The sequence below is a fragment of the Mobula hypostoma genome, chromosome 5 (genome assembly GCF_963921235.1).
Source record: "Mobula hypostoma chromosome 5, sMobHyp1.1, whole genome shotgun sequence".
Taxonomy (NCBI): domain Eukaryota; kingdom Metazoa; phylum Chordata; class Chondrichthyes; order Myliobatiformes; family Myliobatidae; genus Mobula; species Mobula hypostoma.
The window spans coordinates 34,419,284-34,554,392 of NC_086101.1; the positions used below are offsets into that span (position 1 = coordinate 34,419,284).

A 135,109-nucleotide genomic window follows, 5' to 3' on the forward strand; every position below is an offset into this window, starting at 1 on the left:
CTCCCGTGTTGGAGGTGTAGTACTGAGGCAGCACTCCAGTGTTGGAGGGGTATTACTGAGGCAGCACTCCAGTGTTGGAGGAGTAGTACTGAGGCAGCACTCCAGTGTTGGAGGGGTAGTACTGAGGCAGCACTCCAGTGTTGGAGGGGTATTACTGAGGCAGCACTCCAGTGTTGGAGGGGTAGTACTGAGGCAGCACTCCCGTGTTGGAGGGGTAGTACTGAGGCAGCACTCCAGTGTTGGAGGGATATTACTGAGGCAGCACTCCAGTGTTGGAGGTGGCATACTGAGACAGCACTCCAGTGTTGGAGGGGTAGTACTGAGGCAGCACTCCAGTGTTGGAGGGGTAGTACTGAGGCAGCACTCCAGTGTTGGAGGTGGCATACTGAGACAGCACTCTCGTGTTGGAGGGGTAGTACTGAGGCAGCACTCCCGTGTTGGAGGTGTAGTACTGAGGCAGCACTCCAGTGTTGGAGGGGTATTACTGAGGCAGCACTCCAGTGTTGGAGGAGTAGTACTGACGCAGCACTCCAGTGTTGGAGGGGTAGTACTGAGGCAGCACTCCAGTGTTGGAGGGGTATTACTGAGGCAGCACTCCAGTGTTGGAGGGGTAGTACTGAGGCAGCACTCCCGTGTTGGAGGGGTAGTACTGAGGCAGCACTCCAGTGTTGGAGGGATATTACTGAGGCAGCACTCCAGTGTTGGAGGTGGCATACTGAGACAGCACTCCAGTGTTGGAGGGGTAGTACTGAGGCAGCACTCCAGTGTTGGAGGGGTAGTACTGAGGCAGCACTCCAGTGTTGGAGGTGGCATACTGAGACAGCACTCTCGTGTTGGAGGGGTAGTACTGAGGCAGCACTCCAGTGTTGGAGGGGTAGTACTGAGGCAGCACTCCAGTGTTGGAGGTGGCATACTGAGACAGCACTCTCGTGTTGGAGGGGTAGTACTGAGGCAGCACTCCAGTGTTGGAGGGGTAGTACTGAGGGAGCACTCCCGTGTTGGAGGGTAGGTCTGAGGCAGCACTCCAGTGTTGGAGGGTAGGTCTGAGGCAGCACTGACATGAAGTAGCTGCATTGATCCAGTTGCAGCCTTTCAGGGAGTTGGGTATTAACCTGATGTCCCATTCCTCTGCCTCACATATATGAAATATCTGATGTCAACCAAGAGAGCAACTGGGATGTTTTGCCTGTGACCCCAGTCAATGCCCAGCCACATCTTCTGGTCAAGGGTCAAAGAGCTGCAGATGTTCAACACCCTGAGGTGAGGCAGCGCCAAGTGGCATTCGAACCGGATCGCCTGTCCTCTGATTTACGTGTCCGGAAGTTGTTCTGTGTAAATCGCGTGCCCGGGTTCCCCAGAGCGGGACGGGACCATTCCACCCACACGGTTTTGCAGCGAGGGGCTGCACTCGTGCTCCCAGTTCCCTCTGTGCATCGCGAAGGCTGATCGACGCACCAGCCAGCCTGGCGCGATGCGGGAGCACTGTTACCTCGGTCGCCGTGGAACAAAAGACTTCTTGTTGCAGCGACTCTGCTGCTTGTCATAGCAACTGGCACATGATCCGCGGCAAACACGGAGCCCGGGCACACACCGGAGCTTTCTCGGCAGCGGACACCCAGCGCCCGGCCGGCTATGCACCGCGCCTACCAGCCCATCCTCCCCTGTGGGAACAAGCTCTTGCAGCAGAGGTGGGACCAGACCAGTTACCTGGCGCACCGGCGAAAGGTAGGTCGGGGAGAGGGGGAGGAGTGGAAGGGGCAATCGGCGTTGGATGATTCGGGACTGCCCACTCCCTTCTGGTTTTCATCCCAACAAGTAACGACTGCACGAATAAAGGTGAACAATAAGAATGTTGGAATCCTCAGCGGATCAGGCAGCACCTGAGCAGGGAGAACGTCCATCAGAGCTGGTAATTGTTCAGAAGTTTCGCACCCCAGAGGCTAGACTGCAGAAGCTGGACATCTGGCGCTACACACATACACATACACTGCTGGAGGAATTCCGTGGGTCAGGAGGGTGGTTATGGACAAGCCCTGACCCTCTTTCTTTCCAGTCCTGATTGAGGGTCTTGGCTGAAAACGTCTTTTGTTCATTTCCTTCCACAGAGGCTGCCTGATTTGGTGAGTTCCTGCAGCCGTCTGTGTCCGTTCCCCTCCACTCACACCGCACCCCCTTACATCGGGGAACAACAGTGGAAACTGCTGGGAGTGCACATCACAGACAACCTCTCATGGTCCCAGATCACATCCTACACAATCAGGAAAGCTCACCAATACCTCTACTTTCTGAGGAGCTGGACTTTTCACATCCATACTTGTGTCATTCTATAGCACAAGTTTCCCCTCAAGAAAATGAATTTCAGGGTTGTATATGGTGACATATGTCTATTTTGACATTTTAAAAAACTTGAACAGTAGAGGCACAGTAGAGAGCAACCTAACAAGCTGCAAGAGTGCTTGGTATGGAAACTGCCCATTGCATCACCGGCACCAACCAGCCTGCCTGCCATCAAGGGCATATAGAAAGAAAGGAGCTGGTAAAGGGCCAAGTAACACCATGAAGGATCCCACCCACCCTGTTCATGTCCCACTCCCATCAAGGAAGAGTCTACATAGCATCCATGGCAGGACCAGCAGACTCAAAATCAGTTACTTTCCCCAAGCAGTAGGACTGATCAACACCTCTACCCACTAATTCCACCGCTACTTTATTATTTCCTGGTCAGCCACCTTATGTGCAACCGAGTGTCACTTCATAGACATACAATCGATCTATATATATAAGCCCTCGCCCTCCTCCCCCGACTTTCTGCTTTCCGCAGGGATCGCTCCTTACGTGACTCCCTTGTCCATTTGTCCTCCCCACTGATCTCCCTCCTGGCACTTATCCTTTCAAGTGGAACAGGTGTTATACCTGCCCCTTCACTTCCTCCCTCGCTACCATTCAGGGCCCCAAAGAGTCCATTCCAGGTGAGGCGACACTTCACTTGTAAGTCTATTGGAGTCATATACTGTGTCTGGTGATCCCGGTGTGGCCTTCTGTATATCGGTGAGGCTGCTTCACCGAGCACCTGCACCACAAGAAGCAGGTACTCCCGGTGGCCACCCATTTTAATTCCACTTCCCACTTCCATTCTGATGTCAATTCATGGCCTCCTTTACTGTCGCAATCAGGACACACTCAGATTGGAGGAACAACAATTTATATTCCGTCTGGGTAGCCTGCAACCTGATGGCATGAACATTGACTTCTCTAACTTCCAGTCATGCCCCCTCCTTCCCCATTTCCCATCCCCTTTTCCCTCTCTCACCTTATCTCCTTGTCTGTCCATTAACTTCCTCTGGTTCTCCTCCTCCCATCTCTTTATTCCATGGCTTTCTGTCCTCTCCTATCAGAGTTCCCCCTTCTCCAGCCCTGTATCTCTTTCACCAATCTACTTCCAAGCTCTTCACTTCACCCCTCTCCCCTCCCGGTTTCACCTATCACCTGTTCTTTCTCCCTCCCCTCCCCTCCACCTTTTAAATCTACTCCTCATCTTTTTATCTCCGGTCCTGCTGAAGTGTCTCGGCCCAAAATATTAACTGTACTCTTTTCCATAGATGCTGCCTGGCCTGCTGAGTTCCTCCAGCATTTTGTGTGTGTTGCTTGGATTTCCAGCGTCGGCAGATTTTCTCTTGTTTATGTATATATTCATTTTGTGTTTTTTTTACTATTATTTTCATTATGTTCTTTATCTTTTTGGATCCAGAGCAACAATTATTTTGTTTTTCATACACGTGCACAGGAAATAACATTAAATAATCTTGGTGTTATTTAGAGGTTAGATTGGAAATAATTCAGAAAATGTGTAGCTCGGGTGTTTAATGGTAGGGTTGAGTTGTTCTCCAATCTTGGCACATTACTCACAAATGTTTCGTCACCATGCGAGGAGACATCATCAGTGTGCTGTTAATCGTGCTGTGTTCTCCATATGCTTGGCCTTTATATACTTATCAATGAGCTGATTGGTTGTCATTTCGTAAATTAGGTTAGTTTTGAGGGACAGTGAAAGGGGGGAAGGGAGGGAGCAAAAGATGGAAATGTGTAACAGGGTGGAGAATGACAAATAAATTTGGAAAATAAAGAACAAAACCCATCCAAACAGGAAAATGTTGGAAATGTACTGCAGGTCAATCATGGTGGAGGGATAGGGGATAGACAGGGTGGGGAGATGTGAGTGTTGGGTGCTGTAATGTGGCCAGTGGAAGGAGGCAAAGTGCAGTTCCACCTTGGGGAACAGGAGAGGACAGAGGTGTTGGAGAGGGAGTTGGACTGAGGGGTAAAGTGAATAGTGGTGGTGTTTGTGGCCAACTCCCTGAGCTCTGTCTGCACCCTATCTACAGTCTTCTACCAGAGAAAAGTAACCGGAACTGCCTCACCAACCTCAGGCCATTTACAGTGAATTCAAATGTATTGATTCCTGTTTTACAGCAATAACTACATATCTAAGGTTTTGGAACATGGTGAAGTTGCGAATTGTTCTTTGTCAGAATTTCAGAATCAGAATCAGGTTTATTATCACTGGCATGTGTCGTGAAGTTTGTTAATATAGAAGAAAAAAATGAATACGTAAATCAATTACAGTATATGTATATTGGAGATTAAAAATCGTGCAAAAACATACTATATATTGAAAAAGTGAGGTAGTGTTCACAGGTTCAATGTCCATTCAGGAATCGGATGGCAGAGGGAAAGAAACTGTTTCTGAATTGCTGAGAGTGTGTCTTCAGGCTTCTGTACCTCCTACCTGATGGTAACAGTGAGAAAAGGGCATGCCCTGGGTGCTGGAGGTCCTTAATAATGGACGCTGTTTTCTGAGACACCACTCCTTGAAGATGTCCTGGGTACTTTGTAGGCTAATACCCAAGATGGAGCCAACTAAATTTATGACCCTCTGCAGCTTCTTTCGGTCCTGTGCCGTATTCCCCCAACCCCCTCATACCAGACAATGATGCAGCCTGTCAGAATGCTCTCTACTGTACATCTATAGAAGTTTTTGAGTGTTTTTGTTGACATACCAAATCTCTTCAAACTCCAAATGAAGTACAGTGACTGTCTTGCCTCCTTTATAGCTGCAGCGATATGTTGGGACCAGGTTAGGTCCTCAGAGATCTTGACACCCATGAACTTGAAGCTGCTCACTCTCTCCACTTCTGATCCCTCTATGAGGATTGGTATGTGTTCCTTCGTCCTACCCTTCCTGAAGTCCACAATCAGCTCTTTCGTCTTACTGACATTGAGTTCAAGCTTGTCGCTGCGACACCATTCCACTAGTTGGTATATCTCACTCCTGTATGCACACTCATCTCTATCTGAGATTCTGCCAACAATGGTCTGTCTTCACTTCACTTCCTTTTTATTGAGGAAGATGCTTTTAAATCAGAAAAGTTTCTGAACCAGAGCGAATAACTTTACTCACCTCAATGCTAAATTACTCCACAATCTATAGAATCACTTTCAAGGACTCTATAAGTCTACAAGTATTATTTATTGACTTTTTTATTATTTGCATGATTTGCCTTCTTTTGCATATTGGTTGTTAGTCAGTCTTCATTAAATATAGTTTTTCATAAATTCTATTGTATTTCTTTATTTTTCCTGTAAATGCCTTTATGAAGACACATCTCAAGCTAGTACTGTATATGGTGACATATATGTACTTTAATAATAAATTTACTTTGAACTTTGAAGCTGGAACCCCTGCTAATGTATTTTATTCGATAACTATCTCAAATAACTTTTCAAGAACCTGTTGTGCTTAGATGCTTTGGTTAATGGGGCAGTTGTTCCATTCATCACAGTATAATTCAGACTGCACTCTTTTTCACATAATTATTCACCAGAAGGTCCAGCTGTTGAATATTTTCACTGTGAAAATTGGCTGTGGAGATGTTAATGAGATTGTCTCTGTTACAGTTATGCATAAGTGTGTCATAAATCACATAGCCTCTCTGTAACCCATTCAAAGCATGTGTCCCTCAGTCAGAGAGGCTTTCTTATTCCATCACCTTTTATGTTCAGAGAACAGAGTCCCAGCCTTGTCTCTCTGTTGACATAAAGGTTTCAGCTGTGATGCACGAGCTTCCATCTTCCATGAACAGTCGGGGGGCGGGGGAAACTCAAATCTCATTTAAGAAACTCAAGCTGTGAACAAGCTCTGCACTTCCAGTGTGGCACTGGGAGAGTGTTGCACTGTCACACAAGCCTGCACTTCCAGTGTGGCACTGGGAGAGTGTTGCACTGTCACACAAGCCTGCACTTCCAGTGTGGCACTGGGAGAGTGCTGCACTGTCAGACAAGCCTGCACTTCCAGTGTGGCACTGGGAGAGTGTTGCACTGTCACACAAGCCTGCACTTCCAGTGTGGCACTGGGAGAGTGCTGCACTGTCAGACAGACTTACACTTCCAGCATGACACTGGGAGAGGGATGCACCGTAAGACAGGTCTGCACTTCCAGTGGCCACACAGGGAAAGGGCTGCACCGACAGAGAGGTCTACACTTCCAGTGTGACACTGGGGAAAGTGTTGCACAGCCAGACAGTCCTGCACTTCCAGTGTGACACTGGGACAGCAGTACATGGTCAGACAGGCCTACACTTCCAGTGTGACACTGGGAGAGCAGTACATGGTCAGACAGGCCTACACTTCCAGTGTGACACTGGGAGAGCAGTACATGGTCAGACAGGCCTACACTTCCAGTGTGACACTGGGAGAGCAGTACATGGTCAGACAGGCCTACACTTCCGGTGTGACACTGGGAGAGTGTTGCACGGTCAGACAGGCCTGCAGTTTCAATATGACACTGGGAGAGCAGTGCACGGTCATATAAACCTGCACTTCCAGTGTGACACCAGGAGAGTGTTACACTGTCAGACAGGCCTGCACTTCGAGTGTGACATGGGGAGAGTACTGAACTCTCAGACAGGTCTGCACTTCCAGTGTGGCACTGGGAGAGTGTTGTACAGTTAGACAGGCCTGCAAGTCCAATGTGACACGGGGAGAGTGTTACACTGTCAGACAGGCCTGCACTTGCAATGTGACCCTGGGAGAGCATTGCACTGACAGGGATCAGATTCATACTTCCAGTGTAACATGGGGAAATTGTCACACTTTCAGGGATACCAATGTTCGGTAGGATATAAAAAACAAAACTCCAATGCTCACTTGTGAAATGAAATATCTCACCATTTTGAAGAACATTGTCTAGATCATGCTGTATTCAGGCATAGATTGCTCTGGATTCCAACATCTGCCATCTTTTGTGTCTCCATTTGGTGAGGAGTTGTGACTGGAATTGAACCTTATGTATCATTAGTAAACATCTCGCATGAGCTTCTGGCTAATGAAGTATCTGAAAAAGTTTGTACCAAGGACACAATACCAAGGAACTCCTATAGTGATGTCCTGGGACTGAAATGATAGATCTCCAACAACCGTAAACCATCCTTCTTTGTACAAGGAATGACTTCAGCCACTGGTGAGATTTCCCCTTGGTGCCCATTAACTTCTACTTTACTTGAGAAACTGTTTCTCCATTGGAGGAAAGTTTGGTGGACAGAGAGCACATTTTGAAAAGAGTCAGAGGGAAGGTGAGAAACTCTTTACTACACTGAGACACACTGCCTGTATGGAACCTACAGGAATTTGGAGGAATATTGGGAATGAAGAAGTCTACAGATCTGGGGGAGGAAAGCAGGGAAACTCTTTCAAAGAGATGGCATGGACTTGACAGGCTGACAGGACGTTGGCTGCCAATGTGGACTGATTCTGTGCTTCAGTTTGAGTGTGATGCCAATTTCCAGTGCTAAAATGTGTGGTTTTGAACTTCATGACCCTGGACAGGTCACATGTGAAAGAAACACTGTAGGTTTCATGGAAACATTTTGTATTTGAGAGATGGGTAGGGTGAGTTGAATAACAGTGCTTCTTGTGGAGTGGAGTGCTACAGATGTTCAGACATCGCATGATGTCCATGTGTTGGTGGAAAACTATGTAATTGTTGAATCAGATTAAGAATATTGTTCATAGCCCATGTAAACACTGCAATGACTCAGTTAAGAGCTGCAGTTCCAATACATGGCTGTCAGCTATAGCTTCTCCTTCCAACCACTTGACAAGGCAGATATGTTACTTTCCTTTTTTGTAGCTGAGGGTTGCAGCTGAGAGCTCACTGGTTTCTCTCTATTCTTTGTTTTATTTTCAAGAGGGGAAAAAAAAACATTCCAGTATAGAAACAGGGGAAGAAAGACTCTGACTTTTCCATGAACGTTACCTCATCAGTGTGGTGCAGACTAGTTATTCAGATCGGAGGGATTCCCTGCATTTTCCTTTCCCGAATTATGCAGGGTTGAGCTCGGAATTCTGGAAGCAAGTGATGTTGGGATCCTCAGTAGGAATTCTCTCAACAACAACTTGTATTTATACAGTTTCTAATGTATCACAAACACTTGAAGCAATCCAAGCAACGGTTGAAGGTACAAAAGCCTGAAAGCATGTACTAGATTCAAAGAGAGATTCTATCCTGCTGTTACAAGATTATTGAATAGATTTTTTAGTTTGATAAGATGGACTCTTGACCTCACAATCTTCATCATGGTGACCTTGTCAACCTACACTACACTCAACTGTAACTAACACTTTATTCTCTTGTACTACCTCAATGCACTAACTATTTGAACTGTATGCGAGAGAAGTTGTTCAATGTACTTCGGTACATCAAAGTTCAAAGTGAGTTTATTATCAAAGTACGTATATGTTACCATACACTACCTTGGGATTCATCTTCTCACAGGCATTGAGAGGAAAATTAAAGACAAACAATAGAATCTATGAAAAAACACTCAAATAAAGACTGACACACAACCAATGTGCAAAAGAAGGAAAACTTTGCAAATTGTAAAAAATGTTACAATAATAAACTAATTTAGCAATTTTACTTTAGCACTCAATGAGTTACTGGGAAAAAAGCAAGTGACCATATATTCCGGGGTGGCGGGGGGAGAGAGAGAGCGAGGAGAGAGAGGGAAGGGAGAGAGAGAGAGGGGGGGGAGGGAGGGGAGAGAGAGGGGAAAGAGAGGAGAGAGAGAGGGGAGAGAGAGAGAGGAGAGAGAGGGGAGGGAGAGGGGAAAGAGAGGGGAGAGAGAGGGGGGAGAGAGAGAGGGGGAGAGAGGGGAGGGAGAGAGAGAGAGAGGGAGGGAGGGAGAGGGGAGAGAGAGGGGAAAGAGGGGGGGAGAGAGAGAGGGGGAGGGGGGAGAGAGAGAGAGGTTAGGGAGAGGGGAGAGAGAGGGGAAAGAGAGGGGAGAGAGGGGGGGAGAGAGAGAGGGGGGGAGAGAGAGGGGGGAGAGAGAGAGGTGAGAGAGAGGGGGAGAGGGGGATAGAGAGAGGGGAGAGAGGGGGAGAGAGAGAGGGGAGAGAGAAGGGAGAAAGAGAGAGAGGGGGAGAGAGAGAGGGGGGAGAGAGGGGGGAGAGAGAGATAGATATTTAGATAGATAGATAGATAGAGGGAATTGTAGAGTTCAAAACCGAGCCACCTGAAGTCACAGCTGCCAGAGGTTGACAGATGAAGGTCAGGGATGTGAAGGAAGCAGAATCAGAGAAAGGAATCAGAATTACATTCATTATCACTGACTTGGGGAGGTGAAAGTTTTTGTTTGTGGCTTCTGTGTGGTGCAAAGACATAAAATTACTATAAATTACTAAATGAATAGATAATGCAAAAAAAGAAATAACAAAATAGTGTTCATGGGTTCATAGATCATTCAGAAATCTGACAGCAAAGGGAAGAATTTGCTTCTGAATCATTGAATGTGGGTCCTCGAGCTCCTGTACTTCCTCCCCAATGGCAGCAACAAGAAGAGGGGATGTAATGGATGGAAGAGATTTTGAAGTGGTGTGAGGCTGAATTAGATCATGGGAATAGGGAGGGGAGGGGATTTGGAAGTTTTATCAGGTGTAGGTTATAGAACCTGGATGTGTAAACCAGGAGCTAATGAGAATGAAAACACCAGGACATTTAATACACAAAGGTCTCTCCTACATCACAATTTGGTGGCTAGGTACAACTCGAACACCATGTATAAACTTGCCGATGACACAACTATCGTTGGCAGAATTTCAGCTGCTGTTGAAGAGGTGTAGAGGAGCCAGATAGATAGCTGTTTGAGTGGTGTAGCAACAACAACCTTGTATTCAATGTCAGAAAGCCCAAGGAATTGATTGTGGACTTCAGGAAGGGGATGCCGAGGGGACACACACCAGTCCTTATCCAGGGATCAGCAGTGGAAAGGGTGAGCAGTTTCATGTTCCTGGGTGTCAGCATCTCTGAGAATCTATCCTGGGCCCAACTTATTGATGCAATTACACAGAAGGCATGACAGAGGCTATATTTCATTAGGAGTTTGAGGAGATTTATTATCTCACCAAGGACTCTTGCAAATCTCTACAGCTGTACCGTGTACAGCATTCTAACTGTTTGGATCACCATCTGGTATCTGAACAGGATGAAAAATGCTGCCAGTAAGTTGTAAACTCAGCCAGCTCCATCGTGGACACTGGCCTTGAAAACCTTCAAAACGCGGCGCCTCAGAAAGGTGGTTTCCATCATTAAGGACCATCAACCAGGACTTGCCCTCTTCTCATTGCTACCATCGAGGAAGAGGTACAGAAGCCTGAAGACACACGCTCAATGTTTCAGAAACAACTTATTTCCCCCACCATCAGATTTTTTTTACAGAAAATGAACCCATGAACATGTCCTATTTTTGATCTCTTTTTGCACTACTTACTTATTTAAAAATATATATAATTTACAGTTTTTTTAATATTATGTATTGCAGTGCCCTGCTGCCTCAAAACAACATCATAAGACCATAAGACATAGGAGCAGAATTAGGCCATTTGGCCCATCGAGTCTGCTCCACCATCCAGTCATGGCTGATTCTTTTTTACCCTTCTCAGCTCCACTCCCTTTTCCCCATAACATTTAATGCCATGTCCAATCAGAACCAATCAAGCTCTGCCTTAAATTCCCCCAACAACCTGGCCTCCACGGCTGCCTGTGGTAATAAATTCCACAAATTCACCACTTTCTGGCAAAAGAAATTTCTCCGCATCTCTGTTTTAAATGGACACCCCTCTATCCTGAGGATGTGCCCTCTTGTCCTAGACTCTCCCATCATGGGAAACATCCTTTCCATAACTACTCTGTCTAGGTCTTTCAACATTCAATGTGATCCCCCCTCATCCTTCTGAATATCAACGAGTACAGACCCAGAGCTATCAAACTTTACTTGTATGATAACCCTTTCATTCCCGGAATCATCCTTGTGAACCTCCTCTGAACCCTCTGCATTGCCAGAACATCTTTTCTTAGATAAGGAACCCAAAACTGTTCACAATACTCAAAGTGAGGCCTCACCAGTGCCTTATAAAGACTCAGCATCACATCGCTTTGCTTGTATTCTAGACATCTTGAAATGAATGCTAACATTGTATTTGCCTTCCTAACCATCCACTCTACTTGCAAGCTAATCTTTAGGGTGCTCTGCACAAGGACTCCCAAGTCCCGTTACATCTCAGATTTTTGGATTTTCTCCCCATTTGGAAAATAGTTTGCACGTTTATCTCTACTTCCAAAGTACATGACCATGCATTTTCCAACATTGTATTTCATTTGCCACTCTGTTGTCCATTCTCCTAATCTGTCTAAGTCCTTCTTCATCCTACCTGTTTCCTCAACACTACCTCCCTCTCCACCAATCTTCGTATCATTTGCAAACTTGGCAACAAAGCCATCTACAAACAAGAGAAAATTTGCAGATGCTGAAAATCCAAGCAACACACATAAAATGCAGGCCAGGCAGCATGCCGAAGGGCCTCAGCCCAAAATATCGACTGTACTTTTTTCCATAGATGCTGCCTGGCCTGCTGAGTTCCTCCAGCATCTTGTGTGTGTAACAAAGTCATCTATTCCATCATCTAAGTAATTGATATACCGCATAAAAAAGAAGCAGTCCCAACACCAATCGTTGTGAAACACTACTAGTTACTGGCAGCCAACCAGAAAAGGATCCTTTTATTCCCATGCGCTGCCTCCTAGCAGTCAGCCAATGCTCTAACCATACCGGTAACTTTTCTGTAATACCATAGGCTCTTAGTAAGTAGCCTCATGTGTGGCACCTTGTCAAAGGCCTTCTGAAAGTCCAAATATACAACACCCACTACATTCCCTTTATCTATCCTACTTGTAATCTCCCCAAAGAATTCCAAAAGGTTCGTCAGGCAGGGTTTTCTCTTAAGGAAACCATGCTGACTTTATCCTATCTTGTCCTGTGTCTCCAAGTACTCCATAACCTCATCCTTAACAATTGGCTCCAACATCTTCCCAACCATTGACCTCAGGCTAACTGGTCTATAATTTCCTTTCTGCTACCTTCCTCCTCTCTTATGATTTTTGAAAAATCATTACTAATGCCTTCACGATCTCTACCACTATCCCTTTCAGAACCCTAGGGTGCTGTTCATCTGGTCCAGGTGACTTATGTACCCTTAGGTCTCTCAGCTTTTTGAGCACCTTCTCCCTTATAATAGTAATTGCACTCACTTCTCATCCCTCACACCCTTCAACATCTGACACACTGCTAATGTCTTCCACAGTGAAGACTGATGCAAGATACTCATTTAGTTCATCTGCCATCTCCTCGTCCCTCATTATTATTTCTCCAGCCTCATTTGCTGGTGGTCCTATATCCACTCACATACTTGGAAAAGCTTTTACTATCCCCTTTGATATTGTTTGCTAGCTTGCTTTCATATTTCATCTTTTCCCTCCTAATGATTCTTTTAGTTGCTCTCTATAGGGTTTTAAAAGCTTCCCAATCCTGTCTCCCCATTAATGTTTGCTTTGTTGTATGCCCTCTCTTTTGCTTTTTCATTAGCTTTGATTTCCCTTGTCAGATTTCACACATTTCACAACATACAGTGATGATAAACCTGATTCTGAATCTGAGCATGTGGCCAAGGTAGAAGAGCAGGCTCTAGCTCACAGAGATTGACCTCACAGAGATGTTAGGATTGTAAATACTTAGGGATATGCTGACAATATTGTCAAGGGACTCATTACGACAGTGGTGCTGCTAAGAAGGGTGAGAGTTGAACCATGTAATTATTGCTGTAATCTGAAGGATCGGATTAGATTGAAAGAGAATACTCCATGACAACGGGCTGTTAATACTGATTACATTGTTGAAGTCTGTTTGGCCAAGTTTTGTCAGTGGAGCAATTAGATGTGAACAAAAGAACTTCAAAGATATGTGGTTTACTTCCTGTTCACTCTAATTCTCAAGGATGTACATTTAGCTGATAGCAACTGACCTTGGGGTTTGGTTTTGGACAGAGTCTGTAATAAGGTAATATTTGTGCAGATGGTCCCTTCAGGCCCTCCATTTTAAGGGGAGATTGAAGCTGGGTGTACACAACATGAAGTGTTTATCTACTGTCTCCACTAGCAGGGTTACTGGTGATTGAAGGTCATCAACTGAAGGTGATAGAGAAAAGAACCAGAGGGTGCAATTCCAGCCACCCAGGTTCAATCATGACCTCTATGTGGGGTGCTCCAGTTTCCCCCCACATCCCGAAGATATGCAGGTTGGTAGGCCAATTAGCGGCTTAATTACTGCCCCCTCCTTGTAGGTGGGTAGTAGAATTTGTGGGCAGGTGATGGGAATGTGGAAAGAACCGAAATGGATCGTTGATGGGAATGTGGAGAGAACCAAATAGGTTTAGTGTAAATGGGTGGCTGATGGGAATGTGGAGAACCGAATAGGATTAGTGTTCATGGGATTGGGCATTGTCTCAGTGGCCATAGGACCTGCTCCTTTGCATGATACCATGCAGAAATGTTTTTTTTTGGAGAGAGAGTTGTGAAAGGGGATTGAATAAGTACTTGAAGAAAAGGCTGTGAGCTGTGAAGAAGGAGTGAGAGACTGGAAGTAATCAAAGGGCTTTCAGACAGCTGACATGGCACTATGGAGAAGTGGCCTCCTTTTGCGGAGGGTCCAACCTGCTATGCAGCCAGTCAGACTCGCAGCCTCTCCCAGCCCAGGCCTAAAGAAAGCCTGGGGTAGGACCCACTTGCTGGCAGGTTCAGGAGGCTGGTTCCAGCAAGGCTGCATCAGCAGATCTCATGGAGACCAACAGCTTCATTACTCTGTCAGAGGCTCTCGTGAAACCAACATCAAAAATGTCATATAAGACCAATGTAATCAATAGCTGGTAGTTAATGCACACAATCCAACACTGAATAGGCTAGTATCACACAACCATAACAAAGTTACTGCACAGAAACAGGTCTTTCAGCCAATGGAGCAAAACTCACAAAGACAGTGGTTAGATTTCATAAGGAGTTTGTGGAGATTTTGTATGTCACCAAAGGCAATTGCAAATTTTTACAGATGTACCAGGGAGAGTACAGTCGTCCCTCGGTATCTGAGGGGATTGGTTCCAGGACCTCCCGCGGATACCAAAATCCGCGGATGCTCAGGTCCCTTATATAAAATGGCATAGTATTTGCATATAACCTACGCGCATCCTCCCGTATACTTTAAGTCATCTCTAGATTACTTATAATACCTAATACAATGTAAATGCTATGTAAATAGTTGTTATACTGCATTGTTTAGGGAATAATGACAAGAAAAAAAGGTCTGTACATATTCAGTACAGACGCAACCATCGTAGCTCTTCCGGGAACGCTGATGCTGCCTCGGCATCAGCCGATGCCAATTCGCCCATGATCTTTAGGTTCTTGAGGCTGTAGCACTTTACATCGCTAGCCAGCCATCCCTTACTAGCCTTAAAGCCCTTCCTCTCGCTCACAACACAAGTAGCGAACAAATGAGACATGAGGCAAACAACAAGTGCTGGAGAGAGACTGAGGATCTGTGAAATGGTGGGAGGCTACAGCAGGGTATGCCTACACATCACTTCATTCGCGTGGATTCAGCATAGTGCTCAGCGCGCGGCAAATTCAGGGTTTGCTCTTTGGAACTTTCTGGAATTTTTTTTTCAAATATTTTCGATCCGCAGTTGGCTGAATCCGCAGATGCGGAACCTGCGGATACGGAGGGCTGACTGTATTCTAACTGGTTGCATCACTATTTGGTATGGAGCTGCCACTGCACAGCATTGGAAAGCTATAAACTCAGCCCGCTCCATCATAGGCACTAGTCTCCATAGGATTCAGGACACCTTCAAGGAGCGATGCTTCAGAAAGGAGGAATTCATCATTAAAGACCCCCATCACCCAGAACATGCCTTCTTCTCATGGTTACCGTAAGGAAGGAGGTACAGGAGTCTGAAGGCTCACACTCGATGATTCAGGAACAGCTTCTTCCCCTCTGCTATCAGACTTCTGAATGGACAATGAAACCATGAACACTACCTCAGGACTTTGTTTGGCTCTACTTAAATTTAACTATTCTATATATAGTTTTAACTGTAATTCTTAGATTTTATTATTATGTATTGCATTGTACTGCTGTCACAAAAACAACAAATTTCACGATGTATGCTGGTGATATTAAACCTGATTCTGATTCTGAAATGCATGAAGAGATCGGCAGGCCAAGCAGCATCTATGGAGGGAAATGGGCAGTTCATATTTCGAGTTCTGGCCCTTCGTCAGTCCATGTGAACAAAACATGACAGATGGACTCAATTGAATATTCTAGAACTGAGATGGGGGTCACAAAATTGAAATGGATAGATGGACAGTCTCAAGGGGCTGATTCTCGATCTGGGTATGTATTTTACTAATGTCTACTTAATTTTAAATGTTCTGTTCATTGCCAAAATATTCTTAACAGCTCATCAGTCGAATTCTCTTGTAGGTACAAGCGGTTAAATCAATGGTTGACAACCACTCTCCTGAAACCTTCTCTCATCTTCAACTGAAATTTAAGAAGCTAAAGGTAAGGTGTTCCTTGTCTTCTTCTGTGCGCTCATTGTCTCCCTATGGCTGTGCACTTTCACACGACAGTGTGTCAGTACGTCTCCCTATACCATTAAAACTATTTCAATTGAAACTCAGTGAAATACACAGAGGTGGGCAGGAAGTTACTCCCAAGACAAAAGCACTGGCCAGGAAAGGTTGGTGCAGGATGATGTGGAGGGGAGAAGAATTGACAGTCTCAGACAAATCGTCTGTGAGCTCAGGAGAGCAGAAAGGATGGAGAATCGCCCCTTGCACTGGGAAAGTCATGTTGAAGAGCAGAAATAGTTTGGGGGAGGCTGATGTACACAGACTGACTGGGATGGGGGGAGATGGTGAGGGGTGGGTGGGGCAGAAACGCCAGCACAGACCGATTGGATTGTTTGAGCTGCATAAGCTACCAAGCTACGTCTTTATCTGTAGCACACATCAAAATTGCTGGTGAACGCAGCAGGCCAAGCAGCATCTCTAGGAAGAGGTACAGCCGACGTTTCGGGCCGAGACCCTTCGTCAGGACTAACTGAAGGAAGAGCTAGTAAGAGATTTGAAAGTGGGAGGGGAAGGAGTCTCAGCCTGAAACATTGACTGTACCTCTAGGCCTGGCCTGCTGCGTTCACCAGCCACTTTGATGTGTGTTGCTTGAATTTCCAGCATCTGCAGAATTCCCCGTGTTTGCGTCTTTATCTGTAGACTGTTATTGTCACATTTGGTGTGCGCCTTCGTACCTTCGTTGGTCCCTGGCTCGTAGTGTCTGCCGGAAGAGCTGCACCAGCTGATTTTCATAGCCTGCCTGTGTTAAGAGAGACCTCAATGACATTGAGTGACACTGGGAAATGGAGCATAAGTGATATCAATTATCACACGTGCCAGTCCCTGTCACATCACCCTGCTGTTTATCACTGCATTGGCAGGTCAGGGCTGAAATGTTGGTGGAAAACAACTGTGACGTGTGTGTAAATGGGATGGGAAATGGTGAAAATGTCTTTTACTTATTGTTCTTGATCTGCTGAGGCCCCTAGTTGCACAGAGTGGAAATGCACCGATATTATTTTAGATACTGCCAGTGCTGAGGAGTCAACTAGTGGGGCAGGTCGAGGAGAAGGAGAAATGCTGGGGGTGTGTGGCGCATCGATTGAACCTAGGCTGACACTGGTGTGTGGGGCATCACACAAGATGCTGGAGGAACTCAGCAGGTCAGGCAGCGTCTATGGAGGGACATTTTGGGTTGAGACCCTTCACCGGGACTGGAAAGAGGGAAGATAACCGGTATAAAAAGGTGGGGGGTAGGTGTGGAGTAAGAGCTGGTGGGTGTTGGGATCAAGGTGAGGGTGGGAATGAAGTTAGAAGCTGAGAGGTGATGGGTGGAAGGAGCAAAGGCCTGAAGAAGGCGGATCTGATAGGAGAGGGCAGTGGAAGAGGAAGGGTGGGATAAGGGGAAAGAAGTATGTGGTACTAAGAGTTGCAGTGTCAGAAGAGCTTTCTGAAATGGCAGAGATGTCACCTTTTACCGGAACAGCAGTGGGTTCTCTCAAAACTTTACCTGTCGCAAAATGTCAAGTTGTTGATGTAGCCATTATCAGAGTGCTCACTGCATCAGTTCCTGTAACAGTGACGAAGAAAGGGAGGTTTGCATTCCTAAACTGTTGTTCAGCAACTCCTCTTGAAGACCCAAAGTGTTCATAGTCAATGGGATCCCTGAAGTGCAGCTGTTGTTGCAATGAGCCAAACTCTGCTGTTAATTTAAGCACAGCAAGATCACACAGCAGCAATGTAAATGGCCAGTTTTTTTATGCTGCCAAGTGAATATCAAAGGTCGATGACGTTTCACCAGAATGTTAGCAATGATTCTCCCTTCACAGATGCATCTGACCTGCATTTTGCTTCAGCTTCAGGTTTTCAGCACTTGCACCATTTTGCATTGTCTTATTATGGCCCCTCCAGCAGAGCAGTATTCCCACCATCTGCTCTGTGACACTGTAACAGTACAAGCCCCTTCCACAGTGCAGTACTCCCACCATCTTCTCTGCGACACTGTAACAGTACAAGCCCCTTCAGCAGAGCATCACTCCCACCATCTGCTCTGTGAGAGTGACAGTACAAGCCCCTTCCAGCAGAGCATCACTCCCACCATCTGCTCTGTGAGAGTGACAGTACAAGCCCCTCCAGCAGAGCATCACTCCCACCATCTGCTCTGTGAGTGTGACAGTGCAAGCCCCCTCCAGCAGGGCATCACTCCCACCATCTGCTCTGATTGTGACAGTACAAGCCCCTTCCACAGTGCAGTACTCCCACCATCTGCTCTGAGTGTGACAATACAAGCCCCTTCAGCAGAGCATCACTCCCACCATCTGCTCTGAGTGTGACAGTACAAGCCCCTCCAGCAGAGCATCACTCCCACCATCTGCTCTGAGTGTGTGATAGTACAAGCCCCTCCACAGTGCAGTACTCCCTCAGCACTCAGCAACCAGCTGTGCAGCACTCCCTAGTACAGTACCACCTTTCCCACAAAGTAACCTTCCCTTAGTACTTCCCCTCTCACAGTGTGATGCTCCCTCAGAACTGCTCTTCCCACTAAGACTCTCACTCAGTACCACCTTTCTCACAGTGTGACCCTCAGTACCACTCCTCCCACAGTGTGAGCCTCCCTCAGTACAGTACTGCCCCTCCCACAGTGTGAGGTTTCCTCCCACTCACACACACTGCTTCAGTGGCTGTGAATCTCTCAGGGGAGGTGGGGGCTGGGGGCCCCGGAAGGTGCAGTGCAGACCTGATACTGTTTATTTTTGTGGGATTTGGCCCGGTCTCTTCCCTCAAAGCTCCAGCTGCTTCCTGGTGGCCGGTTTCATGTCTGTCCATTGAAGGCAGTGTTAGTGTATTCAGATCTGGCACCTCGGTTAGATGTACTGATTGTTGTTTGCATTCAAGCACAGCTTGAGGAAGACCGTCTCTCCACCATCGAGAGAAACAACAAGAAACTGCTGGAGAAGATGTCAACAATCATGAGGACAACTGGGCGAGTTAACAATACGAATGAGTACAAGATGAAAAGGTGCCTTTCCTTCCAGTGGATAGTTAAATGGCAACCTGCTTCATCCTCAGTGCCTGAACTGTGATACACAGCGGCCTGTGCATGCCTGTTTGACACATCTGGCTTGGTCATAGGGCCTGGCCTGCCCTCAAACTAATGCAGCAAACCAGGCAGCTCACCAATCTTCGGATGACCCTGGGAGAAAAAGTTTCCAGTCAGTTCCTTACTATTTTTCCAAAGTCATGCAAATATATCCAATCATAAACAAGAGAAAATTGCAGATGGCTGGAAATCCGAGTGTGTGTGTTGCTCAACTACATCCAGCATTTATTGGAGGTTGCTGTTGAATCCAGTCCCACTGTCCTTTCAGGGAGCATGACCCTGACCTTAGTAACATGCAGTGCATAAATAGTCTCCCCTCCCCCAACCCTGGTTCTTCTGGTCACCTACCCTCCTGTTCATGGAAACTGTCTCTTTTTGTTTATACCATCAGACCTTAAGACATAGGAGCAGAATTAGGTCATTTGGCCCATCGAGTCTGCTCTGCCATTCCATCATGGTTCATTTATTATACCTCTCAACCTCATGCTCCTACCTTCTCCCTGTAACCATTGACACTCATACTAATCAAGAACTTAGTAACCTCTGCTTTAAATATGCCCAATGATTTAGCCTCCATAGCTAATCTGAATTCCACAGATCCATCATGCTCTGGCTAAAAAAAAAAATTCCTCCTCATCTCTGTTCTAAAGGGGCATCCTTGTATTCCAAGGCATCCTGCTATTCTGAGGCTGTGCTCTCTGGTCGTTGATTCCCCCAATGCAGGAAACGTTCTCTCCATGTTCACTTTATCTAGGCCTTCCAATATTCAATAAGTTATAATAAGATCCCCCCTCATTCTTCTAAACTCCAGCGAGTACAGACTCAAAGCTGTCAGACATTCCTCAGACATTAACCCTTTCATTCCCAGGATCATTTTCATGAAATTCTTCTGAACCCTCTCCGAATATACTCTCGGGAAAATCCCTCTTGATTTTGAGTCTCCATTTAGATTCCAAGGAGAGAGGTTGCATTTTGTCCAGTCTCTCCCTCTAAAAATGGTCCAATAAACTTCTTCCACATCCTCTCCTGGGCTCCAGCATCTTATTAAAGCTGTGACTGGGACAGGACCTAGTGCTCCAGCTGGGAGATAACTAGGGAGCCTATTAACTGGAGGCAGTATTGCAGCAGTGCCACACTGTCAGAGGGGCTGTATGGAGCAAGGACTACTGTTGGTTGGACGGTGAGGGTAAAATATTTCACTAAGTTATTTAAAATAACATCAAGGGACTTTGTCCGGTGCCTTGTCTACAATGCCCCTGCTGGTTGTCTATCTGTGTGGAACTTGATGCTGCTGTTACTCTTGCAGTAATTGTCCAGAAGTATGCTGATGTAGAATTGTAATTGTTTGTCGGAGGAAGGTATAGTCACAGAGGACTGGCTGCCAGTTAACACAGACCCTGTGGTTAAGAAGGGGGGAGGGATGCAGATGTCCAGGGAATTACAGACCATGAGACCTGAGGGTGACAGGGTGATCTGGATGACTGTGAACTCTTTCTTACACTGCTGTACTGTTTGTGAATCAGTTTGAACAGGGAAAGGCGGCAACGGGAGCTAGAAAGAGTAAATCGTGAGAACAAGGCTATGTGGGCTCGCCTCAAAGAGGTCGAGCCACAGTACAACCACCTCAAGTGGCTTGAGGACTTCAATAAATCGGAGAAATATATGGACAACATTACTCGCTATCCCCGTGGCTGGCACATTGCACAGAGATCAAAGGTAACACCCTGAATCCTAGAGGAAGACCATCACTGCTCCCGACTGTCTTCAATCTCTCGATAACTGTCCATCACTTGAGGTTACCCTCTACATCTGCTTGACCACGAGGCCAGTTTAATTCATGTTAAGATGTACAAATATTCCCAGGGCCTCATAATATGCTTTAACCTCTCCTTGCTTTAACCTTTAATATGTGTTAGTTGGGGGCCAACAACAGATGGCTCATGTGGGGGATGGGCAGGGGATCATAATGTCAAATCTGTTAAAGAACAGGTTAAGTTCGTTGGCCCTGTCCACACTGCCCTCAGCTCCTCTGTTGCTAGTTTGCCGGAACCCAGTGATGGTCCTCATCCCCGTCCAGACCTCTCTCATGTTGTTCTGCTGGAGTTTCCACTCAAGCTTCCTCCTGTACCTGTCTTTAGCCTCCCTGATCCTGGCTTTCAGGTCCCTCTGTATTGCCCTCAGCTCCTCCCTGTTTCCATCTCTAAACACCCTCTTGAGTACTTTTTTCCATAGATACTGCCTGGCCTGCTGAGTTCCTCCAGCATTTCATGTGCGTTATTTTGTAATGGTGACACAAAAACAACTAGGCTGTCATAAAAATCCATGTGGTTCACTGGGTCTATTATATTTGTCTATAAGTCATCCAGACCAATTCTATTTGTCCTACTCTTAAATCCTTCAATCTAAAAGGCCCAGCAAGCCACCTGGTTCAAGGGCAGTTAGGGGTGGCTTATAAATACTAGCCTGGCCCGTAATACCCACGTCCAGAGAAATGTGCACTGACAACATCACTGGGCCACTGAATCTTAGAATTGTTATAAGTGGTAAAAGTGGTTAAAAAACAGAAAATGTATTAAAAGACAACAATGTGTATATTGGAGGTTCTTTATTTGTGGGTAGTGGTTGACTTTATAAATTCATTCCCATGGTATTGAATTTCCCCCAGATGTTCCTTGCATCCACAGCTCTCCACATATCCATTTCAAGTGAAGGTATGAGTTGTGGCTCAGTGGACAGCATTCCTATCTCTGAGACACAGGGTTGTAGGTTCAAATCCCACCACAGGGACAAAATCTGTGTACTCCAAGCCAAGTTTCTGCTGCACCAAGGGAGTGCTTCACTTAAGGTTAACCTGAGATGCTGTGTGCTCTCCATAGGTGGAGTTCACGTGGAGAGTTCCTGAAGAATGGGAGATTTATCTCTGGTGTTCTCAGAAACAGATTGTCTTGTCATAACTCCAAAGCATGTTGGAACTTGCTGTGCATTACATCTGTAAACACCTTCATAAAGCTTCATTTACATCCACAGTGATGACATGCTTTAAGAGTTTGATGATGAAACATATCAATTCCTGCCTAGGAAGCAACTTGGATCTGTTTCAATTTACCTTCTGGCAGAACAGGTCCACAGCAGATGTCATTTCATTGGCTCTTCGCTCAACCCTGGAACATCTGGACAACAAAGATGCATACATCAGTATATTCTTTATCAAATACATCTCAGCATTTAATACCATCTTCCCCTCAGAATTAATCAATAAGCTCCAAGACCTTAGCCTCAGTACCTCCTGGTGCAATTGGATCCTCAATTTCCTCACTTGCAGACCCTAGTAAGTTTGGATTAGCAACAGTATCTCTTCCACAATCTCCATCAGCACAGGTGTACCACAAGGCTGTGTGTTTAGCCCCCTGCTCTATTTGCTGCACACATATGATTGTGTGGCTAAGAACAGCTCCAACGCAATATTTAAGTTTGCTGTTTGGCCACTGTTGTAGGCCAAATCAAAGGTGGTGATGAGTCAGCAAATAGGAGAGAGACTGAAAATCTGGCTGAATGATGCCACAACAACAACCTCCCACTCAATGTCATCAAGACCAAGGAACTCATTATTGACTTCAGGAGGAGGAATCCAGAGGTCCAAGAGTTAGTCCTCATTGGAAGATCAGAGGTAGAGAGGATCAGCAACTTCAAATTCCTCAGTGTTATCATTTCAGAGGACCTGTCCTGAGCCCAGCATGTAAGTGCAATTATGAAGAAAGCACGGCAGCACCTCCACTTCCTTAGAAATTTGAGAAGATCTCTGAGGATCTAACCCGGTCCCAACATATCGATGTAGTTATAAAGAAGGCAAGACAGTGGCTATACTTCATTTGGAGTTTGAAGAGATTCAGTATGTCAACAAATACACTCAAAAACTTCTATCGATGTACGGTGGAGAGCTTTCTGACAGTCTGCATCACTGTCTGGTATGGTGGGGGGGGGGCTACTGCACAGGACTGAAAGAAACTGCAGAGGATTGTAAATTTAGTCAGCTCCATCTTGAGTACCCAGGACATCTTCAAGGAGTGGTGTCTCAGAAAGGCAGCTTCCATTATTAAGGACCTCTAGCACCCAGGGCATGCCCTTTTCTCACTGTTGCCATTGGGTAGGAGGTCCAGAAGGCACACTCTCAGCGATTCAGGAACAGCTTCTTCCCCTCTGCCAGCCTAAATGGACATTGAACCCTTGAACACTACCTCACTTTTTAATATATAGTATTTCTGTTTTTTGCACAATTTTTAATATATTCAATATATGTATACTGTAATTTATTTATTACTATTATTATTTTATTTTGTGTTTTTTTCCTTCTATGTTATGTATTGCATTGAACTGCTGCTGCTAAGCTATCAAATTTCATGTCACGTGCCGGTAATAATAAACCTGATTTTAATTCTGAATGACATCTAAGTCTTTGACAAACGTCTATAGATGTGTGGTGGGGTGTATATTGACTGGCTGCATTACTGCCTGGTGTGGAAAAACCAATGCTCTTGAACATAAAATCTTGGAAAAAGTAATCAATACAGCCCACCCCACCACTGAGCACATTTACACAGAGTGTTGTCGCAGAAAAGCAGCATCTACCATCAGGGACCCCCATCACCCAGGTCATGTTCTCTTCTCACTGTTGCCATCAGGAAGAAGGTACAGGTTTAAGAATAGTTATTACTCCTTAGCCATCGGGTTCTTGAACTAGAGAGGTTAACTTCATTTGCCCCATCAACCCATGGACCCACTTTCATAGTCATAGTCATAGTAATACTTTATTGATCCCGGGGGAAATTGGTTTTCGTTATAGTTGCACCATAAATGATAAATAGTAATAGAACCATAAATAGTTAAATAGTAATACGTAAATTATGAAATAAGTCCAGGACCAGCCTATCGGCTCAGGGTGTCTGACCCTCCAAGGGAGGAGTTGTAAAGTTTGTTGGCCACAGGCAGGAATGACTTCCTATGACGTTCTGTGCTGCATCTCGGAGGAATCAGTCTCTGGCTGAGTGTACTCCTGTGCCCACCCAGTACATTATGTAGTGGATGGGAGACATTGACCAAGATGGCATGCAACTTAGACAGCATCCTCTTTTCAGACAACACCGCGAGAGAGTCCAGTTCCATCCCCACAACATCACTGGCCTTACGAATGAGTTTGTTGATTCTGTTGGTGTCTGCCACCCTCAGCCTGCTGCCCCAGCACACAACAGCAAACATGATAGCACTGGCCACCACAGACTCGTAGAACATCCTCAGCATCGTCCGGCAGATGTTAAAGGATCTTAGTCTCCTCAGGAAATAGAGACGGCTCTGATCCTTCTTGTAGACAGCCTCAGTGTTCTTTGACCAGTCCAGTTTATTGTCAATTCGTATCCCCAGGTATTTGTAATCCTCCACCATGTCCACACTGACCCCATGGATGGAAACAGGGGTCACCGGTACCTTAGCTCTCCTCAGGTCTACCACCAGCTCCTTAGTCTTTTTCACATTAAGCTGCAGATAATTCTGCTCACACCATGTGACAAAGTTTCCTACCGTAGTCCTGTACTCAGCCTCATCTCCCTTGCTGATGCATCCAACTATGGCAGAGTCATCAGAAAACTTCTGAAGATCACAAGACTCTGTGCAGTCGTTGAAGTCCGAGGTGTAAATGGTGAAGAGAAAGGGAGACAAGACAGTCCCCTGTGGAGCCCCAGTGCTGCTGATCACTCTGTCGGACACACAGTGTTGCAAGCACACGTACTGTGGTCTGCCAGTCAGGTAATCAAGAATCCATGACACCAGGGAAACATCCACCTGCATCGCTGTCAGCTTCTCTCCCAGTAGAGCAGGGCGGATGGTGTTGAATGCACTGGAGAAGTCAAAAAACATGACCCTCACAGTGCTCGCTGGCTTGTCCAGGTGGACGTAGACACGGTTCAGCAGGTAGACGATGGCATCCTCAACTCCTAGTCGGGGCTGGCAGGCGAACTGGAGGGGATCTAAGTGTGGCCTGACCATAGGCCGGAGCAGCTCCAGAACAAGTCTCTCCAGGGTCTTCATGATGTGGGAGGTCAATGCCACTGGTCTGTAGTCATTGAGGCCGCTGGGGTGCGGCGTCTTCGGCGCAGGGACGAGGCAGGACGTCTTCTACAGCACAGGAACCCTCTGGAGCCTCAGGCTCAGGTTGAATACATGGCGAAGTACTCCACATAGCTGAGGGGCACAGGCTTTGAGCACCCTGGTACTGACACCATTCGGTCCTGCAGCCGTGCTTGGGTGGAGACGTTTCAGCTGTCTCCTCACCTGTTCGGCTGTGAAGCCCACCGTGGTGGTTTCATGTGGGGAAGGGGTATAGTCATGAGAGCAGGGTGGGGGACTGTGAGGAGGGGTAGGACGGGAGAGTGGAATATGTGTTGGTTGGAGGCTGACAACAGATGGCTCATGTGGGGGATGGGCAGGGGTCACAATGTCAAATCTGTTAAAGAACAGGACTCAAGGACTCTTCACCTCATGTTCCTGACATTTATTGCTTATTTATTTATTTGTTTATTATTTCTTTCTCTTTATATTTGTACAGTTTGTTGTATTTTGTACAGTGATTGTCTGCCCTGTTGGTGTGGTCTTTCATTGAATCTATTATGGCTATTGGATTGATTGAGTATGCCCACAAGAAAATGAATGTCAGGGCTGTGATAATAAATTTACTTTAAACTTTTGATTGGCCTTTAAAAGCTTTGGGACAAGGTGGCATTAATTGCTACAGAAATTAGTGCCCTCCTTTTCTCAATGGAGCTAGTTTAGTTTGCAATATAACAAGTATGGTTGTGTATATTTTGAGGTAAAGTTGGAATTTTGAGGCTGGTTTGACTCCACTTATCGCTGAGTTATTTTCTAATACTTATTTTACATTTTGCCAGCCCAAGTCAAAAGCAAAGTCAACAAAAGATTCCAAAAAGAGCAAAAACATACAAGTGAGGAGATCGACGTGAAGGACAGCAGAGGAAGGAAGCAAAGCAGTTGGTCTACAGCTCAACTGGTTCCACACTGCATTCTCAGTACGAGCTCTGTCACAATACTAATTGATCCAGACTAAATAACTTCTTTTCAACCTCTGGTTCAGATCATAAATAGCATCTGTATCTGTCACTACCCTGTGTGGAAAGTTTCAGAAACAGTAACTGAGATCAGACACACCTCATTCATCCTTTGTCTAATTCTCACTGGCATTGATGTTTATCATGAAAGCAATGTGCTGAGTTTGAAATAAATTGTGTCAACGCAAGCATGTCCCTATGTTTATAAGAAGCTACAGTGAAATAAAGCTGCTGCTTTACATAATTGATAGCTGTAAAACTGGAAGAATTGGTGCTTGTTGTGGATCATAAGACCATAAGATGTAGGAGCAGAAGTAGGCTATTCGGCCCATCGAGTCTGCTCCGCCACTCAGTCATGGGCTGATCCAATTCTTCCAGTCATCCCCACTCCCCTGCCTTCTCCCCATACCCTTTGATGCCCTGGCTAATCAACAACCTTAAGTGGGCAGAATTCTCATATCTTTCTCATGGAACCACAGTTTCAAACCCACTCCAGAGGTTTAAGCCCAAAATTCTCAGCTACAGAGAAAATGAGTGGTGAAATTGTGGAATTCATTACCACAGATGGCTGTGTTGGTCAAGTCATTGGGTTTACTTAAAGTGGAGGTTGAAAGGTTCTTGATTAGCAAGGGCATCAAAAATTATGGGGAGAAGGCATGAGAATGGGGTTGAGAGGGATAATAAATCAGCCATGATGAAAGGCAGAGCTGACTTGATGGGCCAAATGGCCTAATTCTGCTTCCATATGGTCTTATAGAAATTTCACACAAGTCACATTTATTATCATTTCAACCTTGTACATGTATATGACTAAATAAAATAACTGTCCTCCAGATCAAGATGCATAACACAGTACATATAACTCCCACACATCATTTAAAGTAATTATTACCACAAATAAATTAACAAATAACAACATGCATTAATGACACAAGTTAAACAGTATAATGCTACAGGTGCTTCATACATGGTGAAACCCAGGTATGGCTGGGAGTTCAGTAGTTTCATAGCCTAGGGTGTTTGCCATCCTAACAGTCCTTGTCCAAATGCTATGGTACCTCCTGCCTGATGGTGGGGGGGAGGGGGTCAAAGAGATTGTTGGGCAGATGGGAGGGATCATTGACAATGCTAAGGACTAGTCAATATCTCCGATAGGTGGAAGGGAGACCCTGATGTTCCTCTCAGCAATCCTCACAATCCTTTGCAGAGCTGCAGTCAGATGCCTTGCAATTTTCGTAACAGATGTCAGGACACTTTCAACGGTACTCCTGTAAAAATTGGTTAGCATGGTGGGGGGGGTGGGGGGGGTGGTGAAGGGAGCCTTCCTCGCCTCAATCTCCTCAGGAAATTGAGGTGCTGCTGTGCTTTCTTGGCTAAAGAGTTGGTGTTGAGGGACCAGGTGAGGTTATCTGTTATATGTTGGGAGTGGTCAGTCGGCCTTGTCTAGTTTCAGATGGATATAGATGATTCAATAGCACTTTCTTGAAGACGAGGACATGAGTTACCATGGATGCCCCAGCTATCACCCATTTCTTCAGTGAGAAGAAGCTGTCCACAATTCACACTTTTTCTGTGAGCTCACTGAGTGTAGATTATCAAATGCATTTTCTACACTGCCAGTCCACTAAATCATTTTAAGTGTGAAATGCTTTGGGACCAGATGCCCTGCTGTGTGTTCGTTGTTATTTCTAACATAAAGGCTTGGTGAGCTTCAGTGTGTGAGTAAGGTCGCTCATTTGGTGGGAGGGTAAATTGTCCGTTTGCTATCTCGTCAGTGATCTGTCCCACAGACACTGTGCACCTCAAGCAGCTTTAATACCAGCACTATTTTGGGTTACTTCAACCACCTGCTCCACCCTCTTCACCACATGCACTGAAACTGATCTAACATCAGATAACAGCTTGTGACTTTTTATTTTTACAGAAAGTAACCTGCAGCAAGGACACACCTCAGTCACAGTTATATCTCCACACTGAAAAACAACCCCACCCCTCCTGCACCGCGGTTAGCTAGCATTTTTATACCGTGTGTTTGCTGGCAATTTTCCTGTCAAATTTCCAACATAACAGTAGTAATACTTAAAAAATAAACTTTAAAGGCTGCAATACTGGAGTTTACAAGGATGAGAGGTGATCTTATTGAAACATCTAGGATTCTAAAGGTGACTGAAGAGGCTGAGAACTGCTTAATGTGGACATCTAGAACAAGATGGCACAAGAATTAGAAGTCACACATTTCAGATGGAGATAAGAAAAACATCTTCTCTCAGAGGGCCATCTATGGAACTGTCTACCCCAAGCAACTCTAGAGGTGGAGTCATTCAATATATTCAAGGCTAAGAGACACAGATTCTTGGTTGACAGGGGAGTCAGGGTTATGGGGAACAGGCAGGATATTGGAGCTGGGCCAAAGTATGATCTTATTGCATGGCGCAGAAGCCTCAGGGAGCTCTTGGCCTGACTCCTGCCCCTATTTCCGGTAGCCTTAAGTCTTCTAAAGTGTTGGGATATCCCAAAGTTTCAGGCATGGTTACAGAGCCTGAGGTTGGCTATTTTGCACCACTCCAGAGATATCTGTGGGTTACTCCTGCTCCTGTGACCCAGAGTTTTCTGTAATAGAGCCATGAAGTTATACAGCACTGAAATACCTATAGGATCTTCAGCCGACCACGTGCACAATTAACTACTCATCTATACTAAACCCACTTACCAGCACGTGATCCATAGCCTTCATTCCTTGCTGTCTAGGTAGCTGAAAACCATTGTGAGTCTCTGCCTCCACCAACCCCTCAGGCAGTGTGCTCAAGATTCCAACCACCAACTGGGGGAAAGCAATATCTCCTCAGATCTGTTTATACTACATTGTTATTGTTTCACCTTGTTCTACCTCAATGTGCTGTGCAATGAAATTATCCGCATGAACACTATACAAGACAAACTTCTCATCCTGCCTCGGTATATGCAACAAAAATAAAACAATTCCAATTCCCTCTAAACATCACCCCCCCATCTAAAAATCCATTTCATTACGAGGAAACGTTTCCAACTGTTGGCCCTATCTACGTCCCTCAGAATTCTGTGCACCTCTGCAGTTTCTCCCACTGCTTCCTCTGCTCCAGGGAAACTAGACCAATCCGTGCAGTGTTCTTCAGATCTGAAATACTCCATCCTTGATGAACCTCCCCTGCATCCTTTTCAATGCAAACGCATCTTCATCTGCTTTGGTGACCAGAACTGTGCACACTACTCAGTTGTTTTATAATATGCCATAATCTCTCTGCTCTTAAGGTTGTCATAGCCAAAGGTGGGGGGGGGGGCGGGTTTAGTGGGGATAAGCTACCACTACTTATTAAATAGCCTGTGACAACCAAGTCCAGCTCTTGGCCTTCATATGTTGCTTAGCTACCAAGCCCAGCAGAACTGCTTCTACTGACAGAAGGGACAAAGGCAGATTATTGGTGCCTTAAAACCAGTTGCTTTGGGCAGATGGGGCTCTTCAGCCACGGTTGGCAGCTCATCGATCTTAACCCTCTGCTGCTTTGCAGTTACACCTAGTCATGAAGCAGGCTTTGGGAGCAAACCCCAAGGAAAAATCTGGAGCTGGAGTCCCCAAGGCAGTCCTACGTTGAGTTCAACACTGACTGGCAACTCCTGCCATGAATCTGGTGCCAAACTGTATCAGGACCTGCTATTCCTTTGGATTCATCAGCTGCATGGCGATGGGGAGCCCCCATATCGTACTGCCCTGGCTTGCTTACTGGCTTGCCTATCATGCAGTCAGGTAGGATGCAACATACATGATTGACCCTGACCATTGGAGGGCCTCAGTGAAGGCAAGTTTCCCTCACTAACTGCTGTTATTACCTTCAGGATCCCTGGACTTGTACATTGATATCCCCCTGTTCCTCAAGACTCCCTATGGCTTTATCGTTAATTAACGTGCTCTCATAAAGGGTCATCAACCAGAAACATTAGCCGTGTTTCTCTTGTCACTGATGTGGCCTGTATTTCTGGCATATTATGCTTTTATTGTAAATTTCTTTTTTTTTAAACTTTCATTCCTCCCAAATGCACCTTTTGCTCTATTCATCATCATTAGGTGCCGTGCCCAGTTTGAGCTTTGGTCGCCATGGCCCACACACTCCTGTTTCGTGTTAAGTGGATCAATTCATTGGTATTCATTTCCAGTTCTCTGGCTGCTGTCTCCGTCATCATTTGTCTTTGTCTTCCTCTTGGTTTCTTCCCTTCAATCTTTCCCATAATTACCGTGCATTCTAACTCCTCTTTCCTAATCGCATGTCCAATGAAGTTACGTTGCCTTTTCATGATCTCGTACATTAGTTCTCTTTTTGTGTTTTCTCTGTTCATGACATCCTCGTTAGATATTCATTTCATCCATGATATTCTTTGCATCCTCCTCAAAAACCACATCTCTGCTGCTACAATTTGTTTCCTCATGAGGCAGGTTGTCATGCCTAGTTTAGTATTGGTCAGTATACTCTTCATTCTCGTAAAGGTGTTTTTTGCCATCCCTATTCTTCTTTTGATGTCCAAGTCGCATCTGCCATCTGATGTCACCCAGCTACCTAAGTAGCAAAAATTTTGTACTTGTTTTATGTCTTCCCCATTTATTCTCAGCCTGCAGATAGGATTCTCCTTCTTTTTGGATATCACCATACATTTTGTCTTTTTGCAATTGATAGATAGACCCATTTTTGCACTTCCTTCAACAATTATATCAATTAAGTTTTGTAGTTCTTCCTCCGTACTTGCAGTGTCATCTGCATATCTGAAATTATTGATGTTTTCACCTCCAACTTTGATTCCCAAGATGTCTCTTATTTTTTGTAATATTGTTTCACTTGTACACATTAAATAAATCAGGGGGAAAACACACCCTTGTCTAACACCTCTCTTGATTTTTGTAAACTGACTCACTTCTCCATCTATTCTTACAGTGGCAGTTTGTTCTATTATTAGGATTAAATTCTATTTACCATTGGTTACAGACTTTTATGAAGTTTCCCGATGAAGGGTGATGACCCGAAATGTCGAGTCTTTATTCCTTTCCATAGATGCTGCCTGACCTGCTGAGTCCCTCCAGCATGTTGTGTGTGTTGCTATAAAGTTTTCACTGTGGTTTTGGCATAGTCATGGTGGTCAAGAGAATGGATGTGAGGAGATTGTGGGGCAGAGTGGAGGTGTGGATGTTCCTACCCCTTCAAAAGAAGGCAGGGTGTGAGCTAGGTGGCAGCTGCCTGCCAAGGTCCCCTAGAAAGCAAGCATAGGTGGTCGAAAAGTATGATGGAGAAGGGAGCAGATTCATCAGTAAATTCCAATGGACAAACAGACATACTGCCAAAGCAATCATTTGCTGGGTTGGGGAAGACATCAGAGTCAGACCTGCCGGAAGATTCTATGATGCTACATGTTATGTGTCTATGGGGGGGGGGGGAGAGGGAGGGATTGTAATTGTTCAATTAGCAATAGAAGGTGGTGGTGTTGTGTCCTTGACTGAACTCAAATGGTCTGATAAGGTCAATGAAAATATTTTGTATTTGATGGCATTTGAATAGGTGACTGCTAATGTGGGTGGAGTGCAGTAATTTTTCCAGCTCTTTTCTTTGCTCTGTCAATGAACAGCTATTTTAATGTCAGTAGCCGACAGCCAAAGATGTTCTCCGCTGATTGGACCACTCACCGTCCCCTCAACCATCAGACTCCTGAACCAGAGTGGGTTACTTCACTCACCCCACATTGAACTGATTTCACAACCTATGGGTTCACTTTCAAGGGCTCTACAATTCATGTTCTCAATATTTATGTCTTATTTATTTATTATATATTTTTCTTTTTGTATTTGCACAATTTGTTGTCCTTTGCCATTAGTTACTTGTCCATCTTTGTGTAGTTTTTCATTGATTCTATTGTATTTACTGTGAATGCCTGCAAGAAAATGAATCTCACATCATCTCTCTTGATCCAATCAGATGCTGTTCCCCAAAGGAAAATCCTCCCAGCATCAATAGTGAAGGCTCAGCACTTGTGTGGGAAAGTTTATTGAAAGATGGACAGGCTCATTGGGAAAGTTTGTTAATCCAGGAATGAATGAGTTTGGTCTGTGCTCTTGGTCATGTTTACTCAGTAACTGTGGGCAACACTGCCATCCAAAGTCAGAGCTTGGTAGTGTAGCATACAAGTTTCACCCTATTTTCCTTGCACTATTAAATCTAACAACTTTTGCAATTTCTGCCAGCACCAATGAGATTCAACCACCAGACACATATTCTGCACCCCTGAGCATTTTGGATCACTCTGTGATTTCGTGTCTGCTCTTCTGTCCTCACCAACTACTTCCCATCTTATGAAACTTCCTCGTAAATGACAGGAGGTGCAATACTCACATCTCTTTACTTCCCAACATCCAAGGACCCAAAATGTCTTCCCAATTGAAGCGGCGATTTACCAGCACTTCTTTCAGATCAGTGTACTGTATTCGGTAGTCATAATGCTGCCGTTTCTATACTGGAGAAACCAAACACGAAAAGGAACAACCCTTCAGTTTCCTGTTCCTGCCATTTTAATCCTCCTTCCCACTACCACTCTGATCTTTCTGTGCGTGTTCTCCAGCATTGTTACAACATGGCTCAAAGCAAGCTTGAAGGACAACACGCCATCCTCTGCCTGGACACCTTGCCCCTTCCAGATTTAGTCTCCAACTTTAAGTAAGCTTGTCTTGGTCCAACCACGTACACACCATGGCCAAGGAAGCTCAGCAATGTCTCTACTCCCTCATCACACTAAAGAAATGTGGCATGTCTTTGGCACGTGACACCCTCACTAATTTTTATCAATGTACCACAGAAAGCATTCTCTCTGGATGCATACACGAGGAAATCTGCAGATGCTGGAATTTCAAGCAACACACATAAAAGTAGCTGGTGAACGCAGCAGACTAGGCAGCATCTCTAGGAAGAGGTACAGTCGACGTTTCGGGCTGAGACCCTTCGTCAGGACTAACTGAAGGAAGAGCTAGTACGAGATTTGAAAGGGGGAGGGGGAGGGGGAGATCCAAAATGATCGGAGAAGACAGGAGGGGGAGGGATGGAGCCAAGAGCTGGACAGTTGATTGGCAAAAGGGATATGAGAGGATCATGGGACAGGAGGCCTAGGGAGAAAGAAAAGGGGGAGGGGGGGGGAAACCAGAGGATGGGCAAGGGGTATAGTGAGAGGGACAGAGGGAGAAAAAGGAGAGAGAGAAAAAGAATGTGTCTAGTCACAGCTCAAATGCCATTTATAAATTTGCCAATGTCACAATTATTGTTGGCAGAATTTCAAATGGTGATGAGAAGGCATACAGGAGTAAGATAGATCAGCTGGTTAAGTGGTGTCGCAACAACAACCTTGCACTCAATGTCTGTAAGACTAAGGAATTGATTACGGACTTCAGGAAGGGGAAGTGAGGGAAAAGACACCAGCTCTCATTGACAGCAGTGGAAAGGGGAAGTTTCAAGTTTCTGGGTGTCCATAAGACATAGGAGCAGAATTAGACCATTCATCCCCATACACCTGCCCTCTAACTATATCCCTTGATGCCCAACCAATCAGGAATCTATAAACTTCCACTTTAAATATACCCACGGACTTGGCTCCAACCACTGTCTGTCGCAGGCCATTACACAGATTCACCACTCTGGCGACAAAAATTCTTCTGTACTTCAGTTCTAAAGGGCCATCCCTCAATTTTGAGGCTGTGTCCTCTAGTTCTGGATACCCCCAGCAGAGGAAACATCCTCTCCACATCCATTCTATCTAGTCCTTTCAACATTCAGTAAGTTTAAATGAGACCCCCACATATTCTTCCAAGTTCCAGTGAGTACAGGCCCAAAGCTGCAAAATGCTCCAAACATTAACCCCTTCATTCCCAGAATCATCCCTATGAACTTCCCCTGGACTCTCTCTAATGACTAAGGGCCCAAAACTGTTGATGATACTCGAAGTGTGGCCTGACTATTGCCTTACAAAGCTTCAGCATTATCTCTTTGTTTTTCCATTGTATTCTATCCTCCTTAAAATAAATGCCAACATTGCCTTTGCCTTCTCTACTACAGACTCAACCTGTGAATTAACCTTCTGCGAGTCTTGCACGAGGTCTCCCAAGTCCCTCTGCACCTCTGATGTTTGAATTTTCCCCCCATTTAGATCATTAGTGTCAACATCTCTGAAGATCTAGCTTTGGCCCAACATGATGCAATTACAAAGAAGGCTATATTTCATTAGGAGTTTGAGAAGTCTTGGTATGTCACCAAAGACTTTAGCAAATTTCTATGGATGTACTGTGGAGAATTCTAACTGGTTGCATCACTGTCTGGAAGGGGTCACCGCACGGGATCAGAAAAAAACTGCAGGAAGTTGCAAACTCGGCCAGCTCCATCATGGGCACTGGCCTCCCCAGCATCAAGGACACCTTCAAAAGCCGACGGCTCAGAAAGGTAGCATCTGTCACCAAGGACATGACCTCTTCTTATTTCAACCATCAAAGGAGAAGGTACAGGACCCTGAAGACACACACTTTGCCATCAGATTTCTGAATGGACAATGAACCCATGAATACTATCTCACTATTTCTTTCTTTTTTGCTCTCTTGTTGCATTGCTTATTTAATATTTATATACATGCATTGCACTGTACTCCTGCCAGAAAGCACGTTTCACAACACATGCAGTGATATTAAACCTGATTTTGATTCAAGAAGATGGAATCCATCAAGGACCATCACCAACTGGGACATGCCCCCTGCTCATTATTACCATCAGGGAGGAGGAACAGGACTCCGAAGACCCAGACTCAATGATTCAGGAACAACTTCACTATCAGATTTCTGAATTGTCCATGAACCCATGAACTATGTCCTGCACAAAACAACCCATTCATGACATATATCAATGATAAAAAGCCTGATTCAGGCTTTGATTCTGATTGAAGGGACAGTCTCTTTCATCAACACCAAAGATTCAACCTCTTACTTTGATGCTGTGTCCCCTAATACTAGATACAAGACCATAAGAAAAAAGAGCAGGCAGCATCTCCAGGAAGAGGTGCAGTCGACGTTTCAGGCCGAGACCCTTCGTCAGGACTAACTGAAGGAAGAGTGAGTAAGGGATTTAAAAGTTGGAGGGGGAAGGGGAGATCCAAAATGATAGGAGAAGACAGGAGGGGGAGGGATGGAGCCAAGAGCTGGACAGGTGATAGGCAAAAGGGATACGAGAGGATCATGGGACAGGAGGTCCGGGGAGAAAGACAAGGTGGGGGGGGGGTCCCCAGAGGATGGGCAAGGGGTATAGTCAGAGGGACAGAGGGAGAAAAAGGAGAGTGAGAGAAAGAATGTGTGTATAAAACTAAGTAACAGATGGGGTACGAGGGGGAGGTGGGACATTAGCGGAAGTTAGAGAAGTCGATGTTCATGCCATCATGTTGGAGGCTACCCAGACGGAATATAAGGTGTTGTTCCTCCAACCTGAGTGTGGCTTCATCTTTACAGTAGAGGAGGCCGTGGATAGACATGTCAGAATGGGAATGGGATGTGCAATTAAAATGTGTGGCCACTGGGAGATCCTGCTTTCTCTGGCAGACAGAGCGTAGGTGTTCAGCAAAGCGGTCTCCCGGTCTGCGTCTGGTCTCGCCAATATATAAAAGGCCACATCGGGAGCACCGGATGCAGTATATCACCCCAGCCGACTCACAGGTGAAGTGTTGCCTCACCTGGAAGGACTGTTTGGGGCCCTGAATGGTGGTAAGGGAGGAAGTGTAAGGGCATGTGTAGCACTTGTTCCGCTTACATGGATAAGTGCCAGGAGGGAGATCAGTGGGGAGGGATGGGGGGAACGAATGGACAAGGGAGTTGCATAGGGAGCGATCCCTGCGGAATGCAGGGGGGGGGTAGGGAAAGATGTGCTTAGTGGTGGGATCCTGTTGGAGGTGGCGGAAGTTACGGAGAATAATATGTTGGACCCAGAGGCTGGTGGGGTGGTAGGTGAGGACAAGGGGAACCCTATTCCTAGTGGGGAGGCGGGAGGATGGAGTGAGAGCAGATGTATGTGAAATGGGGGAGATGCGTTTAAGAGCAGAGTTGATAGTGGAGGAAGGGAAGTCCCTTTCTTTAATAAAGGAGGACATCTCCCTCGTCCTAGAATGAAAAGCCTCATCCTGAGAGCAGATGCGGCGGAGACGGAGGAATTGCAAGAAGGGGATGGCGTTTTTGCAAGAGACGGGGCAAGAAGAGGAATAGTCCAGATAGCTGTGAGAGTCAGTAGGTTTATAGTAGACATCAGTGGATAAGCTGTCTCCAGAGACAGAGACAGAAAGATCTAGAAAGGGGAGGGAGGTGTCGGGAATGGACCAGGTAAACTTGAGGGCAGGGTGAAAGTTGGAGGCAAAGTTAATAAAGTCAACGAGCTCTGCATGCGTGCAGGAAGCAGCGCCAATGCAGTCGTCGATGTAGCGAAGGAAAAGTGGGGGACAGATACCAGAATAGGCACGGAACATAGATTGTTCCACAAACCCAACAAAAAGGCAGGCATAGCTAGGACCCATACAGGTGCCCATAGCTACACCTTTAGATTGGAGGAAGTGGGAGGAGCCAAAGGAGAAGTTATTAAGAGTAAGGACTAATTCCGCTAGATGGAGCAGAGTGGTGGTAGAGGGGAACTGGTTAGGTCTGGAATCCAAAAAGAAGCGGAGAGCTTTGAGACCTTCCTGATGGGGGATGGAAGTATATAGCGACTGGACATCCATGCTGAAAATAAAGCGGTGGGGGCCAGGGAACTTAAAATCATCGAAAAGTTTAAGAGTGTGAGAAGTGTCACGAACATAGGTAGGAAGGGATTGAACAAGGGGGGATAAAACCGTGTCGAGGTATGCAGAAACGAGTTCGGTGGGGCAGGAGCAAGCTGAGACAATAGGTCGGCCAGGACAGGCAGGTTTGTGGATCTTGGGTAGGAGGCAGAAACGGGAAGTGCGGGGTGTGGGAACTATAAAGTTGGTAGCAGTGGATGGGAGATCCCCTGAGCGGATAAAGTCGGTGATGGTGTGGGAGACAATGGCCTGGTGCTCCTTAGTGGGGTCATGATCGAGGGGTAAATAAGAGGAGGTATCCGCGAGTTGTCGCTGTGCCTCGGCAAGGTAGAGGTCAGTACGCCAGACTACAACAGCACCCCCCTTATCGGCGGGTTTAATAATGTTAGGATTAGTGCGGAGGGAGTGGAGAGCAGAGCATTCTGAAGGAGTGAGGTTGGAAAGGGGACAAGGTGCGGTGAAGTCGAGATGGTTGATGTTTCATTCTAGGACGAGGGAGATGTCTTCCTTTTTTAAAGAAAGGGGCTTCCCTTCCTCCACTATCAACTCTGCTCTTAAACGCATCTCCCCCATTTCACGTACATCTGCTCTCACTCCATCCTCCCGCCACCCCACTAGGAATAGGGTTCCCCTGGTCCTCACCTACCACCCCACCAGCCTCCGGGTCCAACATATTATTCTCCGTAACTTCCGCCACCTCCAACGGGATCCCACCACTAAGCACATCTTTCCCTCCCCCAACCTCTGCATTCTGCAGGGATCGCTCCCTACGCAACTCCCTTGTCCATTCGTCCCCCCCATCCCTCCCCACTGATCTCCCTCCTGGCACTTATCTGTGTAAGCGGAACAAGTGCTACACATGCCCTTACACTTCCTCCCTTACCACCATTCAGGGCCCCAAACAGTCCTTCCAGGTGAGGCAACACTTCACCTGTGAGTTGGCTGGGGTGATATACTGCGTCCGGTGCTCCCGATGTGGCCTTTTATATATTGGCGAGACCAGACGCAGACTGGGAGACCGCTTTGCTGAATATCTACGCTCTGTCCGCCAGAGAAAGTAGGATCTCCCAGTGGCCACACATTTTAATTCCACATCCCATTCCCATTCTGACATGTCTATCCATGGCCTCATCTACTGCAAGGATGAAGCCACACTCAGGTTGGAGGAACAACACCTTATATTCCGTCTGGGTAGCCTCCAACATGATGGCATGAACATCGACTTCTCTAACTTCTGCTAATGCCCCACCACCCCCTCATACCCCATCTGTTACTTATTTTTATACACACATTCTTTCTCTCACTCTCCTTTTTCTCCCTCTGTCCCTCTGAATTTACCCTTTGCCAATCCTCTGGGTCCCCCCCCCCCCGTCTTTCTTCCCGGACCTCCTGTCCCATGATCCTCTCGTATCCCTTTTGCCTATCACCTGTCCAGCTCTCGGCTCTATCCCTCCCCCTCCTGTCTTCTCCTATCATTTTGGATCTCCCCCTCCCCCTCCAACTTTCAAATCTCTTACTCACTCTTCCTTCAGTTAGTCCTGACGAAGGGTCTCGGCCGGAAATGTCGACTGCACCTCTTCCCAGAGATGCTGCCTGGCCTGCTGCGTTCACCAGCAACTTTGATGTGTGTTGCTTGAATTTCCAGCGTCTGCAGAATTCCTGTTGTTTATAAGAAAAAAGAGCAGATTTCGGCCATTCAGCTGATTGCGCCTGCACTGCCACTCAATCATGCCTGATTTTTTTTCCCCAAGCCTTCTCCTTGTAACCCTTAACTTCCTTACCAATCCAGAACCTATTCATCTCTATCTTAAATACACACAATGGCTTAACTTCTACAGCCTTCTGGCTGAAGAAATTCCTCCTCATCTCAGTTCTAAAGAGCCGTATCCTCAGATCCTAGACTCTCCTACTGATGGAAAACATTTTCCATATTCACTTTATCCAGGCCTTTCAGTGAGTCAGTGAGTGAGTGAGGCCTCTGTCAGTCAAGGTTGACCATTTTGCTTCCTAGTTGTCTAGTTATGCAAGCCTGGGCAGTACAATATAGAGAGCAAATTGTCTGCCATGTAGCTAGCTCCCCCTCTCCATGCATCTGATGAACCCAAAGGAACAGCAGGGACCGATACAGTTTGGTACCAGCAGTGTCGCAGGAGTTGCCAGTCGGCATTGAACTCAATGTAGGACTGCCTTAGGGACTCCAGCTCCGGATTTTCCCCTGTGGTTTACTTCCAAACCCTTCCCCATGAGTGAGTATAGTTGCAAGACAGCAGAGGTTTGAAATCAGCATTTCCTTCTCCTAGATGAGCTGCCAACCACGGCTGATGAATTCCATTTGCCCAAAGTGACTGGTTTTAAGGTACCAGTAATCTGCTTTTGCCCCTTCTCCTGTCAGTAGAAATGGTTCCATTAGACTTAATAGCTAACCCACATGTGAGGCCAGGAGCTGGACCTGGTTGTCAAAAGCTATTTGAGGTGCATGCCATTAGAAGCATTTAATAGGTAATGGGAGTTCATCCCCATTACCACCCCCAGCTATAACAAACTCAAGGAACCAAGGCCTTTAAGTATCATGTAGGTTTCAATAAGATCTCCCTCCCCCCACACCTCCTTATGACTCTATCTATTACAGATCCAGAGATATCAAATGCTTTTCATATGTTATTCTTCTGAACTTCCTCTGGACCATCTCCATGACCAGTACAGCCTTCCTTAGATACGGGGCCCAAAATTGCTTGCAATATTCCAAATGCAGTCTGACTAACATCTTCTAAAGCCTCAGCAGTCTACCCTTGCTTTTACTCTTGGAATGAATGCTGACTTGGCATTTACTGTCTTCACTACTAACTCAAACTGCCAGTTAAGCTTAAATAGGCAAAGCACGGAATGATACAAACCTAAAGTGGGTACATGGGATTAATGGAGAAGGGCAAGAAGATCAGCATGGACATGATGGGCCAAAGGGCCTGTTCCTGTACTATGCAGCTCTATGATTCATTGTTCTGAACAATTTTGTGTCCGTTTTGAGGTTTTGACATTCAAACACCACTTTCCTCAATCAACAAAAGTTTTGCTGGAGCATTGACAACGGTAGGGAACTTATCTCCCTTTGCTGAGGGGCAGCTCCCAAAATGTTGAAAGTAGTCTGTCTGTTCTAGGAATCTACCTGTCTCAGGTTGTGCAATTGCTCAGTTCACAGAGGGCAGTGTGGGGAAATTTACATTCTTCCTAGGGGTTATTTCCCTGGGTTCTACTGGGCTTAACTTGGCTGGCCTGGTATGAAATTCGAATTGGAACTGGAAATGGTTTACTAATGTCACATGTACCGAGATACAGTGAAAAGCTTGTCTTGCATATTGCTTGCAGTGAGAGAAATGGCGGGTGTATAGATTAGTGGCGATACAACTGCAGTCTGCTCAGCCACACTTCAAAGGCTTTGCCCAAGTGGCAACACCAAGTCAGAGGAATGGCATCAGCATTCATAAAGAGTAAAGATTGAAATATATGAAGTAGTTATTGTCAATTAGCAACACAGTTTGGTTTAGAATGGTAATCAGCAGTCATAAAAATCTACAGCACATTACAGGCCATTTGGCCCACAATGTAGTGCCCATCATGTAACCTACTTTAGAAACTGCCTGAAATTACCCGACTGCATAGCCCTCTATTTTCATAAGTTGAAGAGTCTCTTAAAAGACCCTTAAGTGATTCTATCGTCAGCTAGGTTCCCCTCCCCCCATGAATGGTTGGTAGTAGGAGCTGCCGCAATATTTAAGGGTCTTGCCCCAGACCTTGCCTTAGTCCTTAACCCTGACCTTTTCCCAGACCCAGCCCCTGACCATAAAGAATATACATAGGACAGTACAGCACAGGAGCAGGACCATTACCAGCTAATTAACTAATTAAACTTGTAGCTTAATGCCTAAGTAAACCCATCACTTCTTATCCCAGAACATATTCTTGACCTTACTGGACTACCCATGACTTTTCTCTGACCTTACCCCACACCTCATCCCTGACTTTACTCCAAACCTAACCTATGATTTTACCCCACTTTACCCCTGACCTTACTTCCAATTTAATCCATCCGAACTTACTCTGACTTTACTCCAACCTCAGCCCTGACCTTACCCCGGAATCAGAATCAGGTTGAATATCACTGGCCTACATCATGAAATTTGATGTTTTGCAGCAGCAGTATAATGCAATATGTAATAATAATAAACTATAAATTATGATAAGGAATATATTTTAAGTTCGTTTATTGTCATCTGAACAAAATCCAAACAAATTAACATTCCTGCAGACCACAAAACATGCATCACACACAGCACATAAACCAAAATATTAGCATTGAATTGAATTGGCTTTATTTCTTACATCCTACACATACATGAGGAGTAAAAATCTCTACGTTACATCTCTGTCTAAACGTGCAATGTGCAATCATAATAATTTATAATAAATAGAACATTCAATGTAACATAGAATCCACACCCCTCTCAACAACTTAACTATCCAAATTTCTCTTAAGTGTTGAAATCAACCCTGCGTCCAGCACTTGCAACTCATTCCACACTCTCACCATCCTCTGAGTGAAGAAGTTCCCCTTCGTTCCCGTTAAACATTTCACCTTTTGACTTTAATCCATGACCTTTAGTTGTAGTCTCAACAAACCTCTGTGGAGAAAGCCTGCTTGCATTTACCCTATCTATAACCCACATAATTTTGTATACCTCTATCAAATTTCCCCTCAATCTTCTACATTTGAGGGAACAATCTCCTAACCTTTTCAACCTTTTCTATAACTCAGGTCCTCAAGTCCCAGCAACATCCTTGTAAATTTCCTCTGCACTCTTTCAAACTTATTTACATCCTTCCTGCAAGTAGGTGACCAAAATTGCACACAATACTCCAAATTAGACCTCACCAACATCTTATACAACTTCAACATAACATCCCGATTTCTGTACTCAATACATTGATTTATGAAGGCCAATGTGCCAAAAGCTTTCTTTGCCACAATATCTACCCGTTATCCCACTTTCATGGAATTATGGGCCTGTATTCCCAGATCCCTCTGTTGTACCACACTCCTCGGTGTTTTACTGCTCACCATGTAAGACCTACCCTGGTTGGCCCTCCCAAAGTGCAACATCTCACACTTGGCTGCATTAAATTCCACCTGCCATTTACAGCCCATTTTTCCAATTGGTCAAGATTTCACTGCAAGCTTTGATAGTCTTCCTCACTATCCACTACTTCCCCAATCTTGGTGTCATCTGTAAATTTACTGGTCCTGTTTACCATATTATCATCCAGAACATCGATATAGATGACAAACAACAACGGACCCAGCACCACAAACAAGAGTAAATCTGCAGTTGTTGGAAATCCCAGCAACACACACGAATGCTGGAGGAACTCAGCAGGCCAGGCAGCATCCATGGAAAAAAGTACAGTCGATGTTTCAAGCCGAAATCTAAAATGGGTTAGACATGACTTACCATGCACAAAATCATGTTGACTATCCCTAATCAATTCCTATCTGTCCAAATACTTATATATCTGGTACCTTAGAATAACCTTCTAATAACTTCCCCACTACTGGCTCCTGGCTGTTTATCTTCAATTTTATTTTTCAGATACTGTACTTTCGCAGCAGTCCACACACACAGATGTAGGTACCCATGCAATCCAGCTTGTCTTCCACCGAGCAAACACTGGAGGGCAGCACTGATGGGAGGAGCCAAACCTCAACCCAGCATGGATGCCATGCTGCACCGCTCCCAGTGTGTCCTTTCCTGCACTGCTGCAACAGGCAAGCCCACGACTTAGGGCCTAGTCCACGCTACCCACCAGGGCTACGTAGCTCCCCCTTGCTGTCCGTCTCACCAATAAACAAGGGAAACGGACTGGCAGGATTTCACATTACCAACTTCCAACAAGATCTTGCAACCACAAGAGAAACGTCCAAGGCAATCACTCACCGTTAGACGGCACATCGCCCTTGCATGCTGACTCCAAAGCCTTTCTGTAGCAGGTAGCAACATGGTCCACACCAAATCCAGCTCTCCTGGCAATGAGCAGCTCGCTGACGGGGTAGATCTGCAGTACCTGAGGCATTGTGTGGAACTCGTAAAAAAGACAAGAGCACCTTTGGTTGGCCCCGGAGAGGCTGCTGCATCCAAACGCGCCTCCATCTTACCGGAAGAATGGGGGTCTAAGGGCCTCTGCTTTCCACGCTTCTCTCTTCTTAGTGGAGAACTGAACTCACCAGTCTGCCATCTGCTGACTTTGATGGTCGATAGGTTTGCGAAACATCTTAAAATGGTGTTCCTTAGTCCTAAACAAGAATATTTGATTATTTCCATCTGAGCGGCACACAAATAGTCATCACTTATTGGCACCATCTTGTCCCTATCCTAACATTACTCATGACTTTGCCCCACACCTTACACTTTATCCCACACATCCTGACCTTACCCCTGACTTTACCCCATGCTTATTCAATCTACCCCACACCTTACACCTGACCTTATAGCTGGCCTTACCCTGACCTTACACCTTATCCCACACAGCCGACCTTACTCCTGACTTTACCCCATGCTTATTCAATCTACCACACATCTTACTCTTGACCTTACCCCACACCCTACACCTGACTCTTCTCTGACCTTACAACTTATCCCACACACACCCCTGACGTTACTCATGACCTTATTCCACACCTTACAGCTGACCTTACCCTGATCTTACACCTTATCCCTTACACCCCTGATCTTACCCTTCAAGCTGATTGCACCTTACTCTGCTCCCTGTACAATCACATATGCATGGCCAGCTTTTACTTCAACTCCTTCTACAAGCTTGCAGGTGCTATCACGGTAGTGGGCCACATCTCAAAATAGCGATTAGTCAGAGTACAGGAAGGAAATGGAGAACTTATTAACATGGGGTCATGACAACATTTCCCTCATTGAAAATAAAGAAAAGAGCTGGTCTTTGCCTTCAGTAAGGGGAAAGGGTGGTGGATCACACACTGTTACCATCAGGAAGGAGGTACAGAAGCCCGAAGGCACACATTCAGCGATTCAGGAACAGCTCCTTCCCCTCTGCCATCCGATTCCTAAATGAACATTGAACCCTTGGACACTACCTTACTGTTTTACTATATATTATTTCTGTTTTTTGCAAGATTTTTAATCTATTCAATATACATATACTGTTACTGATTTACTTATGTATTTAGTATAATTTTACTTATTTTCTTCTATATTATGTATTGCATTGAACTGTTGCAGCTAAGTTAACAAATTTCACGACAAATGCCGGTGTTAATAAACCTGATTCTGATTCTCCTGTCTGCATTAACTGCGGTGAGGTTGAGAGCATTGAGAGCTTCCAAATCCTTGGAGTGAACACCAATAGCTTGTCCTGGACATCAAGAAAGAAAGCTCACTATTCTGATACAACTCCTCAGCTTCCTCGGAAAAACTAAACAAAATCGGCTTGTCCTTGGCACTTAGCATCCTTACCAGCTCTTATTGATGCACCACAGAAAATATCCTATCTGGATGTATCATGGCTTGGTATGACAACTTGCCTGCCTATGATCACAAGAAACTGCAAGGAGTTATGAACAGAGCTCAGCAAATCACTGAAACCAGCCCATTTGTTCAGACTCCATGCTGCCTCAGTAAAGCAGACAGCAAATCAAAAAGCCCACCCAACCCAGACATACTATCTTCTCCCCTCTTTCATTGGGCAGACGATTTTTTAAAAAGGCCTGCAAACACATACAAGGCACAAAGACAGCTTCTATCCTACTGTTATCAGACTCTTGAAGGGTGCCCTACTGCGATACCAGCAACTTTTGCGTGTGTTGCTTGACATTCCAGCATCTGCAGATTTCCTCGTGTTTACGATAAAACGGTCTTCTGATCTTATAATCTACCTCATTATGATTTCGTACTTTATTGTCCACCTGCACTGCACTTTCTCTGTCGCTGTAACACTTTATTATGTTATTGTTACTGTCTTACTACCTCAATGTAGTAATGATCGATCTTTATGCATGACATACAAGACAAGTTTTTCACTGTACCTCGATACACGTGCCAATAATAAACTAATTTCAAACAAGTTCGCTCTAACTGAGGCGGCTGAGACGTTGCCCCGGTAACCAGCAGAGGCCCGATCCCTCCTTCCCTCACTGTCTCCCGAACCACTCAAGACCTCGCCCACGCACCGGACCCCGCGCCGCCGCCGCTCTGAGTCTGGGGGCTTCCTGTGGGGTAGGACTTTCTGTCCGAACAGCTGAGCTCCGGGGGAAAGGATTAGGTTGCGGAAAGGCGGCGGCCGGAAGTGGCGGTGAAGCGGGAACAATGAGCCAAAAACAGCGCGGAGACCGGGACCGACTACGGCGGCGGGTTCGGCTGTACCTGGATCAGGTGTGTGTGCGCATGATTGTGAGCTGCACCTGGATCAGCTCTGTGTTTAACTGTGTGTGTGTGTGAGAAAGAGAGAGAGAGAGAGATTGGGCTGTACCTGGATCAGGTCTGAGTGTGTTTATATGTGCGATTTCCGGCTGAACCTCGATCATGTGCATGTTTGGGCTGTACATCATGTTTGTGAGTTATTGATTATGGGCTGTACTCTGATCAGGTGTGTGTGAGAGATTATGAACTGTACCTCGATCAGGTGTGTGTGTGTGTGTGTGTGTGAGAGAGAGAGAGATTATAAATTCTACCTCAATTAGGGGTGTGTGTGTGTGTTGAGATAATGGGTTGTATCTCGATCAGTGTGTGTGTGTGTGGGATTACGGGCTGTACCATGATCAAGTGTGATTATGTGTGTGTGTGAGAAAGAGAGATTATGGGCTGTACCTCGATCAGGTGTGTGTGTGTGGGATTACGGGCTGTACCACGATCGTGTGATTGTGTGTGAGAGAGAGATTATGGGCTGTACCTTGATCAGGTGTGTGTGTGAGATGGGCTGTATCTGGATCAAATGTGTGTGTGTGTGTGTGAGAGAGAGAGAGAGAGAGAGAGAGAGAGAGTGTGTGAGTGATTATAGGTTCTACCTCAATTAGGGGTGTGTGTGTGTGAGAGGGAGAGCGAGATTATGGGCTGTACCTTGATCAGGTGTGTGTGTGTTTGTGATTATGGGCTGTACCTCGACCAGGTGTGTGTGCGTTGGACCTGGATCAGAGGTGTGTAATGTATGTGAACACTGTACATCGATCAAATGTGAGTGAGTGTGTGTGGTCTGGATGTGTTGATCAGATGTGTGGAGTCTTGGCACTGCACTGCCCAGCCTGATACTCCTCTCTTCTGGTAGCACAGCCCATGCATCACTCAGCTGCAGTGATGCTTCACACCAGCGGTGCTCCTTTTACCTTCCCCCCCACCCTGATTTGGCTCCCCCTGTGCTCCCCCTCCCCCCAACAGCACAGTGACCCCCCCCCACAAGTCTTCTGCATCTCTGGCACTCTCTCTGTGATCTGAACCTCTTATGGCATTCAGCGAATGTCACGGTGATAACAATTTGATTATCTGCCTTTCTGCAGCAACAATACCAGAGTGCGCTGTTCTGGGCTGACAAGGTTGCCTCTCTCTCACACGGTGAGCCTATTTCCTTTCCTTTGGGTTAGATGTTGGTGTTCAGGGTAGGGATCTGAGTAGTCCATGACCTCGTACATCACAGAAGTTCTCGGACTACCAGTACCCTTGTGCCTTTGTGGATTATTGGTGATGCTGTCAAGGTTAGCATTTCATGTACCGAGTTGCTTGTTCGGTCTTCTCAGAGGGCAGTTAAAACTCAGGACGCTTTGTTGGATCTGGAGTCACAAAGGTCAATGCAAGAGAGGATAGGAGGTTTACATGCCTAAAGAGAATAGGTGAACTGAATGAAATTTTGCAAAGCTTGTACCTTCAAACTCGCCCAGTATTGATAGTAGACTAATATTTATTATTTGATCGGCTTGGAACTTTTCAAATACGCATTGTCTGCTCAGAAGATTTCAAAGTCTGCAGACGAGTAATGTAAGCTTCTGAATGGCTGTTCAAGTCACTTAATTACTTTAACACAACATGAGTCCAGGCTTGGCTCTGATTCCCATTTCTAGTTTCCACCCTCTGAAAGTTAGATAATGTAAAGATGTATCTATTGAATAACTTAAATCTCTATGCTGTAGGCTTGGATTCTACCATTTAATTAGATATAATTGAGATAGAATAACCACATTAGATTAATAGAAATAGAATCAGGGCTCATCTCAAGCAAGCTAAATTTTGAAAAAGTATTGGAAATGGGAGATAAGGAGGGCAGATATATTCTGGTAAGGGGGAATATAGACAGGAATCCAGTTACTTTATTGAATATATACGCACCTCCAGGAAGTGATATTAGTTTCTTCCAGAAAATTATTAATATTATGGTAACGGAAACAGAAGGTCTCTTGATATGTGGGGGAGACTTAAATTTACAATTACAACCGAAGTTAGGCTCTTCCAATAGAAAAACTTATGAAACAAATTCCTTACATAAGAAAGTTAACACTCTTTTTGAGGATGTTGGTCTAATTGATATATGGAGGGACCTTTTCCCCGACAGAAGGGATTACATTCATCATTCTGCCCCCCATTCCGTATATACAAGAATAGACTATTTCATAACATTTGAAAAAGATAAAGACAAAGTAATCACCTGTGGAATTGGGACAATAGATGTAAGTGACCATGCACCTATATATTTATATGTTGATTTTGACCAACAACCAAAGAACACTATTTGGAAACTAAATTCAAGTCTACTCAATGATCCCTATTTTAAGGAACAAATTAAAAAAGAAATTGGTCTTTACTTAGAATTCAATGATAATGGAGAGTTTCACCTCCCATTCTATGGGATACTCTGAAGGCTGTCTTAAGAGGGAAAATTATAGTGATATCTTCATATAAGAAAAAAATAAGGAATAAAACATTAGAGGAATTACAAAATAAACTGAAGGAACTAGAAAAAAACACAAATTGAGTTTGGCACAGGATACACTAGAGGAAATTTTAAAAATTAGGAATGAAATTAATAGTTTGGCTACACAAGAAATTAGAAAAAAAATTAATGTTTCTTGAACAGAGACACAATGAAAGTGGATCTAGATCTATGAAAGTACTGGCGTGGAAACTGAATAAAAAGATAGCGGAAAATACAATTCATAGAATTAGGGATCCAAGAACAAAAGTGATAAAAAAAATAAGCTAAGTGGAATTCAAGAAGCTTTTGAAATGTTTTACAAAACTCTATATTCCAAAGTTCCAGTGGGAAGCATAACCCAAATTGACGCCTTCCTGAATTCTTTAGAGTTACCCACTTTAAGCAAAGAACAAAATAGAACGATGACTGCTGACATAACTGAAGCTGAACTAAAAACTGAAATTAGTAGGCTTAAATTAAGCAAGTCACCAGGATCAGATGGATATATGGCAGAGTGGTATAAGGAATTTAGAAGTGACTGAATTCCTGTTTTACTCCCCACACTGAACTGGGCTCTAAGAAAGGCGCAAATGCTACCCAGCTGGAAGGTGGCGATAATCTCAGCTATACCGAAAGAAGGCAAGGATAAAATGGAATGTGGGTCCATTTAGACCAATATCTGTTCTTAATGTGGATTATAGAATATTTACCTCCATCATGGCCAAACAATTAGAAGTGTTTCTACCCACACCAATATATAATGATCAGACAGGTTTTATACAACACCAAACACAAGACAATATACGAAGGACACTTCACATTATGGATCATATTTAAAAAAATGAGATTGAAGCAATAGTGATAAGTGTGGACACTGAAAAGGCATTTGATTTGGTTAATTGGAATTTTGTTTACAGTAAAGTTTTACATAGACTTGGTCTACGTAACGCAATTATTAAAACTATACAGGCACTATATGACAATCCTACTGCCAGGATTAAAATCAATGGATATTTATCTAATAGTTTTACCCTAGAAAGGGGCACGAGACAGGGTTGTGCATGGTCACCACTACTTTTCGCATTATATTTGGAACCATTAGCTCAATACATCAGACAAAATGAAGATATCAGGGGAATTACTATTAAAGGGACAGAGCATAAATTGCGAACAACAGGAATTCTGCAGATGCTGGAAATTCAAGTAACACACATAAAAGTTGCTGGTGAACGCAGCAGGCCAGGCAGCATCTCTAGGAAGAGGTGCAGTCGACGTTTCAGGCCAAGACCCTTCGTCAGGACTAACTGAAGGAAGAGATAGTAAGAGATTTGAAAGTGGGAGGGGGAGGGGGAGATGTAAAATGATAGGAGAAGACAGGAGGGGGAGGGATGGAGCCAAGAACTGGACAGGTGATTGGCAAAGGGGATATGAGAGGATCATGGGACAGGAGGTCCGGGGAGAAAGACAAGGGGGGAGAGGGAACCAGAGGATGGGCAAGGGGTATAGTCAGAGGGACAGAGGGAGAAAAAGGAGAGTGAGAGAAAGAATGTGTGTATAAAAATAAATAACGGATGGGGTATGAGGGGGAGGTGGGGCATTAGCGGAAGTTAGAGAAGTCGATGTTCGTGCCATCAGGTTGAAGGCTACCCAGATGGAATATAAGGTGTTGTTCCTCTAACCTGAGTGTGGCTCCATCTTTACAATAGATGAGGCCGTGGATAGACATGTCAGAATGGGAATGGGATGTGGAATTAAAATGTGTGGCCACTGGGAGATCCTGCTTTCTCTGGCGGACAGAGCGTAGGTGTTCAGCAAAGCGGTCTCCCAGTCTGCATCGGTCTCGCCAATATATAGAAGGCCACATCGGGAGCACCGGACGCAGTATATCACCCCAGCCGACTCACAGGTGAAGTGTTGCCTCACCTGGAAGGACTGTCTGGGGCCCTGAATGGTGGTAAGGGAGGAAGTGTACAGGCATGTCTAGCACTTGTTCCACTTACAAAATTAGCATAAATTGGCCTGTTACGCAGATGACATTTTGATCTATCTAGGGCAACCAACATACTCTTTACTCTTTACTCTTTATTGATGCAACATACTCTTTATTGATGCAATCCTTTGAACAATATGGCTAATTATCAAGATACAAGATCAACATTGATAAAACCCAACTACTTTCATATAACTATAGCCCACCAAGAAAAATTGAAAGTAGATATCCTTGAGCATGGCAAACAGAGTCTGTCAAATATTTGGTCATCATTATGCCAAAAGATTTGGCAAAATGATCAGAATGCAATTATCAGCCTATATATAAAAAAAAAGGAAGATATAACAAGATGGAACCTGATTCCTTTTCATGGTCTCAGTTCAAGGACTGAATCTATTAAAATGAATATACTGCCCAGACTACTATATCTCTTTCAGACCCTACCAATAGGGATTAACCAAAATCAATTCAATGAATGGAACAAGTTGCTATCAAGATATATATGGCAAGGTAAAAGGCCCAGGGTTCGTCTCAAAACTTATTAGCCAAGGAAAAGGGGGGATGGGGCCTACCTTCTCTTAGAGATTATTATTTTGCAGCACAGTTGAGAGCTGTGATATGCTGGTGCAACCCATCATATGGTGCTCAATGGAAAAACATTGAGGAGAGGATACTTTCCATCCCCATACAGGCAACTTTGGTTGATAACAACCTACAAAGTTACATAAATACTATTGATAACCCATGGGTGAAATGGACTCTTAAAATATGGAAAACTATTATAAAGGAATATAAATTAGAGAGAGACATTGCAATTCTTAAATGGTGTGCATATGACTCGGATTTTACGCCGAATAAACTGGATGCTAGATGTAAGGACTGGACAGCTAAAGGAGTAACAGCTACCTGCAATATAATGAAAGAAGAAACACTGTTCAGTTTTGAAATACTCAAAGAGAAACACTTGTTAGAAAAACAAGACTTTTACCGGTATTTACAGATGCGACAGTATGTTAACAGGACGGTTAAAAATGTAACCAGGGCAAGTACATGTCTGATAGAGCTATTTAGAAAAGCATATGATTCAGACAACAGTAGTAGAATCATTTCAAGCGTGTATAAAGGTTTGACAAGTCTTAAAACACATTCGACTTCATACATTAAAATGGGAGAAGGAAGGAGGGATAATAATATCTGAGGAAAACTGGACAATAATATGGAGGTATCAATGGAAGTGTACCAGTTCACAGAAATGGAGGGCGTTCAGGTGGAAAAACTTGATAAGATATTTTATTACACCCTCTCAGAAATCCCATTATGATAGTAATCTCCCTGTTTGCTGGAGAAATTGTGGAAATCAAAATGCAAACTATTATCATATTTTCTGGGAATGCCCCGTTATCAAAGACTGCTGGAGTGGGATACATAATGCCCTACAAGACATCTTTAAATGTGAAATACCCTTAGACAGTAAGACTATTTATTTTGGGTATGTACCTCAAGAATGGCTGAAAAGGGATAAATTTTGAATGAATATACTGCTAGTGGCTGGTAAAAAGACCCTTACCAGGAAATGGTTATCACAGGAGAGCCCAACTTTAAATATATGGATGGAAATTACAATGGACATTTACAAAATGGAGAAGATAACAGCATCTGTTAATCATAAGTTGGAACAATTTGATTCATACTGGGAAAAATGGTTTAATTACATGACACCTCATAGGCCTGATTATATTCTCACAAGTCAATGAATATGTTGTAAAAAAAAATCACTCCCTACTTTGTACATAGTTTTCTTCTTTCAATTGTTCTTTCTTTCCTCTCCTTTCTATAAGTGTATGCCTCAGATAAATATTATGTGGAGATTTGTGACAAATATGATTATATGATATATATATACAGTGTCTGAAGTACATCTTATGGAAATGTTTGATGATGAAATTCAGTAAAAAATAAATTACAAAAAATAAGAAAGAAATAGAATGAGGGATAGAGAGTAGAAATAAAGTTTGTATTTTAATTTCTAACTTGGCATGTTTCCATAGTAGGAAGTGTGACTCAGTAATGTAGATGTACTATTTAAGCATTGGGAGTGATTACATTATTGTTGTTGTAATTTTTATTTCATTGTTCCGTAGGAGTGGTTCAGATTTACTGGAAATTTGTAATGTTGCTGCATTTACTTATTCTAATTGTATTGTAGAGGAGCCCCAGGATATCTACTGGCTGTCCCAGTGCCTTTACCTCACAGCCCAATACCACAGAGCTGCCCATGCTATTCGATCCCGTAAGCTCGACAAGGTAAGGATTTACCTCCTGTGTCCGTGTTGTTCTAATTTCATCTGTTTCAGATTATGCGATTGTTAACCAATGCTTCTGTCTCAAGCTAGTGTTGGGCACGTGGCCAAGTGGTTAAGGCGTTCGTCTAGTGATCTGAAGGTCGCTAGTTCGAGCCTCAGCTGGGCAGTGTGTTTGTGTCCTTGAGCAGGGGACTTAATCACACATTGCTCTAGTGTCTGTGTGAGGAGTGGCGCCCCACACAGACTTCCAATCTGCTCCTTATAAGGCATGAAAATGCCCGATGCAGGCCTCTCATGGTCTGAATTGACGTTCCCTCCCCTCCCTCCAAGCTACTGAAGGTCAGAGCTTACACCATGTAATTTTCAGCAACCTGGACTGTGTGTACCCTCAAGGCAGTTGATGAATTTTTCTGTGCTTTGTGTGAGCAGTTTCTTTCAGATCTTGTCCTTGTCATCTTGAAATCTAAACAGCTCGCTGTACAGGGGATGTGTTAGGATTGGACTAGGATGTAGAAGCCTATTGGTTTGGATGTAATTTACATCAGCAAAATAATGCTGAATGATTTCTCCACCTGCCATCTCCTCAATATTGTATAGACATGTCTAATTGTGTCACTGAGCTGACAAACTTTTCAATGGGCAATATTAATCTTTGTAGAAAACAGTGAACATTGGTGTTAACAATGTCTTTTTATTCCTCAGTTATATGGAGCGTGTCGATATTTTGCTGCCCTATGTCACGTAAGTGCAGTATATTTTATGACATAATTATTCCATGTCGAAATCATATTTGCTGGTGTTCCTGTGTATGGCTATGAGTTCATCAGTGAGCGGGTATGCACAGGGAACAGTTGTTTGGACAATGATCTGATTGTTGTTTTAAGATTCTAGAGGAGAGGGTTAACATTAGGTCACAGCAGGCTGCTTCCATTGTCCAGAGTAGAAACACCAGATATCTTGATCCATATTTGAAGGGGAACTTCAAAGCTAATCTGCATTTCAGTGAGCTATAATTTGCTTTTAACCCCATGGGACAGGCTGTCTTGGGGGAATGTGGTGATGGAGTACTATTCCCGTCTGTAGTAATGGTGTCAGAAACAACAGGGCAGAGGTTCGGTGTGAGGTGGTAGAGGTTCAAAGGGGATCTGAGGGGAAAGTTTCCCACACAGCGAGTGGTTGATATCCAGAGGGTGTTGCCAGAAGAGATGGTGGAGGCCAACACAAGCCCCGTTTTAAGAGATGTTTACATAGGCAAGATATGGATAGATACATGCCTAATGCCTGCAAATGGGATTAGTGTAAATGGGGAAAATGGCAGCACAAGCATGATGGGCTGAAGGGCCAGTATCTGTGCTGTATAACTCTGACTCCAGTTAGAAATGATTCAATGCAGTTTGAGAGGCATAATATTTTGAGCCAGATCACGATACCCTATGCTATATTGAGCTATAACATGAGGAAGCTTGCAGCAGTCCCAGAATGCAATCGACAAATGTTCCTGATGCAAACCAAAGCCTCTTAGCTCTCTGGTCCTTTCATCTGGTAATGGATATAACCAAAAGCCTCAGTAAGTTAAGGTGGAGAAGTAATTATTTAATAAGTGCTTGTCCTGAGACCACCAGCCCCATAAAGATAATGGAGTCATTGTCTGTAATGGAGGCACAAAAGATAGCCAATGTTGGAAAATGGAGCAAAAATGAGGTGCTGGAGGAAATTAGAGGGTCAGGCAGTGTCCATGGAATGAAATGGGCAGTCGGTGTTTCAAGTTGAAACCCTTCAAGTGGCTTGTTTTAATGAAATGTCAGGAGCAATCATTCCCACATTCTCTGTACCTGATTGGCTCAGTACTGACAGCTACAGTGCTACATGCTGGTAAAGCGTAGGCAGAAGATGGTACTGTGACAAGCAGTCCAGCTGCAGTGGGGCAAAGATGACTGGAAAGGGTCTAACCTGGCCCAAACTGACAATGGGAAATGGTTCCATTGGTAGAAAATTGAAAGGTTAGGAGGGGGTGGGAGGGTGGTTCTCATCAATAGGATTTGACACCTTCCCAAGGGGAGACCCTAGTCTGGGCTTCAGAGAATACTGGGCACCTTAAATATGACTAAGACTGTTCACCCGGTGTTGTTAGGCAGCATACTGTGCTGGCTGGGAGCACATGCAATTAAATGTCTGAATGAAGTCCATTTGCATGCCTTTCACCATTTTCAGTAGTGTGTCCTTGCTCCAAGTGTGAACTCCATTTTCCCCCGACAAAGATACAGATGACAAATATGATTCGGCATAAAATCTGCAGTTGCTGAGTTTTAACTCTCATTAGGCTGCATCTGGAGTATTGCATTCAGTTCCAGTCACCCCATATTCAGGAGGAAGCAAAGACTGAAGAGGGTGCTGCCTTGACTAGAGGCCAGGTGCTACAGGGAGAGGAAACTTGGTTTGTATTCTCTGGAGTAGCAGAGGATGAGGGGAGGTTTATAAGATCATGACAGACACAGGTAAGGTGGACAGCTGATTTTCCCAGGATTGAAATGTTGTGGGGCGGAGAGGCACAGCCAAGTAGCGGTTAGTGCAAACACTCTACAGCACCAGCTGTATAAGATCAGGGTTCAATTCCCACCACTGTCTGTAAGGAGTTTGTACATTCCCCCGGTGACCACGCAGCTTTCCTCTGGGTGCTCCTCTTGCGGGCTGCTCAGCTCAATCCTCACTGGTTTGATTTGACACAAATTATACCTTTCACTGTGTGCTTAGATGTACATCTGACAGATAAAGCTCATCTTTAATTCTTTTCTCTTTTGATAGCAGAGGGCTGAAAGGGTGAAAGGGGCTAAGTTCAAAGGGGATGTGCGGGGCAAGTCTTTTACGCAGAGTGTGATGGGTTCCTGGTGTGGCTTTGGAGGTAGATACGGTGGAGGCATTCAAGAAGCTCTTACATTGGAACACGAATGTGCAGAAAGGGATATGGACATTGTGTAGGCAAAAAGGATCAGTGTAGTGGGCATTAGATTAATGATTTAATTAGTTCAGCACAACATTCTGGGTCAAAGGGCTCTTTCCATCTACAATTTTGGCAAAAATAAAATAATTTTTATGAGCTATGAGCTTTGGGCTATAAACACTGGTTGATTTTTGTAGCATTTATCTGTCGTCTTGCTGTTTGCTCCAGCACTTATGCCATCTCTGGCTGACTGATTAGTGTGCTTGTCTCTTGAGCTAATGGTGGATTTGAGACCTGCTTTAGGGAAGAGAACAAAAGGAAGCCTGTCAGGGTTTCATTGGGAGGGTCTCTCTTCTTGTAGAAAGTTACAATATCTATGTTGATGATTATTTCTACTTCATTAGAAATTATAAGCAAAAAATAGGCCATACAGCCCCTCTCATCTATTCTACATGTTTATAAGCAAAAAATAGGCCATACAGCCCCTCTCATCTATTCTACATGTTTATAAGCAAAAAATAGGCCATACAGCCCCTCTCATCTATTCTACATGTCAATAAGATTCTGGGAGGTCTTCATCCTCAGTACTCTGCTAATTTTTATCTCTCATTTTTTTTCAATCTCGAAGTATGCAGCCAAGGAATATCAGCAAGCCCTCGACATTCTGGATATGCAGGAGCCAATCAACAAGATTATCCTGGAGAAGAGTGCCAAAGATGACAACAAAGTTAAAGAAACTTCAATTGACTGGGGGCTGTCTCCAGCTGCAGTGAGTACCATGGTTCTCTCATGGTCTGTGTTGCTGTGTGTGGGCAGTGTCTGCTGATGTTTACCAGATGTTCAAAAACCATTAAATATACAATTAGTTTTTCAAAAATAAACAAAGCACTATGTAGGGTTTTAAAAATAATTAATAAAATTAAAAATTGCATTTTAATTTAAATTACCTGTAATTTCCTACCTGCCCTCCTTTCCATTGAAACAACTGGAGTTGCTGGACCTCTCTCAGGCTGAAACTGTCCGTAGTCAGCAGCTGAAATTCCCAACATGAGTGCAGGGAAATCTTCATCAACCATTGGCTTTTTAGTGGAAGCTTTAGGCAAATTATTTTACGTTTGTGGCAATTGCTGGATTGATATTGGCTCCCTTTAACCATTAAAATTCATCTAATGTGTAGCATAAATTTTCCAATTTAAATTAAGTGAGACTGCTTAAATCTTGGATACAGATTGAAATCTGCCATTGTCTGTTAATAGCTCCCAGCGTGTAACATCACGAGTTAAGTTATTCCTTCACAATATTAAAAGCACACTAGTTAAATCTAGGAATAAATGAGTGGACCTTGGTTAGGGAAATTGGAAATATTTTTCACAAGGTGATGTCAGGGATATTACTTTGGATGTGAGAGATTATTGGAATTTTCAAGTTTGAGATTGATTAATGTTTAAAGGCAAAAGTAATAGAGCAAAGATACAAAAAAATGTAGAGGAACTAATCAGTTATAAACTAATGGCACAATAGTGTTGATTGGCTTCTGGTGTCTACCAATACATTTTAGGTACAGTGGATTCTGGTTAACTGGGATACATTAGGACCAGGCCATTTTGGTCCAATTAAGCAGTTGCCCTAATTAGCCAAGGTTTTATGGAAATGGTTAAAAAGGTATAGAAAAGGCAAATATGCTTTAACTGAGTAACAGATTGTGTATTTAAATGAAATACGGAACAAATTAGAACACTACCAATGCTACTACAGGACTATAAAACTGTGTATTAGTTCCCAATAGTTATTGACTGATGAATTTGTCCAGTGTACGCTGCTGTATATGGGGGCTTGCCGTGTCCGTTCTGGAGCAACTCACTCACCTTTGGTCCTAACTGGACACTCAGCTCTCACCTGTGGCTCCAGGTAGCTGTTAGCATGCGACAGTGGCCACACTCCAGTGCGCCATTTCGACAGGTGGGTCAAACCAGGTGAGCGTGGCTGGTAGACGTCATACCCCAGTGAAATAGGGACATGCCTGTCCTAGCATGTAAAGTCAGTTCAGGCAGACTGGGCGGATGAGATCCACAGTAAGATCCAGTGGCTAAGAAGGTGGTTCTACAGTGCTTTGTAGAGAGTGAAGGTCATGATTAGGCACATAAAAAGACATGATTATCTTCTGCAACCAAGGAAGACCCAAGTTTGGAATGACTGCTTGTGGCACTGGACCCGGACTTGCAAGATCGAAGGAGTGGAACTGTCCTAGTTCAACAGCCTTTCCACTTGAAAAACTCTTTCACAAGTCGGCCAAACCAACACGCTGCTGTGTTCTTTTGTTTGACTGAAAATGAACAAAATTAGTGCAGATACTGGACTGCTTTCGTACTTGCATCGTACACCGGGGTGTTCCCTTAATTACCTGATGAGGTAACCGTACCCTTTGGCCAGGAGCAGATGTTACCAAGTGGTACCCAATTTTCATAGAGTAGTGGTTAAGGGTTGAACTTGCATCGTACACCCTTTCCTTGATGAAAATAACTGTCATGTTTCCCTCTGCCATTTGGTCTCTTTTTACACCTCTCCTGCTCCAGTGTGTCAGCAAGGGACAGCAGGACCTTTTTGTGCGCCACCTATACTGTCCTTGTGTTAAAGTTCTTTTGCGTCCTGACAATATGTGTGCCAGTGAACCCCGCTGACCACAAAGCTTGCAGTTATGTTCCTCTCTCAGCCCCCATGTATGCAGCTGTGATGGTGTAGGGAGAGTGCCATACACAGACTGTAGGGGGAAAGAAATGCGGAAGGGCTCCAATCTCCAAAGCTGCCTGAGTGGTCTTGCGCTTGGAAGATCCCATTTCGTCCCTGTGCCCTGTGACCCAACTCCACCGCCTTTTGTCCTCACAGCTCCGTACCTCTGCTTGGACCATATCATGCTTATCCTTTGCACCTGCAATCCCCCATCGTTGGAAGTGTGCAGAGCTGAGGCCTAGCCATCCCAGGCATGGGTTGCCGATGAGGTCTCTCAATTGCAGGGAGCTCACTGGCTGGTCTGTGACCGAGTTGGCAGCCCAATTTCGGCCTGATCTTGTTGTGACTCCTGCTTGGTTTACTAGCTTGTCATGGGAGCCCCTCAGTGATAACACAACTCTGTACTTTGCCACCTTGAACTCCTCTACTACCAGTGACAATGGGAGCTGTAGAAGGCCTGATCTTATGTAGAGCCCCATTGAAGACAAACTTGGGGAGATCCCCAGCCTCCTCTCCAGGTGCTTGTTGACATTCCTCTCAATACCTTCTACAGTAGAAGACCTTGTTGGTACAGCCTGGTTTTGTCGATCTTCATCAGCCACTCTTCAGTCTGCTTTACAGTATCGGTGATGTTGGCACTGTCTGTCATTGCTGCATTAAACCACTTTCCAAGACACTTGACTGGGTTGTCCTCTATGGATAGAACGACTTCTCATTGTACTTGAGGACTGAACTTCCAAGCAACCTTGTCCCTTTTGATCACCATGCATCTGGACTTCCTGGCCTTGAAGGTCATCCTAGCCCAGGTAGCTATGTGGTCCAGGTTTCCAGTACCCATCTTGCTTGTTCATGGGTTACAGTGGTTACTGTGATGATGTCATCCCTGAACTGCATCCCTGTATTGCAGGTTGTTGGATTCCAGGCTCCAACAATGGGCCTCGGGTTACGTCTTCTGCTGCTGATATGAGGAGGTTCATACCCATAGCAACAAGATGGGGGAGGAGATGGTACAGCTGGTTGGAATCCCTTTTTGGAGGGTTTGCCACCTGATTGTAAAGTGGGCTAAAGTAAAGAACAGCTTGAATCCTCGTAGGTAGCTGGGGGCGGGGAGTGGGGGGGATATGGTAGTGGTCCAGGCCAGTCTGGATGAGGACATGTGGAATTGATCCACAGGCGTTGGCTGGGTCTAACCAGATGACTATTAGATCGTTTTTCTTCTGCCTGGCCTTGAGGATCAATTGGCTGATTATTGAGGTGTGTTCAAGACACCCAGAAAAACCCGGTATGCCATCTTTCTGGATGGATGTGTTCATGTAGTGGTTCTCCTTTAAGAGGTCAGCCTTCTCGCAAGCACCGAGAAGAATATCTTGTCCTCCACGCTAAGGAGGCAGATTGTCCTAAACTGGATGATTGTAGAGGAATCTTCTTCCTTGGGGGAAAAAGCATCTTTCAGCCATTTTCCAGATTGTTGGGATAGAGCCTTTGGTCCATATTTTCCACATTATCTTCCACACCCTCTGGAGGACTTTTGGGCATTCTAGTTCCTGATTTCTACTGGAATCACTGTGTGATTCCCGCAAAAATTCTTCCACTTCCTACTTTGAGCTGGTTAGAGTGCCAGAGTTTTGCTGGCTGAGAAGAGCCCTGGTGAGCATGAATGGGGTTTTAACAAACTGCACTCTCCCTCTCTCTTTCTCCCTTCTTTGCTTTCTCAGCTGCCCAACCCTCCTAAGCTTGCGTGTCTGTTCCTGCAGTTTGCCGGTTAGATCTTTAACACCTTTTTCAACGTGTGAACTGTTTTTGAATTGTTTGTTCAGGGTCTTTATCTCGCCTCCCAGGTGGTGAATCTCCCTTTCCCTCCTGTTTGGTCGCTGTGATGGTTTAAGATCCCCTTTCTTCTCCATTGGGTCGAATCACTGAAGCAAAGTTGAACACAATGTCTGTAAGGGAGTTGATTTTCCTGTAGATAGGTTCTGCTGGTGTAGCTTCCAAGATGCAATCCAGGTGGTCATCACACTGCTTCCAAGATACATTGTCGGATGATCTGAGCCAAGTTATCCACTCTTTCCTTGATGAATGGATTAGAGTGTCCGAGGAGGCGCTCACTTGATCCCTTTTGTTTAGCACTGGGATGGCTCAGGTGCGGAGAGATCTTCAGCTCTGTAGGGTGTTACCCGGCTGGATTTCTCCATCATCCATGTTGAGTCTGTGCGTTGCACTTGAGTTGCCATCATTCCACAGCTGGACTTGCTTTGGTGTATCTTGAGGCCTTTGATGCTTTTGCAGATTTTGCTGCAATGACACTTTGCGATGAATGCTGCCCCGGTCAGTGTTGTTTACTTGAGCCTTCTTTTAATCATATTTCCAATCCTGGCTGTTGCCCTTTTGTCCGTCCTATTGAGTCTCTCATGCTCCCCCCCGCCCCCGGGAGACTCTGGGGGTATTGCGTATTTAGTTGCTTGTATGGTGCCCTCTTGCGAGTACTGCACACAGGGTTGCTAGCCCCGTGGGCCCTTGCCAGTCTTTCCTAGAGGTCAGCTGTCTTTCCAGCGTCGCTGACCTTTCTTGGTTGCTTTTGCCAATTGCTGCCTCCAAATGAGGTTTCATTTTCACTCCCGGATGTTTCTGGCATCTCCAAGCCTGAATGATTGAAACCGCAGTGAGTGAGACAATTGTCTTCCTGCTTACTTCTCACCAATTGTCAGTGACACAAATCGCTGCTTTTTGAACCGAAACATGCACAACTGATGCTACTTAAAAACTGTTCACTCTAAGCACAGTGTAGTGTTTAATGGCCTTACAAGTTTATGCGACTGACTGGTTAGAAATTGTTAAACAGCAATCCCCTGTACCAATTAAGTGGCAAAGTATCCCAGATACATGAAGCGACCCTGGCTATTTTCTCAGTTAGCTTTTGTTCTTTTAAGAATTGTCCCAAATAAACGGCTGTCCTAGTTAACTGGAATCTACAATATTTTGAAATTCATGTTGGTGACATGTTTGTTTAAGTGATTGCAATTTAAAATTGTTCTGTATGCAACGTTACTGTTGTGCAAAATGCATGTACCTGTATTTTTCATTGAATTACATAGATTGCCTTCTAGTATGTTGGAACTTTTTTTGATAGGTTAAAAGTTCCATCTGCCTTTTGCGAGGGAAGATCTATGACGCCATGGATAATCGACCCCTGGCCACCAACAACTACAGAGAGGCACTGAAGCTTGATGTGTGTTGCTTTGAAGCTTTTGACCTATTGACGTCACACCACATGTTGACGGCTCAGGAAGGTTTGTTACTGATTTGTTCAGTTACTAAAAACTAAGGTAGTCCACTGTGAGTTAAACACAGAATGTTGCAGCACAGTACAGGCCCTTTGGCCCAGGATGTTGTGCTACTCTAAGATCAATCTGTCTGTTACCTCCCATCTTGCCCTCCATTTTTCTATCGTCATATGCCCATTGAAGAGTTCCTTAAATGTCCCTAATGTATCTGCCTCTTCCACCACCCCTGCAGCATGTTCCATGCACTCACCACTCTGTGTTTAAAAAGAAAACTACCTCTGACACTACCCCCATACATTCCTCCACTAATCTTAAAATCATGCCCCCGTAGCGGTGTGCTACACACAGCGCTAGAATAACCACACGGAGTCGGTGAGTTAGAGTTGCGATGAAAGAGATTTATTCAAACTTCGCGGCCTGCTTTAAAGCCTTCCGTTCCCGCCCTCCCTGGGGTGGGATTGCTGTGGGGAATGCCTATTCTCAGACCCTTTCCGCACGCGGGATTTTCACCCTACTGGTGAAGATGGCCTGGCGCCCTTTTTGGGGCCGGCCCTCTGCCTGCGCGCGCTGTTGTGAACCGGTTCGTGTGTGCCAGAAAGTGGGTCGCCACACCCCCTTGTATTAGCGTTTTCCACCCTGAGAAAATGTCTCTGGCTCCCAACTCAAAGTATGTCTTTTATCATCTTGTAAAGCTCTATTAAGTCACCTCTTATCATCCTGTGCTTCCTGGAGGTCTTTCAGATTTACTGACTAAAGACTCTCCATTGCTTCACGAACTGCTTCCTTTTACACCTTAAATAAATATTTCAGACACGTCTTCAAATGCTGAGATGTCCCAACTCACTTTATAACTGAGGAAATACTTGTGATGGGGATGGTTGAAGGAAACGTGGCAGCCGGGGTATAGAGCTCCAGAAACTGTGATGACAGATGACGTATTTCAGTGCTGCTAGTCCATAGTCATAGAATCCACAGCACAGAAGTAGGCCTTTTGGCCCATCTACTCCATGCTGACCTGATCTTCTGCCTAGTCCCATCTACACTGCACCCAGATTGTATCTTTCCAAACCCCTCACAGCCATGAAGTTGAGGGATAAGTGTTGGCCAGTGCACCACAGGAAACACCCTTCCCTGCCAAATGTTGGTATGTATATACCTCTTCCTGAAGGGAATACTCTCAGTTTAATGTCCTTTCTCCTTCACTGCGGGACTCCCTTGGGATCACCATATTGGGATATAACCTTTATTTTCAGCTTAGGTCTTGGGATTTAAACCTGTAACTTTCGTACCTATGAGTGCTACAACTAAGCTATATGCTTGACACTGTGTGAACGTGACAGTGTAAAGTGTTCAGGCTGTTTGATCCATCTGGTGTGAGCTCCATACTGGAAGTCTCCACACCCTGCACCTTTGTGTACTTCCCTCTACACATGGAGTCCAGAATTGGGACCAAGACTCCAGTATCAGACATTTGCACAGCTTGAGCCCAGCCTTTGTTGGACCAGTCATTTCCTGCTTCTGAGCTGATGTTATAGAGTTGTCAGAAGTAAGCAGCAGGGTTTAGTCCGAAGGCCACCCATGGCAGGGAGATTAAAAATGAGAAGTGTATGTTGATCTGTGTAGCACGGTTCTCTTGACAATGTGTTAACTTTCCTCTCCTTAGAGAAGGAGTTACTAGACTCGTTACCTTTCAGTAAGCAGTGCACAGAAGAGGAGCATGAATTACTGTACTTCCTGTATGAAAATAAATTGAAAAAGGTAACTGTTCCTTTTTAATGTTTCTGTGAAATGGTATTTGCATGATCAGGAAAAATAATGTCAACACAGTTTGTGGATTCAGTACTGCTAAAATATTAACAACTTTCAGTTTAAGCTTGGCTTGATTAGATCAGTGCATCTGGTTATAATTTAATTTTCTAATTTAAAGACTTGCATTCGGTCCTTGTTATCTTTCTCTTTGTGAATTTGTGTACTTGGGCATTTGCTGTGAGTGGAAGCTGCAATAACACGCTCTGACCCATGGTGGCGCTCCTGTATCTTTGCTGGTAAGAGGATGTAGATACATCAAAGCAGCTTGCATTTAAGTAGAGCAACGTGCACAAAGCACTGGAGGAACTCAGCATCTATGGAAAGGTATAAACGGCCAATGTTTTGAGCCAAGACCCTTCACCAGGACTGGAAAGAAACGGTGAAGAAGCCGGAATAAGAAGGTGGGGGTAGGGAGGGAAGGTGATGGGTGAAACCAGGTGGGTGGGAAGGTAGGTGGATTTATGTAGCATCTTTCTTAGCAGAGTAAAGCACAATGGAGCCATGAGGGAGCAGGGAGTGGTTTTAAGTAGTAATTTCAACTATAAGACTAAATGCATGAAGATTTCAGAGATGAAGGAGATAGTTAGATCATAGAGGAATTTAAGCATATTTGGACGTTAATATCCCAGGAACTATTATATGTTCCCAAGGGCAAGTAGTTATCAAATTGTGGAGCCAATATATTTCATCTTGTGTGCTGTGTATTGAACAAGGTATATGGATTTTGTTTTCGTAGCCAAGCCCCAGCCGCATGTCCCATGACACCGCAGCTGCTTCTGTTTTTATTTTGTCTGTTTTCAGGATGCAGGGTTAATTGGCAAAGTCAGTATTTACTGCCCAGGCTTAACTGCCCTTGAGGAGGAGGTGCTGAATCACCTGCCTGAGCATTCCTCCTAGTGAAGGTTCTCCCAGGGTGTTTGTGTGGGAGGGAGTTCCAGGGTTTGAACCCAGTGAAGGGGAAAGAATGGTTGGTGCATTCTAAGACAGGATGATGTGTGAACATGCAGGTAGTGCTGTTCCTGTGTCCCTGATGTGCTTGGGGGTAGAGATCTGGGATTTGGGAAGTATTGTTGGATTAGCCTTGCCAAGTAACTGCAGTATACATTCAGTAGCCACTTTATTGGGTACTTCTTGACCTAATAAGGTGGACACTGAGTGCATGTTCATGGTCGATGTATTGTTCATTTAGAGGTGCTCTTCTGCTCACCACTGTTGTAAGGTGTGGTTACTTGAGTTACTTTCCTGTCAGCTTGAACCAGTCTGGCCATTCTCCTCTGGCCTCTATCATTAACAAAGCTTTTTTGCCTACAAACTTGCCACTCGCCGGATGTTTTTTGTTTTGTGCACCACTCTCTAAACTCTAGAGACTGTTGTGAGTGAAAATCCCAGGAGCTCAGCAGACTCTGAGCTACTCAAACCTCTCGGTGTGGGACCAACGATCGTTCCACAGTTAAAATCACTTGGGTCACATTTCTTCCCCATTCTGATGTTTGGTCTGAACAACAATTGAACCCTTTGACCACGTCTGCATGCGTGTATGCATTGAGTTGCAGCCCCATGATGGGTTGAATAGATATTTGCATTAATGAACAGGTGTACTAAATAAAGTGGCCACTGCGTGTAGACATGGGCACCAATCCGAATTTCTCCTTTGGCATCTGGGTGTCACATTGAATCAAAATCACCAGATCCCACCATGGACTCTTTGCAATGAATCCGCTTTCTTGAAATATGGTGGCCTGAATCGGCCTTGTTTGTAGCTTCACTCCTGCATTCAGTCCATATCCCTCTTAACCTCACCTTTCCACGTATCTATCCAAGTGCTTCTTCAATGATACTGTTGTACCTGCCTCAACTATTTCCATGGTGCTCATTCCATCCTCTGCGTGAAAAAGTTGCTTCCCAGTTCCCTTTTAAATCTTTCTCCTCTTACCCTAAACTTGTGTATTCTAGTTTTGGATTCCTCTACCCTTGGAATATATATATTGACATAAATAATTTCTAATTTAAACAAGGAAGAAAGAATTTTGAGTTGTAAACAGAACAGACTTTTAACTCTTCCAGCAAGAGTTACTGAAATCCTTGTCACTGTTTTCTTCGTATAATTTGTACCTACTTATGCCGACTCAATAACTTTCAATTGCTTGACCTGCCATAGTAATGTTGCTTTCACACTGTTCTTTCTTCCCCTAACAGTATAATAAACCAAGTGAAACAGTAATTCCTGAATCAATTGATGGACTTCAGGATAACCTGGATGTTGTTGTATCCATGGCAGAGAGGAATTACTACAATTGTGATTTCAAGACTTGCTATAAACTGACTTCAATGTAAGTAGAGTCTATATGTCATCAGTAAGGTTCTTTGCAGCCTACAAAAATCTTATTTGAAGTGTAATTGCTGTGGTAACAGAGGAAATTTGGCAGCTAATTTGTAGACAGAAGGCTCCCACAATATCCATTGAGATAATGAACAGCTAATCTACCTTTGAAAAGCTTGTTGGATAGATATGATTCTGGAAGGAACAGCCCTGCAGTTTGGAATATCTGAAGTTATTATTTCATATTTAGATGGTTGTCACAGGCATATACAACCACCAGTTTCACAGAATATTTTCAATGGATGAAAACCCAAGGAGCATCATGGAATGAGATGATATCTTTGCGTAAGTAATTGTATATGACCCAACATTTTAGTATTGGCTTTTTAATACTTCCAACAAGCAACAGGCAAAGGGATTTGCAAATCAAGAATTTTCCGTTTTAGAAGTACATTTAACATGGAAATAAAAATTCTGAATTGAATAGGTTAGGGCTTTATTCCTTGCAAGGTAGAAGATTGAAGAGAGGTTTGATAGATACATACAAAATTGTGAGGGGTTTGAGATGGGGTCATTGCAAGAGGTTGGGTGGGACTACAGCTAGAGTTCATGGGTTAAGGGTGAAAGGTGAAAAGTTTAAGAGAAACATGAGGGGAACTTCTTCATTCGGGCTGTCAGTACAGGTAGTGCATGCAAGCTCAATTTCTTTCTTTCTTTCTTTTTCAATCTTTTTATTAGTTTCATAAAATATAAACATAACATAGCAATAATACAAATAGTTGGAGATACATTGTTATACTTAAAATGAGTAATTATAAAACCAAATAGTATAAATTGACAAAACTCCCAATCGTGTAGGATAATAATGAATAATACAGGACAAAAAAAAAACTGGAGAAAAATCATGAAAAAGAAAAAAAATAGAAAAAAAAACAAACCCCACCCCAAAAAAAAACTAAACAGAATTAGTCAACTAAACTAAAAAGACTTGGGCAATTCTAACACCGTAAAAATGGAAGAGAAGAAAACCTTAGTGTCAACGACTCCATTCCTCTCAACCAACAGTACAGAGAAGTAAAATAAGTTTGGAAATGGTCAAATTACATCATATGAAAATGCTGAATAAATGGCCTCCAAGTTTTTTCAAATTTAATGGAAGGGTCATAAACCACATTTCTAATTTTTTCCAAATTCAAACACAACATAGTTTGTCTCTTTCCAATTCAGCAAAATGGATCTTCTGGCCATTAAAGTAAGAAATGCAATCATCTGGCGTGCTGAAGAGGTTAAATGATTTGAGTCTATCATTGGTAATCCAAAAATAGCAGTAATTGGATGAGGTTGTAAGTCTGTATTCAAAACCGTTGAAATAATATCAAAAATAGCTTTCCAATATTTTTCCAACAAAGGACATGACCAAAACATGTGAGTTAAAGAGGCTATCTCGGAATGACATCTATCACATATAGGATTAATATAAGAATAATAACGAGATAGTTTATCTTTGGACATATGATCCCTGTGCACTACTTTAAACTGTATCAACACATGTTTAGCACATATAGAGGATGAATTAACCAATTGAAGAATTTTTTCCCATTTTTCAATCGGTATAATAATCTTAAGTTCTCTTTCCCAATCAGCTTTAATTTTTTTGGAAACATCAGGACATAAATTCATAATTATGTTATAAATAATTGCTACAACACTTTTCTGAGAGAGATTTAGATCTAAAATTTTTTCCAAAGTATCCATTGGATATGAGTGTGGAAAATTAGGAGAAGCAATAATTAAAAAGTTTCTAATCTGTAGATATCTAAAAAAGTGAGATCTGGGTAGGTTATATTTATTAGAAAGTTGATCAAAAGACATGAAACAATTATCCAAAAATAAATCACGAACACGTACTATACCTTTGGTTTTCCAATCAAAGTAAGCTTGGTCCATAGCGGAAGGTTGAAAAAGGAAGTTAGATATAATAGGACTTGCTAAAATAAATTGATTAAACCCAAAAAATGTTCGGAATTGAAACCATATACGTAAAGTATGCTTAACTATTGGATTATTCATTTGTTTATACAATTTAGGAGAAATAAAAGGAAGCAAATTTCCTAAACCGAACCCAAAGAAGACAATTACATTCAAGATTTACCCAATGTGGATTTAAAGATACATCTAAATCTCGTAACCAAAATTTTAAATATCGAATATTAATTGCCCAATAATAAAATCTAAAATTCAGGAGGGTGAGCCCCTACTCCTTTTTAGATTTCTGTTAATACCTTTTACCTAGCTGAGGATTTTTGTTCTGCCATATATGTGAGGAAATTTTTGTATCAACATTATCGAAAAAAGATTTTAGGATAAAAATTGGAACCGATTGAAATACATATAGAAATTTGGGCAAAATAATCATCTTAATAGCATTAATCTTTGATTAGCCAAAGACAAAGAAATTGGTGACCATTTAGTAAACAAAAGTTTAATCTGATCAATTAAAGGTAAAAAATTAGCTTTAAGTAAGTCTTTATACTTCTTCGTAATTATTATCCCTAGATATAGAAATGAGTCAGTAACCAATTTAAATGGTAAACACCCATAAATAGGTACCTGCTTATTTAGGGAAAATAATTCACTCTTATTAAGATTCAATTTGTAGCCAGAAAAATTACTAAATTGAGCCAACAAAGCTAGAATAGCAGGAATTGACTTCTCTGGATTAGAGATCTATAATAACAAATCATCTGCATATAGTGATAATTTATGTATTTCGTTTCCGCGGGTAATACCAAAAACATTGGGCGAGTCACAGATAGCAATTGCTAAAGGTTCAAGGGCGATATTAAATAGTAAAAGACTAAGAGGGCATCCTTGCGTAGTACCACGAAATAGACGAAAAAAGGGAGATCTTTGATTATTAGTACAAACCGAAGCTACTGGGGAATAATATAACAATTTAATCCAAGATATAAATGTCAAACTAAAATTAAATTTCTCAAGCACACTAAATAAATAAGGCCATTCAACTCTGTCAAAGGCTTTCTCAGCATCTAATGAGATAATACATTCCGGGGTAGTAAGTGAAGGGGTATAAACAATATTAATTAACCTCCTAATATTAAAGGATGAATAACGATTTTTAATAAATCCAGTTTGATCCATAAATATAATTTGAGGTAATACCTTCTCTAACCTAGTTGCTAAAATTTTTGAAAAAATTTTTGAATCTACATTCAAAAGAGATATCGGTCTGTATGATGCACAATCAGTAGGATCTTTATTCTTTTTAAGAATTAAGGAAATAGAGGCTTCATAAAACGATTGTGGTAATTTACCTAAACTGATTGCTTCTTTGAATATTCTAGACAACCACGGAGAGAGAATAGAGGAAAAGAATTTTAAAAAATTCCACTGTAAACCCATCCGGACTGGATGCTTTACCAGAATTCAATGATGAGATTGCAGTTATTATTTCTTCCTCTGTAATAGGAGTTTCTAATGTTAAGCAATCTTCGGGTGATAATTTCGGAAAATTCAATTTACTTAAAAAATCATGAGGAAAATCACAGTGATATAAAGAGGTATAAAATTCTTGAAAGGTTTTGTTTATCCCATCATGATCAACTGTCAAAGTATCATCGTGTTTGCGAATCTTAGTAATTTGATGTTTAACCGAAGCAAATTTCAATTGATTAGCCAATAATTTACCCAATTTATCACTATGAATATAAAAATCACTTCTAGTTCTTATTAATTGATTTTCAATCGAGGATGTTAATAATAAGCTATGTTCCAATTGAAGTTCAACTCTGTGTTTGTACAGCTCCTTACTGGGAGAAATAGCATATTTTTTATCAATTTCTTTAATTTTATCAACCAACAAGAGTATTTCATTCTTAGCACGTTTTTTTCAAACCAGCCGAATAGGAAATAATCTGACCATGGATATAAGCTTTAAAAGCGTCCCAAACTGTTCCATTGGAAACTTCTTCCGTAGAATTAATTGAAAAGAAGAAATCAATCTGTTCCTTTATAAACTTGACAAAGTCCGAGTCTTGAAGCAAAATAGGGTTAAATCGCCATTGTCTATTAGTACAAGAAGTATCCATTAACTTGATAGAAAGTTTCATTGGAGCATGATCTGAAATGGTGATAATGTCATAATTGCAATCAACTACGGATGGGATTAACCGAGAGTCAATAAAAAAATAGTTCGAGAGTAAGAACGATGAACATGTGAAGAGAATGAGAATTCTTTATCATTTGGGTGTAGAAATCTCCAAATTTCTGAAATCCCAGACTCAAACATAAAAGAGTTAATAAGAATAGCCGACTTATTCGGTAAAGCCGGACTACCTGTGGATCTGTCCAACATGGGATTCAAACATAAATTAAAGTCACCGCCCATTATCAACATATTGTTGTTGTTCGTCCATCGTTGACGTCGATGAGGACCTCGACACCATTATGATGGTGTCGAGACTAGCGCGTGATTTGGATTTAAGTGAGGGAGAGTTGCGCAGCGTCAGCCTCACTCTCTCTTCCCAATTCCCATCTGGATCCAGTGGCAAGACAGAGTCTAGACGGCTGGAGATGGGACTAGGCGCAGTGGATGACCAGGACGTCTTCTGTGTCTTGTCCTGTTCTACACATTCCACAACGCTTGCAGAGACCGCCTTCTTGACCGTTGGACCTTCCATTGGTCTGGTCCGCTCAATCCGCCAGAGTCTGTCTTCACATGTTGGGATAGACAACTCCCTACCTCACTGAGGGTTTGAGACCCGTCGGCTACCCTCACCTGGTTTAGCCGGCTTGTTGAAGCCGTTGCCCGGGGTGTGGCCGCTGTCACATGCAAACAGCTACGGGGAGCCACAGGTGAGAGCTGAATGCCAGGTAGGGACCAAAGGTGGACTAACCGCCCTAAAAAGGACGCAACATGTTCCCCCACCAGAGGTGCTACCCCTCCCTGACACCCCATACACTCCATATACAACATATACTCGTTTAAGTTAGGAAAGGAAGTGAATATGTGTTTAAAAAATTCAGGATAATCCACATTCGGAGCATAAACATAACCATAGCAACCTTTTTATTAAAAAGTAACCCAGTGATTAACAAAAATCTGCCATTAGGATCTGAGATAATGTCTTGATGAATAAATGTAATTGAGGGATCTATAAAAATTGAAACGCCTTTAATTTTGGCTTGGGCATTTGAGTGGTATTGTTGATCTTTCCAAAACTTAAAGTAGCGTTGATTATCCTCTTTCCTTACATGAGTTTCTTGTGCAAAAATAATATGAGCATTCAGTCTTTGGAATACTTTGAAAATCTTTTTCCGTTTTATTGGATGGTTTAAACCATTTGTATTCCAAGAGACAAAATTAGTAATGTGAGCCATAATTTAAGATTAACCCTTTGGTGAGTAAAGGGTTAACCATAATGTGAACTCATCAAATCGGAAGAGGAATACATGATCAGAGAGGAACCGGAAATCCCAACACTGCAGACATCTTTGTAGTCCTAAATCAGCCCAATAGAAAAAACTTAAAAAAGAAAAAGACTACCCCACCCACCATCCCCAAGAGCCCCGAACTAAGCCAGAAAAGGCTGAAGAAAGCACTAACTAATACTAACTCTAACCCCATTTCTTCAGGAGGCAACTCCAAAGATATATATTATATAGATGACCCCCCGAAAACTGATATGTATAAAAAAATTAAACACTATACTAAAATAATCTACATAGTATAATTACTAAGATACATAAACAAGAAAAAGTTAGTATCAATATGTATGATTAGTTAACTATAAATGAGAGTAAATAAAATATCACTTCCAAAAAAAGGGGATTATGGGAAGAAGAAACAAGAAAATGGCGTCCCAAAAAGACCAAAGGAGATTATGCAAAAAGAAAAACAAATCGCCATTTTAATTATACAGAAACAAAAATAAAGAACATATAACTAAAAATGATCGTCAGATCAAATCGTTAGTAATAATATCGAAAAACAAAAAGTTAAGGAAAAATTAACTAAAAGGAAGTAACATTATTCACAAGAAGTAACTATATAAGTTGTAAAGTAATAACTATAGTAGTAAGCACAAAACAAAAATCTTGAGCTTATAAAAAACCTTCATCGTACGGTAGTAGAAGGTTTATTTTTTTTTAAAAAAACACCAGGGAAAAAAGCTGATACTGAGAGCACAGGACATTAAATAAAGGGCGGTGTCCGCCTCAGATGGGTAGTTATCATCCAAAAAGCTTCAAGTGGCGGTTATGGAATGGAAGATGCGACGAGATCCATCAGGAAGAGAAATTCTGAGATGTGCAGGATACAATAATGCCGGTTTGAGATTTTTTTGATAACATTTCGACATCAGAGGTTTAAAAGTCAGTCGCTCCTTCATCACTTCGGGACTGTAATCTTGAACTATCCTGAAGGAATGCTGGTGATACTTGATCATCCCTTGTCGACGAGCAGTCTGGAGAAGCTGTTCTTTAACATTAACATAATGGAAACGAAGAATAATTGGTCTCGGTTTGGATACAGCCGATGTCGACTTTGACCGCGGTATACGATGGGCACGGTCAAGTAATGGAGGCTCGTTGGGAAAAACTGAACTGAATGTATCCTTTAAAAGTTCAGCAAAGAATATTGAAGGGTCTCTAACCTCACCATCTTGGGTAGACCAATTATACATAAGTTTTGTCTTCTCGATTGACTTTCAAGATCGATGACTTTGGATTTAAAGTGTTGCAGTTGTTTAATAGTCGAAGCTAAATTCTGCTCTAAGTTCTCGACTTTTGAATCCGTCTTCTGAGATTTAATATCCAGTTCAGAGATTTTACTTCGATGTTTTTGAACTTCACAACCCAGGGATTTCTGAGATTCCGTGATGGATTTTAAATCTTCATTAAGGCTTTGACGTTGTTGTTCAAATTTAGCAGATAAACTTTCAGATAAATTTTCCTGTTGTTCCTCGAACTTTTCCTCTAGAAACTTCATCATAACCTCATAAGATAGCTCTGTCTGTTTAGAGTCACCTTTCTTTTTTCCTCCGTTCCCGTCAGAATCTTTCCCATCTTTGGCTTTGGATCTTCTGCTCATTTCTTTAAATTCCAGAGTTGCAATTTAAGAAAAAATCAGTAAGATAGAATAAATCTTTTGGTGTAGATAAAATTGATTAGGTCAAGGAGATCGTAGGTTAAAAAAGATAACGGGAATGGAGCAAAGCCAGAGACAACTTCACTCCATGAGCGCTTCCTGTAGAATCAAGCTCAATTTCAATGTTTTTAAGTTTGGATAGGTACACGGACAGTAGGGGTATGGAGGGCGATGTTCCTGGCGCAGGTCTATTGGAATAGGGAGTTTAAATGGTTTGGCATAGACTAGATGGGATGAAAGGCCTTTTCCTGTGCTGTACTTTTCTATGACTATCTTTAGAGGCTAAACAACTCCCTGAAAGCTGACACTGGATGTTGCAGCACTCTCTCTGCACTGCCATAAATTTTAGGATTTTGCTGTGCCAGGTTTGGAGAGGAAGTTAAACCACGACTTACTGCCATGGCTGAGAGTGCCACCCTGTGCCCTCTGCCCGACTCCTGCTTATGTAATGCGGAAGGAATTTCATAATTTTTAATCCCTTTGAAGGTAGGTTAATTTGATAACCTGAGCTGTTTACTTTGTTGTCTTTTACCAGGGTGATGAATAAAGATCCATATCATGCTGTGCTGCTTCCAGTGCACATTGGAGCCTTGGTGGAACTGAACAAAGCAAATGGTAGGAACCCTATCATGTCTTCGTTACCTTCATTTATCAGAATCAGGTTTAATATCACTGACGTACACACTGTCACCACTTTATCAGGTACACCTGTATAGCTGGTTGTTAATACAAATATCTAATCAGCCAATCACGTGGCAGCAACTCGATGCATAAAAGTATGCAGACGTGGTCAAGAAGTTCATTTGTTGTTCAGACCAAATATCAGAATGGGGAAGAAATGATAGGTGATCTTGGCTGTGGAATGATTGTTAGATACATACTGGGCAGTTTGAGTATCTCAGAAACTGCTGAACTCGTGGCATTTTCACAACAGTCTCCAGAGTTTACAGAGAAAACATTCAGTGAGCGGCAGTTCTGTGGGTGAAAAAGCTTTGTTAATGAGAGAGGTCAGAAAAGAAATACAAGGTTAGTTCAGGCTGATAGGAAGGCGATGGTAACAAATAACTGCACACTGCAACTGTGGTGTGCAGAAGAGCATCTCCGCATGCACAAGTGAATGGGCTACATCAGCAGCAGGGTGTACCTAATAAAGTGGCCACTGAGTGCATGTCACAAAATTTGTTTTGCAGTAGCACTACAGTCCAATAAACAACTAGAAATTACAGTAAGAAAAATATTAAGAAGTTAAATCAAGTAATTTGTGCAGAAAGAGAGCAGAAATAGGTAGTGTTCATGAGGTTAGTTTTATTGTCCGTTTGGAAGTCTGATAGTGGAGGAGAAGAAGCTGTTCCTAAAACATTGAGTCATTGAGTGTGTGTCTTCAGGTTCTTCTGCCTCCTCTCAGATGGTAGTAATAAGAGGCCATGTACTGGATAATAGGAGGGTCCTTAGTGATGGATAACAGTTTTTTGAGGAATCACCTTTTGAAGATGTCCTCAATGCTGGAGGAGATGAGTGCCCATGATTGAGGTGGCTGAGTTTGCAACCTTTCGATCCTATGCAGTGATGCAACCAGTTAGAATACTCTCCACAGTACATCTACAGAAATTTTCCAGCCTTTGGTGACGTACCAGAATTCCTGCCTAATCTATCATGTTTCAGATACACGTATGCACTGCATCAGCCTCCTGTTGTCTGCCTGACACCTGCTCTTTAGGCTCTTGGCTCCAGGGAATGGTCTATCCTTATTTGCCCTCAGTAAGATGAAAGAGCTGGTTGTGGACTTCAGGAAGGGTAAGGCGAAGGAACACATACCGATCCTCATAGAGGGATCAGAAGTGGAGAGAGTGAGCTGAGAGCGGAGTGGAGAGAGACACCCTCAAGTTTCTGGGTGTCAGGACCTCTGAGGACCTAACCTGGTCCTAACATATCAATGCAGCTATAAAGAAGGCAAGATAGCAACTAAGCTTCATTAGGAGTTTGAAAAGATTTGGTATGTCAACAAATACACTCAGAAACTTCTATAGATGTACCGTGGAGAGCATTCTGACAGGCTGCATCACTGTCTAGTATGGGGTGGGCGTGCTACTGCACGGGACCGAAGAAACTGCGGAGGGTCATAAATTTAGTCGGCTCCATCTTGGGTACTAGCCTACAAAGTACCCAGGACATCTTCGAGGAGTGGTGTCTCAGAAAGGCAGTTTCGATTATTTAGGACCTCCAGCACCCAGGGCATGCCCTTTTCTCACTGTTACCATCAGGTAGGAGGTACAGAAGCCTGAAGGTACACTCTCAGTGATTCAGGAACAGCTCCTTCCCCTCTGCCATCCAATTCTTAAATGAATATTGAATCAGTGAACACTACCTCATTTTTAAAATATATGTTATTTCTGTGTAACCCTCGGTTTGGCTAGCGGCTTAACCTAGGGGATGATAGCCCCCGGCCCGGACAAATTTAAGAAATCTCGTTTGGTTGGATGCTGCACAATGTGTCCCCTTTGCAAATCAGTACCACGAAATAACAAACATTATACAATATGTGATTAAATGATTGAGCTTTATAATTCTTGATATGACTATATGGTTAATAAAGAAACAAAATAAAGAAAAGGGCCCACTCTGATGAAACAGTTTAATGTGCAAACGTTGGCACTCACATCGTCGTCCATTTGTTCCTGTTGACCTCCTCTGAGCGTAGCCGACCCTCAGACCTGTGCTCTTCAGTCCACTCCATCCGGCGGTCTACCAACTCTCTCCGTTCGTGTCTTCTCTCTTCATCGCTCCCCGAGCAAAGACGGCAAAATCCCTGCTCACAGACACACAAGAAAGGACAACATCCTGCTCATTGGCTAACATGCCCTGTTATCTCTAGTCATAACCCAAACATTGGTGCTGCAGAGAAACCACTACCTTAGCAGTGGAACATTATAGAGAAGCCATAATATTAGCGGTGAAACCTTACAGTGTGTTACATCTATTTTTGCACGATTTTTAATTTATTCAGTATACATATACTGTAATTGGTTGATTATTTATTTATATATGTTCCTCCTTCCATATTATGTATTACAGTGAACTGCTGCTGTTAAGTTAACAAATTTCACGACATGTGCCAGTGATAATAAACCTGACCGATTCTGATTCTGCCACTGGTGAAGGAGCACTTGACCGCTCAACACTACATACTGAGACTCCCTCTTCTTTCCTTCTGTCCAATATTTAAACCTGGTGCCAGTTCCCTCCCTCCGATTGACTCTGACATTTGGTGCAGAATCATTACCTTCCCACTGCTTCTAATTGTAAACAGAATTGCATAAATTAACTCTTTCTTTGCATTGTTCTTTGTTTTTCAGAACTCTTCTACCTTGCACACAAGTTGGTGGATTTGTACCCTAATAATCCGGTAAGTTGTTTTTCAATCACAATATTCATGCAAAAATTCATTCACAATTCATGCACTGTTTTCCCTTTCTGTCACTCTGCTTATCTCTCTTAAACACAACAGTTTCTGCAGATGCTGAAAGTACAGAGCAGCATGCACAGAATGCTGGAGGAAATCAGTGGGTCAGTCAGCATCTGTGGAGTGGAATAAAGAGTCGATGTTTCAGGCTGAGTCCCTTCATCTGGAATCCCGATGAAGGATTTTGGCCCGAAACGTTGTCTGTTTATTCCCCTCCATGGATGCTGCCTGACTTGCTGAGTTCTTCCAGCATTTTGTGTGTGTGTGTGTTGTTTATCTCTCTCGATGTTGATCCCCATGACCAGAAATTACCAAGTATGTGGGTGTTTGCTTGTGTTGTACATCACAGTTGAGCTATAACTTGCCTTTGCTTGTTGCCTGCACTTTCACCCGGTGATGGTGATCAAGTGATCGGCAGGTACTGGGGTCATTTTCTCACCCCCAAGTTTTGAGGTGGGTTGAGCCTTGTGTAGATCGATCAGCCATGTAATTCTGGGCCAGTACTGGGATCTATGGCTCCTCTTTACACAATTTGACCATAAATCATAGGGCCATTCGGCTCATTGAGTCTCCTCTGTTATTTTACCATGGCTGATTTATTATCCCTCGCAACCCCATTCTCCTGCCTTCTCCACGTAACCTTTTAAGCCCTGACTAATCACGAACCTATCAACCTCCGTTTTAAATACACCCAATGACAGCCTCCACAGACAGCTATGGCAATGAATTCCATAAATTCACCACCACCTGGCAAAAAAAATTCCTCCCCTGTTCTAAATGGAAGTTCCTCTATTCTAAGGCCGTGCCCTCTGTTTCAGTTTTTCACTATCGATAGGCCTCAGTGAGTCCACCCTCATTCTCCTAAACAAAATCAGAATCACTGGCATATGTTGTGGGAATTGTTGCTTTGCGGCAGCAGTACAGCGCTTACATAATAAGAAAGCTATAAATTACAATACACGTATATATCAAATAATTAAATTAGATAAATAGTACAAAAAGAGGTAAAAAATATTGCAATATTGTCCATTCAAAAATCTGGTGGTGGATGGTTAGAAGCTGTTCCTGAAACGTGTAGTGTGTGTCTTCAGGCTCCTTCACCTCCTTCTTCATGGTACCAGTGAGAAGAGGGCGTGACCTGGTTATGAAAGTCTTTAACATTGTATGCCACCTAATGAGGCATTGTCTGTTGAAGGTATCCTCGATGCTGGGAGGGCTAGTGCCCGTGATGGAGCTGGCTGAGTTTACAACTTCCTGCAGCTTTTTCCAATGCTGTGCAGTAACCCCTCCATACTAGAGGCAACCATTAGAATCCTCTCCACGGTATACCTAGAAATGTGCAAGAGTCTCCTCTTCAACCTCCTAATGAAATATAGCCGCTGTCATGCTTTCTTTGTAATGGCACCAGTGTGATAGATACTTAGAGATGTTGATGCCCAGGAACCTGAAATTGCTGATCCCTCAATGAGGACTGGTGTGTATTTCCTTGACTTCCACTTCCTGAAGGCCATAATCAATTCTTGGTCACAATCTAATCAACTCCAGCGAGTACAGATAGCTGAGATGGAATAGTGGAGCAGTCTTGACAGGGTAAGTCGCCTAATTCTGCTCTTAGGTCTTATGAAAATAAATGATGGAAACTCCGGAACTGCAATCTCCGTAGGTGCCAGTAAATTGGATCAGGCAGGGTTAACATGAGGAGAAGTGATACATTCATGGGAAAAGAATGAAGGTGAATTGGAAAGAAGTTCACAGAGAGATAAACACTGGCATGAGCCCGATGGGCAAACTACCATGCTGTTAAGTTCTACTTATCTGGAAACAGAACCAGCAGGGTTGCAAATGGTCACAAATACGGATTTAATGCAGAGGCTTTATAGGGCATTGGTCAGACCACACTTGGAGCATTGTCTGCAGTTTTGAGTCCCTTAGCTAAGAAAGGATATGCTAGCGCTGGAGAGGATGCAGAGGAGGTTCACAAGAATTATCTCAGGAATGAAAGGGTTAAAGTAGGAGCATTTGATGGCTCTAAGCCTGTACTCGCTGGAGTTTAGAAGAATAGAAGCATAGAAAACGTACAGGCCCTTCGGCCCACAAAGCTATGCCAAACATGTCCCTACCTTAGAACTACCTATGCTTTACCCATAGCCCTCTATTTTTCTAAGCTCCATGTAGCCATCCAGGAGTCTCTTAAAAGACCCTATCGTTTCCGCCTCCACCACTGCCACTGGCAGCCCATTCCACGCACTCACCACTCTCTGCGTAAAAAATTTACCCCTGACCTCTCTTCTGTACTTACTTCCAAGCACCTTAAAACTATGCCTTCTCGTGCTAGCCATTTCAGCCCTGGGGAAAAAGCCTCTGACTGTCCACACGATCGATGCTTCTCATTATCTTGTACACCTCTGTTAAGTCACCTCTCATCCTCCATTGCTCCAAGGAGAAAAGGCTGAATTCACTCAACCTATTCTCATAAGGCATGCTCTCCAATCCAGGCAACATCCTTGTAAATCTCCTCTGCATTCTTTCTATGGTTTCCACATGCTTCCTGTAGTGAGGCGACCAGAATTGAGCACAGTACTCCAAGTGGGGTCTGACTAGGGTCCTATATAGCTGCAACATTACCTCTCGGCTCTTAAACTTAGTCCCACGGTTGATGAAGGCCAATGCACCGTATGCTTTCTTAACCCCAGAGTCAACCTGCGTAGCAGCTTTGAGTGTCCTATGGACTCAGACCCCGAGATCCCTCTGATCCTCCACACTGCCAAGAGTCTTACCATTAATACTATATTCTGCCATCATATTTGACCTACTAAAATGAACCACCTCACATTTATCTGGATCGAACTCCATCTGCCACTTCTCAGCCCAGTTTTGCATCCTATCAAGAATGAGGGAGGATCTCCTTGAAACCTATCAAAAGGTTGATAGAGTGGAGAGGATTTTTCCTACAGATGAGGAGTTCAGGACCAGAGGGCACAGCCTCAGAATTGAGGGGCATTCATTAGAACAGAGACAAAAAAATTCTTTAGCTAGAGGGTGGTGAATCTGTAGAATTCTTTGCCTTGGATGACTCTGCAGACCAAGTCATTGGGTATATTTAAGGCTGAGGTTGATAGGTTCTTGATTAATCAGGTTATGGGGGAAGGCAGAAGAATGTGGTTGAGAGGGACACTTTAGTTTAAACCCTCCCCAACAGCTCTAGCAAACCTGCCCACAAGGATATTGGTCCCCCTTGGGTTCAGGTGTAACTTGTCCCTTTTGTGCAGGTTGTGCCTTCCCCAGAAGAGATCCCAATGACCCAGAAATCTGAAACCCTGCCCCCTGCACCAGTTCCTCAACTGCACATTCACCTGCTAAATCATCCTAATCTTACCCTTACTGGCATGTGGCACAGGCAGCAATCGAGAGATTACTACCCTGGAAGTCCCGCTTTTCAGCTTTCCGCCTAACTCCCTATGTTCTCACTTCAGGACTTCCTCCCCTTTCCTACTTGCGGCATTGGTACCAATATGTACCACGGTTTCTGGATCTTCACCCTTCCCGTTCAGAATGCAGTGGACCCGATCTGAGACATCCCTGCCCCTGGCACCAGGGAAGCAACGTACCATCTGAGTGACTCTTTCACATCCACAGAATCTCCTGTTTTCTCTAACTATGGAATCCCCATTCACTACTGCACTCCACTTTCACCCCTTCCCTTTTGAGCCACAGAGCCAGACTCAGTGCCAGAGACTTGGTTGCTGCGGCTTCTCCTGAAAGGTCATTCCCCCCCCCCCCCCTTCCCACAGTGTCCAAAGCAGTATACTTATTATTGAGGGGAACAGCCACGGGCATACTTTCAACTGGCTGCTGATTTCCCTTTCCAGACAGTCACCCAGGAACCTACTTCTTGCAACTTAGGGGTGACTACCTCCCTGTAGCTCCTATCCTTTTTTCTCCTCATTCTGCCTTTTGAGCTGAAAATCATTGAGCTACCGCTCCAGTTCCTTAACACGGTCTCTATGGAACTGCGGCAAATGTGGTTATCAGGGAGACTGGGGAGTCTCCCATATTTCCCATATCTCACACAAGGAACATATCACTACATCCAGATCCATTCTCAGCACACTAGCTATGTGCGAACAGGTGGGGAAAAAACTGTTAGTAATGTTTTATTTTCTTACTTACTTAGAACCTCCATCTGTGCTTGCCCAAGCCTGTTGAGCTGAAGTCGGACCACTTTAACAATGCCTCACACCTCCTTATTGGCCCCGCGCTGAGAAAAAAGCCAAAAAATACCCAAGCTCTTTTTAAACCTCACAATGCGTCACCAACGTAAGACTGCTTATGCTGATTGCTGGCTGCTGAGAAAAAAATGCTGTTTCTCTTGCCTCTTGCTGAGCAGGTGTCCTGGTTTGCGGTTGGTTGTTACTACCTCATGGTTGGCCACAAAAACGAACACGCCAGGAGATACCTCAGGTGGGAATGCAGTTGTGTTACATGGTCCTTTACAATGGTTTTGTAGTTTCATAAACACATTTTTTCTTCTAGGTTTTCATTTTATTTTAGTAATTATTTTGTAGGTTTGGTTATGTTTTACTGAAAAAGTGGACTCCCATGACCAGGTGTTTAGTGATGATGTTAAGAAGCACTTTCTCACACAAAGGAATTCCTTTCCCCAAATTCTAAGGCTTACTTTAAAACTTCCAAACAGGAATTGGTGTATTGTTGTTTGGTGAGAGGATTATGGATCCAGGACACATTGTCTTAGGGGCAGATTAACTGTGGCATATTGCGGGGGGTTCGGGGGGGAAGGTTTGTCAAGAGACTGAATGTCCTCTTGACCCTGTGTGAGGTGTGTAACAACACTGAGGCAGCTGGGTGTCCTACAATGCTGCTCAGGGTTGTGCACTATAGTACAGTATGACATAGACTGGTGATGGGGTCCTTTGGAATTGTCAATTCTTGTACCCATGTTTGAGTTGTTCCATACATCCGATATCCAGATACGCTATTGACTGTTTAGGATTTTATAAAGCAGAAAGCAGCCTGTTGGTTCTCCAAGAAAGTGCTTTGTTTCTCTATATCTTTAAGTTATCTTCCTACCCACTCTTCTGTTTATTTTGAAAAGTTTATGCTCCTCTTTAGGTTAAACTGGTGAAAGGCTAATTGCAATTGAATTAGACGGGAGTTTGGGAGAGTAGATTAGGAGTAGCTTTTATTGAGTAACTCCACATGAAGGAAGTTGAGGATGGCAGGGTTTGTGAACCGTGGATGATGAAAGGTGCTACACACTTAGTCAAAACAAAAATATGACGCATATGTAAGGAGTTGAAAATCAAACAGGGCCTTTGGGGAATAAGAACAGAGAATCAGGAAGTATAAAAGCTCCTCTGAAATGTCTTTTGTGAGTAGGACTAGGGAATCATAAGGCATTTAATGCAAATTTTTAAAAAACAGGTGAGAGGGTGGGACTAAACAAATACTTTGCATTGTTATTCACCAAGAAGGACATGAAGGATAATGAGATCAGGGCAGCATAGCTGATATTCAAAGGCTTGTAGGTAGCAGGATCAGAATCGGATTTAATATCATCTGCATATGTCGTGAAATTTAACTTAATGGCAGCAGTTCAATACAATACATGATCAATATAGAAAAATATGAATTACAGTAAATATATATATATTAGTTAAATTAAGAATAGTAGTGCAAAAAAAGAGAAATTTAAAAGTGAGGTAATGTTCATGGGTTCACTGTCCAATTAGAAATCGGATGGCAGAGGGGAAGAAGCTGTTCCTGAATCGCTGAGTGTGTGCCTTCAGGCTTCTGTACCTCCTTCCTGACAGTAACAATGAGAACAGGGCATATCCCTGGTAGGGGCCCTTAATAATAGATGCTGCCTTTTTGCAAGTGTCTTGAATGCTGTGGAGGCTAGTATCCGTGATGGAGCTGACTAGTTTTACAACTTTCTGTAGCTTTCAATCCTGTGTAGTAGCACCCCTCCCCCCAATTCCAGACAGTGATACGGCCTGTCAGAATTCTCTCCATCGTACATCTATAGAAATTTTTGAGTGTTTTAGGTGACAAACCAAATTTCCTCAAACTCTTCAAAACGAGTTGTTTTGTGTTTTTTTGAAGAACATTAAGATGGATAAGTATCCAGGACTGAGGCGATCTATCTCAGGTTACTGAAAGAGGCAAGAAAGGAGATTGCTGGGGTCATTTGTAAAGATCTTTGCATTCTCTTTCGCCACAAGTTATTCCTCTTTTTAAGAACCAATAGAGACAAACCAGGAAATTACAGGACAGTGAGCCTTTCATCAGTAGTAGGGACATTATTAAAGAAGGTTCTTAGCAAAAGGATCTACTCTCATCCAGAAACATTTAGACTTGTAAGGTAAAGTCAACATGGGTTTGTGCAGTGGAGGCCACGTCATACAAAGCTGGATCAGATTTTTGAGTAGACGCTCAAGATCATTGAGCATAGGTCAGTGGATGCCGTCTGTATCAGCTTTAGAAAAACACGTGACAAGTTCTTTTGTGGTGGGGTGATCTAGAGGATTAAGGCACATGGGATCCATCTAGATGTAATAAATTGGATTCTGATTTGGTTTTGTAGTTGTCGTGGTGTGTTACTCTTACTCAAAATCTGTTGCCAGATGACACAATTATTGCTGGATTTGTGGATAATGATGAAGGTTATCAAAGGATTCAGTAGGATGCAGACCAGATAGAGTTTAAATCCAGGCAAATGTGAAGCGAATTTTGGGAAGGAAAATGTAAGAGGGATGTATACAATATATAGCAGGAGCCGTAGGAACATTGATACACAGAGTACAAGTCTATTGCTCCCTAAAAGTAGCAACACAAGTCAATAACGTGGTAAGGAAAGCACATCATATATTTTCCTTCTTCATTTGGGGTATTGAGTATAAAAGGAAGTCATGTTGCATAGAAACATAGAAAACCTACAGCACAATACAGGCCCTTCAGCCCACAAAGCTGTGCCGAACATGTCCTTACCTTAGAAATTACCTAGGGTTACCTGTGGCCCTCTATTTTTCTAAGCTTCATGTACCTATCAAGGAGTCTCTTAAAAGACCCTGTCGTATCCGCCTCCATCAACATCGCCGGCAGCCCATTTCACGCACTCACCACTCTCTGTGTAAAAAAAAAACTTACCCCTGACATCTCCTCTGTACTTACTTCCAAGCACCTTAAAACTGTGGCCTCTCGTGCTAGCCATTTCAGCTTTGGGAAGAAGCCTCTGACTATCCACACGATCAATGCCTCTCATCATCTTATACACCTCTATCAGGTCACCTCTCATCCTCCGTCACTCCAAGGAAAAAAGGCCGAGTTCACTCAATCTATTCTCATAAGGCATGCTCCCCAATCCAGGCAACATTCTTGTAAATCTTCTCTGCACCCTTTCTGTGGTTTCCACATCCTTCCTGTAGTGAGGCGACCAGATCTGAGCACAGTACTCCAAGTAGGGTCTGACCAGGGTCCTATATAGCTGCAATATTACCCCTTGGCTCCTTAGTTCAGTTGCACGATTGATGAAGGCCAATACACCATACGCCTTCTTAACTACACAGTCAACCTGTGCAGCAGCTTTGAGTGTCCTATGGACTCGGACCCCAAGATCCCTCTGATCCTCCACACTGCCAAGAGTCTTACCATTAATACTATATTCTGCCATCATTTTTGACCTACTAAAATGAACCACCTCACACTTATCTGGGTTGAACTCCATCTGCCATTTCTTAGCCCAGTTTTGCATCCTTTCGATGTCCTGCTGTAACCTCTGACAGCCCTCCACACTATCTTCAACACCCCTAACCTTTGTGTCATCAGCAAAGTTATTAACCCCGCTACTGCAAAAATCTTTGCCTCACCTGGAGAATCATGTGTGGTTCCGATCACCATTACAGGAAGGATGTGGAGGCTTTGGAGAGGATGCAGAAGAGATCCACCAGGATTTTGCCAGGAGTAGAGAGTATTAGCTATAAGAGGAGGTCGAACAAACTTGAATAATTTTCATTGAAGCTTCAGAGGCTGGGGGACACGATTATAACACAATGAGAATCACAGACATGGTAGATAGTCTGGATGTTTTCCCAAAGTGGAGAGCATAAATTTAAGGTGAAAGGGGGAAAGTTTAAAGGAGACTTACGAGAAAGGTATTTTACAGTGAAAGTGGTAGGTGTCTGGAAAGGCAGAAGAACAGGTAGGGAATGGAGTAATATGCAGGCAGGTGGATTTAATTAAAATGGGCATATCAGCACAAACATGATGGGCTGAAGGGCCTTTTTCTGTGCTGAACTGCCATGCCCTTTGCTGCTGTACAAGTTTGAGACCTCACTTCCTGATTTGTGTCGCGGCCTATGCTAATAGATAGGCATTTGTTTCTAACAGTATTTATTTAACCTCCTCAGTAAAGCCACTACCCTTGAGCGAACCTATGGTCCGGCTTGGATCGCCTATGGCCATTCATTTGCAGTGGAAGGTGAACATGACCAGGCCATGGCTGCCTACTTCACTGCGGCTCAGCTAATGAAAGGGTAGGTGCTACTCCATACTGCATTCAGTCAATGTCTTTAACACAACATGTCATTGCTTGATGTCTTGATGGAGGGTCTCGGCCTAGAAATTCAGTTGTTCATTTCATTCTATAGATGCCGCCTGACCTGCTGATTTCATTAGTGTGTTCATCCAGATCTCCAGTATCTGCAAGATCTCTCATGTCTGTCTTTTTGTTTGGCAACTTTTGATTTTACAATGCTGGTTTGAAGCCTTAGTTACTTTGTTGGCACAATCTGCCAATGTGTTTCAGAAACTAACATAACAATGTGTTTTTGAAAGAAAGTTTCTGCTAACCCTTCAGTAATGCAGTTGGTACTTGTTGGTACCACACTCTCTTGAGTCCATCAGCAGATGTGCTCTCACTTCCATTATATTACGACTGTTAATCTGAGCCTCTGTGCATTTGCTTGGATGTAAGACATTTGCGGCAGTGGTTAGAGAAAAGAGACATATCCTCGAAAAAATGGTTCTGGTGCAAGAAGTGTGGAACAGGAATAGTCATTGGCAGAGGATCGGCAGAGAGAAGTAGCAAATATCCAGTCAATGATCTATCTCGGTGACAGATCACAGGAACAAATGTCCAGTCAGTAATCCATCTCAGTGAAACATCACAGGAACAAATGTCCAGTCAGTAATCCATCTCAGTGAAACATCACAGGATCAAATGTCCAGTCAGTAATCCATCTCGGTGAAACATCACAGGATCAAATGTCCAGTCAATAATCCATCTCGGTGAAACATCACAGGATCAAATGTCCAGTCAGTAATCCGTCTCGGTGAAACATCACAGGAACAAATGTCCAGTCAGTAATCCATCTCGGTGAAACATCACAGGATCAAATGTCCAGTCAGTAATCCACCTCGGTGAAACATCACAGGATCAAATGTCCAGTCAGTAATCCGTCTCGGTGAAACATCACAGGATCAAATGTCCAGTCAGTAATCCATCTCGGTGAAACATCACAGGATCAAATGTCCAGTCAGTAATCCATCTCGGTGAAACATCACAGGAACAAATGTCCAGTCAGTAATCCACCTCGGTGAAACATCACAGGATCAAATGTCCAGTCAGTAATCCATCTCGGTGAAACATCACAGGAACAAATGTCCAGTCAGTAATCCACCTCGGTGAAACATCACAGGATCAAATGTCCAGTCAGTAATCCATCTCGGTGAAACATCACAGGATCAAATGTCCAGTCAGTAATCCATCTCGGTGAAACATCACAGGAACAGATGTCCAGTCAGTAATCCACCTCGGTGAAACATCACAGGATCAAATGTCCAGTCAGTAATCCGTCTCAGTGAAACATCACAGGATCAAATGTCCAGTCAGTAATCCGTCTCAGTGAAACATCACAGGATCAAATGTCCAGTCAGTAATCTGTCTCAGTGAAACATCACAGGATCAAATGTCCAGTCAGTAATCCTCCTCGGTGAAACATCACAGGATCAAATGTCCAGTCAGTAATCCGTCTCAGTGAAACATCACAGGAACAAATGTCCAGTCAGTAATCCATCTCGGTGAAACATCACAGGATCAAATGTCCAGTCAGTAATCCGTCTCAGTGAAACATCACAGGATCAAATGTCCAGTCAGTAATCCATCTCAGTGAAACATCACAGGAACAAATGTCCAGTCAGTAATCCATCTCGGTGAAACATCACGGGATCAAATGTCCAGTCAGTAATCCTCCTCGGTGAAACATCACAGGATCAAATGTCCAGTCAGTAATCCGTTTCGGTGAAACATCACAGGAACAAATGTCCAGTCAGTAATCCATCTCGGTGAAACATCACAGGAACAAATGTCCAGTCAGTAATCCGTTTCGGTGAAACATCACAGGAACAAATGTCCAGTCAGTAATCCACCTCGGTGAAACATCACAGGATCAAATGTCCAGTCAGTAATCCATCTCGGTGAAACATCACAGGATCAAATGTCCAGTCAGTAATCCATCTTGGTGAAACATCACAGGAACAGATGTCCAGTCAGTAATCCACCTCGGTGAAACATCACAGGATCAAATGTCCAGTCAGTAATCCGTCTCAGTGAAACATCACAGGATCAAATGTCCAGTCAGTAATCCGTCTCAGTGAAACATCACAGGATCAAATGTCCAGTCAGTAATCTGTCTCAGTGAAACATCACAGGATCAAATGTCCAGTCAGTAATCCGTCTCAATGAAACATCACAGGATCAAATGTCCAGTCAGTAATCCATCTCGGTGAAACATCACAGGAACAAATGTCCAGTCAGTAATCCATCTCGGTGAAACATCACAGGATCAAATGTCCAGTCAGTAATCCGTCTCAGTGAAACATCACAGGATCAAATGTCCAGTCAGTAATCCATCTCAGTGAAACATCACAGGAACAAATGTCCAGTCAGTAATCCATCTCGGTGAAACATCACGGGATCAAATGTCCAGTCAGTAATCCTCCTCGGTGAAACATCACAGGATCAAATGTCCAGTCAGTAATCCGTTTCGGTGAAACATCACAGGAACAAATGTCCAGTCAGTAATCCATCTCGGTGAAACATCACAGGATCAAATGTCCAGAGTCAATGATCCATCTCAGTGAAACATCACAGGATCAAATGTCCAGTCAGTAATCCACCTCGGTGAAACATCACAGGAACAAATGCCCAGTCAGTAATCCATCTCGGTGAAACATCACAGGAACAAATGTCCAGTCAGTAATCTGTCTCAGTGAAACATCACAGGAACAAATGTCCAGTCAGTAATCCACCTCGGTGAAACATCACAGGATCAAATGTCCAGTCAGTAATCCATCTCAGTGAAACATCACAGGAACAAATGAGTAGGAGTAGGAGTAGGCCTCTCAGCTCGTCAAACCTGCTGTGCCATTCCGTATGACCAGAGCCCATCACTGCTGACCTCAACCCCTCTTCTGTTCCAATTCCCCATAATGCTCAGCTTCTTGATCTTTCAGGTACGTGTCTACTCTTTAAATATATCTAAACTGCAGAATTGTACAACACAGAAACAGACCCTCCGGCCCTCCTCCTTAATGATGACCCTGATGCCTATCTATGCAAATCCCACTTACCCGTATCTCTGTACTTTTTATTATCTGAGTACCTCTCCAAATGCATTTTAAATGTTTTAGTTGTACCATCCATCTCCAATACCTCGTTCAAGATACCACTCATCTGTGAAAAAGTTACTTTTCGTATCTCCACTAAATTTCTTCCCTCTCACTTGTGCTTTCTACTCTAGACTTCCCTGTTCTTGGAGAAAGATTACCTATTCTATATATGCTCCTCATAACTTCGTGAAACCTCTGTGAGGTTACCCCTCTGCTCCTATGTTCCACAGAGAATTATGCCAGTCTATCCAATCTCCTCATAACAACAGCCTTCTATTTTGGATAACATCCTACCATATCCTTTGTGTAATGTGTCAGCCAAAACTGTACGCAGTATTCTGTGTGGTCTAATCTGTTTTTATACAATTACAACATTATGTTCTAACCATAAGATCATAAGACATGATTGGTGAATGGCTTAATTCTGCTCTTGAGTCTGCTGTCCCATTCCATCATGGCTGATACATTATCTCTCTCAAACTCATTCTCCTGCCTTCTCCCCATAACTTTGATGCCCTGACTAATCCAAAACTTATCAATCGCCACTGTAAATACACACAATGACTTGGCCTCTGCAGCTTTCTGTGGCAATGAATTCCACAGATTCATCGCGTTCTTGCTAAAGATATGCCTTTATAACTGCATGATGTCTTGAAAAATGATAACAAACATGCCTTTCTTGCTACCTTATCCATTTCTGGTGCCTTTTTTAGTGAGCTGCAGACTTGAACCCCAAGGTCCCTCTTATGTCAGCACTCCATGGGGCCCTGCCATTTACTGTATATGTCCTACCAAAATTTGACTTCCCAAAGTGCTGTCTGGATTAAGAACTAGTTACCACAACACAGTCCAGTTTGCCAGGTTATCTTATCTCCTGCTCTATCTTTAAATAACCTTCTTCATGATCAGTGACTGCACCAATTTTTGTGTAATTTACAAAGTTACTAATCGTGCCACCTGCATTTTCATCCAAGTTGCATAGATAGTGAACAGCACAGCTGTCAGCACCATTCCCTGTGGTGCACCACTTGTTACAGACAGCTGTCTGCCTCTTATCACCAAGCCAGTTTCAGGTTCACTTCACCAGCATGCCTTGGATCCCTTGTGCTGGAGCCTTTCGGACCCGTCTACCATGCCAACCCTTTTCAAAATCCTTGCTAAAGTCCAAATAAACTGCTTCTACTGCTCTTTCCTTATCAACTTTCCTAGTCAGGTCCTCAAAATAATTCAGTCAGATTTGTGAAACTTAATTTCCACTGTGCAAAACTACTAATTGGTCCCTGCCTAAAGCAGGCCCTTTGGGCCATGTAATGCATGCCAAAACCATTGAAACTGCCTACTCCCATCAGCCTGCTCCTGGAACATAGCCGTCCATACCCCTGCTTATCCACGTACCTATCCAAGCTTCTCTTAAACATTGAAATTGAGCTTGCGTGCACCACTTGTGCTAGAAGCTTGTTCCACACTCACGGCCCTCTAGCTGAAGAAGTTACCTCTCATGTTCCCCTTAAACCTCACCTTTCACCCTTAACCCATAACCTCTGGTTGTAGGCCCACCCAACCTCAGAGGAAAAAGCCTGCTTGCATTTACCCTATCTATACCTCTCATTATTTTCTCCTCTCAATCTTCTACGTTCTAGTGAAAACAGTCCCAACTTATTCAATCTTTCCTTGTAACTCAGGTCCTCTAGTCCCGGCAACATTCTTGTAAATTTCCTCTGCACTCTTTGAACCTTGTTTATGTCTTTCCTGTATGTAGATGACTAAAACTGCACACAATACTCCAAATTAGGTCTCACCAACATCTTATACAATTTCAACATAACGTTCCATCTCCTGTACTCAATACATTGATTTTTAAAGGCCAGTGTGCTAGAAGCTTTCTTTACAATCCTATCTACCTGTAACACCACTTCCAACAAATTATGGATCCGTATCCCTCGATCGCTTTGTCCTACCACACTTCACAGTGCCCAACCGTTCACTGTGTAAGACCTACCCTGGCTGGTCCTACAGAAGTGCAAAATCTCACACTTGTCTGCATTAAATTCCATCTGCCATTTTTCCAGCTGATGCAGATCCCTCTGCAAGCCATGATATCCTTCCTCACTGTCCACCACTCCCCCAGTCTCGGTGTCGTGAGCCAACTTGCTGATCAGGTTAACCATAGTCATACTTTATTGATCCCGGGGGAAATTGGTTTTCATTACAGTTGCACCATAAATAATTAAATACTAATAAAACCATAAATAATTAAATAGTAATATGTAAATTACACCAGGAAATAAGTCCAGGACCAGCCTATTGGCTCAGGGTGTTTGACCCTCCAAGGGAGGGGTTGTAAAGTTTGATGGCCACAGGCAGGAATGACTTCCTATGACACTCTGTGTTGCATCTCGGTGGAATGAGTCTCTGGCTGAATGTACTCCTGTGCCCAACCAGTACGTTATGTAGTGCAGCGGTCCCCAACCACCGGGCCGCGGACCAGTACCGGGCCGCGAGGAAACGATATGATTTGGTGATAGGAGTCAGCTGCACCTTTCCTCATTCCCTGTCACGGCCACTGTTGAGCTTGATCGCACGTGATGTCATTACGCACGCGTCATTCATGTCAGCGCGGAAAGGAGATCAACTCCTCGAGCTTGCAAATGACGGCGGGCTGAAAAACAAAGGGTTCCGGCCCGAAACGTCGACTGATCTTTTCCACGGATGCTGCCCGACCTGCTGAGCTCCCCCAGCGTGGTGTGAGTGTTGCTTTGACCCCAGCATCTGTAGATTATTTTGTGTTTATGTTTGACATAACATCTCTGCCGGCATTCTGGATCAAAGTCAAGGCTAAATATCCTGAGATAGCCACGAATGCACTGAAAACGTTGCTTCCATTTCCAACATAACTCTGCAATGAATGCAACGAAAACTAACTTGCGGAATAGATTGGACATAAGGAACCCCCTTTGAGTATCGCTGTCTCCCATCACCGCTCAATAGGACCGTCTTGTTGCAGGGAAACAAGCCCAGGTCTCCCACTGATTCAGCGATATTGGTGTGTTGCAATGATTTTATATGTTCATACGGGGAAAATATGTGCTGTGTGTTTAATATCCAAACATTAATTAAAATGTTATGATGCTATTGACTTATATAACCATATAACAATTACAGCACGGAAACAGGCGATCTCTGACCTTCTGGTCTGTGCCGAACACTACTCTCACCTAGTCCCACTGACCTGCACTCAGCCCATAACCCTCCATTCCTTTCCTGTCCATATACCTATCCAATTTTTCTTTAAATGATAATATCGAACCTGCTTCTGCCACTTCTACTGGAAGTTCGTTCAACACTTACTTCAAGCTCCCCTGTCCTCCCCTGACAATTGACTTATCACTATATTCATGCGAGGAAGGTAAGCACTGTGTGTTTAATATTAAATTCGTTAGATAAATCTTTTAGAAACGAAATTGAGTGTATTAACTACTTGTCACCTATATTAAGTTCGTGATTAACACCCCCCCCACAGAATCGCCAAAACCGATTTGTAGAAAAAAAATCGGCACGTACACGCATGTGCACTGGTGCCCGCACAAGACTTCATGGTCATTGTAGTCTTTCTCGGGGTAAACCCAACGTATTTGACTGCTACTCTTGTTCGTTGGCAACCCTACCACCCCCACCCCACCCCCCCCCCCCCAGTTGGCCGGTCCGCAAGAATATTGTCAATATGAAACTGATCCGCAGTGCGAAAAAGGTTGGGGACCCCTGATGTAGTGGATGGGGACATTGTCCAAGACGGCATGCAACTTGGACAGCATCCTCTTTTCAGACACCACCGTCAAGAGAGTCCAGCTCCATCCCCACGACATCACTGGCCACATTATCATTTAGATAATTTTTATACATGACAAACAAAATTTTGAAAGGGATAGATAAGATAGAAGTAGGAAAGTTGTTTCCATTAGTCGGTGAGACTTGAACTTGGGGACATTGCCTCAAGATTCAGGGGAGAAGATTTAGGATGAAAATGAGGAGAAACTGTTTTTCCCAGAGAGTGGTGAATCTGTGGAATTCTCTGCCCAGGGAAGCAGTTGAGGCTTCTTCACTAAATATATTTAAGATACAGTTAGATAGATTTTTACATAGTAGGGGAATTAAGGGTTATGGGAAAAAGGCAAGTAGATGGAGCTGAGTTTACGGACAGATCAGCCATGATCTTATTGAATGGCAGGGCAGCCTCGATGGGCCGGGTGGCCTACTCCTGCTCCTGTTTCTTATGTTCTTATGTAACAACAAGGACCCATTACTGATCCCTGTGGCACGCCACTAGAAACACTTTTCCAAGATGTCTTTGAAAAAAGTGGACATCAGCTGCGCGCCTGTCTTCTACACCTCACCCGCAGCTAATGCAGATGCAAAAATTCTTGTCAGGGCCACAACAATCACCTCCCTTGTTTTCCTTAGTATCCTGGGATAGATCCTCTTTGACCCTGAGGACTTGTCCACCTTAAAGTGCTCAAGGATGTCTATCTTTTATGATGCAGATGTGTCCCAGAATATCAGTAAATACCCACCATCCACTCCCAAATCGCTGGCCTACAAGTTCTTCTGCCAGGTGAATACTAATGAGCTGGCCTCCACTTGATGGGCAAAAAAATCCAGATTTACCATCCGAGAGAAAAAATATTTATCGAGTAATACAGCATGGGATACAGTGAAATGTTGTTAGGTTAGCAGTACACATCTGTACGGTTGAATGGTAATGAAAATGCCAACCACCTCGCTCATCCAGCTGGTTTTGTTTCCTGTGTTTGGTCCATAACCCACTAAACCCCACCACTCCATGTACCTATTCAAGTACTTCTTAAGTCATACTACTATACCTGTTTCAAACACTTCATTGGGTATATGCACTACCCTCTGGATGAAAATGCTGCACCTCCTTTTAAATCTTACCCCTCTTATCTTTAATCCATGGCCCCCTAGTTTTGGATTTCTTTACACCGAGGAAAAATCTGCTACCATCCACCTTATCTGTTTAATTTAAAACATAACTATAAGGTTACTCCTCATTCTCCTATATTCCAAGGAATATAGACAGCCTGGCCAACCTGGTCCTCTAGTCGTGCCACCGTCCACGTAAATCCTTTCTGCTCATTTTTACTTATTTCAGTTTTAAATGATTGTGCCCATGTTTTTGTAGTAATATCCCCTTGCTTGTAACTCTCTGCTAATGGAAACATAGTCAAAAATGTTAATACTTCCCTTGCCTGTGGAATGTTACCTGATAAGTACCCTCAGCTTGTGTTTCCGTCACAAACTGGAAAAGCTAGTTATGTGAAATCACTGAATTTGATGCTGAGCCTTGATGGATGCTGTGTACCAAAGTGGAAAATGACTTTGCACTTTGAGCTCCTTTGAGAGGTGCAAGTACAAAGAGATGCCATTTACTGTAATTCCCCTCAAGACACAAGATGACATTCCAACAACATTAGATAAACTGATGAACACCTACCCTGTCACTAAACCAGGAATGCTGGAGGAATCAGCTGGTGAAAGAAGCCATATTTGTTATGTCATTTGAAAAATCAAAACATTCAGTGAAATTAGTCATTCGCATCAATACTGATTACCAAATTTTGAGTTTAATTCTTTAATGTGTTTGTAGCTCTTTGAACACTCCCTGTTTTTGTCGTTGCTTTTAAATCAGTCAATTGCACTTAGCATTAACCTAAAGAATTAAATAAATTTAACAACTCCACAAACTTTTTGTGCTGTTGGCTAATCTGTGATGTCTCCATTTATTTACATGTGATGTTTATGTTTCCTAGAAGACACTGCACTGTTAATGATGATGAATTGTCCACAGGTGTCATTTACCAATGTTGTACATTGGCCTTGAGTATGGACTGACCAACAATTCCAAGCTGGCAGAGAGGTTTTTCAGCCAGGCCTTGAGCACAGCACCAGAGGACCCTTTTGTTCTTCATGAGATGGGAGTGGTGGCTTTCCAAAATGCAGAGTAAGTAGGTTCAAACCTAGCAGAATGCAGGTCTGCAATGAATCATTGTGTGGTGATTAAATTCTTCCAGAAATTCAGAACCTATGAATTTGTCTATGAGAGTTTGAGGCAAATGGAAAATTGCAATTGAACAGAATCAGGATAAGCAAGAAAGAATGGTAATAAGGTGAGATAAAATGGGGAGGTGGCTTTGTGCGGGGTCACAAATGTTAGCATCTTTCTGTGCTGTATATTTAAAGTACTTATTGGAATTGAGGTTACAGTGGATGTTACTAGTTTAGTGGTGGCCGGAAATTAGAGCATCAAGTCTATCCTGTTGTAATTTTCCTCTTTATGTCCAACTGAGGGGAATGTTTCCCATTCAAGAACTTGTCTGATTCTTGTCGTGTTAATTTTTCTAGTTCTATTTTGTTGAATGGACGCCTGAGTGATAAAGATCAAAACCTGCCCCATACCTTGTTTGCCCATTCCAGAAGATGATGGAAGTAGGAAGCCCACCTCCCTTTATATGGAGTAGTTGAAAAGAATAGCAGATAAAGAAGTATTAGAAGCGGTCAAGGTGTAAATATCATTGCAATAGCAAGCAGATGTTTGGATAAGTTTATGAATAAGAAAGGTTCAGAGGGATAAGTGCTGAACATTGACAAGTGGAACTAGATTAGATGGGAACCGTGGTTAGGATGGATCAGTAGGTGGAAGGGGCTGCTTCTGTGCTGTATTACTCTATGACTTGTCGAAATGCAGAAGTAGGCATTACAAATTGGAGAACCAACTAGTTATTTTGGACTTAACCACATTCCATTTCAAGCTAGAAATTCAAGATTGTGAATATGGAGACTGTTGTTCATGCTCAGGGCAGTGACCATTTTTGGCAATCATTAGGGACAGCTGTAGAGTCATCTATTATTTTTCCATAAGATGGCTGAAACATCCTCTTATACCTCATAAGTCACCTGGTTGAGTATATTATTGGTCTGACACAACCCTGGGATGAACTGGAATAGGTCTTACTAATAGATGTTTTCTTTCATTCTGTAGAGAGATTGCCTGAGATTTTCAGTAACGTTCTCCACACTGAGAATTTGCAGTGGCGCTGGGTCTTAGTTGATATTGCTGTGCTTCCCTGTCCACTAACAGGAGTCTATGGTGAAAGCGTGAGGTGGGAGGACCTTCTTATGGAGCATTGTTCCTGGCAGGATTTGTTCAGAATCAGAATCTGGTTTATTATCACCGGCATGTGACATGAAATCTGTTAATTTAGCAGCGACAGTTCAATGCAGTACATAATCTAGCAGAGAGAGAGAAAAAAAATAATAAAATAAAACATAATAAATAAACAAGTAAATCAACTATGTATATTGAATAGATTATTAAAAATGTGCAAAAACAGAAATACTATATATTAAAAAAAGTGGGATAGTGTCCAAAGCTTCAACGTCCATTTAGGAATCGGATGGCAGGAGGGAAGAAGCTGTTCTTTCTGCTCTTCATTCCTACAATTTGCTTCAATGGGAGAAGTAGCTGCAATTACTGTTGCTGATGATGTAGCTAGTGAAAGAAATTAGGAAAAGGCACAAGAGGCTGGGAAGAAATAAAGTGAAGTGGAAGAGGGAAATGCACAATCAAAGTCAGAGTTTCACAAAGAATTTTTTTCTGATTTACAAGGTTCTCTAATTCCAGAGAATCAAAATACACATGTTCTAAACAAATTTAAATTGAATCTTTATTTGAGTTTTTTTTTATTTCACAACAAAAAAAAACACATGGCTAAATGTAGAAAAAGCACTCAGGAAATTTAACGGGAAATTACCTGAGGACTGAGCAAGAGACTAGGGACTAATTTAAAAGTTCTTTCCAAGAGCTGATGGTATAGGCATGATGGCCTGAATAGCTGTGAAATGCTATGAGCATTATCAGAGAGCTGCCCATTGGCCAGATTGTTTAATGTGAGGCCCTCTCTTGGTTGGGGTCTACCGTGGATGTTGCATCCTAGCTGCATTCGTGATAAGCAAGTCAGGGAAGGACGATATGGAGAGTAAACTGTTGCTCATGTAGCAGGCTGCCCCTCTCCACACAGCTGATGAATTCAAAGGAATAGCCAAGACCGATACAGTTTAGCACCAGCTATGTCGCAGGAGTTAAACTCAATATAGGACTCCAGCTCTGGATTTTCCCACTGGGTTTACTCCTGTAGGCTTCACCATGAGTGGGTTTAGCCGCAGGGCAGTGGAGGTTTGACATCAGAGTTTTCCTTCTAAATGAGCTGCCAACCACGGCCGACGAACCCCATCTGCCTGAAGCAACTGGTTTTAATGCACCAGTAACCTGCCTTTGACCCTTCCTCTGTCAGTTGCAACAGTTCCGCCGAGCTCACGTAGTAGCTGAGCCATATATGAAGGCCAGGAGCTAGATTTGGTTGTCAAAGGCTATACGTGACTCAAGTCATTGGGACCATTTAACAGGTATTGGGAGCTTGTCCCCATTACCACCCCTGCTATGATAACCTTAAGGAACCCACGAGACTCTAGTTCACCCAAAACAATCATAATTTGGGATAGTGGTTAGCTCGATACTGGTGATGCTGGATCCTGTCAACTAGTGAGATAAGGTACTTTTGATCTAAAAACAGTTTTGAAAATACTGTAGCTGGATGAATGGACTTCTTACAAATGTTTTAATTTACCTGCTTTTAGTTGCTAAAATTAGTTTAACAATCATGTTTCAGTTGGAAGACTGCGGAGAAATATTTTCTAGACGCATTAGAAAAAGTGAGAGCAATTGGAAATGAGGTAAAGAATGCTGTTTTGTTTTTCATTTCTGAGTTTCAATGTAAACTGGTCTGGGAGTGCCATGAGTGTTGATTGTTAATTCAATCTGACTGTTGTTGGTGAGAGTCACTGTGGTGGTTGATTTCTGATGTGACTGAAGTTAAGATGGAGTGGGGTGCAAATGCTTGAAAGATTCAATTAGAATTGTTGTGACTTTAAGTTATTTCAACAAAAGTCATCTATTTGATTAACTATAAACCTTCTGGACAGAGCTGAACTTGTGAAAAATGTAAGACATGTATTTAAAAGCATTTTGGTTTAAGTGCCACATCTGAAAGATGTGGTGAGGTCATTAACTGAAATCCTTTTATGGTGATAAAATATACATTCTCATCAGACCTTACTTAGCTTTCACTTAGTCTTCTCACTGTCCATTTTCCCACTGACTTGTAATTTGACTGAGCCTTGTTTCTGTGGCAATGCAAACCTACGGTTGTGTATACACAGTTCGCAACCACATTTAATGTTGACCATAAAACATAGGAGCAGAATTGGGCTATTTGATCTATCAAGTTTGCTCCGCATTCCATCATGGCTGATTTATTATCCCTCTCAACCCCTTTATCCTGCCTTCTCCCCGTAACCTTTGACACAGTTACTAATCAAGAACCTATCAACTTCCACTTTAAATATACCCAATAACTTGGCCTTCACGGCCATCTGTGGAAATGAATTCCACAGATTCCCCACCCTCTGACTAAAGAAATTCCTCATGGTCTCAGCTCTACTAGATATCCCCACCACAGGAAAGATCCTCTCCACATCCGCTGAATCTAGGCCTTTCAGTATTTGCTAGGTTTCAATGAGATCCTTCCCCCCACCCCCCGCCAATTCTCTAAATTGCAGTGAGTACAGGCCCAGAGCAATCTTATGCTCCTCGTACATTAACCCTGTAATTCCCAGGATCATTCTTATGAACCCTATCTGGACCCTCCCCAATGCACATCACATCTTTTCTTAGATAAGGTGCCTAAATCTGCTCCCAAGTGGGGTCTGACCAATGCCTTATAAAGCTCAGCATTGCATCCTTGTTAATTTTAGTCCTTCATTGCCTTTTTTCATTCTTCTTATCAAAATCAAGTGTTTTCTATTTCTATCAATTAAATTTCATCTGCTAACTCTCTGCCCACTTAATCAACCTATGAACTTTCTTTACTATCTTTCTTGCATTTTGCTATACTGATTGAATAAAGTTTAAGTAAGTAATTCTATTTACAGTATTTTGAAGCTAATTTCTCCTTTGGCCTGAAGGGAAGTAATTAATTTGTTCCCACATTATTAAAAATACTGAAGTTTACCAGAATCTGTCACACCTATTCACAAGTGATTTATCTGATTGCTTTTCAGCAAGTCATTGCAACTAAATTATGTGTCATGGTATTTCACACTACAAGTTATCAAACTTCCTGTTGTTGTTGCATGTTAAGCAGGAATATGTGTAATGCACACAAAAAATATCTTCATGAAATTCTATTACTCTTATCACATCTTACTGAAATTATAAAACAAGAAGTTCAGCAGATGCTGAAAATCCAAAACAAAACACACAAGAAGAACTCGGGTCAGGTGGCGTCCATGGAAATGAACAAACAGTCAACGCTTAGGGCCAAGACCCTTCCTCAGGATCTTACTGAAATTGTCTGCCATTGTGAGACAGTTCCTGGGATTACTGTTAGACTCCCTTGCAGAATTTTTGCTGCTGTTTGCTTATATTTTGCTACATACTGTATTGCTTAAAGCTATTCAAAGTGTATCTTTAAAGTAAAGTAAATTAAATTATGCTTATTTCCAACTATAAACACTGGACTACCACAGAAACACACATCGCATTTTCATCAGCTAGAGAAATGTCCAGAATTGTTCAGGGAAACTTGAACCTTGCCAGAAGAGTGAATATGTTTGTAAGAAATTCCCAAGCAGTGAAAAAGTGGAAGTCAAATTTGCAGCTAAAATTAAGTAAAATTTGGGACAAGTCTGGAGTAAAACAAGAGCATGCTTTTACATAAGCCACGTTTGTTTCCCTGAACTGTTACTGGGCTTCATGTTTTCCTTGCTTTGTGGACATCATAAGACCATAAAACATTGGAGCAGAATTAGGCCATTCTGTCTATTGAGTCTGCTCTGCCATTCATCATGGCTGATTTATTATCCCTCTGACCCCCATTCTCCTGCCTTGTCCCCATAATCTTTGACATCCTTTCTAAGCAGAACCTATCAACTTGCACTGTAAATGTAACAAATGACTTGGCCTCCACAGCTGTTAGTGGCATTGAATTCCACAGATTCACGGTTAAAGAAATTCCTCCTCATCTCTGTTGTAAAGGAATGACTTTGTATTCTGAGGATATGCCCTCTGGTCCTAGACTCCCTCACTATAGGAAGCCCCTCTCCATGTCTAGGTCTTTCAATATTCAGTGGGTTTCAATGAGATTCCACCCCACCCCCGCCGCCAATTCTAAATCCCAGTAAGTACAGGCCTAGAGCCATTAAGTGCTCTATTGCTATACTCCCTGCCTTTACAATTGCCTCTTTCATCTCACCAAACCTCTGCAACTACAGGTATATGATCTGTCATTGTCTGACTATTGGCTTGTTCTGCTCTTTAGTCCATGTTGAAACTTCCATGTCATAGTGATTTCCCCAGTGGCCACATATGTGTTGAGATCCCAGAGCACAGATGAAAGGCAGGACAGGACAGGGCACTACATTAGGTGGAAACTCTTAAGAAGAATATTTTTGATGTTTTGACTAATAATCATCTTTGGAAGGATGAGGGCAGGATTTCATTGAAACCTACTGGATACTGAAGGACTTGGATAGAGTGGACATAGAGACGGTACTTCCATTGGAGGATGAGTCTGGGATCCAAATAATCAGAATTAGGTTTAATATCACTGGCATATGTCACGAAATTTGGTAACTTATTGGCAGTGGTACAATGTAATACTTTTGAAATATAGAAAAAGTAAATCAATCACAGTAAGTACAGTTGCAAGAAGCAGATTGTGAACCCTTTGCAATTACCTGGTTTTCTGCATTAATTACTCATAAAATGTGGTCTGATCTTCATCTAAGTCACAATTATAGTCAAACACAATCTGGCTAAGCTAATAACAAACAAATAATTGTATTTCTTCTCATTAATACTGAGTACACCATTTAAACCATCATAGTCTAGGTTCAAAAAAGTATGGGAACCTCTGGGGTAATGTTTCTACAAAAGCTATTTGGAGTCAATGAGTTGAGATTGGAGGTGTGGGTTGTAGAGGTGTCCTGCCCAATAAGAAAGACACACAAAGTCGGGTTACTGACAGCTTGCTCTTCTGAAAAAGATCTGTTTATGTGCATCATGCCTTGATCAAAACAACTTCCAGAGGATCTTAGAATAAGAATTGTAGGGATGCATGAAGCCTGAGTGTTCAGCAGTCCACAGTAAGAGAAATTGTCTACAAATGGAGGAAATTTAGTACTGTTGCTACTCTCCCTCGGGGTGGGCATCCTGCAAAGATCTCACCAAGAGCACAACATGCATTACTGAAGGAGGTGAAAAAGAACCTAAGGATAACAGCAAAAGACCTGAAGAAATCTCTAGAACTTGCTAATCTCTCTGTTCACGTGTCCACTATAAGAAAGACACTGAACAAGAATGGTGTTCATAGAAGGACACCACGGGGGAAACCACTACTCTCCAAAAATAACATTGCTACATGTCTCAAGTTTGCAAAAGACTACCTGAATGTTCCACAATGTTCTGTGGACAACTGAGACAAAAGTTGAACTTTTTGTCAGAAATACACATTGCTATGTTTAAAGGAAAAAGGGCACTGCACACCAACACCAAAACCTCATCCCAACTGTGAAACATGGTGGAAGGAGCATCATGGTTTGGGCCTACTTTGCTGCCTCAGGGCCTGGACAGCTTACAATCGTTATGGGAACAAGGAATTCAAAATTGTGTCAGGACACTTTATAGGAAAATGTCAGGGTTGCAGTCCATCACCTGAAGCTTAATAGAAGTTGGATGATGCAAACTAGACAATGATCTGAAACACAAGAATAAATCAACAACAGAATGATTTAAAAAGAAGAAAATTTGTGTTTTGGAATGGCCGAGTCAAAGTCCTGACCTTAATCCAATTGAGATGCTGTGGCATGACCTGAAGAGGGCTGTTCATGCAAGATTTCCCAGAAATCACAGTGGAGGACACTTCTAACATGCAGAAGAAAGATGATATGGATGCGATGAGAGGTGGGGACCTCGATACAAAGCTATCACTAAAGAGATAGTGTTGAGCAAACTTGTGGGCCTAAAGATAGACAAGTCCCCTGATCCTGATGGAATGCATCCCAGGGTACTGAAAGAAATGGCATAGTTGAGGCTTTGGTGATTTGAAGAACATGAGTGTCGTGCCACTGTTCAAAAAAAAATGTAGGCAAAAGGCAGGTAACTATAGGCCAGTTAGTTTAACATTTGTGGTTGGGAAAATGCTTGAAGCTAATATTAAAGATGAAATAGTGAGGCATCTGGAAAGAAGTGGATCCATCGGGCAGGCACAGCATGGATTCAGCAAAAGCAGGTCCTGTTTGACAAACTTACTGGAGTTCTTTGAGGATATAATAAACGCTGTGGATAGAGGGGAAAAGGTGGACATTATTCACTTGGATTTGCAGAAGGCGTTCGATAAAGTGCTACATAAAAGACTTATTCATAAGATAAGGATGCATAGTGTTGGAGGTTATGTATTAGTATGGATAGAGAATTGGTTAATTAATAGGAAGCAGAGAGTTGGGTTACATGGGTGTTACTCTGGTTGGCAATCAGTGGTGAGCGGTGTGCCACAGGGGTCGTTGCTGGGCCCACAACTGTTCACAATATACATTAACAATCTGGAAGAGGGGACCAAGTATACTACAAACCCCATTTCCAGAAAAGCTGGGATATTTTCCAAAATGCAATAAAAACAAAAATCTGTGATATGTTAATTCACATGAACCTTTATTTAACTGACAAAAGTACAAAGAAAAGATTTTCAATAGTTTTACTGACCAATTTAATTGTATTTTGTAAATATACACAAATTTAGAATTTGATGGCTGCAACACACTCAACAAAAGTTGGGACAGAGTTAAAATAAGTTTGAAAAGTGCACAGAATATTCAAGTAACTCTGGTTTGGAAGACTCCACATTAAGCAGGCTAATTGGTGGCAGGTGAGGTATCATGACTGGGTATAAAAGTAGCGTCCATCAAAGGCTCAGTCTTTGCAAGCAAGGATGGGTCGTGGCTCACCCCTTTGTGCCAAAATTCGTGAGAGAATTGTTAGTCAGTTCAAAAGGAACATTTCTCAATGCAAGATTGCAGAGAATTTAGGTCTTTCAACATCTACAGTACATAATATTGTGAAAAGATTCAGAGAATTCAGAGACATGCGTAAAGGGCAAGGAAACCATTGTTGAATGTGTGTGATCTTCGAGCCCTCAGGTGGCACTGCCTAAGAAACCGTCATGCTACTGTGACAATTATAGCCGCCTGGGCTTGGGAGTACTTCGGAAAACCATTGTCACTCAACACAATCTGTCGCTGCATCCAGAAATGCAACTTGAAACTGTATTATGCAAGGAGGAAGCCATACATCAACTCTATGCAGAAACACCGGCGAGTTCTCTGGGCCCGAGCTCATCTCAGAGGGACCGAAAGACTGTGGAACCGTGTGCTGTGGTCAAATGAGTCTGCATTTCAGCTAGTTTTCGGAAAAAACGGGCGTCAAGTTCTCTGTGCCAAAGATGAAAACGACCATCCAGATTGTTATCAGTGAAAGGTGCAAAAGCCAGCATTTATGGTGGTATGGGGGTGCATCAGTGCCCATGGCATGGGTGAGTTGCATGTATGTGAAGGGAGCATTGACTCTGAGGCGCATATTAGGATTTTAGAGAGACATATGTTGCCATCTAGGCGACGTCTCTTCCCAGGACGTCCATGCTTATTTCAGCAGGACAATGCCAGACAACATTCTGCACGGGCTACAACAGCGTGGCTTTGTAGACACAGAGTGCGTGTGCTGTCAGTCCAGATCTATCTCCTATCGAAAATGTATGGCGCATCATGAAGAGGAGAATCACACAACAGAGACCATGGACTGTTGAGCAGCTGAAGTCTTATATCAAGCAAGAATGGACAAAATTTCCAGTTGCAAATCTACTACAATTAGTATCCTCAGTTCCAAAGCGATTAAAAAGTGTTATTAAAAGGAAAGATGATATAACACAATGGTAAACATGCCTCTGTCCCAACTTTTGTTGAGTGTGTTGCAGCTATCAAATTCTAAATTTGTGTATCTTTACAAAATACAATTAAGTTGGTCAGTAAAACTATTGAAAATCTTTTCTTTGTACTTTTGTCAGTTAAATAAAGGTTCACGTGAATTAATATATCACTGATTTTTGTTTTTATTGCATTTTGGAAAATATCCCAACTTCTCTGGAAATGGGGTTTGTATATCTAAGTTTTCTGGTGACACTAAATTGAGTGGAAAAGCAAATTGTGGAGAGCAGACGGAGAGTCTGCAGAGAGATATAGATAGGTTAAGTGAGTAGGCAAGGGTCTTGCAGATGGAGTACAATGGTGGTAAATGTGAGCTCATCCACTTCGGAAGGAAAAATAGAAGATCAGATCATTATTTAAATGGTAAAAAATTGCAGCATGTTGCTGTGCAGAAGGACTTGAGAGTGTTGGTGCATGAATCGCAAAAGGTTGGTTTGCAGGTGCAGCAGGCTATTAAGAAGACAAATGGAATGTTGGCCTTCATTTCTAGAGGACTGAATTTAAGAGTAAGGAAGTTATGCTGCAACTGCATATGGTACTGGTGAGGCTGCATCTGGACTACTGTGTGCAGTTCTGGACTCCTTACTTGAGGAAGGATATACTGGCTTTGGAGGTGGTGCAGAGGAGGTTCACCCGGTTGATTCCATAGATGAGGGGGTTAGACTATGAGGAGAGATTGCGTTCCCTGGGACTGTACTCGCTGGAATTCAGAAGGATGAGAGGAGATCTTATATGAACATATAAAATTATGAAAGGGATAGATAAGATAGAGGCAGGAAAGTTGTTCCCACTGGTAGGTGAGACTAGAACTAGGGAACATAGCCTCAAGATTCAGGGGAGTAAATTTAGGACCAAGATAAGGAGGAACTGCTTTTCCCAAAATAGTGATAAATCTGTGGAATTCTCTGCCCAGTGAAGCAGTTGAGGCTACCTCTGTAAATATATTTAAGACCAGGTTGGATAGATTTTTGCATAGTATGGGAATCAAGGGTTATGGGGAAAAAGCAGGTAGGTGGAGATGAATCTGTGGTCAAATCAGCCATGATTTGAATGGTGGAGCAGGCTCGACGGGCCAGATAGCTAATTCCTGCTCCTATTTCTTAAGTTCTTATGTAAATGTTGATGGACTGAACAGCTGTGTCTGGAGGAATGCTCTAAAATTCCTCCTGACCTTTGTGCTTGTCTGATCAGCAGCTACAGGAAACGCTTGGTGGAGGTTATTGCTGCTAAAGGAGGTTCTACCAGTTATTTTAAAAAAAGGGTCCACATATTTTTTCCAGCCTGGGCTGTGAATGATTAAAAAAATGTGTTCAATAAAGACAAGAAGAGTACAATTGTTTGTGTTTTATTAGTTTAGGCAGATTGTGTAGCCCATTCATGTAGCCATCCAAATTTCACTTAAAAGTTTGCAATCAAGCCCGCATCTATCACTTCCATATTAGCAAAATTCTCTGAGTGAAGAAGTTTCCCTTTAATATTTCACCTTTCACTGTTAACCTAAGAACTCTAGTTCTGGTCTTAGCTAACCTCAGTGGAAAGAGCCTGCTTGCGATTACCTTATCTATGCCCTCATAATTTTGTATTCCTCTTATCAGTTTTCCCTATCATGTCCTACTGTATGGTTTCCGTTAGGGGCTATCTTGCCTGACAAATCTGCTGAAGTTATTTGAGGAAATAACAGGCAGGACAGACAAAGAGTCAGTGGATATTGTTTACTTGGATTTTCAGAAGGCCTTTGACAAGGTGCCACACACGAGGCTGCTTAACAAGATAAGAAGTATGGTATTACAGAAAAATGCTAGCATAGATAGAAGATTGGCTCACTGACAGGAAGTAAAGAGCAGGAATAAAGGGAGTCTTTCCTGATTGGCTGCCGTTGGCTAGTGGTGTTCCGCAGGGATCGGTGTTGGGACTGCTTCTTTTCACATTATGTATTAACGACTTGAATGATGGAATTGATGGCTTCGTGGCTAAGACTGCAGACAGTACAAAGATAGGAGTTGGGTGATGAGCCACTTGATGCAGGATATCCAACTTCTCACCTACTCTATTCATCACAGTAGTTAAGTGGCTAGTCTAAGTTGAGTTTCCGGTCATTGGCGACCCCCTTCCTGTTCCCTCAGAATGCTCTTGGTGAAGTCTTTGATGAATAAGTCATCAAATGTAAAGTATAGGTGATTGGATACCCCCTTGTTGGAGATAGTTATTGCCTGAAACATCTGTGGAACAAATATTGTTTACATTTATCAGCCCTTGTGTTGTCTGGGGCTTGCTGCATGTAGGTGTAGGTTGCTTCATTTGGTGAATTGAGCATTGTGCCATCATTGTTTACAGGCATATTTCTGACATTTAAGAAGGAAGTTATTGCCAAAGCAAGCAGCTGAGGATCATGTCTGAAATACTGCCCCGAGGAACACCGGCAGAGATACTGTATCTAAGCACATCTTTCCCTCTCCACCCCTTTCCACTTTCCGCAGGGATCGGTCCCTCCGTGACTCCCTGATCCATACGTCCCTCCCCACGGATCTCCCACCCGGCACTTATCCCTGTAAGCGTAAGTGCTACACCTGTCCCTGCATCTCCTCTCTTACCACCATTCAGGGCCCCAAACAGTCCTTCCAGGTGAGGCAACACTTCACTTTTGAGTCTGTTGGGGTCATCTATTGTATCCGGTTCCCGGTGCAGCCTCCTCTACATCGGTGAAACCCGACGCAGATTGGGGGACCACTTCGGCGAGCACCTCCGCTCCGTCCGCCACAACGGACAGGATCTCCCAGCAGCCACCCACTTCAACTCTGCTTCCCACTCCCATCCAAATATCCATACATGGCCTCCCCTACTGCCAGGATGAGGCTAACCTCAGGTTGGAGGAGCAACACCTCATCTACCGACTAGGTAGTCTCCAGCCCCTTGGTGTGAACATAGAATTCTCCAACTTCTGGTAATTCCCTCCCCCTCCTTTCCTCTATCCCTATGTCACTCTGCCCCCTCCCCCAGCTGCCTATCACCTCCCTCATGGTTCCGCCCCTTTCTACTACCCATTGTGTTTTCCCCTATTCCTTCTTCACCTTTCCTGCCTGTCCCTTGCTTCCCCTCCCCCACCCCTTTATCTTTCCCCTTACTGGTTTTTCACCTGGAACCTACCAGCCTTCTCCTTCCCACCCTCCTCCCACCTTCTTTATAGGGCCTCTGCCCCTTCCCTCTACAGTCCTGACGAAGGGTTCCAGCCCGAAACGTCGACTCATCATTTCCATGGATGCTGCCCGACCTGCTGAGTTCCTCCAGCGTGTTGTGAGTGTTACTGTATCCTGGGGCTGGGATGTTAGACCTCCTGTACCTACGGCCACTTTCTTTGTGCAGTATGATCCCATCCACTGGAGTGATTTCTGTTTGATGCTGATGCTGTGAGAAACATTTCCAGCTTTGGAGAATGCTGACAGCTGCCTTCACTTCAAATAATGCACAGGCTCCTTCCAGATTACATGTGCAATGCCAACCGAGATTACGTGCTGAAGGCTTGAGTTGTCTATACTTAATATTTCTGGGTGTTTGCTTCTATTGTATTGTAACTGAGTAACACATGTAAAGTTTACTTGTTTATTTTTGCAGGTAACTGTTGATAAATGGGAGCCTTTAATGAATAATTTGGGGCATGTTTGTAGGAAACTCAAGTAAGTACCTATGAAAAAATGTCAAATTCACTTTCCGTGTGTTTTTTTTTCAGTCCTCACTAGTGAGTAGTGGTCATTTTCTTTCGCTGTTTGAGGCAGGTACAATTGGAACATTTAAAAGTCATCTGGATAGGTACAGGGAACGGGGAGGTCTGGATGCTGTAGGCCATATGCAGGCTGATGGGACTCACTGTCTGAGCAACACAGCTGACATGAGCAAGTTGGGCCGAAGGGCCTGTTTCTATGCTATATGACTGACACTAAGATCAAGGCTGATTCTCTGTTTCGATACCATTTTCTTGGAGTCTTCCCATACACCTCTTGGAAATGTAGTTGGGTTTTGATTGTCATTGTAAAATTTACTGTAATTAATTTGGAGTATAAATAAGCTAATTACTTCATGTCACTCTGTCCTCCCCCCATCCCCTCGAATGGAATCAGTTAACAAGTCCATAAAGCAAACCAACACATATGCATTAAGGTTTGTTTGGAAGGGATAGTGATAAGAACTATGTGAATTATGTATTGAACCATGGTTTGACCACACTTTGTGTGCATTTTGGATCACCATAAAGAGGTGTGCAGGGTTCAGCAAAGGCACCAGAAACAGAAAGGCATTTGTTTCAGGGATCAATGAAGACTGACCGGGTTCCTTCCTCAAGAAGGTGACAACAGGACTTATTAAAATTAATGAAGAAGTTGAACTTGGGCCTGTTGTGCCTAAGTGTCAGTGTAACATGACTTCATAATTCCCACTACAAGTGGCACAGATCTGTCCAGTGCTGTTAGAGATCACTGCCTGTGATTACCCGTTGCCAGGAGCCACACGTTCTGGATGCTGTGAGGATTTTGTTTGCGCAAAGATTTGCACACTGCAGTGGTGAGGCTGAGCTGCAGCAGAGCCATTAAAGTTACTGGCACATGTTTCACGTCTTAGAATAAGCAAAATACAATAGCAGCATAGCCAACATTTTTAATCCTTCTCCACCGCCAAACAGTCACTGCCTAGTGGATGCCCAGAATCTGATAGTTGGTTTATCTGCAGAACATTGGGAATCATAGCAAGACTGGGGTCTTTTGATAGATTCCTGTGGCAGAAGTCATGGCTAGATGGGGTCCTACCCTAAGCATGGGGCTTCATGCGTAATCACAAAATACTGAAATTTACCTGCAAAATAAGAGAATAGTAACTAACCTACCAGCATCCCCTTGTTGAACTATCCCTACCTATATAGAACAGTACAGTATAGGAAGTATTGCTGTCCTTAAAGCAAAGAAAGTTTAATAGAGGAGCTGAAAATAGATGAATAACCTTAAAATTAAAGAAAAGGAGGAACTGCTTGCTGTGGCAGTGAGCTGAGGGCATGGAATCTCAGAATAGTGAAAGAGAATGGCCAAAATGGAGAGGGGAGAGTTTAATGTGGTTTGGAACATAATCCTTGAGGAGTAAGTAGACAGTGCAAAAGGACTTGGGAGTCTTGGTGCAGCATTCCCTACAGGTGAACTTGAAGGTTGAGTTGATAGTAGGGAAGGCAAATACAATGTTAGGATATGTTAGGATTCATTTCAAGAGGGCAGACATATTACAGCAAGGATGTAATGCTGAGGCTTAATAAGACATTGGTTAGACCACACTTGGAGTAGGTGGTTTTGGGCCCCCTTATCTAAGAGAAGATGTGCTGGCATTGGAGAAGGTTCAGAGGAGGTTCATGAGAATGATCCCAGTAATGAAAGGATTAATGTACAATATGAAAAGCGTTTAATAGCTCTGGGCATGCACTCACTGGAGTTTAGTAGAATGAGGGGGAATCTCGCTGAAATCACTGGCATACCGAGGTCTAGATGCATTGGACATAGAGATGATGTTTCCAATAGTTGTGGAGACTAGGATGGGTTGGGTGGTGTAGGTGAGGAGAATCAGGCTCAGAATGCAAGGACATCCCTTTAGAACAGAGATGAGGAATTTCTTTTGCCAGAGGGTGGTGAATGTATGGAATTCATTGCCACAAACGACTGTGGAGACCAAGTCATTGGGTATATTTTAAACGGAGGTTGATAGGTTAGTGATTAGTTAGGACATCAAAGGTTACTGGGAGAAGGCAGAAGAATGGAATTGAGAGGATTCATGAATGCTGATTCATTGTTTAATGCCAGAGCAGACTTGATGGGGTGAATGGCCTAATTCTGCTCCTGTGTCTTATGACTTGTAAATGTTGGAAAGGAAACATATGCAAGGTATGAGGAACACACAGGGGAGTGAGTCTAACCAGAGGGCTCTAACAGCTAGTACAAGGAACCAAATGGCTTCCTCCCACACTGACTGATTTCGCCACCCTTCCAGTTTCTGCATGTTGTTCAATGTGTTGTGTATGTAGATGGCCATTCTTAACTCTCAATGTTTTGACAATTAACAGAACTTCTGCTTCTGTTTTAGGAAGTACGATGAAGCATTAGATTATCACCACCAAGCCCTCGTCCTCATTCCTCAGAATGCATCCACTTATTCTGCCATAGGTTATGTGCTGAGTCTGAAGGGCAACTTCGAGAGTGCCATTAACTATTTTCATACGGTATGCCTTTTGATTTCTTGAGAAACACTCAGACATTAACACACTTTATAATTCACACACTATTCTATTTGTTACTAATGTATTTTGAGTTAAATATTTCTATGTTTTTCATTGAAATACATAAGCACTTAATACACCTTTCAAGGATAATCGGAACTGGTATTCTGAGTGATGCTCATTGGTTGAAAGTCTGTCTTGTCTGGTGATGGTAAGGGTTTGTCACAATGAAAATGGTTGGTCTGATAACTGGGGGAACATCAGAAGAACAGAGAAGAGAGCTCAACGTGGCCTGGTTCAGTGCTTGAAGCTGAGAGTGTTTGAAACATAATGTGTTCTGTTCTTTAGCACTGACTTGCCACATCAACTAGAGCACGAGTTTGTCAAGCTGAAAAGCCGATTGTAAAATGATAATATTGGATAGCACTGTTTATGCCTTTCTGCTGGTTGCACAGCCCATAGTGGGGGAACCCCGTCACCACCTCCCTCACCTTCAGAAACCATTCTTAAAAGTTCCATCTGTGCTTTCCCTTGTGTGCGAAGCAATTGTAAAGAACTTTCATCTCATCACTGAACTGACAGAATTACACTGGAACATGGAGGAAGAGGTACAATTAGATGACAATGATCGCTGGTAAAATCATGGTGGGGCAAAGTGTTAACATCAGTGAACACAGTGATGCAGAAGTAGGGATCAAAAACTCCAAGGCTGACGGTCGAGAAGTGTCAGGGCTGAAGTATGGTGGAGAAATGTGGGCTAGGGGTTTGAAGGTGACCAAGATTTAAATGTGCTACAGTGAAAGCCAGTGTGGATTAGAGAAGATGAGTGTTACATTGTAAGCACAATCAGCATGGAGTAGTTCGAAAGTCAGAGCCCTGACTTTTGTATGTGCATTTCTTCCCCTCTGCTGGCTGAGATTACTTAAATCCTTCATTTAGTGCCGTGAAAGCCTCAATTCGCTACAGCTTGTGTCAGGCTGACACAGCAGCAAATAATCTGCTGCTTTGGGCACTGTTGGGAAGTATTTCTCCTGAATTCACCTGAGGCATCAGAAAAGGTGTCTGCTACTTGAAATGCTCTTCATTTACATTGGGTGTCCATAAATTGTGTGTAGATCTGTAAAATGTGCTGTGGTCCCACTGCAGTTGTGCCCGTATTTGTATATCAATACAAATATACGTTAATGTATATCAATGAATAGATTCTTTGCTCCCAAGCACAGACTCCCACAGGAGCATGCTACCATTGAACACTGATATAAATCTTCATTTCCCTTGTCATTTGGATGGAAAACTAAGCTACTTTGGTTACTCTTTGTAATGCTGCATGAGAAATCACCAGCCTATGGTGGGTGTGTGTGTGTGTGTGGCTATTTGTAGAATAATCCCTTCAATTCCACTCCCCCTGCATGTTTCCTGTATGCCTGAAATCATCCTCTCAAATATTCTGTTCTGGTCAAAAGCTGTACCTGATTCTGACTGCTGTTTAAGTGAGTTCCAAATTGTAATCTATTCTTGGGAGTAAAATCCTTGCACCCCAATCATTTTTAAAGATAGAGATTAGCTTTATTTGTCACATGCACATCAAAACATGGGTTTGGTGAGTGAAACGGAAGCCATTGATTACGAATAAGCACACTAACCATTTATTAACAAACAGTAAAAGATTCGACCATGCATCTTAAGCCCCCCCCCCCCCCCGCGATAGGTCTTCAACACTGGTCGTGACCTCAGTGTGAAAATGAATGCCTGGGGAGAAAAAGAAAGGAGGCTGAGCCTCCTGCAGTGCTCTTCTTACACCCCTGAGATGCCTGAAACCGGACACCGGTGCCGTGGCATACTAGGCAACAAGTGGTGAAGAGCTGCTGCACCCTTCAAACAGGCCAATCGATGACTGGCACGGTAGAAGCAACTTTCGACCGACAAGTAAATTAACCCCCCACATGAAATGCATCAAGGATGTGCTGGAGGCAGCCGGCAAGTGTCACAACTTACTAACCGTAACCCATAATGTCTTTGGAATGTGGGAGGAAACTCCTTATCAGACCGTGGCAGGAATTGTACTTCAATCACTGGCACTGTAAAGTGTTCCACTACTGCTACGCTAATGTGTTGCCCATTTGCTGATAAGTTAAGACAGAAGCTTGAACAAAACATCTTTTCAGACGCAGGTTTGGAAGGTTATGTTAGCTGATGATAGTAAACTAGTCTGGGAGCTCCTTCCTGTGCTCACATCAGTTAATCTACAAGAGACAACCTCATTCTTATGAGGAGGTATTGAAACCAAGTAACCTGGAGTAAATTTTTGTACATTGAGATGGGCAGATTCACAGTGGGCTCTGCCACCACTCAGCCTCATCAACTAAGAGTCACTCAGTTGTCCATGAATCAAATAAATCTCCAAAACCCCTGTAAATATTTCTGTGCCAACCTATGTGAGTGAGGAAAATAATTCTCACCACACTCCAATACAGTACATAAATCTACGGGTAGATTTCCCCCCCCCCCACCCCCTCTCAAGCAAACACTACCATTTAGAAGCTACTTTGCACATAACTGCTGGGCTTTAAATGCCTTTTCGCTGAACGATTTGAACCTTACTTACTTTTTCTTCTCCAGGCCCTGGGTCTCCGTCGAGATGATACCTTTTCAGTTACAATGCTTGGTCATTGCATCGAAATGTACATTGGGGATGCAGACGCTTATATTGGTGAGCAAACTTCCGCAGGTTTTTGGAACATTATTTAGGCTTTTGTATACAGTACTGTGCAAATCTCTTAGATATATATATATAGCTAGGGTACCTAAGACTTTTGCACAGTACTGTATTTGTCAATGTGGAGCAGAATGTAAGTTTGTAAATCTGGCGGAAGCAAAGGATATTGGGAATGGCGAGGGAAGAGCGCTGCGGGAGGAGTGTGGGACAGGGGACAGAAAGGAGTGCTGGAGTGGTGTGTGGCGTGGGTGCAGACACACCCAGCCCTGAGACACCAGGCAAGGGCATTTGATTCCGAACAATTGGTTTATTGATCATGACAGAATATCTGTCTGGTGCTTCCCACTCCACCCCCTCTCCTTTCCCCTTTTTCTAACCATGATTCCCTTCCCCCTACCCCCTTCCCAATCGCCATCCATAATAGAGACCCATATCAGAATCAGGTTTATCATCACTCACATATGACATGAATTTTTTTTGGGCGGCAGTGGTCTAGTGCAGTGCATAAAATTACTACAGTACTGTGCAAAAGTCTTAGGCACCTTAGCTATATATATGTGGTAAGACTTTTGCACATTACTGTGTGTGTCAAAGTGGCGTCTGTAAACTGCCGGTTTGTATTTGTTTCATTAGTCCAAGTTGCATGGACTGTGCTGTTGTACCTGAATCTCAAACTGCACTTACTACTTAGAAACATAAACACATAGAAAACCTACAGCACAATACAGGCCCTTCGGCCCACAAAGCTGTGACAAACATGTCCTTACCTTAGAAATTACCTAGGGTTACCCATAGCCCTCTATTTTTCTAAGCTCCTTGTTCCTACCCAGGAGTCTCTTGAAAGACCCTATTGTATCCACCTCCACCACCGTCGCCGGCAGCCCATTCCAAGCATTCACCACTCTCTGTGTAAAAACTTACCCCTGACATCTCCTCTGTACCTACTTCCAAGCACCTTAAAACTGTGCCCTCTCGTGCTAGCCATTTTAGCCCTGGGAAAAAGCCTCTGACTATCCACACAAACAATGCCTCTCATCATCTTATACACCTCTATCAGGTCACCTTTCACCCTCTGTCGCTCCAAGGAGAAAAGGCCGAGTTCACTCAACGTTTTCTCATAAGGCATACTGATTGTTAGTCCCAGACTGCACTGTTGTTCCTGAATCTCACCCTGCATGGACTGCACAGTTTGTCCCTGGTCCTGACCTGCATGGACGACTTTGTTGGTCCTGAAACCTGACCTGTGCAGACTGAATTGTTTGCCCCGAAGTCTGACCCGCACAGACTGAGTTGTTGGTCCTGAATTCTGACCTGCACAGACTGAATTGTTCCCAAATCCCAACTTGAACTGACAGAACGTTGATCCGTCCTGACCTGCACCGATTTCACAGATGTTCATGGATCCCGACGCGTGCAAGAACTGCACTTTTGCCCACTAGTGCTGACTTGAATGGATTGCACTGTTGGTCCCTAATCGCACCCCACAGGGACAGCACTGTTGGTCTCTGGCGCGAAGCCAGTACCTTTTGACTTGATACCACTGAGCCAAGCTAACCTCTGTCTGTGATCCCTTGAGTATGTCCTAATTAGCTCAGGAGAGATAGTGTAATTGCCAAGTATTTACTTCCTGACAGTGTTTATAGAAGAGCCTCGATATGTCTCTGAATCCTTCTGGGGTATGAAATGTTTGGCCCATTGTGACTTGGGATTGTCACCAAGGAAAATGTTCCATTTGTTGCAGGGACAGAGATAAAGGAGAAACTCGGGTGTTACGAGCTCGACTTGTCTGCGATGAAGGCGCCCATGATCAAGAAAATGATCTACTGCTCTTGGGAGGAGAGGGAGAGGGAAAGTGACACAGAGTTTCAGAGACCGCCCCTGGAAGAGAGTGGCATCATGGCTCTAGAGACCCCACCCCAGCAGAGTAAAGCAGCGAACCCCAGGCCTGCCCCTGAGGACACCCCACTTTTCATGGAGATGAACGAAAGTGACATGATGTTAGAAACATCCTTGTCCGACCAGAGCAACTGAGTGCTTCGTGACCAAGAACCTTGGAACCTTTCGCTGCCTTACAGTGGGCTGGCAGGTCTGAGCAGTACTTATTCTGAGAGTAGACCAGCTGGGAAGCTGAAGACTCGTGGATACTGAGCCACTCCTCTTGCACCAATTTCCAGCAACTGAGTGATAAATGAATAACTTGCTATTGAATGATCCTGTGGTCATCTGCTAGGTACAGGTTGATCAAGTGGTATATCGCAATGTTAATCTGTCAATTCATTGTATTAAAATCTCAAATAACCCTGTGCTGTACGTCGTTCCATCCTTAACCAGGCACTCATCTCGGTATGTCAGCTAATGTCAGGTTATCTAGTCTGTACTTCTGGGTTACCTTACGGTTTCAGACCACCTCTGCTGGTGCTGTAGAGTGTTGGAATAAGCCCTTGTCAGACTTCTCAACAACATAGTCAAAGACCTAAGTCAGTTTTCTGGTTCTGTTCTTGCCTTTTGCCACATTTTGTGTGCCTTTGTCAACTGAGTCAAAGTTGTATTTATACCAAGTCTGGTCCAGCTTGTACATGGATGTCTCTCTGACTTTCACTAAGTACAATATTCCTCAATCCTCTCTGCTGTTTCTCCTTGCTCACACCCTATGCCCTTGGAAATTACAGATGAAAAGTAATCGTTTGCCCTCGAATTCCAAAGCCTACTCTTCAACTGTTGGCTGTTTCCACCCTGCTTTTGTTCCTTCCACTAGGCAGCATTTTACCTTTATTAACCTTTGAAACCTGCTTAAATCTCATAGTAGCCAAATTGATACTTCTGCAAGTTTTCCTATAACTGGTATGGAGCAGCAGCCTGTGTAATGGATAGACTGCAGTACACACTCCAATGAAAGTCTGACGAGTGCACCGATAGTTTTATAGCAATTTCTTTAGCGATAAGCCTTGCCTGGAACACACCACCAAGGATGTGGCGCAGACAGATGCAGTAAGGAGATTTAAGAAGCTACTGACATGATGAAGGAAGCCTCGTACACCACCAAATATGTAGGACCTTCATTGCTGCCCTACACATTAGCATCATAATGGGCAGTAACATAACCACTTGAATGAAAGAGAAATGTAGGGCTGTGCAGGAGGGAAGCGTTAAGTTGATCTTGGGAGTAGGTTAAAAGGTCAGCATTACATTGTGGTCTGAAGGGCCTGTAATGTTCAATGTAGGGAGGGTATTCATGCCTGAGATGGGGAGTTGCCCAGTGCTGTTGGGAAGAGATGAGATATTTTAGCAAAGAATGGGGAGTCCTTTCAACATACCTCAGTCTGAGTCAAAAGCTCTCAAGGATGTGATGGTTCCTTACTGTTCACTTTGTGGGGATTACCATAAGCCCATTGATTCTCCTACCATCCACCTACGCTTGGTAATTTACTGTGGCCAGTTAACCTATTGATCACCACTACTTTCAGAACGGCCAGAGAAGCCCACACGGTCGTGGTCACTAACTGTAAAGTGAAGCACCCAAGAGAAGCCATGCAAACGCAGGGTTTGTAAACTGGAGCACCCAGGGAAGCCCATGCAAATTTGGCATGCCAACTTCACACAGTATTTCCTAACTGTTAAAAGACTATAGAAGCAGAATTAGGCATTTGGCCCTTCGAGTTTGCTGCACCATTTCATCATGGCTGATCCAATTTTCCTCTCAACCCCAATCGCTTGCCTTCTCCCCGTATCCCTTCATGCCCTGACCAATCAAGAATCTATCAACCTCCACCCTAAATATAAATAAAGACACCTCCACTGCTGCCTGTGACAAAGAATTCCTCAGATTCACTACTCTCTGGCTAAAGAAATCCCGCCTCGTCTCTGTTCTTAAATGACGCCCCTCTATTCTGAGGCCGTGTCCTCTGGTCTTAGACTCTCCCACCATAGGAAACATCCTCTCCACATCCACTCTAACAATGCCTTTCACCGTTCAATAGATTTCAATGATGTCACCGCTCATTCTTCTGAATTCCAGCGAATACAGGGCCAGAGGCATCAAATGCTCTTTATATGATAAGCCATTCAATCCTGGAATCATTTTTGTGAACCTCCTTTGAACCCTGTCCAGTTTCAGCACATCCTTTCTGAGATAAGCAGCCCAAAAAGTACTCATGCTGCATCTTGGGGTTCAGTATAGATCATTAAAATGTCATGAATTGGTGTAGAGGCTAATGGAATGCTGTCTTTACTGGAACAGGAAGAGAAGGGATAGATCTTTTGCTACAACCATACAAAGCCCTGGTTAAGCCACACTTGCTCTCTAGTCCGTTCCTGAGGGAATCAGACAAATTTTAACTCTGGTCCCCAGTTTACTGGGCAGCAGATGATCATCACATTTACACCAGACACACACCTATCTACCGACCCTCTGACTTCACTTGCTCAAAGCCAATTTTATCTCTTTTCCATTGTGTTTACAAAAAATAACGAAGTAGAAGCATTACATCTACTTCTCTCTCTATAGGTGAAGTGTGACCTGTTGAATTTTCCCAGGTGTAATACTTTCAGGATTTATGAAATCTTGCCTTAAGTTCAGACTTTTGTATAAATTACGAGCTGCAGCTGATTCTTGAGAATTGAGGCAGTTGGGACTGATAATTCCTTAACATTCTGAAGATCAAAGAGGGCATGGAGAGAGGCTAAGAATAAAGTATTCCTTCTGGTTAGAGAATGTAGGACCAGGGTATGGTCCAAGCTTCTGCTTTTTTACTTGTTTTTTGTTTTCAAGACTCAATTCCTCAGAAAGAAGAGGCATTGGTGAGCTTTTTCTGGTTGTGTATGACGTGCTGTGGGACCATGAGAGGTGGTGTGAGTTGTGCATTTCCATGAGTCTGAAACTGCTTACAATTTCCACTGCCGTGCCACCAACATAAAGAGGGGTGTGAGTGATGCGAGTTCTCCTGAAGCCAATAACTATCTCCTTTGTCTTGTTGACATTGAGGAAGAGGTTATTTACTTTGCACCAGGTCTTGAGCTCTTCCACCTTCTCTCTGTAGGCCGTCCCATCATTGTTGGTGATGAGCCTCACTATTGTTGTGTCGTTGGAGAACTCGACAACGTGATGACTCGGGGGTGTTGGGCCGTGTGGTCATGCGTGGGCTCGGCACACAGCCTCGAGGGCACCCATGTTGACGATGGGAGAGAGGAGCGGATGTGTTTATTCAGAAATACACCACAGTAACAGGCCCTTCTAATCCCTGAGCCCACGCTACAATTACATCCATGTGACCAATTAAGCTACTGACATGTATGTCTTTGGAATGTGAAAGGACACATACAAACTCCTTACCGACAGTGGCAGGAATTGAACCCATGTCGCTGGCACTGTAATAGCAATACACTAACCACCACGCTATTGTAGTCTGTCCGACATTTACATGGTGCTATTGTATGTGGTGCAAGGAGCTCCAAAATGGCCATTGGTGCTGAGGTTAAATATTGAGTTCATATCTGAGATCCTTGTGTGTTAACCAAAGCTAATAAGGGTTATTTGCAAAGTGTGTGCTGCTGCTAACAGTGAGAAGAGGCCAACTTGCCACAAAGACTGCTGGAAGAGAATGGATCCATGCAGTGTCAAGAATTTTTGAAAATGTTAAGCATTGTGTGTTCAAAAGGTAAGAAGCGGGAGGTTTTTCTCCCCTCTTAATTACGCTGCTGTATTTTTTTTATCCTGATATTTTGGAGTCCGGTTTTCCATTCGGAAAATTTTTATAGGATGAGATAAGAAGTAAAGCAGGTGAGAGTCACTCTGAAGGGAAAAATACCGTACGTATGAGACACAAGAGACTGCAGATGCTGGAATCTAAAGCAACAAACAATCTGCTTTGTTACACCATACACGCGATCCTTGTTTCTAAAAGACAATAGAAGGTGAGGCTTTTGAATATGCTAATCCCTGGTGGTAAATGGAATTGGAATACAGATTAGTTTGTTGGTTCTGACTCTAGGTGAGGTATAGCAATACTAACAATTGTACGTCTTCTAACACCTTTCAGTTTGTCTTAAAACAAGCTTTAGTCAATTGAATTGTTATTAAAATATTCTACTGTTTCTGACACAGGTGGTAGCTTGTTTGTTAATATTGGAGCTCACAGCAAAGTGCTAGAATTGTTTGCTGAGGGATAAATATTGAACAGAAGGATCAAGGGAATGTTCCTGGACTTCACTGTCATTCATCTGCAATCAAACAAACTCTCATTCCCTCCCATCTGTAGGACAGCCTCTGCCCCTCAGTACTGTACAGGACTATCAGACTTTGGTACTGGGGTTTGAACTAACCACCATCTGGTTAAGCAGCAAGAGTATTACTGGACAAGCCCTAACCGAATCCCCTGTGAGATCAATGGAGGATGGAGGACTGGGGTGTATCCTCATTAACACATCTGTTTTAATGTCCTACAATGAAATTGCACGGGATGGGAGATGGGGTGCAAGTGACTAGGCTTTGTGGGGCTGGTGGAGGCATTACAAGCTTATGGTGTCTGATGAGAGTATGTACAGGCCACCCAGTGTGGCAGCTTCTACAGTCTGTGGGTCTACTGTACTGCCCTCAGCCCCATCCTCACCTTCACTCTTACTCTGAACCCCATCCTCATCCTCACCATGACATCACTGATGGTCAACATCTCTCACCGTATAACTTCAATGGCCACTGCTGACATTTCTGTTTCCTTCCCTGAGCCCTGGGGTTGGGAAGGAGGGAGGGGAAGGCATGAAACAATGCATTGTCATTTTGGGGGACTTTAACCAAGTCAGCTTGAAAAAGCCTCTAAATAATTATCACCAACAAATCACCTGAAGTACCAGAGGCACCAACACAATGGACCACAGTTACTCCACCATCACGAACGCTTACCGTTTTATCTCACACCCAGACTTTGAAAAGTCTGATTACCTTTGCTGTACTTCTGCTCCCTGAGTACTGTATAGCGAAGACTGAAGACTGCAGCATCAGCAGTGAGGACCATGAAGATATGGACAAGGAAGACTCAGGAGCTCTTACATGACTGCTTTGAATTGGTGGACTGGGCTGTATTCAGGGACTCAATGTCGAGCCTGAATAAGTATTTCACAACTGGCACTGACTTCATTAAAACCTGTGTGGATGTGTGTGTGCCTATGAAAACATACTCAAATCAAAAGCTGTAGATGAATCAGAACCAAGTTAGGAAAACTTGTGACGTGAAATTTGTTAACTTAGCAGCAGCAGTTTAATGCAATACATAATATGGAAGAGAAAAAAAAAAAATCAATTACAGTATATGTATAATGAATACATTTTTTTAAATGTGCAAAAAACAAAAACTGTGTATTAAAAAAAGTGAGGTAGTGACCAAGGGTTCAATGTCCATTCAGGAATCGGATGGCAGAGGGAAGGAAGCTGTTCCTGAATTGCTGAGTGTGTGCCTTCAGGCTTCTGTACCTCCTACCTGATGGTAGGAGTGAGAAAAGGGTATGCCCTTTGTGCTGGGGGTCCTTAATAATGGAAGCTGCCTTTCTGAGACACCACTCCTTGAAGATATCCTGGATACTTTGTAGCCTAGTATCCAAGATGGAGCTGACTAGATTTACAACCCTCTGCAGCTTCTTCTGGTCCTGTGCAGTAGTCCCCACCCCCCATAACAGACAGTGATGCAGCCTGTCAGAATGCTCTCCACAGTGCATCTATAGAAGTTTTTGAGTGTATTTGTTGACATGCCAAATCTCTTCAGACTCCTAATGAAGTATAGCCACTGTCTTGCCTTCTTTATAACTACATTGATATGTTGGGCCCAGGTTAGATCCTGAGAGATCTTGACATCCAGGAACTTGAAACTGCTCACTCTTCACTTCTGATCCCTCTATGAGGATTGATGTATTCCTTAGTCTTACTCTTCCTGAAGTCCAGAATGAGCTCTTTCATCTTACTGATGTTGAGTGCCAGGTTGTTGCTGCAGCATCATTCCACTAGTTGGCATATCTCACTCCTGTACTCCATCTAGTCACCATCTGAGATTCTACCAACAATAGTTGTATCATCAGCAAATTTATAGTTGGTATTTGAGTCGTGCCTAGCCGCACAGTCATGTACATTAGAAAGTAGAGCAGTGGGCTAAACACACCCCTGAGGTGTGCCAATGTTGATCATCAGCGAGGAGGAGATGTTATCACCAATCCACACAGACTGTGGTCTTCCAGTTAGGAAATCGAGGATCCAATTGCAGAGGGAGGTACAGAGACCCAGGTTCTGCAATTTCTCAGTCAGGATTGTGGGAATGATGGTATTAAATGCTGAGCTACAGTCAATGAACAGCATCCTGATGTAGGTGTTTGTGTTATCCAGGTGGTCTAAAGCCATGTGGAGAGCCATTGTGATTGCGTCTGCCGTTGACCTATTGTGGCAATAGGCAAATTGCGTTGAGTCCAGGTCCTTGCAGGAGTTCAGTCTAGTCATGACCAACCTCTCAAAGCATTTCATCACTGTTGATGTGAGTGCTACTGGGCGATAGTCACTAAGGCAGCCCACATTATTCTTCTTAGGCACTAGTATAATTGTTGCCTTTTTGAAGCAAGTGGGAATTTTCTCCCGTAGCAATGAGAGGTTGAAAATGTCCTTGAATACTCCCACCAGTTGGTTGGCATAGGTTTTCAGAGCCTTACCAGGTACTCCATTGGGACCTTCCGCCTTGCGAGGGTTCACCCTCTTTAAAGACAGCCTAACATTGGCCTCTGAGACAGAGATCACAGGGTCATCAGGCGCATCAGGGATCTTCACAGCTGTAGTTATATTCTCCCTTTCAAAGCGTGCATAGAAGGCGTTGAGTTCATCTGGTATGAAGCATCGCTGCCATTCATGCTACTGGTGTTCTCATAGGAACCTCATGCAGGAGGTTCATAGTCTGCTGAGGGCTAAATCTGTGGCATTCAAATCTGATGACCCAGGATGATACAAGTAAATCTGGTGCAACTTATGGAGGGCCATCTCAAGAGCAAAGGAACAGCTCTGAATGAGGTTAGAGGCAGAATCGGATGCACGTAAACCCTGGCAGGTTTTCAGGCCATTACTTCATGCAAAGTGAAGCTTATCATCATGAATGGCAGTGTTGCCTCACTCCCAGGTGACCTCAACGCCTTTTATGCACTGCTTTGAAAGGGAGAATAAAACTACAACTATGAGGATCCCTGCAGCACCCAGTAACATTGTGATCTCTGTCTTGGAGGCCGATGTCAGGCTGTCTTGTAAGAGGGTGACAGGCTCTGAAGGATTACCTGGTAGGACTCTGTCAACCAACTGGTGGGAGTATTAAAAGACATGTTCTATCTCTCTTTGCCACAGTCGGAAGTTCCCACCTGCTTCAAAAAAAGCAACAAGTATATCAGTGCCAAAGAAGAGCAGGGTGATCTGCCCGAATGACTATCGTCACCATACAACACTCCCTCAGTCACCATCTTCCAGATAACCCACAAAAATGTCTATTTTACTTCTTTTATGTCTGCTTTTCATCTTCAATGTGTTTCTAGGACTGTAAGGACCTGTGATTTACAGTCTGGAGATCAACTGAATGACCCAGCGCTTCGTTGTCTCTGAGAAGGTTCCAGGATGTGAGCGTGTATTTGGATAACCTCGACTTAGGTACAGGGTGAGAGCTGAAGTTCAACTCCATTTTGCAGATTAAAGAGTCAAGGAAGATTGAGACATCAAACCGAATGCGGAAGGCGAGTGAGGGTTCAGTGCCGACTGCCCTCCTTTCGATCACTGCTGGAGAAGGAGTCTAGGTGGCTCACTGTGGCAGGCGGGTGGGCCTCTGTACTCACGAGATGTCTCTTCGTTGATGCAGGAGGATGTTATCGTCATTCTGTGTTATGGACTATGGACTTTTTCAGACATATGGTTTTTATGTTGCAAGTTTTTTGCCTGCTCCCTTCCATTTTGTTGTGCGACAGGAAGGGTTCGGGGGGATTGATGTTCTTGTTGTGTTTTGTTAGTTTTTTGTGCGGGGTAGGGGGGGTTTGAGTGGGGGTTAATGTTCTTGTGTTTTAGTTTTTTTGTGTGGGGTGGGGGGGTTGGGGGGGGTTAATATTCTTATGTTTTGTTAGTTTTTTGTTCCGTTTGGGGAGGTTAATGTTCTTCTGTTTTGTTAGCTTTTTTGTGTGGAGTGAGAGGGGTTTGGGGGATTGGGGTTGATGTTCTTGTTGTGTTTTGTTAGTTTTTTGTCCAGGATGAGGGGGAGTTTGGGAGGAGGTTGATGTTACATAGAAACATAGAAAAACTACAGCACAATACAGGCCCTTCGGCCCACAATGCTGTGCTGAACATGTACTTACTTTAGAAATTACCTAGGGTTACCCATAGCCCTCTATTTTTCTAAGCTCCATGTACCTATCCAAGAGTATCTTAAAAGACCCTATTGTATCCGCTTCCACCACTGTCACCGGCAGCCCATTCCACGCACTCACCACTCTCTGCATAAAAAAACTTACCCCTGACATCTCCTCTGCACCTATTTCCAAGCACCTTCAAACTATGCCCTCTCATGCTAGCCATTTCATCCCTGGGAAAAAAACTTCTGACTATCCACATGACCAGTGCCTCTTATCATTTTATACACCTCTATCAGGTCACCTCTCATCCTCCGTCGCTCCAAGGAGAAAAGGCCGGGTTCACTCAAACTATTCTCATAAGGCATGTTCCCCAATCCAGGTAACATCCTTGTAAATCTCCTCTGCACCCTTTCTATGGTTTCCACATCCTTCCTGTAATGAGGTGACCGGAATTGAGCACAGTACTCCAAGTGGGGTCTGACCAGGGTCCTATATAGCTGTAACATTACCTCTTGGCTCTTGAACTCAATCCCAAGGTTGATGAAGACACTGTATGCCTTCTTTATCACACGGACAACATGCGTAGCAGCTTTGAGTGTCCTCTGGACTAAGACCCCAAGATCCCTCTGATCCTCCACACTGCCAAGAGTCTTACCATTAATACTATATTCTGCCATCATATTTGACCTACCAAATTAAAGCACCTCATATTTATCTGGGTTGAACTCCATCTGCCGCTTATCAGCCCTTACATTCTCAATAAGCCTTGCATGGGGTACCTTATCAAATGCCTTGTTGAAATCCATATACACTACATCTACTACTCTACCTTCATCAATGTGTTTAGTCACATCCTCATAAAATTCAATCAGGCTCATAAGGGACGACCTGCCTTTGACAAAGCCATGCTGACTTTTCCTAATCATATTATGCCTCTCCAAATGTTCATAAATCCTGCCTGTCAGGATCTTCTCCATCAATTTACTAACCACTGAAGTAAGACTCACTGGTCTATAATTTCCTGGGCTATCTCATCTCCTTTTCTTGAATAAGGGAACAACATCTGCAACCCTCCAATCGTCCAGAACCTCTCCCATCCCCATTAATGATGCAAAGATCATTGCCAGAGGCTCAGCAATCTCTTCCCTCACCTCCCACAGTAGCGTGGGGTATATCTGTCCGGTCCAGGTGACTTATTCAACTTGATGCTTTGCAAAAGCTCCAGCACATCCTCTCTCTTAATGCCAATGTGCTCAAGCTTTTCAGTCCGCTGTAAGTCATTCCTACAATCGCCAAGATCTTTTTCTATAGTGAATACTGAAGCAAAGTATTCATTAAGTACCTCCGCAACCTCTTCTGGTTCCATACACACTTTTCCACTGTCACATTTGATTGGTCCTATTCTGTCGCGTCTTATCCTCTTGCGCTTCACATACTTGTAGAATGCCTTTGGGGTTTTCCTTAATCCTGCTCGCCAAGGCCTTCTACACCAAGGTTTGGAAGGGTTGTTGTTCTTGTTGTTTTTTGTTAGTTTTTTTCTGTGGGGTGAGGGGGGGGGTTTGGGGGGGATTGATGTTTTTATGTTTTGTTAGTTTTTTGTTTGGGGTGAGGGGAGTTTGGTGGGGTTGATGTTCATGTGTTATGTTAGCTTTTTGCGAGGGGTGATGGGGCATTTGGGGGGGTTGATGTTCTAGTGTTTTGTTAGTTTTTGTGGGGGGTGAGGGGTGGTTGGGGGGTTGATGTTCTTGTGTTTTGTTAGTTCTTTGTGGGGGGTGAGGAGGGTTTGGGGGAGTTGATGTTCTAGTGTTTTGTTAGTTTTTGTGGGGGATGAGGGGTGTTTGGGGGGTTGATGTTCTTATGTTTCGTTAGTGTTTTTCTGGGGGAAGGGAGTTTGGGGGGGGTTTGATCTTTTTGTGTTTCGTTAGTTTTTTGTTCGGGGTGAGGGGGTGTTTGGGGGGGTTGATGTTCTTGTGTTTTGTTAGGTTTTTTGTGGGGTGTGAGGGGGTTTGGGGGTTGATCTTGTGTTTTGTTAGTTTTTAGTGGGGGGTGAGGGGGTGTTTGGGGGGGTTGATGTTCTTGTGTTTTGTTAGTTTTTTGTGGGGGGTGACGGGGTGTTTGGGGAGTTGATGTTCCTGTGTTTTGTTAGTTTTTTGTGGGGTGTGAGGTGGGCTTTGGGGGGGGTTGATGTTGTTTGCTGTGAGGTGGGCTTTGGGGGGGTTGATCTTGTGTTTTGTTAGTTTTTTGTGGGGGATCAGGGGGGTTTGGGGGGTTGATGTTCTTATGTTTTGTTTTTTGTGGGCGTGAGAGGTGTTTGGGGGGTTGATGTTCTTGTGGTTTGTTTGTTTTTTGTGGGAGGTGAGGAGTGTTTGGGGGGTTGATGTTTTTGTATTTTGTTCGGAGTGAGGGGCGGTTTTGGGGGTTTGATGTTCTTGTGTTTTGTTAGTTTTTTTGTGGGGTTTGAGGGTGCGTTTGGGGGGGGTTGATGTTCTTGCGTTTTGTTAGTTTTTTGTGGGGGCCAGTGTGTTTTTGGGGTGTTGATGTTCTTGTGTTTTGTTGTTTTTTTCGGGGTATGAGGGGGTGTTTGGGAGGTTTGATGTTCTTGTGTTTTATTAGTTTTTTGTTCGGGGTGAGTGGGGTTTGGCAGGGTTGATATTCTTGTGTTTTGTTAGTTTTTTGTTCGGGGTGAGGGAGGTTTGTGGGGGTTGATATTCTTGTGTTAGTTTTTGTGGCGTTGAGGGGGTATTTCGGGGGTTGATTTTCTTGAGTTTAGTGCGTTTTTTGTGCGGGTGGGGGGGCTTTGGGTTGTTGATGTTTTTGTGTTTTGTTAGTTTTTTGTGGGGGGTGAGGGGGGTTTGGGGGGTTGGTGTTCTTGTGTTTTGTTAGTTTTTTGTGGGGAGTGAGGGGGGTTTGGGAGGGTTGATGTTATTGTGTTTTGTTAGTTTTTGTGTGGGTTGAGGGTGTATTTGGGGGGTTGATGTTCTTGTGGTTTGTTAGTTTTTTGTGGGGGTGAGGGGGTGTTGCAGGGGTTGATTTTCTTGAGTTTATTTAGTTTTTTGTGGGGGTGAGAGGGGCTTTGGGGGTGTTGATGTTCTTGTGTTTCGTTAGTTTGTTGTGGGGGTGAGTGGGGTTTGGGGGGGTTGATGTTATTGTGTTTCGTTAGTTTTTTGTTCAGGGTGAGAGGGGCTTTGGGGGTGTTGATGTTCTTGTGTTTCGTTAGTTTTTTGTGGGGGGTGAGGTGGGTTTGGGGGGGGTTGATGTTCTTGTGTTTTGTTACTTTTTGGTTCGGGGTGAGGGGGCTGTTTGGGGGTTGAGGGGGGTGTTTTGAGGATTGATGTTCTTGTGGTTTGTTAGTTTTTTGTTTGGGCTGGGGGGGTTGCGAGGGTTTAATGCTCTTGTGTTTTTTGTTAGTTTTCTGTTGGGGTGAGGGGAGTTTGAGAGGGTTGATGTTCTTGTGTTTTGTTAGTTTTTTGTGGGGGTGACGGGGATTTGGGGGAATTGATGTTCCTGTGTTTTGTTACTTTTTGGTTCGCGGTGAGGGGTTTGTTTGGGGGGTTGATGTTCTTGTGGTTTGTTAATTTTTTCTTCAGGCTGGAGGGGGGTTTGGGGGGTTAATGCTCTTGTGTTTTTTGTTCGTTTTCTGTGGGGGTGAGGGGAGTTTGGGGGGTTGATGTTCTTGTGTTTTGTTAGTTTTTTGTTTGGGGTTAGCTGGGGTTTGGGGGGGTTGATGTTCTGGCGTTTTGTTAGTTTTTTGTGGGGAATGAGGTGGGGTTTGTGGTGTTGATGTTATTGTGGTTTGTTAGTTTTTTGTTCAGCGTGAGGGTGTGTTTCAGGGGTTGATTTTCTTGAGTTTAGTTAGTTTTTCGTGGGGGTGAGGGGGGTTTGGGGGTGTTGATGTTCCTGAGTTTCATTCGTTTTTTGTGGGGGGTGAGGAGTGTTTGGGGGGGTTGATGTTCTTGTGTTTTGTTAGTTTTTCGTGGGGAGTGAGGAGGGTTTGGGAGGGTTGATGTTATTCTGTTTTGTTAGTTTTCGTGTGGGTTGAGGGTGTATTTGGGGGGTTGATGTTCTTGTGGTTTGTTAGTTTTTTGTGGGGGTGAGGGGGTGTTTCGGGGGTTGATTTTCTTGAGTTTATTTAGTTTTTTGTGGGGATGAGGGGGGCTTTGGGGGTGTTGATGTTCTTGTGTTTTGTTTGTTTTTTGTGGGGGGTTAGGGGTGTTTGGGGGGGTTGATGTTCCTGTGTTTTGTTAGTTTTTTGTGAGGGGAGAGTGTGTTTGGGGTGTTGATGTTCTTGTGTTTTGTTGGTTTTTGTGGGTGGTGAGGAGGGGCTTGGGGGGTGAAGTTCTTGTGTTTTGTTCATTTTTTTGGGGGGTGAGGAGAGGTTTGGCGGGGTTAATGTTCTTGTGCTTTGTTAGTTTTTTGTGGGGGGTGAGGGGTATTTGGGGGTTGGTGTTCTTGTGTTTTGTTAGTTTTCTTGTTTGGGGAGAGTGGGTGTTTGAGGCTTGATATTTTTGTGTTTTGTTTGTTTTTTGTTTGGGGTCAGGGGGATTGGGGGGGTTGATGTTCTTGTATTTTGTTAGTTTTTTGTTTGGTGTGACAGGGTGTTTGGGGGGGTTGATGTTCTTGTGTTTCGTTAGTTTTTTCTGGGTGGTGAGGGGATTTTGGGGCGGGTTGATGTTATTGTGTTTTGTTAGTTTTTGTGTGGGTGAGGGGGTATTTCGAGGGTTGATTTTCTTGAGTTTAGTTCGTTTTTCGTGGGGGTGAGGGGGGCTTTGGGGGTGTTGATGTTCATGTGTTTTGTTAGTTTTTTGTGGGGTGAGGGTTTTTTTTGGGGGGGATTGATATTCTTGTGGTTTCTTAGTTTTTTGTTCGGGGTGAAGGGGGGATTTGGCGGGAATTGATGTTCTTGTGTTTTGTTAGTTTTTTGTTGGGGGTGATAGGTGTTTGGGGGGTTGATGTTCTTGTGGTTTGTTAGTTTTTGTTGGGGTGAGGGGTTTTTTTGGGGAGTTGATGTTCTTGTGGTTTGTTAGTTTTTTGTTCGGGGTGAGGGGGGATTTGGGTGTTTGATGTTGTTGTGTTTTGTTAGTTTTTTGTGGGGGTGAGGGTTTTTTTGGGGGGGTTGATGTTCTTGTGTTTTGTTAGTTTTTTGTTCAGGGGAGGAGGTGTTTGGGGGGGTTGATGTTTTTGTGTTTTGTTAGTTTTTTGTTTGGAGTGAGGGGCGGTTTGGGGGGGTTGATATTCTTGTGTTTTGTTAGTTTTTTCTGGGGGTGAGTGGATGTTTGGAGGGGTTGATGTTCTTGTGCTAGTTTTTTGTGGGGGGTGAGGGGGGCTTTGGGGTGGTTGATTATCTTGTGTTTTATTAGTTTTTAGTTCAGGGTGGGGGGGGTTTGGGTGGTTGATGTTCTTGTGGTTTGTTAGTTTTTTGTGCGAGGTGAGGTGGGTCTCGGGGTTGATCTTGCGTTTTGTTAGTTTTTTGTGGGTGTGAGGGGGTTTGGGGGGGGTTGATATTCTTGCGTTTTTTGCAGAGGGAGGGGAGTTTGGGTTTGATGATTGGGTTTTGGTTCTTTTTTTAGTGCATTTGGTGGGTTTGTTGTTTCTGTTTGCGTGACTTTCATATTCCTTCTTTGTTTGGTGGCTATCTGGAGGAGACGATTCTCAGAGTTGTATATGGATATTTACTTTGACAATAAATGAATGATTGAACCTTTGAACCAGTATCACTCACATCTACGGTGATGAAGTGCCTTGAGAGGTTGGTTATGGCTAGAATCAACTGCTGTCTCAGCAAGAACCTGGACCCACTGCAATTTGCCTCTCGCTGCAATAGATCTATGGCGGGTATGATCTCACTGACTCTTCACATGGCATTGGATCACCTGGACAATACTCATACTTGTGTCAGGCTGCTGTTCGCTGATTACCGCTCAGCTTTTAATACAATCATTTCTACAGTTCTGATCAAGAAGCTCCAAAACTTTGGTTTCTGTAGCTCCCTCTGCAACTGGATCCTTGACTTCCTAACTGAAAGACCACAGTCTGTATGCATCAGAAGTAACATCTCCATTTTGCTACAGTCAACACTGGCACACCTCAGGTATGTGTGCTTAGCCCACTGCTCTACTCTGTCTACACCCATGACTGTGTGGCTAGGCGCAGCTCAAATGCCATCTATAAATTTGCTGATGACACAACTATTGGCCGAATTTCACTGCTATTGGCTACAGGAATGAGATATTCCAGCTATTTGGGTGGCGTCACAGCAACAACCTTGCCCTCGACATCAGTAAGACCAAAAAACTGATTGTGGACTTCATAAAAGAGTAAGTCAAGGGAACACACACCAATCTTCATAGAGGGATCAGAAGTGGAGAGAGTGAGAAATTTCCAGTTTCTGGGTGTCAATATCTCCAAGGATTTGTCCTGGGCCCAACATATCGATGCAGCTACAAAGAAGGCACAACAGTGGGTACGTTTCATTTGGAGTTTGAGAAGATTTGGAATGTCACCAAAGACATTCACAAATTTCTCCAGCTGTACTGTGGAGAGCATTCTGACTGGCTGCATCACCGTCTGGTACTGCACTGCACAGGATAAGGTGCAGAGAGAGTTGTAAACTCAGTCAACTCCATCATGGGCACTATCCTCTGTAGTATCCAGGACACCTTCAAGGAGTGGTGCCTCAGAAAGGAGGCTCCCATCATTAGGGACCCTCATCACCCAGGGCATGCCTTCTTCTCATTGCTGTCATCAGAAAGGAGGTACAGGAGCCTGAAAGCACACACTCAGCGATTCAGAATCAGCTTCTTCCCCTCTGCCAATGATCCCTGAATGGACATTAAAACATATATATATATACTTACTGTAATTCAGGTTTTTTCAATTACTATGTATTGAATTGTATTGCTGACACAAAGTCAGCACATTTTAGAACAGCCACTGGTGATATTAAACCTGATTCTGATTTACAAGATCAACACATGAATAACAATTGAGCCTGGATTTGTCAGCTCAGACCTCTTGCTGTCAGAATCAGATGCATGCTTTGAAAGGGAGAATAACACTTCACCTGTGCAGAACCCCACGATGTACAGTGATTTCTGTCTCAGAGGCCAATATCAGAATATCCTACAAGAGGGTGAACTCTTGCAAGGTGTCGGGCCCCAATGGTATACCTGGCAGGGCACTGATAAGCTGTGCCAACCAACTGGGGGGGCATTCAAGGACATCTTCAAACTCTCACTGCTGCCATCGGATATTCCCAACTACTTCAAGAGGGCAGCAATCTTACCAGTGTCAAGTGTTAGGGGCCATAGTTTTAAAGAGAAGAGAGGGAAAGTTTAAGGGAGACATGTGGGGTAAGCTTTTTACACAGGGTGCCTGGAACAAGCTGCCAGGGATGTCGGCGGAAGCTGATACAATAACATTTAAGAGGCATTTAGACTTGATCCTCCAGCATTTTGTGTGTTTTGCTCAAGATTTGCAGCAGCTGCATAAGCTGTTGTGTTTAGAATCCCCTCCATAGATGCTGCCTGACTTGCTGAGTTCCTCCAGTAGTTTGTGTATGAGGGCACATGAGCAGGCAGGGAACGATGGAATATGGATCATGGGCAGGCAGATTGGATGGGTTTAAGTTAAGCTCATCATAGCTCAATCCAGATAAGTATGAGGTGGTTCATTTTGGTAGGTCAAATATGATGGCAGAATATAGTATTAATGGTAAGACTCTTGGCAGTGTGGAGGATCAGGGAGATCTTGGGGTCCAAGTCCATAGGACACTCAAAGCTGCAGGTTGACTCTGTGGTTAAGAAAGCATACGGTGCATTGGCCTTCATCAACCGCGGGATTGAGTTTAAGAGCCGAGAGGTAATGTTGCAGCTATATAGGACCCTGGCTAGACCCCACTTGGAGTACTGTGCTCAATTCTGGTCGTCTCACTACAGGAAGGATGTGGAAACCATAGAAAGGGTGCAAAAGAGATTTACAAGGATTTTGCCTGGATTGGGGAATATGCCTTATGAGAATAGATTGAGTGAACTCAGCTTTTTCTCCTTGGAGCGACACAGGATGAGAGGTGACCTGATAGAGGTGTATAAGCTGATGAGAGGCACTGATCGTGTGGATAGTCAGAGGCTTTTTCCCAGGGCTGAAATGGTTAGCACAAGAGGGCATAGTTTTAAGGTGCTTGGAAGTAGGTACAGAGGAGATGTCAGAGGTAAGTTTTTTTATGCAGAGAGTGGTGAGTGCGTGGAATGGGCTGCCGGCGACGTTGATGGAGGCGGATACGACAGGGTCTTTTAATAGACTCCTGGATAGGTACATGGAGCTTAGAAAAATAGAGGGCTACGGGTAACCCTAGTAATTTCTAAGGTAAGGACATGTTTGGCACAACTTTATGGGCCGAAGGGCCTGTATTGTGCTGTAGGTTTTCTATGTTTCTTTCTTTTTAAATCTTTTTATTAATTTTTCAAAATTACAAACTCAATAACAAAGTTGGTACACAGAGATTGGAAAAATGTTCATCAACATATATAAGATGAATTTTAAGTAACATAGATATAAAAGACTTCCAAACTCATAATGAGATTAAACATTAAAAAAGAAATAAAAAGAAAAAAAAGATATAAACAAAAAGAACCCCAAGAAAAAAAAACAAAACAGGGCTAGACCAACAGCTTATATCGGACATGTTCAATAATGTCGTTAACTCCGCTCCTTTCCGCATATAATTTAAGTTTAGAAAAAAGATTCGGAAAGGTCAGATTACATCATATGAAAACGTTGCATAACAGGTTTCGAAGTTTCTTCAAATTTAACCGAAGGGTCAAAAATATCACTTCTAATTTTTTCCAAATTTAAACTTAATATGGTTAGGTTTCTATGTTTCTATCATGGTTGAACCAGACTTCATGGGCTAGGGGGCCTGTTCTTGTGCTGTGCTGTTCTGTGTACCATAATCTACTTCCTGGAGACAAATGAGACTGTAGATGCTGGAACCTGGAGGAATTCAGCAAGTTGAGCTCATCTGTAGGAACAAAAGGACTGATGTGATGGTTCAACATGTCTGGCCCTGTAGCTCAGAAGGGTAGGGCAAGGAAGAGGAGGGCAGTTGTGATAGGGGACTCGATAGTAAGGGGGTCAGATAGGTGATTCAGTGGACGCAGTCCAGAGACCTGGATGGTAGTTTGCCTCCCTGGTGCCAGGGTCCGAGATGTTTCTGATCGCGTCCAAGATATCCTGAAGTGGGAGGGTGAGGAGCCAGAGGTCGTGGTACCTATAGGTACCAATGACATAGGTAGGAAAAGGGATGAGGTCCTGAAAGGAGAATATAGGGAGCTAGGAAGGGAGTTGAGAAAAAGGACCGCAAAGGTAGTAATCTCGGGATTACTGCCTGTGCCACGCGACAGTGAGAGTAGGAATGCGATGAGGTGGAGGATAAATGCGTGGCTGAGGGATTGGAGCAGGGGGCAGGGATTCAAGTTTTTGGATCATTGGGACCTCTTTTGGCGCAGGCGTGACCTGTACAAAAAGGACGGGTTACACTTGAATCCTAGGGGGACCAAGATCCTGGCAGGGAGATTAGCGGGGGCTACTGAGGTGACTTTAAACTAGAATGGTTGGGGGGTGGGAAACAAATTAAAGAGGCTAGGCGTGAGGAGGTTAGTTCACAACAGAGGAATGGGAACCAGTGCAGAGAGACAGAGGGGTGTAAAGTGAGGGTAGAAGCAAAAAGTACAACGGAGAAAAGTAAAAGTGGCAGGCCGACAAATCCAGGGCAAGCATTAAAAAGGGCCACTTTTCAACATAATTGTATAAGGGCTAAGAGAGTTGTAAAAGAGCGCCTGAAGGCTTTATGTATCAATGCAAAGAGCATTCGTAATAAGGTGGATGAATTGAAAGTGCAGATTGTTATTAATGATTATGATATAGTTGGGATCACAGAGACATGGCTCCAGGGTGACCAGGGATGGGAGCTCAACGTTCAGGGATATTCAATATTCAGGAGGGATAGACATGAAGGAAGGGGAGGTGGGGTGGCGTTGCTGGTTAAAGAGGAGATTAACGCAATAGAAAGGAAGGACATAAGCCGGGAAGATGTGGAATCGACATGGGTAGAGCTGCGTAACACTAAGGGGCAGAAGACGCTGGTGGGAGTTGTGTACAGGCCACCTAACAGTAGTAGTGAGGTCGGAGATGGTATTAAACAGGAAATTAGAAATGTGTGCAATAAAGGAACAGCAGTTATAATGGGTGACTTCAATCTACGTGTAGATTGGGTGAACCAAATTGGTAAAGGTGCTGAGGAAGAGGATTTCTTGGAATGTATACGGGATGGTTTTTTGAACCAACATGTCGAGGAACCAACTAGAGAGCAGGCTATTCTGGACTGGGTTTTGAGCAATGAGGAAGGGTTAATTAGCGATCTTGTCGTGAGAGGCCCCTTGGGTAAGAGTGACCATAATACGGTGGAATTCTTCATTAAGATGGAGAGTGACATAGTTAATTCAGAAACAAAGGTTCTGAACTTAAAGAGGGGGTAACTTTGAAGGTATGAGACGTGAATTAGCTAAGATAGACTGGCAAATGACACTTAAAGGATTGACGGTGGATATGCAATGGCAAGCATTTAAAGGTTGCGTGGATGAACTACAACAATTGTTCATCCCAGTTTGGCAAAAAAATAAATCAAGGAAGGTAGTGCACCCGTGGCTGACAAGAGAAATTAGAGATAGTATCAATTCCAAAGAAGAAGCATACAAATTAGCCAGAGAAAGTGGCTCACCTGAGGACTGGGAGAAATTCAGAGTTCAGCAGAGGAGGACAAAGGGCTTAATTAGGAAGGGGAAAAAAGATTATGAGAGAAAACTGGCAGGGAACATAAAAACTGACTGTAAAAGCTTTTATAGATATGTAAAAAGGAAAAGACTGGTAAAGACAAATGTAGGTCCCCTGCAGACAGAAACAGGTGAATTGATTATGGGGAGCAAGGACATGGCAGACCAATTGAATAATTACTTTGGTTCTGTCTTCACTAAGGAGGACATAAATAATCTTCCAGAAATAGTAGGGGACAGAGGGTCCTGTGTGATGGAGGAACTGAGCGAAATACATGTTAGTAGGGAAGTGGTGTTAGGTAAATTGAAGGGATTGAAGGCAGATAAATCCCCAGGGCCAGATGGTCTGCATCCTAGAGTGCTTAAGGAAGTAGCCCAAGAAATAGTGGATGCATTAGTGATAATTTTTCAAAACTCGTTAGATTCTGGACTAGTTCCTGAGGATTGGAGGGTGGCTAATGTAACTCCACTTTTTAAAAAAGGAGGGAGAGAGAAACCGGGGAATTATAGACCGGTTAGCCTAACGTCGGTGGTGGGGAAACTGCTGGAGTCAGTTATCAAGGATGTGATAACAGCACATTTGGAAAGCGGTGAAATGATCGGACAAAGTCAGCATGGATTTGTGAAAGGAAAATTATGTCTGACGAATCTCATAAAATTTTTTGAGGATGTAACTAGTAGAGTGGATAGGGGAGAACCAGTGGATGTGGTATATTTGGATTTTCAAAAGGCTTTTGACAAGGTCCCACACAGGAGATTAGTGTGCAAACTTAAAGCACACGGTATTGGGGGTAAGGTATTGGTGTGGGTGGAGAATTGGTTAGCAGATAGGAAGCAAAGAGTGGGAATAAACAGGACCTTTTCAGAATGGCAGGCGGTGACTAGTGGGGTACCACAAGGCTCAGTGCTGGGACCCCAGTTGTTTACAATATATATTAATGACTTGGATGAGGGAATTAAATGCAGCACCTCCAAGTTTGCGGATGACACGAAGCTGGATGGCAGTGTTAGCTGTGAGGAGGATGCTAAGAGGATGCAGGGTGACTTGGATAGGTTGGGTGAGTGGGCAAATTCATGGCAGATGCAATTTAATGTGGATAAATGTGAAGTTATCCGCTTTGGTGGCAAAAATAGGAAAACAGATTATTATCTGAATGGTGGCCGATTAGGAAAAGGGGAGGTGCAACGAGACCTGGGTGTCCTTATACACCAGTCATTGAAAGTGGGCATACAGGTACAGCAGGCGGTGAAAAAGGCGAACGGTATGCTGGCATTTATAGCGAGAGGATTCGAGTACAGGAGCAGGGAGGTACTACTGCAGTTGTACAAGGCCTTGGTGAGACCACACCTGGAGTATTGTGTGCAGTTTTGGTCCCCTAATCTGAGGAAGGACATCCTTGCCATAGAGGGAGTACAAAGAAGGTTCACCAGATTGATTCCTGGGATGGCAGGACTTTCATATGAAGAAAGACTGGATGAACTGGGCTTGTACTCGTTGGAATTTAGAAGATTGAGGGGGGATCTGATTGAAATGTATAAGATCCTAAAGGGATTGGACAGGCTAGATGCAGGAAGATTGTTCCCGATGTTGGGGAAGTCCAGAATGAGGGGCCACAGTTTGAGGATAGAGGGGAAGCCTTTTAGGACCGAGATTAGGAAAAACTTCTTCACACAGAGAGTGGTGAATCTGTGGAATTCTCTGCCACAGGAAACAGTTGAGGCCAGTTCATTGGCTATATTTAAGAGGGAGTTAGATATGGCCCTTGTGGCTACGGGGGTCAGGGGGTATGGAGGGAAGGCTGGGGCGGGGTTCTGAGTTGGAGGATCAGCCATGATCATAATAAATGGCGGTGCAGGCTCGAAGAGCCGAATGGCCTACTCCTGCACCTATTTTCTATGTTTCTATGTAATGTCGGCAGTTCCCTTCACCCTCAGATGCTGCTCGACCAGCTGAGTTCCTCCATCAGTTGTTTTTTGTGTTTGTTTAATTTCCTTGCTACCTTAGTGTCTAAGAGGGAGGTAACATGATATCACAGTGCCAC

The 135,109-nt window shown here is 43.6% G+C and overlaps 3 protein-coding genes across 7 annotated transcripts; 2 read left to right on the plus strand and 1 right to left on the minus strand.

The window, feature by feature from the left end:
* The first annotated feature begins 1,380 nt into the window (after nucleotides 1-1,380).
* On the plus strand, nucleotides 1,381-26,493 carry LOC134346752 (uncharacterized protein CFAP97D2-like). Of its 2 annotated transcripts, none has more exons than XM_063048350.1 (5): nucleotides 1,381-1,725; nucleotides 15,927-16,007; nucleotides 18,958-19,076; nucleotides 20,681-20,873; nucleotides 26,093-26,493. In XM_063048350.1, the coding sequence occupies exons 1-5, from the start codon at nucleotides 1,633-1,635 to the stop codon at nucleotides 26,162-26,164; spliced, it is 558 nt and encodes a 185-aa protein (XP_062904420.1). In that variant the 5' UTR covers nucleotides 1,381-1,632; the 3' UTR covers nucleotides 26,165-26,493. The 2 variants fall into 2 exon arrangements, with proteins under 2 accessions (XP_062904420.1, XP_062904419.1); XM_063048349.1 differs by lacking the exon at nucleotides 26,093-26,493 and adding an exon at nucleotides 22,034-22,114.
* Nucleotides 22,187-46,463, minus strand: LOC134346750 (uncharacterized). Of its 4 annotated transcripts, XM_063048347.1 has the most exons (4): nucleotides 45,671-46,084; nucleotides 43,111-43,466; nucleotides 38,645-38,782; nucleotides 22,225-22,327 (listed from the first exon to the last, which is right to left on the minus strand). In XM_063048347.1, the coding sequence occupies exons 1-4, from the start codon at nucleotides 45,747-45,749 to the stop codon at nucleotides 22,313-22,315; spliced, it is 588 nt and encodes a 195-aa protein (XP_062904417.1). In that variant the 5' UTR covers nucleotides 45,750-46,084; the 3' UTR covers nucleotides 22,225-22,312. The 4 variants fall into 4 exon arrangements, 2 of the variants coding, with proteins under 2 accessions (XP_062904418.1, XP_062904417.1); XR_010018011.1 differs by lacking the exons at nucleotides 38,645-38,782; nucleotides 45,671-46,084 and adding an exon at nucleotides 46,091-46,463 and having other exon boundaries at nucleotides 22,187-22,327; XR_010018010.1 differs by lacking the exons at nucleotides 38,645-38,782; nucleotides 45,671-46,084 and adding an exon at nucleotides 45,228-45,358 and having other exon boundaries at nucleotides 22,187-22,327.
* cdc16 (cell division cycle 16 homolog (S. cerevisiae)) lies at nucleotides 45,393-114,220 on the plus strand. The gene is made up of 18 exons (XM_063048346.1): nucleotides 45,393-45,573; nucleotides 46,692-46,746; nucleotides 52,294-52,391; nucleotides 53,093-53,131; nucleotides 55,957-56,097; nucleotides 61,183-61,342; nucleotides 63,000-63,094; nucleotides 65,342-65,475; nucleotides 73,169-73,248; nucleotides 75,987-76,036; nucleotides 80,481-80,554; nucleotides 84,520-84,645; nucleotides 93,645-93,797; nucleotides 96,523-96,586; nucleotides 106,556-106,617; nucleotides 109,052-109,187; nucleotides 111,804-111,894; nucleotides 113,642-114,220. The coding sequence occupies exons 1-18, from the start codon at nucleotides 45,508-45,510 to the stop codon at nucleotides 113,929-113,931; spliced, it is 1,914 nt and encodes a 637-aa protein (XP_062904416.1). The 5' UTR covers nucleotides 45,393-45,507; the 3' UTR covers nucleotides 113,932-114,220.
* The last annotated feature ends 20,889 nt before the right edge of the window (nucleotides 114,221-135,109 follow it).

Bases quoted from the DNA above. Each gene is read 5' to 3' on its own strand.
- cdc16 (XM_063048346.1), top strand. From the start codon at position 45,508: ATGAGCCAAAAACAGCGCGGAGACCGGGACCGACTACGGCGGCGGGTT. The intron at 63,095-65,341 runs GTAACTGTTCCT...TTCCCCTAACAG, and splicing joins ATGAAAATAAATTGAAAAAG to TATAATAAACCAAGTGAAAC. The intron at 93,798-96,522 runs GTAAGTAGGTTC...ATCATGTTTCAG, and splicing joins GTGGCTTTCCAAAATGCAGA to TTGGAAGACTGCGGAGAAAT.
- LOC134346752 (XM_063048349.1), top strand. From the start codon at position 1,633: ATGCACCGCGCCTACCAGCCCATCCTCCCCTGTGGGAACAAGCTCTTG. The intron at 1,726-15,926 runs GTAGGTCGGGGA...ATTCTCTTGTAG, and splicing joins ACCTGGCGCACCGGCGAAAG to GTACAAGCGGTTAAATCAAT. The intron at 20,874-22,033 runs GTAACACCCTGA...TGCTCTCCATAG, and splicing joins ACATTGCACAGAGATCAAAG to GTGGAGTTCACGTGGAGAGT.
- LOC134346750 (XM_063048347.1), bottom strand. From the start codon at position 45,749: ATGATGTACAGCCCAAACATGCACATGATCGAGGTTCAGCCGGAAATC. The intron at 43,467-45,670 runs GTACAGCCCAAT...ATTCTTGTTTAG, and splicing joins CACACTCAGACCTGATCCAG to GACTAAGGAACACCATTTTA. The intron at 38,783-43,110 runs GTGAGTGATTGC...TATAAACAACAG, and splicing joins GGGCGATGTGCCGTCTAACG to GAATTCTGCAGACGCTGGAA.